The sequence below is a fragment of the Cuculus canorus genome, chromosome 1 (genome assembly GCF_017976375.1).
Source record: "Cuculus canorus isolate bCucCan1 chromosome 1, bCucCan1.pri, whole genome shotgun sequence".
Taxonomy (NCBI): Eukaryota; Metazoa; Chordata; class Aves; order Cuculiformes; family Cuculidae; genus Cuculus; species Cuculus canorus.
Window position 1 is genome coordinate 94,839,428 of NC_071401.1, and position 110,460 is coordinate 94,949,887.

General features: G+C 39.5%; 1 protein-coding gene across 1 annotated transcript; it reads right to left on the bottom strand.

Moving 5' to 3' along the window:
• Nucleotides 1-770: 770 nt before the first annotated feature.
• On the bottom strand, nt 771-96,836 carry DYRK1A (dual specificity tyrosine phosphorylation regulated kinase 1A). Its single transcript, XM_054067992.1, is given in 13 exon segments — nt 771-11,234; nt 12,724-12,848; nt 13,162-13,468; nt 13,766-13,906; nt 14,283-14,429; nt 15,793-16,079; nt 19,422-19,569; nt 20,304-20,480; nt 20,482-20,493; nt 21,365-21,457; nt 30,544-30,749; nt 65,584-65,662; nt 96,604-96,836. Coding segments are annotated over 12 exon segments (2,277 nt in total). The 5' UTR covers nt 65,594-65,662; nt 96,604-96,836; the 3' UTR covers nt 771-10,610.
• Between the last annotated feature and the right edge of the window lie 13,624 nt (nt 96,837-110,460).

The window sequence follows — 110,460 nt, forward strand, 5'->3', positions numbered from 1 at the left end:
AAAAGCAGGGAAAGGAAAGAGCAGGAAGGGGATAAAAGACCTAAGAGCAGGGAATAGCAGTCAAAGCAGTGACTAGCAGGCAAAGTAGTTAAAAGGTCTGAAAGGCAGTGAAAAGCAGTCAAAGCAGTGAAAAATAGTCAGACAACTGAAAAGAAGGAAAGGACAATGAGAGGGGGGTGAGTAGCTGGAGAAGAGGCCAGAAAAGCAGGAAGAATAAGAGGGTTGGGGGGAGTGACAACCTGTAAAGTAGTGGAAACAAGTTGCAGCGGTAACAAGCACTAAAAAGAAGAGAGGAGGAACAGAAGAAAAAGCAAGGAGAGCAGGGAAATGAGCAATAACCACGGAGAAGAAGAGGAAAGACGGGAAAATCAGTGAAAATTAGGTCAAAGCAGTGGCAAGCAGTGAGGAAGGAAGGGAAAATTATGTGAAAAAGGAAAAAGCAAGGAGGACACCTGAAAAGCATGTAAAAGCCTGTAAGTACTGAAAAGCAGGGAGAGGTTAGGAATAAAAGCATGAAAAGGAATGAAAGGATGAGGAGAGAAAAGCAAGGAAAAGACAAGGAAGGAAAAGCAGAGGGAAAAGTCAAGGTAATGAAAAGCCAGGAAAATGAGGGAAAGTATCTGGAAAGCAGGGCAAAGGAGGTCAAAGGGGGGGGGGGGGGGGGGGGCAAAGAAAAAAGTATCAAAACAGTGAAGAGCAATGTAAAGGGGAAGATGAAAATCCCTGAAAATCAGGAAAATGACAAGGAAGGAAAGGCAGCGGAAAGGTAAGAAGAGAGAAGTGGGGAAAAGATGAGAAGAGAGAGGGAAGTAAAAGATAAAGCAGTGCCAAGCAATGATGAGATCTGAAAAGCAAGGAAAAGGTTAGAGAAGACCACAAAAGCAGTGAGGAAAAAAGTCAATAGCAGGAAAAGATGGGAGAGGATGTCAAAGCAGGAATAAATCGTAAAAACAAGAGAAGGTGGGGAAAAAAAGGAGAGACAGGAAAAGCAGTAAAAAGAAGTCAGAGCAGTGAAACGTGATGAAAATAATTGCGGTGGGGGTTCTGTGCAGAAACAGGTACAGAAAAAGAACTCCAAGCACTCAAACGCAAGGAACAGAAGTGGAGGGGAAATGAAACTACCCAAAAAGCATGAAAGAGATGGGAAAAGAGTGAGAAAGGAGTCAAACCAGGGAAATGCAGGGAGGGGGTGGGAAAATAAGCAAGGGAGAAGTGGAGAAGAAACCTGAAAAGCATTAAAACTAGGAAAGGAAGCAAATAAAACAACTGAAAATCACTGGAAAAGAATAGGGGAAAAAAGAAGGAGAAGTCAAAGAAAGCATTGGAAAAGAAGGGAGAAAAGACCTGGAAAGCATTAGAAAGAAAAGTAAAAGACTGAAAGTCTGTGAAAGCAAAGCAAAGCGGGGAAAGAAATGCAAAGCAATGGTGAAAAAACAGGAAAGACAGGCAGGAAAAAAACAAGCAGGAAAGATAGGAAGTGAAAAGAAGTCAACATAGTGAAGAGCAATGAAGAAGAGGGCTGGAGCAAGCAACCTGAAAAACTAGAAAAAAGAATGGAATAGAACATCAAAGCAAAGAGGAAAATTCAAAGCAGGAAAAAGCAGAGAACACAAAGTACCAAAAAGAAGAGACGGGGAGAACCCTAAAAACGTGGAAGTCAAAAGAGCAATCAGCAGAGAGAGAAAGGGAGACACAGGGGAAGGGAGTCAAAGACCTCTTAAGTATTGAGAAGAAGGAGGTGGAGGGATCAAGGCAAATAGGGGAAACATGACAGGAAGACGAGGTAGGAAAATAAATGCAAGGAAGACAAGCATGAGCAAGGCAGCAAAAGCTGTGAAAAGACAGGAAGAGGACAAGTAGGAAAATGAAAGAAATGCAGTGGAAAGAAAAAGCCATAAGACTGGAAAGGCAACAGAGGAAAGCAGGAAAAAGCAGTGGGAAGAACAGGGGAAAGGTGCAGAAAGAGCAGGGAAACAAAAAGCAGGGGAAAAGATAAAAGGCGGAAAGGTGGGAAAAGGACAGAAAAGCAAAAAGTGAGAAGTATAGGAAAGTGGGGAGAAGGGCCCGAGTGGAAAGTAGGGCAGGGAACGGGAGCAAGAAGCAGTGAGAAGGGACAGGAACTTGGATGGGGGAGAAAAGGCCATGCAATATTATTGTTTCTGAAGAGGGGAAAATACAGTTTCCACTGAAAATGAAAGGGGTATTGAAATTATTTTAGACAAAGTTACTATGTTCGACTCTTTGTTCAGACAAAAAGCTCTCACTGTTCCCATGAAAGAGCTCCGAGTATGACACTTCTAATTTTCAAAGCTCTGCCTCCTGAGGATTCTGGATTTGTCTTCTCAGGTCTTCGCGGTTATAGCAGGACACAAACCTTCACATTATCACTGTATCAAAGTGACCTCTATGCCACTGTAATGTTTCTACTGGTAGCATGTTTTGTTTACAGCGCAAATGCCCCTTCACAAACATATAGAACAGTATCAGCTCTGCATACTGAAGTTTGACCAGACTGATGTGAGATAGCGTACACAGAGTACCATAAAGCAGGTTATGCCAGTATTGAATAAACCAGCGTACAATATTTTTCTTGGAAGAAATATTAACTTAGCTGGTGTGGGGAAAAAGTGATAAAAGTTCCTCATACACAAGGCAAACATTTTACACAGACAGATGAGTTCATATGAAAATAAAAACACACGAATGCTCTGGCACGGTACAGCAAAGAGGATGAATCCCACTGGTACTATACTGTGCTAGCCCTCCACTGGGAAAGAAGACAAGTAAGGCTGAAGCTTTGAAACCAAATTCCCTCAGCTTATTCTTGACTCCCAAGTTCTCTGAATGGAGTTTCCTTTGAGTGCAAATATGAAAGGATTTGTCGCACTGAAAATGCAGAATAGCTCTGAACATGTTCCGTTCAGGACTAGCCTTTCTGCCTGCTTTAGGTAAAGATAACTCATCATCATCACCACCATCCTTGCAGTCTCAAAATGATTAACTCCATCTACCAACTGTTGACATTTTAGACTGAGGAGCAGTTGTGAAATCAACCTGGATGAGCTACAAGTTGGAAGGAGAATCTGAAGGAAAAGGCAGGCTCTGGAACACCACAGCAAGTGGTATGTGAGAGCTCTTCCTGAAGAAGACAAATCTGGGTGGAGAGATTTTCTGCTTGACATCTTCAATCAGTTTCTTCAGAACAAATAAGCTTGGCTTTTGATTTTTCATGTATCATTTTCCAATCACTAACCAATTAATTGTCTTTTGACAGTCAACATCTGTCACATTAATCTCCTCTCCTCCCACTTCTCATGGGGAGACCTACAGGAGGTGGATTTGGGTCTTAATTTCTGTTGGCGTATCTATGCTGCTGTTCTTTTTATTACTCAAAACCGTATGGAATACCCCTAAGTTCTGAAGCTTCAAGAAATTCTTAAAATCCATGGGATTCATAAGCTAGTGGTAAGCAGGACTCAGCTCTGATGATCACACAAAACTGAACTTGAGACACAATGTTTTACCCCTTCCTTCATACTCTAGTTATGTTTTAGGGACCAATCTGTGGATTGTCTTGAAAATTAAGACTCAAATTTCTTTATATACACACTGCTGAATGTCAGCAATAGGAAAGCCAGAGTACTTTTCAAAAAAAAAAAAAGGGGGGGGGGGAAGAACAAAAGAAGAAAGCTACCAAGCCAGATCTTCAAAATTATAAGCTACTGCCGTTAACACTGCTTTAAGCAGTGAGAGCTGGCTAACAGGGTAATTAATGGAAAAATGCAACGCAAACATGTTAAGACAACAGTGTCCTATAGTCAAACAGACCAACTTTCAGCACCCTTTAACGAATAAATGCTTTGAATTAAACTGTTGATATTAGTACAAATCATAAACATCAATACATCTATGGTTTTTTAAAAGTTAAGCAATCCTTTTAGACTCAAATTGGTTTTTTCTTAGCAGGAATAAAACTGCTTATCTATTACTCCACTGGTGAAATAGTGTCTTCCCAGAAAGCTTTCATGGTAATACTCTAGCAGGAGGCTGCAACAATGAAGAATCCAAATGGCTAATGCATTCACGAGACCACTGCATATACTATAAAAGCATTCATATTAGAGACCAATATGTTTCTAGGAGACACTCCCCAACACTGCCTTACGGTACACAATTCCATAAGATTTGTCCATAAGCATGCAAAACAACGATGGAAGAAAAATGTCAAAACATTTCTCTACTTTCTTCGTTAATTGCACAGCTTTAAACTAAATCTGACATGTAAGATGTAGTGTTCTGGAAAATATAATGCCCTTATAAAAGAACCCACACGCCAAGACATCATAACCGTATTCCAGGACGCTGGAGTTTGCAGCAGTGGGAAGCAGAAAATCCAGCTGAAGCTGTTCCTATGGAGTACGTGGGGACTAAGAGCTGGATTGCAAAACTTACCAGGGATGAGAAATGCCTCTCACAAAGACATACAGGAAAGAGAAACAGAAGAAAATTCCAGTGTACTACACAATAAGTTTAATTGCATTTGCCTTGTTTACCTAAAGCCACATTACATTCTGTTGTCCAAAAACCATGATCTACATGTGGGTTTCTCAGTACTGACTCTACTGAAATTCAGACTAACTTGCCCCAGCGTAGGATAAATCTGCTCTTAAGGATTATTAGAATTTGGTTTAGAAAGCCAAACGGATGTTCTTTCCTATCAGTAGGAGTATTAGTAGCCTTAATTTTAAAAAAATACCTGATGTTTTTGTCATTTGGACTGAAAATGCTGGGGCTGCTTTCCTTACTTGCTGGGTTTCTGTTTGAGGTTTAGTAGCTTTTCAGTGCAATACTGGTTATCGTTATTTAGCTCAGATGCTTTTCACTGTTGCTGACGGAGAAAAAATTGCTTGTTGTGAAACAGAGGATGTCCTGTGTTACGAAGGAGGACCTAAGGTGGATCCACAATAAAATATCTTTTAGAATATATAGAACCTATGCCTTTTCTACTTCACAGCAACAATTTTGTTAAAGAATGCCTTTGCTTTGCTTAGTCTCACTTCCATTCTCATCCGACTAAACACATGTACAAGTTTTAACAGAGAATCGCTCACCAATGTACACTGCCTAGGCTTAGGTTTGGGGAGCAGGCGTGGGTGTGTATTATTTCTACAGTTTTAGAACTCCATCTATAACATCTACCACCTCCTTCAAGGTCTCACTAGGCTCTGCTTTCAGCCTATTTTGACCTATACATTTCAGCCCTAGTTAGAAAATAAATTAAAATCCACTCAGTTGTCTACATGCTGTCAATCCACTCTAACCATTGCTGCTGCTTCTGCCAGTCTGATCTCACCAGCATGCCATCATTTGGTCTGCTGTGCGAATCCAAATCCTCCTTCTTCAATTTAGCCTTTCTAAATTGCAATAAAACCATCCCAACTTTCACTTCTGCTCTCTTGCAAAACTCCAGATTTGACCCAAGTCTTGCCAAGGGATAAACAGACTGGATTAAAATCTACCTTGAGACAAAACACAGAGCTACATTCTAGACACCTCTCACATTACTGGAATCCAACCTCCTGTGAAAAACATTTTCCACTCAAAGTAGAACTGTTAAGCTTCATTCAACACAGCCATCAAGTTTTCCATTCAGCTTCACTCACATGCTTTCCTAGGTCCAGGAACGCATCAAAAAAAAATTTCCTGTTCTCATTTTCAATTAAGGTCTGCACAATTCCACTCCGCTAAGGGTATCTGTTTCCCTTCCCTATGCTATTATTCACACTGGTTAGACTCCCTCCCACACAGAACACCCTTCCAATTCCCACCCTTATCCTCTTCAGAATCTTCTACTTTCACTTTCTCTCAAGAATCTACGAACACTGCTTGAAGTGAACTTCATTTTCTCTCTCCCATTCAGCAGAGGAGTCTGAAGTTTAAAATTTTAATTACCGTCTTTGTCTGGCTTATGAAATGTATCACATTCTCCTATCAGTCAAGGACAGTCCTCAGACAATCAGACTGTCCTCAAGGACAGTCACAGTGTCCCATTTTGTGACTGAACTCTGTGATACTCTACAACATCCAGCATAAAACATAAACAACAAACTGCAACTCCTCTCAAGTCTAGGCAGATCATATATATTTGACAGGGCTAGTATGAAGAACTGTTGAAATAAAAACAAGGCATCTTAATCAATAAGGAAAAAAATAGCTCAACTATCATCATGAGGTGGAGAAATAAACACCACTTGCAAATTTCTCAATGTGAGCTTGCTTCTGTAGAACCCTAAAATGCCAGGCATTCATAACAGAGAAGTACAGTTTGGCAAGGTGACTTTCTTTGCTTGACAGATGTAAGATACTGTACAATTCTAATATCCATCCTTATAAGTAAAAATACATCACTTGCCAAAGTCATGTTGGATCACATACAAACTATCCTCATGTAACCAACACTCAGCAAGAATTATACTTTTAGTCAGTTACTGGTGTAATTTCGACTAGAAAGATATGTCTATACTATTCAGAAGTTCCATATAATGATCTTATTGAAATATATTTGTCCTATAAATCAACACAATATATTCACCACTGTGTCAGAATGTTAGACTTTTAGATTACTTCCACATTAAAAAAGGATGTTTCTAATGGTTTTCAAGAGGAATTCTCTTCAAAGCTATTTTTCAGTTATCAAGAATAAAATATAAGCACACTGACGTTTTAATGAAAACAGCGATGGTAGAGTGATAAACAATGAAGACAAGTCACATCTGTAGGTGAATCCAATCCTTCTGTAAACCAGTCCCGTTCAGACATCATTATACTTACAGGATGGAAGACTACATCCTGGAAGAGCAGCAGTTCTGAAAAGGACTCAGGAATCATGATGGATCATCAGCTAAATTTACAATCTTTTAATGCAAATAACTGAGACTGAAAGATTTTAAAATGCAATCCTTGGAGGTATAAACAAACAAGCAAAGATATAAACTGAAAGGTTCAAGAATGTACCTGCACATACTACACGCACACAGCAATACTGAAATTACTACCAGATGCTGTATGCAGTTCTTATGTCCACACTTTAGAATGGATTTTAAAACATCTGAAGTTTCAGAAGAGCTGTAAAAGCTTTACAAGCAGAGATTTAAGGAACTCCATCTATATAGATTATTAAAGTTAACATATTTTTATGTGAATAAAGTGAAATAGTTTAAATCTAGAATAGTTATTTGTTATTCTAATAGGCAGCTAGCTATCTGATGGCCAGCAGCTGTAACTAATCGGTCCTAAAACTGGAGGAGGACTAAGAGTATGGAAAATAAACTATCTGCATCACTCAAGAGACACCAAAAAATCCTCACACTTGAAGAATCTATAAGAAAATCAGCTATCTTTTTAAAATGTACGTCCTACTGCACCCAAAAGATATGGACTTCATAATGCAGATATAACTAGATTGAATTCTAGGGATAATGGCATGCCAGTCAGATTATTTCATTACCATGGTCACTTCTGGCCTTAAAATCAGCTAGTCTGCAATAGGTAGAATGCTGCAGTGCATATGAGAACATTCAAACTAACAGATGATAATATGAAGAACTCAAACTACAAGTACAGTCCATCAGAATCAAGCAGAGCTGTGTTCTTACATCAATGATTTGTATACCTTGCTGTTTCAATTAAAAACTCAAAATTATCTGTTATGCCTCCAACTTTTTACTTTCATATTTTTAAGTTTGTTTCAATGTATCTGATATTTACATATTATAGTATAATTATACCTACCATACCATGGCTTGGAGTAGGTTAATTGCATAGGAAGATTTACTATGTTTACATTTTTTCTTAAATTACTCTTTTTTTAAAAAGCACAGTAAAGAGTCTGAGGACAAATTATTCAACTGTTTATCATACATAAGACTGCATGACTATAATACAAAGGGCTTGTCTTTTCATTTAACGTTACAATATACACAGCAAGTCCGGACTAGATCTTACAATCTGAACACAGGTATTTAACCTTTTCCATGCTGTTTATGTTTACAATGCACAGAAGTCCTGTAACCAAACTGTGTAGTAAAGCACACAAAACTGGACTGTAACATAACACAGTATGCAGAAGCACTGGATTTTATGATTTCTTCTTTATGTCGATATTTTAACTGCTTTATTTTTTTGCGCTTGCTAAGGTGTGGCAACCCGCGCACACAAAAATTACCCAGATTTCATATTACCCTTATATTCCTAGACAGCAGTAAGTACTGGATTCCTTTTTATATTGCTAAATTCAGCATTCTGTTTCTAAGGTGACAGCCTTCCAAATCCTGTAAACTTCTCTGAATTACTGAGTTTAAAAAAAAAAAAATAGAAAGAAAAAAAGAAAAAAACCCACTTTCATCCACAGGGTTGACATGTCAAAACAGAAGAAATATGCATCGCTTGATTAAAAAAAAAAATTATGATTTACAAAAAAAATGGTAGTCCCAAGAATTCACTCCCATTTACATGGTAGTCAGCTGCTGCATTGCCACTGTAAGTATAAAAAATTCCACCTTTTAGTCTGAAAAAATGACTTGGCCGCTTGGAATTGACCAGTATGAACTCTGAATTTTCTGCTAAATTACGTTTTAAAAGGGCTTACTGGCAGAGGTAGATCACTGCTTCTGTAATACATAATGGGCAAACAATGTTAATCTGGGATGGGCAATCAATGAATTACCCTTATCCTTTCCAATGTTTTCCATGGAGTTTTCACTTTTCATACAAATAAATCTCTAAATGGGCCCATAAATTTTGCAACTGCCAAGCTGACTGTGTTATATTAAGGCAGCATTACCCAAAAATTAGGCACCTGTTAAATACAGCCTGCTAACCTCAGGTCTCATGTGAGTGTTTTGCTTTACTCAGACTATTATTTTGGACCTGTTCATGCAATCAAGGTCTTGCCTTCAAGTTTACACTTATGTTAATAAGGAATACAAGAGTCAACTGCTGGTTTCATAGCTTCTGGATCTAGTGTCCCTTTTACCTTCAGAAGCCTGAACACATTTATAATGTAACAGATGTTATAGTCTCGAAGTAGATGTCAATCTATTATGTTCAGTACACAGATTGCTGTAAATGTATTGGCTATGAATTCAACAACAGTTCCAGTTTTGTTTAAGCAATAGTACAGCCATAATTTTCAACTGACATTTAAAAATGGTCTAGTTACACCTTGTGTCAAAGTGCAGAACTGCTACATTATTGGTTACAGACATCTATGTGCTATAAAAACAGCTTTGGTACAATAAATTATCAAAAAAGAAAATAAATTTTTGTAAAATTCACAGCATAATTGTGAGGCAAAAAAGCAGTCACATAAAATTCTGCATTTTTAAAAATGTTCAGGATGAACAGAAGACGTCTTTGTGCAGAAGTAATGGTGGAGAAACCACGTGCCGAGAAAAAGCAAAAGAAAAAAGTAAAAAGCAGGAAGGGACACAGTTGTAGCTATTTCCATCAAACGCAAACCACTACTCCTGTGACCTTCAACCAATAAGGAAGTCAACTTTATGACACACGCAAAGTGACCTTGCAATACCTTACAATAAGTGGGTCACAAAAGTCTATTTTAAAAGAAAGGCCTCTTGAATTACCCATTCTCTGTGTTTTCAGCATTAAGGACTGTCTGCAAAAGCATGTCCAAAAGTGATTGCATCTGAAATGGTAGGCTCTTCTAACTTAAGAGTCCAAATCCATAAGGCCAAAGGTTATCCCAAAGACCACCACTTAGACCTCCCCAGGACTGGCCAGGACCGACCCGTTGATTGCTTCTCAGTGCACCTCAGTTATGAAACCAGTCATATTTCAATACTAACTGACTGTGGTCTCCAAAATATGAGACTCACAGAATCCCGTTACAATTGCTGCTTTGATCCTCAGTAGATTCAGAAAAGGAGAGTTCTGATCACCGCCACTTAGCATGCTTAATGTGCCTTACAAACTCCATTACAACCGTCCCTTTTTACAGCTGAAGAATATATTTGTGTAATCTGAAGGTCCCTCTTTCTTACAGTACTGCATTTCTGTGCCCATGTTTGTTTGGGGAACTAAAAAATATATATATATTTTACTCACTCCCCTCCCACCCAAAAACTTCAAAGGGCCTTTTTTATAAATCATGTGCAATGCTTTTAAAAAGAAACTAGATTGCGACTACAACTAACATTTGAACAATAACCCCTGTTGAATGTTTGAAAAAAAAAAAACCCTCCCCAAAAAAACCGAACTACAACTAGGTTGTGGCAAGTTAAAATGGGAGAAGCAAAAGGTGAACACCACTAAGCTATCCGTTAAGGTGGGTCCGAACATGGCTCTTAAAAAACAAAAACAAAAAAAAACAAAAAAAAAACCAACCAAAAAAAAACACCCCAAAAAAACCAACAAAAAAAACTTCATTGTCCCTTTGCAATCTTTTCAAGTTTAAAAAAATAGTCAGCTTTGCCCTCCTGTAGCGGTTCAGTGAGTTTATCTCCTTCTGATTCAAGCAGCTTTGCACTTTGTTTTTGGAAAAACACCACTTCTATAAAAACACACAAGAAACAAACTTAGTTTCAGTTTAGTCACGAGCTAGCCACAGGACTTTGCTGAACACAAACTCCTGTCATGGGAGACTCTTCTCTATCAATTCCTTGCCTCATTGCAAGGTGTCCTTCAGTCATGTAATGAGCAGGACCTGTATTAGCAGAAAACTGGTACGTTGGATGTCCAGCTATGCCAGTTTCTTGGCGCGGATTAGAGTAGACTGTTAAATTCATGTCCATAGCTCCATTTTGTCCAAAGTCCAAGGTATTAGCAGCCACTGGGCGGTTCTGATAGGCCTGATTGCCTTGGTTACCAGTAGAGGAGGAAGATGTAGAGGAAGAAGTAGTTGAGGAAGACAGGGATGTCATGGAGTGGTGACTGTGGCCCACCTCCATAGAATCCTGGGTGGAGGAGCTGTTTGTTGGAGAATTGTAGACTCTTGGCCTGGTCCGGCTACCCAAAGCTTGCTGTCCATGATGGTGGTGGTGGTGGTGATGGTGGTGGTGGTGGTGAGAGCTATTTCCGTGATGATGATGTAATGCATTCTGTTGTTGAGGGGTTACATGGAAGGTGGTTTCCTGAACTGGATGGTTTTCAACAGTGACCTGTGTAGGAGCTTCAGTGGCTGTCCAACCAATAGGAGGAGGAAACTGTTGTCGAACCTATTAATAAGCAAAATAAAAATTAAAATGCTTACTCAAACCTGTCCATTTGCAATATATAAGATAGGTAGTTTTTAATGCTTATGCTAACTTTTAAAGAAGTTGACCAAACCTTGCAGTTGCAAAATTACTCTAGAAAAGTATGCATGTACTAATACATCTTAAGAAAAAGTTCACATTCTGGATGTTTTTTTCAAACATGGTTTAAGTAAGTCCAAGATGTGACCTTACTGTCAGAATTACAGAAGCAGCTTTACAGAACAGTAGTAACAGCACAACATTTGTACAACACCTAGAACAAAAAGGCCGTGATCTCTGACTCAAGCTTCTGGATACAATAAGCATACTAAGCTAAACTCCTACGTTATAGCCCATATCTTGAACAACATCAACAGCATTAGAGTTCTACTCACATCTCTGAAAGAAGACAGTCAATTAAACACCATTAAAACAGAAAGATCTAGCTACACACCAATTTGTTGTATAAGCCACATTTTCTACTTGGGAGAATTTATAACTTATATTTTTATCTGGTTTGTACTAAAATAAAAATATTACTGAGTTATCTGTAGTTAATAAGTGAGCTGTTGCTTCTCCCCAAGAAGCAGCATTGAAAAAACACTAATTCAGCCAGTGATTACGTTGGTGAAGCACGTGCAACACCATAAAATGGAAGTAAGAACTCCAGCGGGAGTCCACTGAAGTACAAGCTAGTTTTTCACTGGGCTGGAAGATGCAACATAGCTCTGTGTACCCTTACGCCCTGTGTAAAGTAAAGCACTGACAACTCCACCTGACTTATTGCTATTGATACTAATGCCACCTCTGCAGAACCTATGGCAGTACTTTTGCCTAAGTGACTGACTTAACATACATAGAATCACAGAATCACTAGGTTGAAAGGGACCCACTGGATCATTGAGTCCAACCATTCCTAACACTCCCTAAACCATGCCCCTCAGTACCTTGTCCACCCATCCCTTAAACATCTCCAGGGACGGTGACTAGACCACCTCCCTGGGCAGCCTATTCCAGTGCCCAATGACCCTTTCCGTGAAAATTTGGCCTTCTTGGCCACCTGGGCACACTGCTGGCTCATGTCCAGTCGGCTGTCAACCAACACCCCCAGGCCCTTCTCCTCTAGGCAGCTTTCTAGCCAGACTTCTCCTAGTCTGTAGCACTGCATAGGGTTGTTATGCCTCAAGTGCAGGACCCGGCATTTGGCCTTGTTAAACCTCACGCCATTGGTCTCAGCCCAGCGGTCCAGCCTGTTCAGATCCCTTTGCAGAGCCTCCCTACCCTCCATCAGATCCACGCTTCCATCCAGCTTAGTTAAGAGCTGGGGGTAAAAAGTAAACTGAATTTGATGGCTAGTTCCTATATTTAAACCATCTCAATCTGGAAATGAAAGTGTAAATTTGTTTTAGAGATATAACATTCTCAGAAAATTGATATAAATCAAACAGACAAAAGCTCTGCTTAAGCATACCTGTGGGCTGTGTGTTTCACAGTCCATAGCTTGAACAGCAGCAGTGAAGTGTCCACCACTATGTCGATGCTGGTGTGTGGGGTCTGACCGTGCCCTTCCACTGTTGCTTGTTCCAGAAGATCCACCTATAAAATCATAACAAGCACAATAACCGAAGAGACATAACATTTAATGCAAGCTGCAAAACAATGACACAATGAAGATATTTAAACTGCTTCAAGGCAAAAAATACAAGACGTAGGATAATCCCTCCTATTTTTGCTTATCTATTTTTTGCTGGAGCAGCTACCTGTTCTAGTTGATTAAAATAATTGCTTTGATGAGCATGACTGACGTATTTGGGTTTGTTTTTTTTTTCAAAAAACACTTATCTGGGTAAGACTCCTTTGATGTGATTAGGAAATACAATTTTGTTACCTGTGAAGGAAAAAAACTTACCTGAGCTTGAAGATGTACTAGAGGTGGTTCCTGAAGACTGAGACTGCTCCATGGCAGGACTCGTTGACACGCTGTTACTTGTGTTTGTACCTTCATCTGCTGTTTTCTTAAAGAAACTATGCTGTAGGGCATAATAAGGTTGAATTCGTGTCTTAGGGTCATAATCAAGCATCCTTAAGATGAGGTCTTTGAACTTCAAGTAGTCAGCTACAGTATGACCCGATTCCCCAGCACGACGTCCACCTGGTCCTCCTGTTTCAACTCCTAGTATATTGTGAAGTTTACGAGTTCCGGGTGGTTTGTATTCCTGTTGGAAAGGTAGAAACTGCTTGAAATTAAGTTATTTATTAAGCCTTGGATATGCATAGTTTAAACATGCCATAAATGGAAGCATGTCAAATAAAAGAAACTATTCAATAATACAGAAGGCATTATTTTATTAACCTGTCTTACAACATGGAACAATAATAAAAAAACATAATGCTACAGTTTCAAGTAAGGCAACATGTAAAACAAAGTAACATCTCACCATTATATATGTACCTATATATGTATGTATTTTTAAAGAGAAAGTCTATATTCTCATCCTAATTATGCAACCTACCCTTTTTCCATCTTTGGTCTTCTTCAAGTTCCAAGCGCCATCTGGCAACTTCTCAAAGAACTTTCTTGCTTTTGGTGCTTGGTCAAGGATGTGGGTAGGTGGAATCCCCAAAACTTCCACTATTTTATTCATTTGATCCACCTGTTCCAAACAAGAAATATTTGTGAACATTGGACAGGGAGTTGAGCAGTGTGACAGAGCAATATTCTATAGTCTCATGGGAAGCAAATATAAACTACCCAGACAAATTTTAAATTAACTGAGTTTAAGAAAAATCCAATATATAAAAAAAACAAATTCATGAATCAAGAGTAAGAGTGGGGACCCAGAAACAGAAAATTAACAGGCAATTTAGAGTTCTGATAGAAGACATTGTTGTCATTAACTTTTATTCATTTTAGAATTACTAAGCTTCCCTAGCTTATGTATTATAATTAAACGGATGGAAGTCATGATAAGAATGAACAAAAAAAAAAAAAAAAAAACAAATTACTTGTACTGTAATACAGCTGCATACCTCATTTGCCCCACTGAAAAGAGGCTCTCCAGTGTGCATCTCAACTAAAATACACCCAAGGGACCACATATCAATTGCAAGATCATAAGGCATTCCCAGTAGCACCTCTGGTGATCGATAAAAACGACTCTGGATATATTGGTATATCTGAAATAAAAATATCTAAAGGTAATACACAGCATCCAGAGAGCACTATCATGATCCCACATTACAAAACAGAATTATGATGAAATACATTTTTGGTGTAGCAAAAGCCAAGGTATCAGTGATACTAAAAAGTACCTATACATTACATTAAAATAATATGTAAATGTTAATCCTTAGGAAAATACTAGCATTTACAGTCACTCACAAAAAAAATAGTGCAGATTCACTCATGGTGACAGTTTTTAAAACTCATTTTACACTTACGGGTTGATGAGTATAATCTCATGTAACTACAAATAATCATACAACAAAATTTTAGTCTGGTATCAACCCAAGAAAAACTATTTCATAAACCACGTCAGAATCGCATAACTCTCCAGACAAAACCAGTAGCAAAATATCAAAAGCCACAATTATGATGTGATGAAATGTGATTAAACCATCAGGTGATTCCAGGAACTCGAAAACACCACACGAGAAAAAGCAACCTCCTTCCACCCTCAACTATCTTACTCATTTCACAAAACAGATAATTCTATCTTGACTATAAACCCAGAGACAGGCTTAATCTTAAGCATATTCAGAAAGAAAGACAGAAAGAAAAAAACTTGAACAAAAAACCACATAAAATTCCAAAAATCCTTAGCAGAAAACAACCAAACAGAATAATATCCAAAATAGAACCATACTTTATATTCTAAGCAACATGCAATTTTATCCAGCACTTTCCACAAAGGCAGTGGTGTTTCTTTGTCATTTTTTAAATTAACTTTAACGAGGAATTATACTGGGGTTTTGTGTTTGTACTTCTTAATATCTCTAAATTATCTTATTGACCTCGTTTCACCTCTTGGTGTTGTCCTTCACACCAGGCTGCGAAGTTTCTAGTCTGTAGAAACTAATATCTTTACTCATCGTAACAACAACACTAAACTCAATTCAGTCTTTCCACAGTTGCTGAAGTGTTTGTAAAATATGTTAGTTATAACCGGTATCTTTAAGAGCCAGGTCCTGCCCTATCTCGACTCAAATACCTTCTTCTCTCCCAGGCAGACTAAATAGAGCACATGCTAAAGTGGAAGCAGCAATACATATGGAATAAGAAAATACAGAAAACGTACATTATCTAATAGCACTGCAGACTTCTACAATCAAGTGCTGATGCATTCTGCATTAACACAGCATAAAAACATAACCAAGGAGAAAAGAAAGATAGGAAATTTATCATTACAGTGAAAGTTAAGTACTAATCACTAAATTCATTCATAAAGTTCAAAGCTATCTAGGTATTATGACTTAAAAAATATTAAGTTTTTTCTAGGCATCCAAGAGTAGTATAATTATAAGTTTTACTAATACTCACCCTCTGTCCAAGTTGACACGAACTGCCAAAGTCAACAATCTTGATAGCACTTCGTTTAGGGTTGCAGAGCAGGATATTCTCAGGTTTTAGGTCACAGTGAATGATACTAAGTTCAGGAGTTGCCAGAAAAAGCAGTGCAGTGCACATTTGCTGTGCAAATTTTCGTGTCAGGTTCAATGAGACACCTCTGAAGTTGGTGTTCCGCAAGAGATCATACAGATTGTAGGACAGCATTTCAAACACTAAGCAGAGATGGTTTCGGAACATGAAGTGGCGCTTCAAATGCACTTTAAAAAGGGGAGAAAAAAATAATTAACGCACATCCTCTGTGATAAGTATTAAATACTAATTACAACATGATGCTTAAATATTTTCATCAATACATAGGAAGCTGACCCGTGAGTAAGAAAACAGTGTTGCACTTTTTTTTTCTTCTAGATCTAGGTCTAGGCCTAGGGTATGAGAAGACACTTTAAACATCTGCAGGCTATCTCAGTAAAGCTCCATTAACCAAAAACAATTTAGAAGACAGAAGAGACATTTTTTCCAAATAAGCTATCACTCCCCTATTAGCAAAGGTAAACACATTCGTGGATAAAGAAAAATGTCAGTTAAAAAAACCCCAAAAGAAGCACAAACTGTGTCTAACACAACCTTTGCCACAACATTTTGATCTTTTGCAGGGGAGAGTTCATTTCTCCACTCTCCTGAACCTAAAACTGTATTCAAATCCAAGCAGATTGGAAAAAACTGTACAATTTTCACCAGTAAAGCAGATACTGCACTTTAGACTGAATTATTTATTAGGAATTTCCCTTACAGAGAAAATATTTGAATGTCAGATTATTTTTAAAATATTAAGACATTACTGCAATTTATAAGCCCTGACTTCAATTGATTACTTCAGTTAATAAAACTGATAATTATCCCAAAATGCGTTATATCAATTTAAACCAGGCCATTATTTCCATTTACGAAAGCAACCAATCCAGACCAAATCCAATTGCTTTGTTTCAGGAAAAAGGTGAAAAACTCATCACATTGTCTGTTTAGAGGCAAGCAGGTTTACCAGTCTGTCAATCATTCAGGCCTGATGTCGCAAGTAAAAGAAAATTGAAATATGAGATATAGTTTAGCCTTCAGATAAAGAGTGACACACTCCCTTTCTTGTCATAATAAAATCTCAAACCAATACTAGCACAGTAAGTATTCAGACTTTCAATTAAGGTCATTACTTTGTGTCCCATGGATTTTTCTTCTCCATTAGCATAAGCCAGTTCTTCATGTGTCTCTTAGAACTTACCTGGAACAATACCATTTGTTCCCACCCTGACACCAGTTCCTGCAATGCATCATTGTCTAAACCTTTCTTATTTTCTCATCTTTGCCATATTTCTGGTATCCTCCCACCATGAACACACCATCAACTTTTCATGTCCGTGTGATCTTCCTAACTTGATCCGAGTTCCTCTCCACACCACCTAGCTTTGCTGGACCTGTCAGCCTGGCAAGGACAATCACTTACTCCAAATGATTTGTAACTACCAGCAAGTTACTGGCCAATCAGTACCGCTTGCAACTGCCACACAGTTCAAGTAGGTTGCATAGAGGCTGAACTCGCCACATCTTTCCTTCAGTGAAGACATGACATTTGAATACTTCTCCTCCACTCTGCCACCCATTTTCACAAAACTTGAAGACTCTAACGCATTCTTACACTTGTGTTACCTCTGAAGGAGACCACTCAGAAGGTTTGAAGGTACCAGAGGAGATCTGACAGAAGCATAAGCAGTTTAGCTTTATGTCCTTAAAAATCAGGCTACGGAGTATTTAACCACGTTCTCCCTGAAGTTTACATTTTGGTATATTGTATATATTGTAATGGTACATTGTATATTGTAATATCTGCAGTGCTTTCAGCCTTATTCAGCTATTCTCAGCATCACACATCTGAAAGCCTATGCAAGGGTGAATTGTCCATATGTCCTACAGACAACTGACTTTTTAAATTAGCATGCCAAAAACTTCAATTAAGTCTTGTTGCAAAAGTATACGTTCATAAGCAACAGATCCTACACTTATATGTAGTTTCCAGTGAAGTGCCTAGAAATCTCAGTTCTCCACAGTCAGATTTTGCATAGTATGCAATACAAGGTATTCATTCAAAACATGATCTCCTTGGGTTTTTTATCTTTACTGATGCTGTCATGCTCAATAAACACTATATTAAATAAAAGGGAAAATGTTGTAATATATCGTAATAGATCTGGAAATCAGCTTGAAACAAGCCTAAAATCACTTGGCTAAGCAAACGCAGTACGTGTTATCTCTCCAGTGTTCCAAATTATCAGAACTTTTTTCTTGCTTTCTTTTCTTGATTATATGATGTTTTGATCCATTTCGCTTTACCCAATGTTACAAACAGATCCTCCAAAACCTGAAAAATCCAAAAGCTTACGTGCTGACACCTATAATGCCTTTATTTGCTGCCTATTAATCTGAAACTGGTCATGTCTTTAAGGCGCCTGAAACATCTTTTTGACATAGCATACCATCAAGTTTAGGTTTTCTTTTATAAAAGCATGTTACTAAACAATAAAACTTCTGTTAAAAATACCTTAAAAATAAAGTGTATTCTAAAGATTAAATTCTATAAAACAAGTTTAAATATAACTGAAAACTCATCAAATAATTTAATACCAATGTATTAATTTCAGAATTTCAAAGGTTTCTTTCTAAAACACAGAAAGAAAAATTAGTAATCCAGCATATACACGCAAATTAGAAAAGCATAGCTGTTAGTATTTCAGCTTCTGTAAGCTGATGCTTGAACTACGCTTCATTTTCGTTAATCACTTTTTCATACTTCTCCATCTCTCTTTACAACATGTTATTGCTTTCCTTAAATCTTTTTTCTTCAACTGTCCACTCCAAAGAACAGATAGGATTTAATAAACTTTTCACATGAGCTGACTTAATTTCATTGTAACTACAAAGTTTAAGAAGCATTACTATTATCAATTAATGGGATAGCATTCCAATCTACAGGAACAGTGAAAATTATAAGCTTTAGAATATTTTCTGAGCTCTAAATGGGCAAGTTTTAACATTTACACAGGCCATCTCAGATTTGTTATACAAAATTCCAAGCTTTTAAAACATACATCATCAAAAAATAAGGATTAAGCTAGCCATAAAACTACTGTATGGTGCTCTTTTACATTAAATATGCACGCTTTTACCGATGAGAGTTCTGAGACAATTTAAGATATATTCAGAGTAAGAGTAGTGAAAGAGACGCAAACTACCACAGATCACAGATGCTGTGGAAAAACTGGTCCATGCCAGCTACTTCAGCTGTCTATATTAGCAATCGGAAAAAGAAAATTCCACAGAAAATATCAACGTTCTAAACGAACAAGTCTGTTATCCCAAATAACTTTATATTATTCTTCTGGATAGGGTGCTGTTGCAAGGCAAACCAGAAAATGTACACTGAACAACATTAAAGTTTGTACTTCAATTTCTTTAGCACCACAAGCACTAGCTGCAGCATCCTACACTACATAGCAAGATCTACAATATTCATAATTTGATTAAACAATAATTTAAAGTAACTATTCAAATACCTATATAGTACTTCATCTCAGTGTCATGTTTGTTCATAAGCTCAAGCAGTCGCACTTCAATCTGTGCTTGGTTTAAGAAAGCCTTCTTGTTTTTTATTATTTTGATAGCCACCCACTCCTGTTCCACTCGATCGTAAGCCTTTACAACCTGGAAGAGAAAAGCCAAATACATCAGTAAAATCTCACACCTCAAATTTTTTCAAATACAGAAAACCTCACTTCCTAAACTTTCTCTACCTGCTGAATTTAGAGGAAATACTTTAAAAACTTTTGTTCTTTCCAGTTAAATTTCTTATATTGTATTTCTTTTTTCACTTGATACTACACACTGATAACGCGACATTTACTGCAATAGGTTGCAAAACAGAACTGAGGCTTCACTGAGCTTCACAAAAGCAAGTAATATATCCAAATGCAATTAGCATGCAATCAAAACCTGTAAAGCACCTGGCAAAATCCTCGAAAAACTACTAAAAAACAACAGAAAAGCTCCAGCCTCCTTCCAGCCGTTTTCTCACTCCCTGGCTACAGTCAAAACAAACGTTGACAGGTAATTATTTGTAATCGGCAATCTCTAGCACTAGACTGTTGTTTTAATTTATGAAAACAAACCAAATAGCTAAAAATACAAACTGATGGCAGAAGGCTGAGGATTTGCTTATTGCAAAATGTTTTACCAGATCTACATACTGATGTATATTCAGATGCCATCCGTAGTAACAAGAAACAGCACAAAATGCAAGTGTCTTGAGCAGGCACTCAGTTCAAGAGAATTAACAAAAAAAAAAGAGTTGAATTTAAAAATTGAACAGGAATACCTCTTAAATGAAATCCATATTACAATTCACATGAATTACATGTTGTTCAGTTAATATACATTACCTGTCCAAAGGATCCTTTGCCTATTAAAGAGTCAATTTCATAGCGATCCATCCACTTCTCCCCATTTTTTACAATATAGTCATAGTTGTCATCATCATAGCCATCATTGTAAACTTTTCGCTCCTTTTTGTGACTGGAATCATCTCCTTGGCCCTGCTGATGCCGCCGTTTTTTTTTTTGCATAGTAAACCTAAATGTGAAAAGTATATTGCTTAAAAGAGCACTTGTTACAACATCAGTCCGATAAAAACTAGAACTGGCTTTTATAATCATTGCACCTAAACCTGTGACTTTAAAATGCAACTTCTGCCCTTGAAAAATCCTCTCATCCTCTCCTATTGAAGAGTCCTCTCCTTATTTAAAGTCATTACACCAAAAACATCTTGATGAATAAAAAATTCAGAAAGCAGATACAAACAAATGCATTAATTACACTGATCCCTGAAGTTCACAGGTGCAAAAAGAAGAGATAAATCACAGTACATTATACACACAGCAGAATTAAAAATGGCTAAGTAGCCTGAAAGGAAGAGTTATCAGCTGCTCTTTTCTGCAAGACTGGAAAACAAAACTTCCAAGGAAGCCAATGATCACTGCAGAAATCCCCTTATATTCCCTACAACTGCCAAGGAGCTAGAAGCTATCTGATGCTTTCCTGTATTACCCACACCATTGTCATATTTTACATTTGCCAATAATAGTTCATTAAATAACTTAGGGAAAACACTGTTTTTTCTTAAAAGCTTAGACACATTCATACAGGTTTTTAGGATGAGCTGAACAAATGTTTGTGCTGCTCGTGTTTCCTTATGTAATAGAAAAGCTTAACATCTGTTTATAAAACAACAGAAAATAAACTTCAGGATAAAACATGTCCTGTGGGCTGGACAGAAAGCAGGACCATCACATCAATGATCTCAAATGAGATGGGAACAACAGATAATAGGCTTGATTTTTCGTATCTCCCCAAATGGTTATTCATAGAAAATATACTTAATGATGTATTGTAAACAAAAAAATTCACATGGATACACAATTACAAAGACAGCCAGAGCCATTACCTCGTTAATATGCTTGTATGTTTTGATCAAATCTACGGAGAGTTTCCTCAAAGGAGCAGTGGCTGGATCACGGAAAGTTTGGGGCATCCGCCTCTGTAATATGACCACATCTTAACTTAGAAAAAAACACCAGGACTAAAGATACAGTTACTAAACCAAATCATGATATTCCTCATAGATATCAGCTATTCCACTGAGTATCTTTTTCTTTAAGTTGACATTAAAAAAAACCAAAAAACAAAAAAAACAAAAAAAAAAAACCCCAAATATAGGAAACAAAGGAATTTAACAGTTCCGTTACTTCTTAATGTATTTAAAGAATAAAATAAATAAATAAATCCCAAGATTCCTACTTCTCATCCCATTCTGCCTAATAGGCTTAATCCTTATAAACAGTTTTTTCCCCAGTTAAAAATACAGCTACTTTGACAACAGAGGCTCTTGCTGACACTACTCCTCAACCTCACAACAGACACATGGAACTGTACCCACGTTTAATGTATAGCTGCATTAAAACCACAAACGAAATTTCGCAGTGGCAATTACTGGAGAACTGTCACAGTTTGCTACATTTAAACTGTATTAAATTCCAAATAATAATAAGAACAACAACCACCAGGTATACCGTGCTTTGCAGTAGCCAGGCTTAAATCTAAATCTAAAACCTAATGAAAATCTAAAGAAAACTAAGACATGCACATGAACACCATACCTACATTCAAGGTTTGAAAACAACATCCCTGAAAAGGCAGTTATGTTCCCCTCATTTGTGTTTCCTAAAACTGAGTACATTTAGAACAAAACCACATTCAACTGCAGGCTGGGTTTTTAATTGATTTCCTGAAGAAACAAGACTCACGTGCAATAACATTATTTGGGTGTCTCTTTTTTTGATTTGCACACATACGCCATGTAAGTTCTGATCTACTGATTCAACTCCTATTTGTCCTTAAGATTTGTTCGAAATCTCAGAAGACAAAGTTCCTGAAACAGTAAAGCTCCAAGAGGCAAGCTGAGGTGAGCTGTATCCCCAGTAAAGAGAAGACAGAACAACTAAGTTGCAAACCATTTCATTTGGCTAAAGCTGACTACCTGCTCAGCAGATACTTACTTAACAGCACAACTGCACCACCAGACAAGCTCTGGCAGCTTCCCTGTCTCACCCGGAGTGTGTCAGATGGGAAGCTAGGACAGAGAGTGATGAGGTTAGTGTGACTGATCCCACAGCCTGCCTCTCTCTAATCTCTCTCTTCCCAATGACAGAAAGCTACAGAGCAAATTAAACCAATTCCACTAGTGAAAAGCATGTTTCATATAAACCTAAGCTTCTACTTCCCTTCCTCATCACTAAGAGGGTTCAGTGACCAAGCGTCACCACACTCAGCCTTACAACTCTCATCTCACATCATCTCATCTCGTGGCACCAAATATGTTCACATTCAGAACTCTCATCACTTCCAAGCGCTTCATCTCATCTGCTGCCTCCTGTTACAGCTAAACTGATATGCAGCCTCCCACAGAGCTGAGGAAAGAGCATAAACTGCCAATAAAAATAATGAAACTGATTTTTGCATCAGTATTACTGAACAAATAAATGAACTGGAGAAGCATAACTGCTCCTCCATCTTTCACACTCTTATTAATACTTATGACAGTGGCTGTGCAAACCAGCTCATCTTTTGCCCAGTGAACAAGTGAAAAAAGTTATGTTGAAGTGACCCAAAAACATTCTCGCAAACAGAAGTGATACGAGAGTATGTGCTTCTGAAACTGGACCTTAACTCAGGTACCCAAGCAACTATACTAGGAAAGCTCATGCTGTCTCTGGTGGATGTGCAGACTGCACAGGGTGGGGAAAGACACTGTGAGTAAGGGTGAGAGAGCAAGAAAGAGTGTGAACAAGCAAGCATTAAAGAGAGGGGGGAAAGTAACAAACTGCCAGTAAGCTTACTGCATATGCATGAGGCTGGGACTCACAACAGGCAGCAAACCCATGGGAGCTCAAGGCTCCCGAGAAATAGCAATTCAAGGCTCTGATGCACACCACTCCAAACATACTCACATAACGTTTTTTCATCCCTACAAGACTGCTGAGTTGTCATCTTTTTTTATTAGGGAATGTTTCTTAGAGATGATGTGCTACAGTTAAACTGCCATTGGGAAATTTTAACCCACTCATGCCCTAGGTTTCTGTTCCAGTCAATTCACTTTCAGATATGCTCACTATCATCAATTTCCCTTATGCAGCTTTACCAAATTAGTTCTTTATTCTTTTTTATTACAAGCATGACTATTTTGTAAACATCAGGAAATTCTGTTTTAAAGTTTCCTAAACAACTATCTCACGTTTGCAAAATATTTTTGTTTGTTCCTTTAATCTGTCAAACAAATGTGAACAATTAAACAAATCACACCTAAACATGATCTCTTCTGGTTCTCTCCCACTGTTAAACAACTAAATAGCATCAAGTCCTAACCTCAGCTGTTGCTGCTACAAGGCTTTTAAAAGTGAGTATTTCCTTTACATTTCCCGATCTGACTTAAAGAGATTTTTGGAACACAGGAACACTGGTAGATTCTGCTGACAGAAGAATCTCTGCAGCAGTGCACTAATACTGTCAGGGACCAGCCTCCGCCCTAGGTTGACGTGACCACATGGGCTCTTCACTACTGCAGGTCACAAGTTTCACAGAAAGACCCTAAGTATGGAAAAACTCCTTAGTTCAGATCAATTATTCAGACATAAGGTTGTTCTAATTTGGAAAGGGAATTTGTAGGACAAGCTTTTATGTTTATTTTCTAATTTACTTACTTTAAAAAAAAATTTCTAATTTCAATTCTGAAATAAGTAGCCAGGTCAAAAAAAATCCTAATTTGTTTTTGTTCCCCAACAATAAATAATTAAAATTCTGCAGACTACCTCTATGTTGCTTGCAGACAGTACCTTGGTTTAAAACTGCGCTTTTAATTGTGCATTTAGACAGTCACACACTCCCGAGGACACACTTTAACCTGTGTGAACTTTTTAATGGGTGCTATTTTGCTATCCTGGGTTCATAAAGTGTTGGGTGGTAGAGGAGAAATAATTGACCTTTTATTCCTCCCTTTGATATATTGCAAAATTTGTACCATTCTCTTCTTTTTCCACAATCCTTTTGGAGACTCTTGTTCCCTTCTTTCTGATGATGGAAGACTATGGAACAAAGTGGTCATTATTGATTTTATACAACAGCACTCTGAAATTCTTTATCATTGGGGTAATACTGATTTTCCTTCTTGGCCTCAAAGAATGATGAAACACAAAAAAAAAAAAAAAAAAAAAAAGAAAAAGAAAAAGAAAGAAAAATGCTATTGCATAAGCTTCAGTCTCTATCTGGTGGCCAGACAGCAACACTGCAACCTCAGATCTTCCCAAAGACAGAACACACACCAGAAGATATGCTTGTATTTCAAGACTGAGACAAGAAACTAGTTCTGTTACAGTTACATATGTCAGTAAATACTCATCACATTCTGACCAGTCCATACTTATGTTTCAGTGGAAACAGTACTGCTAAAAGGATGAAAATTACTTTGCAAATAAGGAACTGGAATTTCATTTTCTTACCTATTAACCAAATACACATGACACAGTGCTGAGAAGCAACCAGCAACCACTCTAAACAAGAAGAATCAAACAAACACCAAAAAGGCAACCAAGAGCCCACTTATGTGTAGTCAACACATTTGAGACAAACCACATTTTAAGAAAACTCTGACTTTTAAATCAGGTATGTTATTTTAATTCACATAGGCTTCAAGGTTTAATGAATGAAGGAACAGATAACAAAACATATGTCCAAGAGAGAAATTCAATATCTAAAAAACAGATGGCACTGTTGCTTACTAAATGCGTTTTATTTTGATTATGGGAAATTCTGAGCAGATATATTTATGTTCTATTAACGGAATGCTTTATTTCAGATTTCTTTTTTTAAAAATAAAGATCCACCACCATCTGCATTTATTAAAAAAAAGAGACATTCTGCTTGTCTATAGTACATGTTCCTTTTTAAAAACAGAGCAAATAATGTTTTTTATATTATAAGGCCTACTTTTAGCAAGAATTTCTGTTTTAATGACCTATTTAATAGACTCCCATATTAAAGAATCAAATGGTCCAGTCTCACCTCCTAAGCCTCTTGCTACTCAAACCCCTTCTTACATCTGAGTAACACAGGATACGAAGTCAATGCTCATCCTATATTGTGGTGGATGGCCAAATAATAGATGGTATCTCCAGATGGTCAGTAAAACAAATGTTTAATTGCCACAACTATGAGCCACAGTAACGCTTCGCCATAACATACAACAAACTTCAGTTTTTAGAAAAATGACCAAAGAGAAAGAAGTATATGTGCCAGAGAACAATATAAGAGAAATCGGGACTCTTCTTCAAACTAACTGTACTCAAGAGACAGAACTACATGCAGGTAGGGCCAGAACTTCAGTCTAATTACTCACTGACTTGTGCTCTGTGACTACTTCCCCCTTTTCTGCCTTCCTTCCCTTAATCCAATTAGGTTGCTCAATAAAAGTAATAGTAAGAAACAGATAAGTTTAAAGTTAAATAAATAAACAAATAGAACCAGCAAGGAAACAAAGGTCATCTGCCAAGATTTTTATCTTTCCTAATTCAGCTCAACCATTTTTAAAAAACACAGGGTGGAGAAGGAAGAGTAAGAGAATGCAAAATCCTACTCTGAAATTCTTGTTGCCAGAGCATAAGCATTTTTCCTAAAAAATATCTGAGGCAGATGGAAAGTAAGAGAAATGCTTTTACTGACATGAATTGCATGCTCACATTCATGACAGAGCTTGGTGAAGTCTGACCATCACCAACAATAATGCTGCTGATTAGGCAGATGAAAGTAACTGAAGTAAGGATTTGCTACTGCCTGCTAGAACACATTAACTTTGCAATGACGTAGGTGCAATCAATAAAATTGCTGCCAACATCTGGTCAGGAAAACCTAGAATTCTGCAGGTTATAAGTGATCTTATAACAGGAGAAAGGAGAAAGATGTTTAGCAGTCAGCCTAACTTTTGAATTCCAGGTGCTTTGTGAAAGCTAAACTGTTGGAATTTGTTACCAAATCTACTCAGGAATCTCATTTCAACTTCCTTATCAAGTAAAACAATTTTCTACACTTTTGTATTTAGCTGAAAAAAGTTTCAGGCAATCTGAGTATCCAGGATGAAGATAAATATTAGCACAGCACAAAAGAAATGCTTGTTTGAAGTTGTGAAAACTTTCAAGCTCTTATCTTATATTCACATCAAGCTATGTTGAACTCTCAAGATGCAACCAACTGAAACAGGACAAAGAAATATTAATGTTTGTTACTGCTAAAGGACAAAGGTCCCAAGGATCTCATCTTTTCAATTCACTCCAGGCCACATGTTCTTACTGCTTTCCTGAAACTGACTCTGGCATTCGTCAGAGGTAAGACCACACAACCAAGAGCAGGATCCCATCCCACCAGCAGGTCCAGCACTTGGTGATTCAGATTTAAAGTAAACCCTAATAATCCAGCAGTTTCTGGGAAACAGAAGGCTTAAGTCTAACTATTGAAGACAACAAAGAAATAAAAAGGGACAGAACTGGAAGTTTCTAGCTGTAATTTTAAACCTCATAAATAAGTGAAAAACAAAGCAATCTTGCTGGCTTTGAAGTATCTTCCTGTTATTCGTTTCTTGCCAATGATGAGATGAGTAAGTTTTGGTAACCATGGCCATAGAGCAATAGGTGAAATAATATTTTAAGGGTAACATATGATACAAATACACATAATTTATATAACTTTAATATAAATTGTCATTACTGTTGCCTAACCTTTAATTTGCAGCTGCAAATGATTCACACAACATCAGAATATGGTCTGCAAGCCATTACAAATCAAAACCCAAGAAGCACAGACTGGGAATAAAAACAATAAATTAACATTCAAGGCCTAGCCTCACCATTATTTGGTTATGAATGAAAATCATTACGGGAACTTGAACAAGACAATACTCCTCCAAAAAAGGAGTCAGTCCTCAGTAAAAAGGCAGATATAAAAATAACCTGAAAAAAACATAATGAGGCAAATCATCTCTGCTATTTATCAAAGTGACACTGTTTACAGAAAATGTTGCTGTTGTACACCCTAAAACTTCATGGCTACTCTCAGCAACTGACAAGCAGTATTCTTAGGTATCTTGCTGCGACCTGAAGAAATTTACTTTCAGAAAGGAACTACTTGATATCTGTTATTTCAATAAAAATTCAGCATGCCAAAAGCTGATACTTCACCCCGGGTTTTATTTGCAAGTAAGTCAATTCTGTTTGATGCGGACAAAATACTATTTACCAAGTTCAACAAAAGTATCAATAAAGAAAGTAAACCTTGTATTCTCGATCCCCTCAACGAAAGATTCACTCAAAGATATGCTACGCCCCTCAGCAAGTTATTTCACAGATGCTGAGTTGGTAAGAAGCGAGTTTATCCAAAGGAGCTACTGTCGTGCCGCCTCCTGGCAGCGCAGCAGGCAGTGCAGTGCGGCTCTGTGACCAGTAGATGGGGGCTGGAGCGCGGAAAAGGATTTTGCCTGGCGGTCTCGGCACAGCCACCCCCGAGCCTGGGAGATTCCGGCTTCACTAACACGGCTGGCTACTGAATCAACATGGAAATGGAGCCCTCTCGGAAGCAAAGGGGCTGGTGACTCGCTATTGATCAGCTGTTGGACGCTCGCACCCAAACTGGCTACTATTCAGCTGTTGAAAATGGTAGCACCAAACCTGACCCAATCGAGGGATTTGAGGAGGTGTGTAGATGTGGTGCTTAGGGACATGGTTCAACAGTGGAGTTGGCAGTGCTGGGTTTGCAGTTGGACTCTATGACCTTAAAGATCTTTTTCCAAACTAAACGATTCTGTGATTCTATCTGGGCTGCTGATGACCACTGTTGCACTAGGAAATTCTGGGAAACTGAAGCTCAAGAGATCTAACTTCTTGTCTCTTTAGTGGATACAAGATGTTGCATTAGAAGGATCCATCCCTTAAGAATAACGCTTATTGTATCTGCCAAAAGTCATCTTTTTCTTCTTCCTATTTCTAATGGATCAATCTATCAAGCTTTCTACAACAACAGATATTCAGCCTATTCCTTTTGCCGCCCAGGTTAAAAACATCATCTTCTTAATCATGTGTATTTGAAAACACAGAACTACGTCACTTTATACTACTGAGGAGTGTTTGTCATTACTAGAAGGTCGGTCTGGTGTTACAAGATTTAACAATACACAGGCAACACAACAACAGGAAGAACTAGTGGCGAGATTCCAACAGAGAAATTAAACAACTACACCTGGAAGGCCCAGAAAACGATCTCTGCAAGAATTTTTCAGAACTGACATATAGAGGACAGAATTACTTTTATCAATGACAGAGGGAAACAAGTTGCAGCATATTCAAGGCAATACCTTGAATTAGAAGGATTCCTGTAGAAGTGTCATCGAGAAAGAATCTGTAAGACGTACGTATGATTTGGACATGAAAATGTAGAAGGCATGCAGATGACTGGAGCAGAAGGCAAGATGTTAGTCCACAGCAACGGAGTAACATAAGATGGCACAAAAAGGCTTTAACATAGAGGGTCATGGCTTTTATAAGAAAAGAAGAGTAAGAGTTAAGTCTTAATTAAGACGAACTAGAGTTGTCAGAAGGCCTATTCAAAGAGAAAGAACATTTTTTTGCACAGAGACATGGTCTAGAGCAGATGATCTGATTCACTAGCATAAAGATGTTAGCTGGATTTGGTTTTGCAGAAAAGATTAATCAGAAGTACAGTGCAAAAGCAAGAAACCGCTGAGGGTTCCCAGTGAAGGCTCACAGAAAATCTGCACACCAACCCGGGATCTGGAAAGAACTCTTTATGGGACTTGTTAACAGAAATACAAGAACGAGGAGGAAAGCGTCACAAAAGACAAGTAGTCATAAGACTTCAAAAAGTTGCTCACCAAAGTCAAGGGTGCTGAAAGCAGCTCACAAAGGATAAAGGAGTAATAGTTCTGAGCTAAAAAAAGTCACATAAAATACCTTTGTAGATTTCTCAAGCTAAGTACTATTATATATGAGCAGATTTACTCTTTCTGCTGAGTGGCTCTCATGAAAGTAAAAACATCCTTTAACAGCTCCATTCACTACTCCTTACAGACCTCCAAATCCTAGTATCAAATATCCTGACACTTAGTTTGACCACTCTGATCCCCTCTAATCTTTCCCTCTTTCTGCCTAAATGCCTTCCTATAGAACAAGATCAACAGAGCACCGCTTGATGGTATTTTTTTTGCCAAAGCCATCTTGAACCCAAGAAGAGACCCGAGTGGAACATGTTTCATCGGCCTACACTAAATTCTGAAGCTCTGACTTACAAACTTCTGCTTTTTAACCTCTGAAACCTATCTGCATTCATGTCTCCAAAACTGGGCTGTGCCATTTTTAAGAAAGCAGCAGAATTCTCTCTTACACAGAGCAGTACTGGCTCTTCCGGCTAGCAACTTAGCACTATTAGTCAGGAAGCTACTTCAGCAGGTCTAGCAACTCAAAAGCAGTAAGGAAGAAACACTGATCTTGACAGCTTAAAAGCGTCCATAATCATCATAATCCCTGCACTCATTTTACCTCCTTGCAATAGTAAGAAGTAAATTATTAGTAGTAAAACCCCAATGGCAGCATAGCTTAAGATTTTGCCTTTTTTTTTTAAAAGAAAAAAAACATATCTTCCTTAATAAAACGTGTATTTTGTGCAAACCTCTCTAATCCAAATACACTAACCAGTGACTCTGGATTAGAACACTGTCCATTAGATCAAATAATAAAGCAATCGCATTCTAACATCAAACAGCCCTAATAAAAGAAAAACAAAAAGCCATTACTAAACTGTCTTTCCAACTCTCCACTTGAACAATATTTGTCCCCTTTCATCTCAAAAATGTTAGAAATCGAATAATCACAATAAATATGTGCCAGATGTTTAAAAAAAACTTCCAAAACACAAGAACATATGCCCTGAATCCTGTTATTTATGAGTGTATAGCATATTTAGTGAAAGAATTATTAGAATTAGATCTAAAATTACTTTTTTGTTATCACTTACCTGGTTTGTCAACGTTAGAGGTTGCTGAATCTGGTCAGCATATGATAAGGCAGAAACCTGTTGGTCGTTTATGTTCTGCTGCCGACGATCACTGTACTGCTGATGCGAATGGGACATCTGTCCAGCCATCTGAAGGCCAGCAGCATGGAATGAAAACGATGGTGCAAGTCGAACAGATGAAGGTTTGCATGCTGAAGTCTCTCCTCCTGCAAAGACAATGTGAGTTTTTAATGTAGTTAATGAATTGAAAACATTTACCTCAGTTAGCCTCTGTCTCCCAGCTTACAGTGCTTGTGAACACTAACAGTTTCACTGTTTTAACATACACAGGTTTTCAATGAGCCCAGAAATCACCCTCACATAAAGATCACCTAGCTGAAATGCTTCTTCCCATTTCATTGCAACAAATTATTCATTGTTTATTCCTATTTATCCTTAACATCCCTCCTCTAACGCCTTTAACTGTGTCATAACTCAGCCAGAATTTGACGGGTTATTTTCAAATATATGAATTTTGAATATGGATTCCATGAAAGCCAGAAAAAACACGCAAGTACCACCTTCCCAGGTTGTTTACAGCAACTTCCTGGACTAACCACATCAAATTCAGCAGCTCATCTTCCCTGGCGTCAATGGTTACGCCTTCCTACAAACTGCTTAGACTGCTACCCTACATATGTAACTTCTGCCCTTCTTCCAACACACACTGTACTTCAATTCAGCTTCCTGACTCCTGCTGCTGAGTCGCATTACACTATAGGTAGCAAGCACTGTAACCTAAATTAATTCCTTTTTGGGAGGGTGAAATCAGACTGCAAGAAGCAAGAGCAAAGCAACTGCAATACAACAGATCATAAAACACTTGGTGCTAAGTTGCAGGAGAATGGGCAAACTGTATTGCCGAAGTTCTAGACTCTGTAAAATCCTGAAAAATGCCACATTCCACAGGCACAGAATCTGCCTTTAACCAGGACAGAATCTGCCTTTAACCTGTCAAGTCTAGTTTCAGGCATCCATCAGATGGCATTTAATTGGTTCATAGTCTTCTTTTATCTTCAGTGTGTTCCACCAGTGGTGGACTAATGGAAGTACAATTTGGTTTTCTTTGTTTGTTAATGAGAGTTTAGCATGTTCCACATTTAACATCCATCCTTTTGCTTTTTGCTGACTATGCCAAAGAAGGGAAATTCTCTAAATGGATGGCACATTGGCACAACATAAGAGATGTGGGTAGGATGGGACAAGCAGCCAGGCACAATGAAGCCAACACAGCCACTGAAGGAATACGCATAGAATCAGAAGTTGAAATCTGGAAGCACAATTATTGGTAAAGGTTAAATTTAGAAGCTAGATGTAAAGTAATCAAGCACCTTAACCAGCAAGGGAAATTCTTGTTTCCTTTATAATCAAAACCTTGTAAGAAAATACAATCAGTAGAAAACAACTCCAGTCAATTTCACTCTCTTAACCATAACAATTCACCACCTGCTCTAAGTTAAGGAAAAATAAAACATTGAAAATAATAATACATCATTGACTCAGCACCTAGCAGGGCAGTGGAAGAACAGCATGGACCAAAATAAAACACCATTTTATATTAAAATAATTTTAGAAAAAAACCCATTCAATTAAAAAAGTAAAAATAACATTCAAACAGCTACAAATAGTACTTAAAAGGGGGGGAGGTAAAATTGTACAGTGAAATACCCACTGACAGACCACTGATATTTTTCTCCAGTGTTACAATTCAGTACAACTAGAAGACTAACAGAACAAATTGTTCCAGATAAACTGGTGGCCCACAAACACAGATGTATTTCCACAATGTTTCATTAAATCTACAAACATTTTATTTACAAAACAACCTCAAAACAAACAAAAATATTTCACAAAATAACTCTGACATATGAAGACTCCTTTTTTTGTGTGCATTATGGTGCCTCTGTTAACACAATAAAGTTATCAAGATGACCTTACAAATGGAAATAAAATAAAGAAATTCCTGGCCTAAAACTATTATAAGCTAACTCAACTTAACTTTGCACAGAAAATTACTCTAACTGTTCCATAAGCGGTTCACTAAAAAGTACTTTGTGATTTTTAATACAAATACAGATCCTAGTAAGCTCTGAAAGTGAAACTATCCTCCAACATTTAAAAGTACAGACAAATGATTAGTTCAGTTTCCAAGTGAAAACTTTTCAAAATACAGGTGTATTTTTCTGTTTTCATTAAAAGTAACATCTTATGTTCACCTATGAACTTGGGAAGAGATTGTTGCCTTCTTTTTCAAATCTAAAACTATGTATTATGAACTTCACAAGTTCACATTTAAATACAGAGGGAAAATACGACCAAAGATTCTAATGCATCAGCTGGTCTCTCTCAAAGATACCATTGTTCCTTTGTATGTTAACACATCTGTCACACATGTAAAAACTGTATAGAAATATTTTTACCCTCACTACTTTATTTTCTTAATATCTAAACTACATTTTTACTAGAGAATCAGAGTTAATCTTCCATCTGTACAACCTGGTAAATTTAGCGTACCTTTACTTTTCAAGATATAATGAGCAGTCCAGTAAGACTAGGTCAACACATGTAAAAAATATTACTTCGTATCTCTGCTTTTCTGCTCTTTTAATTTCTGATGATTTTTTGCTTAACTTGAGTAAAAAATAATCTCACTTAGCAATGTTGTGGTGACTGAATTAGAAGTCAAAAAAATATTTAAATCAGACAGTCAAGAAACACTATAAATTCTAAACTGTAGAGCATATTACTTTAGTAGTTTTATTTCTTGTATTTTCTTATTCCAGGACAGTTTCCCAACAGCATGCTAGATATCTAGCAAATTAGATAGAAGTAAAACTTGGGGTTATTATGTTAAAAAATATGAATTTGCAGGTGTCCCTAAAAAAAGCAGAAAGCTCACACATTTACACACAAAAACCCCAGCAGCATGGAGTTCTCATTTACAACTTGACTTTATAGTATCTTCTGACACTCAATCAAAATATTGTAGTAAATCTGAGGATAAATTAGATAATGCACTACACGCACTTTAAAGAAGAATAAAAAGTAGAGAAAGATTAGAAGCATAATTATCCCCCAAAAGAACAGCTGTAATACTGATGTTTCACTTCAGCTTTAAACTTTTCATGCTTGTGCACCCTTTCTCCCCTGAGTCCACTAGCAGGACAATGGGGCTGTAGCTTTCCTGGTCTTCCAGAATGACAACAGTCAGTTGGACCAAGTCAGTTAATTCCACAGTAATGACCCAGAAAAGCGAGCTTCAGAATTTATTGCTAAGTGACTGGGCTGCAGAATCACCAAGCTAGTTTCTTCAAGAACCACAGTTTGACAAGGAATTTATTTTGATTCATTCAAAAATTTTTTTGAAGATCCAGTATTTGTGATTAAGAAGCATTTACCCATTTGCATCCAGGTAAGTCATACACAACCCATGACTATCAACATATATGAATAAAAATATAAAAACTGTATGCAACAAGAAACTTTTTATAAATCATTGTTCTTTGGGAGAAATATAAACTGATTTCACAAACCAGCACTAATTCTCAGAAAAAGTGACGCTACTAAACACGAGCGCTTGACTAGAGTCTTATGACCTGAAGTCTCTTACAAACGGATGGAAATTGGCATGCCCGTACAACGTGTTCTGATACCCAACAGAAAGGCAGCGTAGTCTCTGTGGAGATGGTGCTATCAACCCTTAACCATGTCAGCAATAAGCAAGGACTACCTGGGTAAAAAGCGTTAAGAACTGTAACTACAGGCTCTAAAAGATCAGAAGCCACAAAATTTTAATCTTTGTGACTTCTTATTGTTACGTAAATGGAGACACACAAATTCAAAGACTTCCTTTGCTGAAAGCAATCTTGGCTATCAACAAAAACAAGCAATGTTCAGGATATAGTCCCTGATGTCCTGGCCACATTACAGACTTTGTTTCTTACCTGCAATCCTATCCCAGGACAACTAATCCAAGGAAAACACTCATAACTTACTACTATGAACAGAGAAACAGACACGTTAGGAAGAAATGAGGGGAGAAAGAAGAATTGGCTAGAACTGCGGTTCTGACCTCCTTTAGTTTTAGGCTTGAGCTGTCACAAAGCTATAGAAATGGGAACATTTGTGTACATCCATTAACTGAGGTTCACAAAACCCCTGTTGGCTGAAGTTCATCTGGAGAGCTCCAGGCATGCCAAAAAAGTAAGTGATCTACTGACCACCACAGCACTACTAAAATCCACAGGAGCTCACTACCGTGCCATATCTATAACTTCTAACAGGACAGAAATATCCAAGGAACACGGTCTGTCAATCATCGACCTTCTTTTCCAACCACTCTAAACTCAAATTATTATATGTTGTGGAGCACACTGCAAAGGAAACAAAGTAACAGAAAACTGAAAGTATGCCAAGATCTCCATGCATGAAGGACATTAAGGGAAGAGATTACAGCTTGGGAGTGGGTAGAATTATCTTGGGAATGGGCCTTACCTAATGTGTTAGTTCAGGGGACGGCATAAAAATATATAGGTTTATGTATATTTACAGTTTAAGTCTTTACCATTTACAACCAATATTTATTTGCCTGTGAGGAGATTAAATCAGAACTTGCCATAAAGAAGGTCTAGCTATTGAAGGCATCCCTTATTTCAGTCTTGAAAGTGTTTCTCCTTTTCTCCTACAGTCATGAATGTAACAGCTCTTTCGAAGAGAAGCTGTTCAGAATACATTCTATACACCATAATATCAGATCACTGTTCAGAAAAAAACCTGTGTCTTGTGGTCATATAAATTTGGTATTTAAGAATAGGAAAATTTCAACGAAGTTTTCCCTACAGCTAGGCCACTGTGAAGTCTATTCTTTGGACAAGACTGATCAACTACCTAATAACACTGAAAGGCACACTACAGCCTTTCCCACAGTCACTGACTGAGCACTGTCGAGAAGCTGTGGATAAGACGTTCTGGGCGATACTTCAAAGCCAACTGGGCATAGTCCCAGGCAGCCACAGGTGGTTGGACCAGGTAACCTCCAGAGGCCCTTCCAGCCTCAGTGGTTCTGCGACTCTGTGCCACAAATGTCAGCACAAAGTAAGTGACAGGATTTCTATCTTTGAATCAGGGAACTGATAGATCAGATGCTCTGTCATGCGGGACCACACCTGAAAATCCCCATAGCAATGAAAAAGTTTCTCTGCATTTCTGTCACCCAGTTCATTAAATCTACGCTCTGCTTCTCAAGGTAGGTATGTGACTCTCTTTGTCCCTCTGTCACAGTTCTACTGAAGTACTCTATTTAGGTATACTTATATTGAGGGATTAAAAAAGGAGAAGAACTCAGACATTAAAGTTATTAGAACATTAAAAGAAGTGACATTTCCTTAATATTTCTTCATACCTACTTACCTCATACTTAAAAATTAAACCCAAAAAAGGACCATTGTGATGCTTCTGACACCACGTCTTACACAAGCTTGCCCTCAAGACTGACAAAAGGACCCTCCAGTGCAGCAGCTGATCTTGATTTCATGACAATCAAGAGATAGAATTCTCTACTTGATAACATAACTTTTGCAACAGCCCTAAAAATACTTCACTGTCTATTGACTGTTGTGCAAGATGGAGCTGGTAAAAGCAGTGAAAGTCACACAAATATTCTGTCCTTTTAAAAGTTCAGATGTAGTCATTCTCCATATTTCCAAACTTACTACTAACCTGCTACCTAAGTAACTGATTTCCCTTAAAACTGTAACAACTTCATAGCCTGTACCCAAGTCCTCTCCATCTGGCTTCCAGGCAGCGATCACTACTTCTGCAGAACGCTTTGTCTGCTTCCTAATAATGTCACTGTCCCCATGATCCCATCTCTTTGTTCAGCTCAGCTCAAAGAAGAGAAAGAATTTCTTATTGGATCCATAAATTAAGACCAGTAAAATATGGCACTGTAGCATTTAACTGGCTGAAATAATGCAGAACTAAATTGGAATCAGTGGCAATACTCCTTGGGGTTTTATCCTGGACTGTGGGGTCATCTCATTTTGATGTAGGAAACTTTCTCCTCTGCATAACTCATCTTTCCTTCTCTTCGTATCGCTAGCACTTTTCTTCCTTTCTTCAACATTTTCCCTATAAGCATCACTGCTCTGACCCTAAATATTTTGAGCTTCCTTTCACCTCCTCTCCCTCCTGCCTCATCCTCCCTTTCCCTATTCTCTCTCTACTATCTACTGTTTGGATCATTCAGCAATACGCAGAGGTATTCCATCTCAGTCATATCTTCCCGGCTGAATGAGAACCTGCCAGAAAATACAACCAGAGAATAAAAGTGTGAACCCTATCACTCACCACAAAGGGTACTATCATTTCCACACTCGAGAGTTCATGAGCTTGTGGGCCTACACCACAGACCAAGCAAGGTCGTTCACAGTACTGCATGCAACTGGTTCAGACTTAATATCTTATTTCTAATCCTTGCTATGCTACCACAAATGATGGCATCTACCTTCTTGTTATTTTTTTTCCTGTATTTAAATGACTGAATGTGAAAACAGCCAAATGTTGCCTCAAAGAAAATCCTGTAATTGTTGAGGAACTATACAGTTCTCTTCCTTCACATAATATGCACCTTTTGCTGTGAAGTTAATCATTTTGCAGAGTTCCCATCAACCTTGTTTTTCAAGATCCATACTTGGAAGAGTTCTCAGTATCAATGAGCATTATGATACCTCAGCTATTACATCGAGTGTACCTCTAAGAAGCAAGTCTGGAGAAGTAAGAAGACTGATCTCTGCACTGCTTTAATACTCAACCACTTCTGCACTGTATTAGCACATGCTAAAACAGTAAGCAATTAGCAAAAGAGACAAACATTTGTGTCTAGAGAATTTTATTCAAATAAACCCACATTTAAGACAAGTCAGACCTACTCAAGCTCTGCCTAAGCATAATAAACATCAAGCATTTGGGATTTTAGAGTTTAGAACAATCATCTTTTAACCAATAAGCAAATGCCAACTTGAACTCTAAGTGAACTACAGCTCTACTGAAACACTGCTTTGCCTATTGTCCTAATGCACTGCATTTAAAATGACTGCATGAGAACGTGAAGGTACATGGACCTCACTCAGCTTACTTCGGAATGAGGAAAGCTGTGAAAGAACCCAGGGAACAAAGGGAAATTACCTGTAGCAGCTATTTTAGAACAAACAGCTCCATTCTAAATAACTCACACTAGTTCCTCCTCTGGAGGAACTATATTATTATGGAGGAATTATATTATTAAGAATGGCTACTTCAGAAGCTATTCTACAATAACTATTCAATCAACTTCCCTGTACAGAAATGCCAAACACTATTTTCACTCTAAGCAAATTAAGCCCTAAAGTTATAAACAACCATCCTCTCAAGTTCTGTTCACTAGGCCAATACACCCAGCCCACAGAACCCTCCTCCTTGTGCTCACTCTTAATGGACAGAGCTGCAGAGAAGACCAAGTGCTTAGGAGGCAACGTAGGACTACTTCTGGGTGATCTTCCCCAACAGTTTGCACCTTTGACACGACTTGTCTGGTGATACAGCAGAGGCAGAGCCAGAAACATGGAGAAAACACAGGCCAATACTAGGTTTCATTAACATTTCTGACAGTGTCATGCCTGTTCTTGGATAACATATTCCTTGGATGAGCTGCAGCAGGAGGTGGCCTTTGGACAGGACTTGCGTGCACATGCTTTATTGCTCTTGTGCAGGAAAGCCTGTATTCAGCAGAGACCAGTTCCCTCTACTGTAGAAGTACAGTGGCTAAGACCTGTGACAGGGACAGATTGTGGTATGTATCTCTCCCTAGTCACTTCAAAAATCTGGTACCAGAAAGACCAAACACCATTGCTCACTATAATCCTCCCACAACAAGAGGAGGAAATTTCTAAAACTCATGAGCAACTTACGATATAATCCACCAGCAACACTACATAAATCTGTTTCCTTAACATATAAATGCCACGTTGACTATACTCTGGAAAATCTTAGAACTATGACAAATTTGTGGAAGTGAAACCATTTTTTTTATAAATGAAGACTAAGATTGCCAAAACTCTCAGTTAAAACCTACAGGAAACACAAGTACACTAACTTTCAAAGTCAAAACCTCCACAAGAACTCTTTTTTCCCATTTTTGTTCCCAAGAAGCAGGCTGCCTAAGACCACACCTTAAAAGAAAAAAAATCTACACCCCCACAAGTAAACAGTAAGGACTGAACCTATGTACAGGTCCTCACACAGATCAGAAGCATCTACCTAGGTATACACTGGACTGAAAAAACACTAAAATTGATGAGTAACTGTGCACTGAAGTTAGGAAACACCAGAATACTTTCACAGTTTTAATTCAGTGCCTCTATGTAAATAAGTTATGATACTGTTTAGTTACATGAATACTCTATTTTAAGGCAGAGAATGGAAGTAGCACACATTCAATAGGTTGCCATACAATACATCTTTTTATTTTCATTGTATTTGACATAATATCCCTTGATACTCCTCAGGACTGTGCTTTAAATAAAATTATTACTGTCTGCATACATATACAGCAGTCATTGTTTTTGTATCCACGTAATTCACAAATAACAATTTCCTCTTATGAGACTGGATTTTATCCTGTTCTGCAGAAAACCAGAGAGATGCAGGTTAAACACCAAAGGGTTCCACGATTTTGGATTTCTAATTTTGTACACACGGAATCTGAAAGACTTTACAAAGACAAGGAACACATACCAGTAGGTAACTCTGCTTTACAGAGGTCCACAGAGGAGCAGCTTTACAGGTTATGTTTCAAGAATTCAGGAAAAGTAAACCAAATGAGAGAGGCCTGAAATGGGCATTCATTTCTGCTTGCAAACAAAACCAAACAAGGAAGAGTACTTGATTCATGTTGGACTACAGTTCTTTCAAGCAACAGGGCACTAACATAGGAAATACTCGTGTCTCAAATCAAAGATCCATTCACATCAGTGTCTGGTCTCTGAAACTGGGCAACACCAGTCATCTCGGAAGAGAACACGGCAAGCATACAGCAGTAGCTGCTTAGGATATTCATCTAGTGTCCAGTCCAAGAACTGCACGAAGTAGAATCTTTGTGATTTATCGTGTGATGCACATATACACACACACATATACACATAGATATCATGCATCCTTTTCTTCCACGGACCTTCTGAACCACTTTTCGCATTTCAGCTTTTAGCATCCAGAAGACCCATGGCAAAAGGCTCCATGGCTTGTTCAAAGGTGGCGTGAGGCATGACCGCCCTGCCTTCGTTGTGAACTCTCAGTTTTCATCTGATGGCCTCTGCTATACAGTAAGAAAAATTAAGGCTGCCCTCCTTCAAAGAGGCAATGATACTGACATGAAGAAATGAATGAGGGGCTTCACATCAGCAACTCTGTTTATTCAACTGTTGGGTGATCGGTTTACCTTTTTTTTAAGTTCCCTTTAACACACTGCCTTCATGTGATCCCCCAACAGAGGATATTCTAGTATTTAGAGAAAAAATATTCTCAGCTAACGTGTTTATACATATAACGTATTTATCTGCTAATGTATTTATTATTGAAGGTTTTACCTTCTTCTAATAAACATTTAATATTCTTCAAAAGTTTTCCTATCACACTGCTGCTCTGTCCAACTCCTCATCATAAACCTGTTGCTTGAGAAACACTGTTCAAATTCAAGTACTTAGGTTCATGATTCAGCCCAAGATGGTATTTATATTATGCCAAATGAGTAAGTGAAACTTAATAGCTGAGCAATCAATACTTATTTGTGGAATATTTAATAAATCATATTTAAAGAAGAGGACTGACATTTGCTTTAAAACTGAAGAAAAAAAAATGTTAAAATGTTCAGAATAACACACTGGTTTTCCAGAGCAAAACAATGCTGGTGAAAATGTGCCAAGGCCAGGGTTCTCATACTTCTTTTCTCTCTCCCCCCCTACAGATTTATTTTATGATTTTAGGCAATTATTCTAAGGTCGTGTGGTTTTTAAGTTATTCTAATTTAATGAAAAGCCCACCACTTAAATAGGGGGACTATAAAGACAGGGGAAAATGGAGATCAATGTTTTTTATGATCACAGTGAAAGTTCACAACAGCTCTTAAAATAGAAATGGATACAAAAGTGTGAGTACTATTCCACACAGAAGTTTAAGAACAACTACTTAATTCCATCTATGTAACTATATTTAACCTAAGTAAAAGGCCCACAACTGTCCTTCAGTTCCCAGTACAACTTCTGAAAAACACAAATAGAAAACACTTTATACAGAAAGTCCTGTCAAATTTAGGTTTTTGAAAAAGTGTAAAGGAGAAAAATATAAGTCATGGCAATCTCATAATACAGACACCAGAAATTTAGTGACATGAACTTTAAATTCACATGTTTTTATGCAAGTCATTCCATTAAACATGCTATAAAGGAATCTCTAGGCTCACATTTTAGAAGGCTTCAAGCCAACTCCACTTCAAGTACACGCAAGACATATTTTATTTTCATTTTTAGCTTCCAAAATGTACTAGAAATCACCAAGTTTCCCTATTAAAAGGAAACATTTGCTTTGTTCAAGAGCAATTAGATTTGCCTCTGCTGTCAGTTTTCTGAAGGGTTTACAAAACAGTAGAAAAGTTAAAATTCCAAAGTAAAAATCAGATTTAATCACAGTCTGCTTTTTTTAAGCTTTGGTGTTCACAATGAGCGCAACTTGTAAATGGCTGCAGACTATCAGTCATCTGAACTAATGCACTACAATGGTTAGTTTGAAAAACCAAAACTTGTTTAGTCCTAAGTATAAGCATTAAATTATGAGAATGTTGTCTGTTCTCTTGGCATTAAAGTACCAATTAATTCAAATCTGCTAAAACTTAAAAAAAACTTTGTGCACATTTTTTTTTTTTAAATTCTCACAAAAAAATAGTTGTCAAATGAAACCACTTTTACCAAAATTCCAAGTCCAACTGAATTCAAAAGGATTCCAAATCTGCTGACACCAGGGTTATACTTGGTCAATTATATGCCAGTGAAAGTGATTTCCCCCATTGCTACTAAATGCTAGGTGGTATCAAACCTCAGGCATACACTGATATGTATGCTAAGGGGAAGGGCGAGGAAAAAAAAAGAACGAACACTGAACCTATGCAGCTAGATTTACTCAGTTAAATAATTCATTATCCTTACAGTCAGTTTTACTGAGTGGGACAGCAAGAATGTGAGCAGATACACAAAGAAAGACTGCTAAGGAAGACAGAAGGAGCAACTGGGGAAGAGGACTGAAGAAGGTAAACTAATCCACAATTGAACAGGAGAAAAAGCAGGCTTGCAAAGGAACAAAAAAGAAACAGGCAGATTTAAGCAACAAAAATATTTTAAGATCAGATTTCTCAGTATTCTTAGGCAGGAATTATTTAGGGCAGAAAAAAATCCAGGCTCAACTGTTACAGCTGAGGTGGAGTTTGGGTTTTGGTGTAGTGTGGTGTTAGGGTTTTTTTTGAGGAGATGGAGACGTGAATACACCATTTTTAATAAGCAAGTGTCTGTTGTAGAAATAGATTTTTCTATATTCGCACCAGCTACTGATACTTACCACAAACAGATAGGTTACTGCATTTTAGGAAGTCCTGATATTAAATCTGACTTTATGAACGTTCCCTAGCCATGATGCCTCCCGCATAAATCTGGCGGCTTCAATACAAGGCACCTTAATTTTTAAAAAACAGAGGAGATAAATTAAGCGGAGAAAGGGCGAGGACGGTCCCCTTCCATCTACGCAGCGCTCTTTCCCGGTTCCAAGCTACTGCAGGACGACGCTCTTTAATTAACCCCACTTTAACACACACACACAGAGCCCGGGCGGGCGAGGCTGCCGGTCCCCGCTCCGCCCCACCGCAGCTCATTAAGCGCTCATTTCTCAGCGCGGCTCCCCGGCAGCCGGCGCGGACCCCAGCAACAGCGCGGCATTAGCATAGCCTACCACGGCGCCCCCGCCGCGCCATTGGGCGAGAGCGCCGGCCGCGCGGCCAATCCGCGCGCGGTATGCAAATCGCCGCCCGCTGTTGCCAGGGCAGAGCCGCTGCCTATTGTCCAATCGGAAGACACGAGCTATAAACAAGAAATGCGATCGAGCTTTGTCACGTTTTCGAGTCGCTGTTAACGCTTTCAAGTTTAAAGCGAAATGCGCTCCGTCCGCCGGGCCGGGGCAGGCAGGGCGAGGCCGCCGCCAGAGGCGCGGGCTCCCCGGACCCGCAGCGGCCCCGCGCCGGGACGTCCCGAGAACGCGGCCTGGCCGGCCCACGGGAGGGCAAAATAGCCCGAGCAGCTCCTATTCAAACGCTCCCTGGCCCGAGAGCTCTCTGCTGACATTCTTCAGAAGGTTTTACGCAGCAGCGAAGAGCAGGAAAGCTCCCTTTCGCTGGCTTAGTCAGATCACCTTATAAAACGCTGTGGGCTGCTGTGCTGCATCAGGGAGTGTGTGCTGCTCCTAACGCAGTACCCCCTCCTTCACAGGGACTGAACTGCTGTTCGGTTGCGTTTAAGGAAGAGGAGAAACACTCAAGAAGGAAACTCCTTCATGATTTACCCCACTGACAGATTTATTTACCCCACCGACAGATTTTAAGTAAATCCGTTCCAGTTCATCTGACCAAACTGCACCACCAATAAAAGCTGAACTAAACAAACTGATATATCCTACAAGAAATAAGCCATTTGGGTTTTTTTCCCCAGCGGTTTAAAAAATGAAGCTTATCAGAAAGACTATTTGCCTCTGAGTGTCTCTGCATATGCCAGTGTGAATACATGGGGGAGTACAGCAGCCACTGACCACCACCACCTCCAACTCTCCTCAGGAGGTCCCCTGCCCACACACACAGATGCGAATTTTGAAAACCAGCATCGCTCATCCCTCTTCAAACAAAGTCTCTAAATGCAAAGCCCGACAGACTTACTCTGGAAGCAACTGCCTCTCTCTTCAAAAGCAGAACGCAGCTGCGCAGCTTCCCTCTACACTGTGGCGGATGCAAGTGATCCTGTGCATGTTTTACTTCACTTTCCACAGCCCGATGGGGATGTGAAAACGCTACTGCAGTTCACTCACCTGGGAGACTGGTGCTTGTGCGTTTCTCGCTCTCGAGTGCTTGTGGAAGGCGCTCGACACTGGCAACCGACATCTCCTGCCCAGGTACACACCAGGTACAGGATACAAAGCAACGGCGGCAGCAGCAGCCTCTGTCTCAAACCCTCAAAGGATCGTGACACTGTTCTGCCCACTGATCGGCTAAAGGAGGGCTATGACTTTCTGTCAGGCACTAACCTGGGTCGCTGCTACAGAAGAGAGAGGTTCTGTATTTATTCATCTCTGGCACTCAGAAACTTTTCTGATCTGAATTACAGAATATGCTTTTTAAGTGCAGTGAAATGTCAGTTCCACAGCCTGATGCTAACAGAAACCAAAGTTTTACTGGGTCACTTACTTAGACAACAACTTCATTTTGTATATTTTATCAATAGTAAAACCAGTAAAATATTTCCTTATGTCCTAAAATACATACAATTATCTTAGCGTGTGCACCAACTCCTCTGACACATATAGAAATCAATTCTATCTATTCTTTATCTCACATTAGCTTTTTAAACTAAATTACTGCTTTTGGATTTACACTCATCTAGCAAACGCTGTAACAGCACAGCAGCGAGCAGCAGCAGCAGAGCGTTATCTGACCATAGGCTTACAAGATTTTCCAAGCAATCCAGCCTGGGTGGGTACTTTGCAGCACTAATCCTTCTCCTAGTCTGCTCAACTGTCCTCTCAAAGTAATACTTTTATCAGCAGTTAAGTAAGAGTTTACCATATTGGAGCCGTGCCTTCTCTTTTCCCCACCTCTGAAGAGAATATAAATAATATTACTTAGAATTTTCAACTGACAGTGCAAAACTAATTGAAGGCTGTATAGAAATTACCTGCTACACAGCAACACAGCAAACCATATGATCCATACAAGCAGTGAAAAACACGAAACATCTTTTACCTAATCAATAACTGTGGCTAACAGCTAGCCTAACATCTAAAACTTCACTCTTCAGGTTCCACAGGCTTTCCCAGCTGAACATAGTATAAGTTTAGCATAAATATCTGAATCATTTTTAAAGGTCTCCTTTAATCTATTGTACAAATACATATATATTAAAAAAAGGAATCTTTTCCTCTGCGTAAAAACCATCAAGGGAAATAGAATAATTCAAGTCATTTCCCATTTGCAGTTACTGAGGCACAAGATATATTTAAACAGTTGGTACAGAAAAAATTGAAAGCATCTACCATATCAATGTACAGCTAGCATGCCAAACCATTAATGTAAGAGCTAAACAAGGGATGAATACATCATGTGCAATAGTCTCACATGATATAAATTATTCAACACCTGACCAAAGAAAACAGCTTTCAGGAGAGAGGGGGAGGATCTCAAAGTACTTTTGTAGTTTGAATAAATATAGGGTTATGAACTGATGCAAAAATCTTTCTCTACACCACAGTTAAATAATCGCATGTATTTTCAAACTATTTCACCACCGTTAGTCAATCCAAATTGTATTCTGGTGTTGACCATAAAGGTAGATTTCATCTGATACTGTGCTGAAAATTTTAAAATAAAACCAAACGCAAAAATGAAATCACTTGGTACATAGGCAAGCATGTATTTTCAGAATTATGCCATGTCCCCTCCTTCCACTTGCACTATCCACTTTGGATAACACACAGCCCTACCGATACTGCAAGTCTGTTTTCATTACTCAAACTGGCTATACAAGACTTTTACTTGGGATTACTACAGTAGTAAAAAATTCTTAATTAATGTCAAACAGAAGTCTTTTCTAGACTTGGATACACAGACAGAAGGGGTTTTTAGTGACAAACTGAAAAAAAAAAAATCGCAATTATAAATTACACCTAAATGATGGAGAATCTGCTGGTATAATGATTCCAGGGAATGCCTTCAGTCGCTTATTTCATTTATGACCTTAAAAGAGTTAATTTTTCTCCAACAGAAGTTTATCACATGTACTCAGTTTTGGCAACTAACAGAGCAGTTATGTTGCATCTGGAGACAGAACGCTGTTTTAGAAACAGGTATTCCGATATGGTTTTTAAAAAACAGAATACTTGTAAACTCTTAGGCATACTGTCTATATTAATCCATACTATGGTTCATAAAAATAGTAACATTCAAAAAGGTTTTTTCCTAACTCCAAAGCAGACAAGAAGCATCAAAACTATTTTCTTCTATAAAATATTCACAAGCTGTAAATTGTAACTAAATCATTTTTCTCCTATGTTCTTAACAATGTGATAACTGATATTCTGACACCAGCATTTTACAACAGCCGTCTCAAGTCAGTCCTTACTTCTTGACAAACTGTGTTCAGATGATTTCCTCAGTAAAATATTGTAACATTTACATATCCAGCTACTGCAACCACACAGAACTCCCAACTACAATGAGAAATGAAACCAACCTTTTACTAGTACAGTGAAACTTCACAATTCCAAAGCACTGATTTGAAAGACCAGTTTCCTGCCTTGGTAATAATCTCTGTATTTAGTATATGCACTTTTAAGTTTAAATAATTCTTTTGCTTTGTCTCATTTTGAAGTACTAGCTTTCAATGAGAAAAAACCTTAAGTATGATTGAATGCGTACTTGCAACTAGCAACCACTGAAAGACAGTGATGCCAAGTTTCATTAATCCAAACAACAATACAACCCCAAAGTGGGGCTCAGTGTAAATTGCTTTCATTTCTCTTAAGTACCATAAATTTAGAAACAGAACAATTAAAAACAGAACAAAACCATAACAACAATAAAACCCACCCACAAAACAAAAAAACCCGTATCACTATTTCTTCAGGGTAATAAGAAAATTATTTTTGAAGTGTAATTCAAAGGCTTTACCATTTCCAGTACAAATTTAAGCAGTATGTATTAAAAAAATTATAGCTAACTATTAAATTTGGGGGGCTCCACACCAATTATGATGAGAGAAACATCACTCAAGTAGCAGAGTTGTGAAATTTAAAATCTTTAGATTTTGTCATCTTCAGCTACACACATCCATAAATCTTATTTCCAGGTTGAAAAAAAAATCTGTAAGCAGAGACTGGAGTTCACGTTTGCCATGACTGGGCTCCTCCCAGTCCCTCCCAAAGGTGCCACCTCTCTCCTCTAGAGACATTATGGAAAATGTATAAACCAAAGATAATGTGTTCCAACTGCCATGCTTAAACTGTAACATTTAAGTCTCTCTTTCCATCAGTCTCTGGTTTTACATGCCACTTCTCAGAACAAGCTACTGAGAGCTGCCAGTCACATGCATCTTCAGCATCCCTATGGGGAGTAAGGCAGAGATAACAAGGTACAGTCTCACCACCAGAAAAGACAGGTTACTTCAAAAGGGGCGTAGAAACGGGGTTGGGAAGAATTTCCAGAATGCCCTGAAACACAGATCAACTACACCAAGTAAAATCTGACAAGACAGTTAAATACAGTTTGGGGTTTAGTTTGGGTTTTCTTTCCTCCACAGAGGTTCCAGAAGGAGAAGAACATTTCACCTGAAGAAGGAGACTTGAATGTTTTTGAGTAAAGGGGATCATGTAAAAATATTAATGGGATCCAAACACTACGAAGACAAGCACTTCAAGGTTCAGCTAACAACAGTATTCTGTGAGAAGATCCTCACAAGTTTAGTTCATAGCATAAATGCTAACGAAGTTCTAACTCTTGTGGGCTTTTAATTCTTAGGGAATTTCAAACATAACTGTGTCAGTGGTCTGGTCAGAATATAATTCCAGTTCATAAGCCCAAAATGAACATTCACAGACACCAGGCCTGACTCTGCTGTAATGCAGAAGAGCCACTATCTCCTAACATGTCACGTTACCAAGGGTCTAGGCACTACAAGTCAAGGAAAGTGAAACAATTAACACATGATCACTTTATCTTAAAAGGTCAGGTACCAACGCATTTCAAAGTTTCAGAACTATGGTGAATTTTAAAAGTGTGTTCTCAGTGAAGTAAGAGGATGAAACATAATTCTGCCTGATTTGTAAACAACAAAAATTCTCATTACTTAAATTCTCATTTAAAGAAAAAATATGTAAATACAGAACCACAGAATGGTCAGGGTTGGAAGGGAGCTCTGAAAACCACCTAGTCCTATCTCCCTGCTAAAGCAGGCTCACCTAGTGCAGGCTGCACAGGAACGTGTCCAGGTGGGGTTTGAATACCTCCAGAGAAGGAGACTCCACAACCCTCCTGGGCACCCTCACAATAAAGATTTTCCTCATGTTCAGGTGGAACTTCTTGTTCCAGTTTGTGCCCACTGTGCTTGTCCTGTCACTGAGCACAACTGAGAAGACTCTGCTCCCATCCTCTCAATACCAGCCCCTTAGATATTTATAAGCATTGATAATGTCCCCTCTCAGACTTCTCCAGATTAAAGAGACCAAGCTCACTAAGCCTCTCCTCATAAGAGATGGACCAGTCCCCTGATCATCCTTGTGGCCCTCTGCTAGACTCTCTCCCAAAGCTGCTTGTCCCAGGGCACAATACTCCAGACGAGCCTCACTAGGGCAGAGTAGAAGAGAGGGTAACCTCCCTCGACATGCTTGATTCACTCTTCTTGATGCACCCAGGATATCACAGTCCACCTTGGCCACAGAGCATGAAAATTTCTAATCCAAACATTATTGTAATAAGGATTTTCTATTACTACAGTGATGAATTTGCGGGAGGGAAACATAAAACCAGTATAGTATCTGTCCCCTATAAGATGTTTGTAAAAGAAAATGAGAGCTGGGTAACTTAGTATCCTCATCCAGCAGATTGCCACAGAACACGACTTTTTACCAAGTGCATCTAAAAGTTTAAAATCCTTACCAGAAAAAAGAGCAATACTGTTTATCATACTCCAAAGCCACTGCAAAAAAACAGAGTTCGTTCAGAATGAGCAGAAAAACTCCAGACCACCTGCTACTGCTTTGTAGCATCAGTCCTTATGCCAAGCAGTGGCAACACATGAAGCTGCTACTTGCCAAAGCATCTGGGCTGAAAGCAATACGGTGTTGTTTGCTGCCATTGCTGTACAAGACAGCAAAAAAACTGATTCAAAATGTCAATCTGAGAGGGGCTCTTCAAGACTTCTACAGCAGTTTGCAGAAATACTACGATTCTTAGCAACTTCAGAGAGCCCCATCACGTACAAACAGAAAGGGCCAGAGAGGACTTCACTCTTTTTCTCTTCCTCTGCTCCACAAAAGGGTAGGGGGAGACTTCCTAACATCTCTAGAAACAAAAGGCAGTGGACAGAGATGGAAAAATTGCCTTTGACATTATCTGGAAGAAGGAAGCATGGTACGCTCTTGAGTGCACCATGGTATTGGCCACATATAGCCAATAAACCAACGCTTCAAAGCATAAGCAACAATTAAACTTTATGTTGCAAAATGGCAATCATATGGAAAGGCAGAGCTACCTAAGGACTCAAGTCAGAGATAACCCACTTTGTGTGCTGGTAATTATTTCTTTGTGGGTTCCACAACTGCAGAGAAGACTGAGAATAACCTAATCTGACCTGTCCTCCTATATCCATGTTCCAAGGCATGCTTATCAAGGGATTTCTGAAATGCTCACAGTATCAACTAGAGAAAGCAAGCCAAACCAAACCCATCTTTTTTGGGCATGAGAAACAAGTCTGTAGTAGCAATGAGGTCTCCAATGAGCTCCACTTCAACCGTCAGATTTTCAAGGGAAATGAAGTCTTCGGTAGTGAACCAGTAAGCACATTCACATTTCGTCCTAGCACTGTGTTTTCTAAAGACACAGAAACTCTCACAAAGTTGGCCTAGAGTTTAACAGCAAAGACTCTGGTTTTGCTCACATATGCTCTCTTTCTTGCAACTTTTCTAAATGGTCTGTCTCTACCGTACTCATGGGTATGGCATGACAGTGAACAACTCCTGAATTCTCAGCAGGCCTGAAAAACGTGGGAGATGCCTCACAGGAGAAAAGGAGATTAGTCCTCTGACCATAAAGCAAATCGAGGTCTGCACCCAGGCAAACTGCAGACTAAGGATCCGGAGCCAACCACCCCTTCTCAGAAGGCACGGGATTCAAGACATTTGTCTGTCTCCTTGATCATCCAGATGAAAAAAGTTACCTCAATAATCTTGAAATTTGCTGGTGCTCCTGTTTTACCCAGGGTTTAAAAGCTCCAATAAACAGAAGACTGAGCAAGATTGTTCTCATCATCCAAAGGGAAGCAGCGTAGCTTTCTGTCATGGGGAGAACCCTTCTACACAAGAATGTGACCCAACAGGTTCCTACAGCCTTGTTTGGTCTATGCTGAAGCATTTTTCTTCATGTTTTCTCTTCAAAATTTCCAAAATCCTATTTGAAGAGAGAGTAGCGAAGAACTCTGCCATGGGAAGCTACAATTCTTTTATTTACAGAAATGCAGGATCAAAAAAATTTCAGTATAGAATCATAGAATGGTTGGGTTGGAAGGGACCCTAAAGATCATCTAGCTCCAATCCTCCCTCCATGGGCAGGGACACCTCCCAATAGATCAGGCTGCCCAAGGCCCCATCCAACCTGGCCTTGAACACCTCCAGGGAGGGGGCAGCCACGAGTTCTCTGGGCAACCTGTGCCAGTGCCTCATCACTCTCATCATGAGGAAATTCTTCCTAATGTCTAAATCTTCCCGCCTCCAATTCAAAGCCATTCCCCCTTGTCCTATCACTACACAGTGGCATAGTGATGACAAATTAAAAAAACACTCAACTATCTAACCTTGACATGCTAAAGAAATAACAAAGGGAGTGATTATGGCTAGTCTATGTACATGGCTATGTGCCATGTAAGAATATAAACTTTGAATGAATATATAGGAGAACAACAACAACAAAACACAATACAAAACACCCTAAACCCTCTAAACCCCCAGGCTATCAGCAAAAACAAAAATCATAGACCAAATAAAGTCCCCTGAATGAAAAGAAATAGTTACACTGACTTTTTGCTCTGCACTTTTATCTCTCACTGGACATTCTACTGCCTTTCTTTATCAAGGATAATACAGCTATCATATTTTATAAAGAAACCATAAAACAAGTATCTGCATATGGAACAGTATTTTGAAGTTCTCAACACTGACCAAAATTCCAGCTGAGATAATGCAAAGCTGGTTATCACAGACACATAGCTGTGCAAACAAAGCTTTTCAAAAGCTCTTAAATAAGAATACAAATTTATTCATGTATGTCCAAATCTGTTTCTATTTCCATTTAGTGGAAATGAACATTCTGCCAAGAGTTAATCTATTTACTACTACCAAATATTTTTAAAAGCTATCTATGTATATGATCTATACAGTTTGGAGAGCTATTCTAAAAACGACACTAAATTCCAAAATGAAGGAAAGACAGACGCCTTCCCACCCCCTCTCATTTTATATGTTAGCTTGAGTTTCCCCAGCAAAATTCAGCTAGTTCTTGACAGCTCTGATAAAAGAAGCTAATATTTCCTAATGGTGCTGCTTCGTATACCATTTTGCTCTGCTCTGTTCTAACAAATGAGAAAAAGCTTTATGAGAAACACTGAAAGATTTTCCATCCTTTTTCAGTTTACATATGTCCAAAATGGTGGATATCCGAGTTCAGCTCATCCATTGGGAATAATTCAGCCAAACTATCTTCTCCATATACATCAGCAAAAGGGGCAATTTACGTGGAAGAAACACAGGCATGCGTGTGCATGCCTACTACTTTTTTCCTGAATTCTGAAGGAATGATCAGTCTCGAGTAAGGCTCAGAATCAAGGAATGTAACCTGAATAAAGATCAACAGTTAGTGTTTTCATGGATACAACTCCTTTCTGTAATCAAGTAGATTAGATACAGTCATTCAGTCCACTCAGATGAGGAACCAGACAGACAAGATTTAATTATTGAAGGCCAAAACCATGTTAGGCATAGAGTCATACTCAGAAGTTAACAAACTTGTCCTTTCCCCTGTGACTCTACTGAGGACCCCAGTGAGAATGAGCTGGATTAAAAAGAATCATAGAATCACAGAATCACTAGGTTGGAAGGGACCCACTGGGTCATTGAGTCCAATCATTCCTAACACTCCCTAAACCATGCCCCTCAGTACCTCGTCCACCCATCCCTCACACACCTCCAGGGACGGTGACTAGACCACCTCCCTGGGCAGCCTATTCCAGTGCCCAATGACTCTTTCTGTTAAAAACTTTTTCCTGATGTCAAGCCTAAACCTCCCCTGGTGGAGCTTGAGGCCATTCCCCCTTGTCCTGTCCCCTGACGCTTGGGAGAAAAGGCCAGCTCCCTCCTCTCCACAACCTCCTTTCAGGTACTTGTAGAGAGCAATAAGGTCTCCCCCTCAGCCTCCTCTTCTCCAGGCTAAACAACCCCAGCTCTCTCAGCCACTCCTCACAAGACTTGTTCTCCAGCCCCCTCACCAGCTTTGTTGCTCTTCTCTGGACATGCTCCAGAGCCTCAACATCCTTCTTGTGGTGAGGGGCCCAGAACCGAACACAATACACAAGGTACGGCCAGTGCCGAGTACAGAGGGAGAATAACCTCCCTGGACTTACTGGTCACGCCATTTCTGATACAAGCCAAGATGCCATTGGCCTTCTTGGCCAGCTGGGCACACTGCTGGCTCATGTCCAGTCGGCTGTCAACCAACACCCCCAGGTCCTTCTCCTCTAGGCAGCTTTCTAGCCAGACTTCTCCTAGTCTGTAGCACTGCGTAGGGTTGTTATGCCCCAAGTGCAGGACCCAGCATTTGGCCTTGTTAAACCTCATGCCATTGGTCTCAGCCCAGCAGTCCAGCCTGTTCAAATCCCTTTGCAGAGCCTCCCTACCCTCCATCAGATCCACGCTTCTGCCCATCTTAGTGTCATCCGCAAACTTGCTGAGGGTGCACTCAATGCCTTCATCCAGGTCATTAATAAACACACTGAACAGGGCTGGACCCAGTACCGAGCCCTGGGGAACCCCATCTGTAACTGGCCTCCAGCTGGAGTTAACTCCATTTACCACCACTCTCTGGGCCCGGACATCCAACCAGTTTTCAACCCAGGAGAGTGTGCACCTGTCCAGGCCAGAGGCTGACAGTTTCTGAAGCAGGATGCTGTGAGAAACTTTGTCAAAGGCTTTACTAAAGTCCAAGACGACTACATCCACAGCCTTTCCCTTATCCAGCAGGCAAGTCACTTTGTCATAGACGGCAATTAGGTTAGTTTGGCAAGACCTGCCTTTCTTGAACCCATGCTGACTGGGCCTGATCGCCCGGTTCTCTTGCATGTGCTTTATGATAGCACTCAAGATCACCTGTTCCATGACTTTCCCTGGCACTGAGGTCAGACTGACAGGCCTGTAGTTTCCTGGGTTCTCCCTCCGACCCTTCTTGAAGATGGGTATTGAGGGAGCTGGCGGACGTGCTTGCCAAACCCCTTTCCATCATTTTCCAGCACTCCTGGATGACTGGGGAACTTCAGCCAGCCTCCAGTCCAGTGGAACTTCCCCAGTCAGCCATGACCACTGGAAGATGATGGAAAGGGGTTTGGAAAGGACATCTGCCAGCTCCTTTAATACTCTTGGGTGGATCCCATCCAGCCCCGTAGACTTGTGGGTGTTTAGCTGGGCAAGCAAGTCTCTAACCGCCTCCTTTTGGATCACCGGAGCCACATTCTGTTCCTCTAACTCCTGGGTTTGTACACATGGGGAACAAATTCTCTTGCTATTAAAGACTGAGGCAAAGAAGGCATTAAGTACCTCAGCCTTGTCTTCATCCCTTGTCACTGTTGTTCCTTCTGCATCCAATAGGGACTGAATATTCTCCCTAGTCCTCCTTTTCTTGTTAATGTATTTGTAGAAAGATTTTTTTATTATCTTTCATAGACTTAGCCAGTTTGAGTTCTAGTTATGCCTTAGCCCTCCTGATTTTTTCCCTGCACGATCTCACTTCCTCCCTGTAGTCTACCCAAGATGCCTGTCCCTTCTTCCAAAGGGGGATGCCTGACTCTTCAAAAAACGAGCACATTGGTGCTTCTCCACGAAGCATCTTACACAGATGCTTTTAAGAACTTTCTAAGGCATTTCTTATTTTCAAAAACTGATCAGCTCCTGCAGTTAGTTCCTTTATTTGAATAAGGGAAGACAGAAAGAAAAGATGAACCTCTGTCAGAGGTCCCATTAATCCAAAACGTGCAATATCTGTCTAATTACCTGGTCTTCGATAAAATTCAGCTGATTCATTAGATAACAGTGAAGCTTATCTTGAAAGGACACCAAATCACTTTAAGTAGCCTGCTACATGGACTTGCTCATAAGACACCAATTCACTTTTCTCTAAATTGATCAAAAGGCTTAGATAAGAGGGAGATTAACCATCTTCCTAATGGTTTACTGCAGCTTCTTGGAAAGAAGAAGCTACTGCTAATCTGTTATTGAGGATAACGTGGCTTTTTGGTGGCAAAAAGATACTGCTAATAAACTCAGATCTTTGGGAAAAAGTGTGATATGAAGTGGAATAATAAAATATTGTATTAAGTACCGAGAAAGTGTATTTGTGTAAAGGTGACAATTCCATTCTCTTGTCTACCAACCCTCTCCCTCCCTTCCTCAAAAAAATGGTGAAGCAGATTTTTCATTCATATTATACAGGCTACAGATCGCGGAGTTACAGGACACAAATTATTCCTGAGCTGCCTTAATATAGAGTGTTTACATGCAGCTGAGTTGAATACCTGTAGCCAGAGTAAAAGACTTCAAGTAAAACGACGTCACTACAAAACTGGCAGTGTTTTTAACCCAAATCATTGCTGTAGACGAAGTTAGCTCCCAAATTCTATTTAAGGAAACTGCCTTCTATTGAAAAAGTGGAGTATTCAGCTAGCTACGTTTTGGTGGCACTTTTTCTGAACAGAGCGTGTCAGAATTTTTGCATTTGGATGGCAGCCTATAGAGCCTGGATTTCTCCCAAGAAAAAAAAAAAGAAGTTTCACTTCTTGTCTTCCCCTGGAGCTCCACATGCCTCCAGACATGGAAGAAAACACCAAACTAACAATAACCACAACTACTTTTTGCCTTTCTCAAGATTCAAACAGTTGCTGCCTGGGGCCTTTTGCTATCAGTATCTTTGTAGGAATACAAAGCTGAATAGCATTCTAAACTGAAGTTGCAGAATCCTCACTTGAAAATTGACCAATGGATTTGGGTGTGAAACAGCCCTTTTCCAAGGAAAATCTCTTCTTCAGAAGAGAAATCAAGAGACCCCTGAAGTCCATGAACAGCCTAAGCCAGAGGACAAGAACAACGTTACAGGTACAGATACAGTTTGTCAGAAGATGGAAGATAAAGAAAACTTTTGAAGAAATCCTACAGGATCCAACACAAAATACTTTCAAGCTTTGTAAGCGAGAGTGAAGCAAAGGCATATTCCTGCAGCTCCAGGTCAGGAAAGAAAAGACATATATTTTTATATATATATATTTTTATGTATTTATGTATTATGTATACATTATGAAAAGTAAAAAAACCCAGCATTTTCTTTGTTTTGACAAGAAAAAAAGCAATCTTCTTCCAAGACACCAGTAAGTCTAAAGGAAAAAGGACTCTACCAGTCCTTCTTTGAGGACTGGTAGACAACAGCAGACTTAATAGTTCAGTAAACATGGAACTAGCAGCTGTGTATATCTTTACTAACAGTTTCATCTGGGCTGAGGAAGGTTCCTAAACACAGAACTATGATCCAGCTTGTTTGTAAAATGTTGGAGCATTCACAGCATCCATTCCAACTAGCACTCTTCCCCAGTAACTCCTGGGAATGTGTGGCAGTCAGCATGTTCCAGGAATCCTTCCCAATAGGCAGCTTTCAGGCAGCCACCCAGTTTTACAGGCTAGGACAGTTAACTAGCACAGATGTGTGCTGTTCCATGTGATTAGCTTCAGTGGCTGCGAACACTCAATTTACTAACAGAGATGTGGGTGTTTTAGTCTGTGAAATTTTATTCTTAAATCTCTTCTGCTCTTGCGGCTCTCTTTTAGCATACTCTACAAATAGTGTCTTCTGCCTGTCTTCCAAATAGTGAAAGAGGCACATCAGAAAAGGTTCAATTGTGAATGCTTTTATTTTTTGTAAGATACTAAGGTGCAAAGAAAGAGGAAGGAAGACGTATCGAAAGCTATCATATAAAAACTGCATTGCTTGCTTTAAGATTCTGGCCTAGTCAATCTGTTTCTTTGCAAGGGGCTTGGTTTAAAAGAAGCTAGTGCTCTAATCAGAGAATAGGAACAATTAGTTTATATTGGTAATCATTAAGTACAAAACATATACATGCAAAGATCTTCACAAACTAGTCTAAATTGAAGCACACAGGTCTACCTTATATTTTTTTCAGTTATTTATTTATCAGAATCATCTTAATGTTAGAATCAAAGTTTTCAACATCTCCACAGGCCAATTTTGGAAATCAGAATTTTGAAGAAAACTTCACAGATCTGACCATACAGCTTAAAAGAAACACTAGCTTTTGTACATCATCTTCTGAGACTAAGCACCAGAAATATACCTAACCTATATGCTACGGATACATCATTTTACTTGGGTAAATTAATTACTCAGCACTGTAAAACAATTACTTAATTTTACAGCAGAAAGTTTTAGAAATGTAAACTTAACATTAACAAAAGAGTGAATCAATTAATCATAGAATGGATTGGAGTGGAAGGGACCTTAAAGATCATCCAGTTCCCACTCTTCTGCCATGGGCAGGGTCACCTCCCAATAGATGAAGCTGCTCAAAGCCCCATCCAATAATAGCCATAGATTACTGCTTTTTTCAGCCTTCAAGGAGTTAACACTTAAAGCATCACCTTAACATAAAAATACAGAATGCCACCTAAAACAAAGTTTGTAAATGAATGTATAGCACAACCATTTCTTTTAACAGATAATTTGATGAACTTTAATAAGTGAAATATGTCAAAGAACAAACTCACCCTTTTATTCCAAGCTAGCACAAAGCCTCCATATTAGTGGAAGGTACAAAACTCAGTAAATGTATTTATTTATTTCTTTTTTTAAAAAAAAGAATTTTTAAATAAGCTTATCTAATACATATAAGACAATGCTCCATATCTACATGAAGATAGCACTTACCAATTTTATATTCAACCTGACTCACAGAGAAGGCCGTAATCAACTACTTCCAAGAGAAGTTAGTCAGAATTCATTAATACAACAGGTGAAATTATATATATATATTACTAATATTTTAAAAGTTTGCAGTCTCAGTTCAAGCCACTGAGACATATCCAGTGGCCCTGAAGGACCATCAAGATGGATCAAAATCCTACTACATATAAGCTAGCCTTTAAAAAAGAATCCATCAAAATATGGTTGCATTCATCCTACTTCTTTGGCTTTGACTACTGCTGCTGCCTGTACAGGGATCTTCATGTATTTTTGCCAGAAACGGTTATTTATTCCTGTGGAACAGTGAGAAAACCCTGAGGAACTGTGGATTATAATCACTGTATCACAAACGCTTCTTCTCTACTCAAATTTCTTACTGCCTACATAACCAGGTAAAACATCACTTGTGTCCACAAACTAGGCAAGAATGACATTAACTTCACCCTCCTTTGCAAACACAACCCTTCTACTACATTTCCTGGCAGTGCCTATCTATCTATCTATCTATCTATCTATCTATCTATCTATCTATCTATCTATCTATCCTTCTACATTACATTTCAGAGGTAGTGTAAACAAGTGGCAAGTGCACTCCAAGGTACTGACCCCTAAAACGCAAGATGCACAAATACGAAAATTCTCTGTGATGTTAGTGAAGACACTGTGAGACAAAGTAAGCGTTGGGTGGCATACCAAAGTTTAGATTGGATTTTCTGTCCATACATAAAGTGGATTCAATAAGATAATGAAATAGAATTCAGGAATACACAGAAAAAGGAACCTGTTAGAACAACTAGAATTAACTAGTACAGGCAGAACTTAACGAATCGCTTTGTTAGGAAAACACAGGCACCAACAGATTTTTATGGGGGAGGACTAAATGAAGAACAAACCTCTCTTCTATCTCTGCAATAAAACACCTGCCACCTGTTTCACCTTTATAGGAAATATATTCAACAGCTGTCTCTATCTGCAATGTACGAAAATCTAGATCTTCAAAAGATATTTAGGTATTTAACCTAGCAGAATGTCAACAGGAGTTAGATCCAAATATCAATGAAGTGCTGGGTCTCAGAAATAAACCTTCAGAATATCACTTTGGTTGGTCAATACATGTTGTGCTGTGTATTACCCATTATTGCCAGGATAACTGAAAGGTCAAAACTGCAAATTTGGTGTCTCACCACTGCTCAGGAAAACAAGTTGTTTCTTTCTCTCTAATCTAATCATTGTTCATAACAACTTATCAACAGAAACTTATTTTTGAGAACAGCATCAAGATGAAAATCTGAAAACTGAAACATTCTCAGTTCTACGATATTGTCCAAGTTTAATTACGTTCCTACTACAGAAGGTTTAACTAGATCCACTTAGACCATGCCTGAATTGCATCTAGCAACATAAAATGGCTGACAAGTATGTCTTTAAGTTATCTTATGGACATATCCAAGCTAAAAAGCATGGACAGTTGACTGCATACTAAGACACGGAAACTATTGTAAAATGCAATCAGAGGAACACTTACTCCCCTACATATAACCAGGCAAAAAACTCCATCATCAAGTCTTAGTGTATTTTATGTTGCTTTGACAAGCTGGTAATATACGGGCTTGTCATACTAGTCAGGCATCAAGCTAGGAGAACGCTTGGCCACCACTGTCTGAAATAGCTTTTAATATAAACATATTAAAAACCATATATCAAGGGATGCATTGAACTGAATAGGAAACAGTAGTCTGACCAGAAACAGAGAAATAACAGTTTTTAAGAAGTCAGAATGTCCAATTTCAGCAAGATTTATGAACATTTGCATAGTTCTTGCATCCTACCTGCCTGATGAAGTAGTATCAACAGAATTCCTACCAAGATCTATGAAGTACTCCGGACTGGCTGTTGAGCCACCCATCCTATGGTCTCATTCTCCATATCTAAAAACCTAATCCCAAAAGTATATAACTGGTTAGGGATGGAGGGGATTTACATCTAACTGCATGATTTATAAGATAGGATGCCTCCTACCAACATTTACTCCTCTGCTTATTCTACATAGGATATGCTAAGGAACTGAAGTGGTGCATATGTTTAAGTTAAGCCAATATTAAGCTTGTTTAGTGCTAGGGCTGGTCAAAACTAATGAATTAAGTTATTCTGTCTCCACAGATAGCAAATGCAAATAAAGCTGTTGCTGTGTGCAATGAACGATTTTCACCCTAGACTGTACTTTGGGAATGCAAGACTTCAGATGTGATTCTTAGAAAGCTGTGAGGAGCAAGCTTCAAACTAGCATTGGTCATTGCTGAGTTCAAGGGAAGAAGCTTCCTTCAGACATAAAGAATGGCCTCTCCGAAGAAGGACAGGGCCAAGACTCCCTTCAAAGCCCACCCCCAACTCCTAACTTCACTCAAAATATCTCCCAATCCAGGCAAACAGTATCATCACTCTGTGAACACAGTTTGCTACTAAAAGCAGACAAAATAGGACAAAAAGAAAAAAACTGTCTGCTACACAATGATGCATAAGACAGAACACGAATGCCAGCAAACACCTGGGCTAGCAAGTTAACATGATATAGCACAACGCCAAGACTATATAAGCAGCTCTAAACGCAGTCTAGCCATCCTATTACTGCATTACCCAAGAGAACCTTTACTTTTCATTCACAGACTGCAAACACTGACACCACAGGGGCTTTTTATTACAGCTGCTCATTTGATGACTTTAAGGGCTATAAGACTCTATCTTTGTAGTGTTATGTTCATTGTAGACCTCGGCCATTCTCAGTGGACTGACCAATAATTCTAGAGATGTATAATATTTTTCATAATAGTTAAGATTATAAGTCTTGATCTGAATTTGATTTTTTTGTTCAAAATGAAATTTTTCTCAAGCCTAAGTGAGTCTTTGCTTAGAAACAGGTAATAGAAATAAATTTCAGCCTCACAGCAGAAATGCTGTTCATTAAAAAGAAGGTCTACTGTTCATTAAAAAGAAATGTCCTTGTCACTTAATACTTTGTTGAAAGTTAACTCAAAGTTTTTAGGAGAACCACACAAATCAGGACACAAAACAGAAATTACTTTTCTGAAATATTAAAACCATAGACATATATCCTTAAGATACTTTTATTTAAGGATTAGGCATCAATGTAATGGCTTTGAAACTGTAAATCTCCTGTGACTCTTCCATCTCCTGATGGTCCCCTGAGCTGACATCGCAACTCCATCAACACAGAAATAGGAGATCTGGCTACAGTAGCTGGAACCCTGTGTTTCCTCCTCCGCACTCTGGAAGGAACAAACTGCTGTTGATTACTGCCACCCAATACCTACCTAAGCTCCATAGAACACTCTTATGAACAGCCTAAGAAAGAGTATTTCCATTACTTTTGCTGCAAAACATGAATGAAACTTGACAGTCAGACAACTACTAACAGGGCTTTCTACAGGAATTTATACCTCTCTCTCTTAAGAGGAAGCTAATTAAATAAAAACACAGGCCACTCAAGATTTTCTGGTGCAGATGCTTCACTTTATTCCTGAATAAATAAGTTCTATACTTCCATGCCAAACAAAACCCTGGAACAGGGTTTTTTGTCATTTGTGTCATCTTAGATAAGGACTGAGGCTGAAAACTTAAACCTCCAATATCACAGGTACCAAGAATTTTTGGAGGAGGGGAAAAAAAATCCCTTTTCTTTTAAATAGGCAACTTCTTTTTAAATATGGATGCACGAATCTAACTTTAGCTGTCCAGGTTTTCATATTTTTGATCTCAAATACAGAAAGTAGAGCATTAATCTAGTCTCTTGACTTCAAGGTTATCATTCATTGAGGTCAATGACTCCATCTCTGAAAAGCAGAACTTCCACTTTCAATATGATAACTGTTGCCCTTCAGTAAGCAATTGTGTTCAATTTGTTCCTGACTGCTTTCTCACAACTGGTGACAAAAAACTAGCAGGCAGGAAGACTTCACAAACAATTCCTGCAAAGAGAGTTATCTATGAAAAATAGTGGTTAACCCTAAAAGCATTCTTATTCATGCGAAGTGCCCAATAGCTATCTAGGTTTTAAACTTCGACTACTAATGAGCAATCCTGTTTCTTACGTTATTTTCTTGGTATCTTCTGTTTATGTTAAACTTCTGTTTATCTGCTCAGCCAAGACCTGAATATCCAACAAAAACTGCCTGTAATGATACAGTCAAACACATGAACAAGTTACTGATGGACAGAATCGGACTAACTGGAATCAAAGTCGCCAACCAGAAACAAAACTGGAACCAGCTGATACCATTTGGTATACCATTGGTTTTATGCCAACAACATGTATCTCACAAAAGACACTCAATATATGCAATGACTTAAGTGGAACCATAGACAGTATAGTCATTATTTCCACAATATACAGGTAAGTGATAAAAAGGTGATGCCTCAATACATTTCTAGAAGTAAAGTAGTTCTCAACAAACTAGTTTGAAGGCATATCAGCAGATGTGATATAATGTAATACTGAAGAACTTCAAAATACAGAGCAGCAATACTGGACACAGTTTCTTCTGACTACAGAGTAGCAGTGGTGGGTTTTTTGCTTTGCTTTTAGGTTGGTTTTGTTTTGTTTTTATTGCTTACACATATAAAACACAGGGTCAACAAAATCAGTTGCTAAAATGTAAGGAATATGAGACATGAGAGACGTGGCCCAATTCTAAATTTTCATTCTACTCTTACGTAAAATTAACACCTGAACACTTGCAAGACTATAAACTCAACCTAATCCAAGAAATTCCCAGAAGTCTCCACTCCACATTTGTTATATTTTAATAAGCAATACAGCTGGGGGTAAGGGGGGAAGCCCACTACCTATGCAAGCATTTACTACTTCATTGTTCTTGCACTATACTTATTGTGTAGCACTGGAATGGGTTTTTTTGCTTTTCCAAACACTAACAATATTTCTTGAAGTTAAGAGCAATATGATGACTTCCAATGTTTCATCAAACTTGAATTTACCATCTTCACATTTTATATCACTTGCTTAGTTCTCAAAATCTCTGGTGCAGTTAATGTATTTTCATGATGAAGAAAATAATTTGATATATTATTTTGATTTGTTTTCTACATTCTAATCTACCCATGAAAATGTGCATGTGTTAATAAATTCTACCACACAATTAACGATAAAATAACAACACTGCACTTCATTTTAATGATTGTACATGATCAAACCTCTGGATCAGTCTACATAGGCATCAGAACCAGACAAAGATACTACAGTATTTGTATACTACATATGTCTATTTAAGGTGTAACTGATAATAGTTACTCTGTTTCCATGCTGCCCTTAGTATGCAGCCATGTCCCACACAATGTTGTTCAATGGTCTAGTGGGAGATCTAAATCAGGAAGAAGTATCTGTTGTGTTTTAATATAAAGTGCATCATCATCATCAAAAAGCAGTTCAGGACATACAACCTCTTTTTCCCTCCCTTCTGCTTCCAAGAACAATACTTCAGCAGTATTTGCTACCAGTTAATCTCCTCTGAGAAGATCAGCATATGGTGTTAAGAAATGTATCCTTCAAGAACTTGGGATCTTTCTGGAACTTGTACTTTTGGTTGAGTAGATCTATACTGGTCTCTTATGCTCTCAACTGAGATAAGAGTCCTTTCCTTACAAAGGTTATAAGGAAAGGCAAGAAGCCTTAAGCGCTTCAAAAGCTTCAAGATCAGACAACCAATTACTTGTACTTATATATTCCTAGGCTGCAACTAACTTAAAAAAATCTAAGCCCAAACCAGAAAGTTCTTTGTTATAAAACCAATCTGTTTTTTATAAGGTAAGAGGAGGAAAAAAATAACAACCAACTACACAGTCATACCCTGCTGAGCAGGTGCAGGACATGATGTAGCAATCACTTTGGAAACACGAACTTTGAAGCACAAGACAAATCCTTGCTCATAAGTACATAGTGCAATCCCAAATTTGATACTACTACAACATAAGAAGTAAACACTTGCTGACATGATTATCAGCATAATAATTACAGCCATAATAGTAGTAACAGCATTGGCATTTATGATTCCTTTCTTTCATAAAATGTCCTGGAGAGACTGACTTTTCAAAAAATTAAAAAAGAAAAATTCACATTCTGATCTTTTTTTTTTTTTAAATCACAAACCACACTCTAAGGCATTAACTAGTTGAAAAAGCTTTGCTTTTTGCAATGTTTCACAGAAAAGCATTATAGATCCTACGAAATCTACAAGTTAACAAGATAGACAAAAAGCAATTATTGAAAACCTTTCAGTCCTAAACAGTATCCCAAAGAGCCCTTCTCTGTATGTGTCCTACACATCATAGGTGCTAATAATAGGGCAAAAAGAGAATTCAGACATGCTGCAAATTTTTTTTCCTGGGCAGTCAAGTGGGAAAATGAGATTACATATCACCATTTCCTCATATTTTCACTTTAAGCAGCGGACTTCAATACATTTCCATGTTTTCAGCTTAAGCACTGATCTAAAATTCAAGTAGTCCAAGGTAGAAAAAGTGAAAGCATTCTCTTCCTCAAGAGGATGGCTTCCCTCAGTTATGCTGTGGTTAATTTTAGGGTTTTAGAGAAGGACAGTTTCCAGTGAAATGAAGTGATCCCCATTATAACAAAGAATTTATTTACCCCATGGAAGCTTTCACCCAAAGGTAGCTTAGACATTACCAGGCATCTCTGATCAGTCAGCCACACCAGTTACCCTCAGAAGCCAAGCCTTGTCGAAAATGCAGAAGCACCATCCTCAATAACCACAAAACCTTTCCATTTCTGGCCTGAGTTCTCACCAGCTACTTTCAACTTGCGAAAGATAGCAGCAGAGTCATCACACAAGTCTTGCTGTTACTCCACTAGAAAATAACGACAGTACTTTTTTTTTTTTCATTTTAAGGTATGCAAATCATGCTTATTTTCAGAAGCTCGGCATACTAATATTGGCTCTCCTAATAGCCAATAATAGAAAGCTGCAAATAAACCTTATTTGTCCAACTTCCCAACTTATATGATACGTGAAAAGCCTGCAAGTTTTTTTCAAGATACCACTGTTTTTCACTTTGTATTTATCATGGGACTTCTAAATAAAGAATTTGGGCTTTAGAAGACAGAACTACTACTTAAAATTCAAAACACTGTATATGTTTCTATTCTTTAACCTCCTAATTCTACAGTGTCCCTTCCTAAGAAATCCTGACCAAAACTGAAAGTGCTTAAATTTTACATCCGATTAATATGAAACTTGATTCTCCCAAACAGTATCTTTCCTTTCAGTTGTGGGATGAATACTTTTAATGCTTTCAAACCACCTTCTCAACATTTAAGTTAAGCTATATTTTAACCTATACCACAACACATAAATGACCTACAGTGCAATCAACTGCAGTGACTGCTTATTAGACAGAGCTTCACAAATTTGTCAGGACATCGAAAGATGTAATTTTAAGACTTTGCATTTTGAGAGAGATAGAGACACTATTTCTCTCTATATATATATTTAAAACAAACTAAACATCCCTTTGGAAGATTTTATTTTTCTCCCCTTCTTTGCTCCACCTGATTTTGGAATTCTTTAGACTCAGTTGTACTTGAACTATGAACACACAACTTACAAATGTTCAAATTAAATGAACGAATGCTTAGTTTTCACAGAACGAAATATCCACTTACAGCATCTTGGCCTTAATCCAACATACTCCATGTAAATATACCCTGTAAAGCTGTTTATGCATGAACAGCTGATGCAACTGAAAACTGTCCATCAGGAGATGATCTGCACGCATACATAAATCGATCTAGCTTTTTTCCCAGCACCAAGGATTCATGGCGTTTAGAGCTGAACAAGCAAATGAAAGATCTGTTTCACACGTACTTCACTATTACAGGCCTCAAAATGTGAGACACAGAACTGTTCATTGCTTAAATAAGGGCATGTGGGTACAAGAAACTACACCAATCCTCCTGTACAACCTAGATTTTATTCTACTGCTAATAATATTAAACGTATTTCCAGCAAAACAGTATCACTAAAGATAAGCCATTTAATCTGCAAACATACTTGGCATTTAGAGTATTTTGATTAGCAAAAAATCGAAGAATTTCCTAATGATCAATTTTAAGAATGGCTAGTGACTTAAAAGATGTTCAAAGATCCTGCCCTCAGTTCTTGAGAAATCTTACAGTAATTTGACATAAGCATGTGACAAGGCATAATGAACTCTTAGCTATTAACAGGCTACGCTGTCTTTCAGATGGATTCATAACATTTCTTTAACAGAAAGTTAATGAATTATTGAAGTACTGTGTCACTAAGCAGGTGACATACATCCACCTGCAACTGGGGTGCATTAAAGAGGGGCTATAACAAACAAAATGACTAAAAGCGGTACACTTCATTAACATCTTTAGAAGCAAACCCTTTTTTTGCATAAAACTTTGGAAACAATATTTGCATTCAATTAAACTATTTTCTTCCTGTAGAAGCTTCAAAGGGCAAAGGAAGATTTCCAAATTCTTAAATATCCTGTTAAGGCTGGAATGAAATAATTTGTGGGGTACAGACAATGCAATAGAAACAAAAAGTAGATCAAGAACAAAGATTATCCCTTTTAACAGCCCTTGAAAATAAGATCACCTGTATGCATCGTCTTCTTTCAAGTCTCATATCATCCTGCGGGGGTGTGGGGGCAGGGGGAGTCCAGCAGCAAACAACACTGCAAAATGAAGAAAAAAAGAAATGTAAATATACACTAATAATATACCTGAAAGAAAACATTAAACCTCCATTTGAAGTTGAGAGGGCTTCTAGGCTTAGATCTTTGTAGGTGGGGATACAAGGGAAAAGCAATGATGCGACTAAAATATGAAATTTGTCTGCGGAAGGGATACAAATGAAGAGAATTTCGCCATGGCAGAGCAAGAGTAACACCAAATGAAAATATGCTCAGGAAAATAAAATCATAACTTGATCTCATAACTTGAGATACAGTGACATGAATTTCTAGGAAGAGGTCTCTAACAAAAGTTAAAAAAGAAAACAACAGTGCAATAATGAGAAAAAAACCAAAACCCAGCCTAAACCAAACAAAAAATCTCACCCAACCCAAAACATAACACCGAACAACTATCCAATCCCCAGTCAAAATATTTTTCAATCACTGGTTTTCACATGTTTTTCAATGAAATATCATTGGTACACTACAATCTATGAATTATATCAAAACCATTTACAAATTACTGAGAATTTTAGAGAACCTCTGCAAATTACCCAACAGCTCAAATTGTTGAGTCCAGATTATTACTAAACATCTCCTGATATATAGAAATCAAAAAAAAAAGTGTCTAGCCTAAAAAGGACTTAGATACTGCAATCTGAGCAGAAACATTGCAGTTCACTCTATTCCTTCATCAACAACGGCTGCTTAAGCACTGCACAGATCCTAAGCCCGGACAGCTCTTCTGCCACCATGCTGGCTTCTTCCTTCTGACAGCAGTGAGACACATACACAGACATACACATAAAAGGAGTGGTAGGAAGAGAAAGAATTACTTATGGGATACATGTAGGTGTATATGTTGCAGTGGTTCCACTGTTATTTTATCAGCAGATGACTTCTTGTTGTCATGCCATCAAAAGAGGGAAGCAGCCAACAAAACTGGTCATGCAATATCACGAGTGAACAGCCTTAGTTTTTCACTACTGAAGTTCCACGAAGACCTAGGATGTCACTGCCACATCCACGGTAGCCATGAACTTGGCAAGGCTCATGATTACTGCCTAAGGCTACACAAAATCCTACAAACTAGGCACTCGCATGCCTATATCACTTCGATATGGATAAAAGATTCAGTCTGATATGTATTCTAAGTGTATACATCAAATAGACAGGCACAGTGTCTTGCACTAAGCTGTCCCCTTAAACTCAGCAGAGGCAGTCACTTGTATTCAAGAACAAGAAGAAAGGAAGGAAGAACGAACTCTTCCCTCTTCACACTAAATAGTCTCTGGATTTAAACAAACAGTAGAAGTCCTGGAGCACCAGATATGTCCAGTCTACATAAGTAACTTAAAAAGCTACAGAGCTATAGTCCTGTTTTCTGAAAGCTCTCTCTGGCCAAGACACTTTTTAAAATTGCTTTATCTATGGAGTCTAAGATTATAAAAAGCCTTTTCCAGTGCTGGCTGCAAGGACTGAAGTGCTTAGGACTGAAGTGCTTAGGGACATGGTTTAGGGAGTGTTAGGAATGGTTGGACTCGATGATCCAATGGGTCCTTTCCAACCTTGTGATTCTGTGATTCTGTGACTGAAGGCATCACTTTTTTGTATTTACCACTTTGCAGGCATCACCTCTCATTTACACCAGTACAAGGCCAGTTTCAATACCGAGCTAGCTTAGTTCAAACTATCAACAAACATCATTTGAGCAAAGCTAGCTGATTTTCAGCCAAAATGGATTGTAGAGTGTTCATACACTGTCTTCTGACATTTATACAATGGGCATGGGAAGCTCCAAAAGCATCACATTAGCACATCTCTGGCGTTTTACAACATCCTCTTGTTGTATCAAACTGACCACAATGCTAGCAACAGACAGCATGTCGTGGGCAACCACAATCAATTCTATTCCAAACCATAAGAGGAAGAAATCAGTTGATAAAAAACAACTACCCAATACACACAGAGACTACAAAATTATAGCTACAGAACTTGAAATCGCACAATTCATTTTGTAAAAGCAGCAAAGCAATTTCAAACATATGTGTGCAGCTATGCTTTCACTGATTGGAAATTAATCTAGAGTACTTTAAGATCACTTACAATACTAACTCTGAAAAAGTATTTATCTTGCACAGAATTCACAAAGGTCTAAGAAAGGAGAAACCAAACTGTGAAAGGTATCACACACAAACCTGAATTATTTTATAATTTAGAAGACAACACAAGAGCTACCAGCAATAAGAAAGAGTTGCTGATATAAAGTCATTAACATTTTATCAACAGGGAATCAATACATCCATCTCCTTCATAGCTAAACAGCAAAACACATCCATCACAAACGAATGTGTTTCTTCAGTCTCCTTACAACTCTCCAACAATTATCACTTCCGTGGAATTAAGATCTGGATTAGAAATGCAGGTGTCTATTGCAGCACTGTATTCGAAGAGGGGCACCACAACATAAAAATTAATTTCTAAAAAGTGGAGAAGAAAGACAATGAGTTCCTGTGCTGGCAACAGCACCACAGGCACACAACGTAAACCTGTAACATTTTATTTTTTTTTTTCTAATAGATACAGCCAAATTGCATACAATAGCTGCAGGGGAAACACATTAAACTCAATAACTGACTGTCTTCTGTTGTGCCTCTGCATTGCCAAGTTCTTAAAACCAAAAGGGCCTTTTACACAGCCTGTACAAGGGCTTCCTGGTTTAGATAATAAATTGACGATAAGAGGAGGCAAGAACAAATCCCACTCATTGCACAGTCTGCAAGATCATTATTAGAAGAATCCCCATAGTAATAACATTTACTGGGCTTCAAGAACCCAGTTTGATCTACTTACTGGTATAGAACAGAAATGAATTGAAATAAAGGAGTTGGGGAAGGAAGAGACAACAAGAAAGGTGCTGAAAAGCAAATAATTAGAAGTGGTATAGCAAACAAAAGAATAAAAGCTGAAGTCTTTCATTTAAACAAAGAATGCAGCTCTTAGAAATCAACTGTGTAGGGAGCTACAAGGCTAAAACTTTACTTCATGCTTTTATTTCCTATTTTAATTACTGTTGCTCTTCATCCTTCCTACCCACACAATGCTCCTCTGATCTCCTCAAAATACCAATAATGGGATTACCCTTCCAAAGCCACTCCACATTCATGAATAATTTCAAGTGTAGAGTTCAGCTTTACTACAAAATGTTTGGTTAAATAAGCACATTTTAACCCAGGTTTAACTCCACCACATTATAAAGATGGCGACTGTGAAAAACAAAGCTTTCACATTTCTGACTTCTCCTTCTACCATAAACCTAATTTGCGTGCTAGCCTCTTTAAGAACTAGTGTTTTATTCCACTGGATTCTTTAAAGAGCATCCACTCATTCCTTCAAAACTCAATAGATTCACTGTGAATCCAAGTTGGTTTCCCAGCAATCATATATATAAAACCCTAAAAGCTAAAGTGCAAAACCCATTACTAACATCTTTCTGAAGAAGCTTCATCGTGCTCCCCCATTTCTGGAGTATGATGGATATTAATATGACCGAGTTTTTGCAAACAGGGACAATTTTAGTATATATTAGCACAATAGGAAGCCAATTCAGCTGAACTGAGAAGCAGCAGAGCAGAAACACTATTTTTTAAAAACTGTTAAAATTTCATACGCTTTTGAATGTACATAAGTCATGCTGCATATCTATAATTTACTTCATATAACAGGTTTTTATTACAGAATCTTTCATAGTCTATGCAATTCTATCCAATGCAAGTTTGAAAAGTGTTGAAGGCAACTACCATAAACACCTTTAAAGAAAGGCCACGTTTTCACTACAATTTTGCTTTAATTTTAAGCACATATGAAAAATTCTTTCCATGATGTATTTAAATAAGAGTTTTCAGAATATCAACACTAGCACACCCAAGAGTTTGAATTGGAAGACAAGTCTGCTAGGGAAGGTTTTACTTTTCACATTTTACTAATTAAAACATATAGCACACATTTATTTTCCTTATTCAGTATCAGTACATTATGAGATTCAATATGGCACCTTTTGTAAAAAAATGAAATATTCTGCTAACTAATCACAACAAAGTTCTGAAAAGTTTTTCCTCTATGATAAAGTTATTTTCTAATTTCTAAAGTCACACTCATGAAGTACCAGAGAAATCTCTGCATATCTCATGACTACACACATCGCTTTCAGAGACGAACATAATTTAGGTCACTGACCTTCAGCAAATGCAAGCAGGCCTGTTGCTAGCAACATAAAATATAAATACTTGCTTGGAAGTAACAATATTTATTTGTGGACTAGGAAAATTATCCTGAGCAATACACCATTACACTGAGATTCTAAACATACTAGAATATAATGGATCTAGACATACATAAATCTATACAATAGTAATTTCTTAAGCTGTTGTTATTCTGCATCTCAACAGACTACTCCTGGAACTGTGCACAGACAACCAATGACATTACTTGACATAAGACACACAGGGCAAAAGACTCACCATGTACTCTAGATTTTGTGTATTAATTAAAATACTACATAATAAAATGTGAAGTACAACCAATGTGCTGGAATTTAAAATCAATCTCACAGGGTGCTAGCAATTGTCCACTTCCAGGACTAGCTTCCAGAGAGATACAACTAAGAAATTTTAAAAAAATCAGTTTTTTCCTAGTGTCTGGTAAAAATCAAAAGTGTTTAGATTAAACACACATATAAATTAACATACACCTGAAAACAAAACATATGTGCATATTAGGACAACAGATGCTATGCTATGCTACGCTATGCTAATAATTCAGGAGAATTAAACAGAAAAAAAAAGAAAAATCAGACTACTTCATACAGCCAACATACAAAACAGAATTCAGCACAACATCTTAGGTCCACCCACAAAATCATATGCATAAAATTGAAAGTAGATATGGTGTTAGCATGAAAATCCAATATATCCCTCCACTTTTTTGGTCACCTGCATGTTTCTGTATCCAATAGCCAATATACTGAGCACAGCAGACATGAATACACGTAATTCATTCTCAGCATCACATTTAGCACGTTCCCAAAGAAGCCATAGATCCCCGTCTCCAGGCTTTACTTCTTAGGTACAATGGAAAAACTATTAGCTGACTTTTCACTGAAACAGACAGCAACTACATCAAGACTATCTTTACTTTTTAAAAGTCAGAATTCAATAATACCAATAATCAGTTTAGTTTGCATATTTCACAGAACTAGGAGCACAGTCAACTTCACATCTCAGTTCACCCCATGCTTAAGAAAGGGAATTTTAAAATTTTGGGAAATGGGCATTTTTGTACATGACTGGTTGCCATGTCAGGGTGAAAAGGCAATAATCAGAACTGTGTTTATACTTCAATTCACCCTGAGAGTCTGTAATACACTTTGTACTCCCAATGAGTTTTAAAAGCACACTGTTGAACTAGAAGACTATGCTAGTTTCTACATCAACATTTGCACAATGCTTATCAAATAACTGCATCTAAAATAAAACACTCTACCATCATTTTTCTTGTATACTGTAAAATTATTTTCAGTGTTCCACTTCCTCTAGGAAGAATACACTGTGAATGACTAGTTTCACTCTTCTAAATTTACAACGTGTGAGGCAAGAACCCATCCTTTAAGTGTGAAAGCATGTAAAAGCAGCTTTACTGACATCATTGAAGTTTCTCACCCAAATTCAAATCTTGCAAAGGCAGAACTCCAGCTGCAGTGGAGCAAGAATTTCTTTTCAGCATCAGCACTGCTTAAGCAGCCTGTATCCTTTCCACCACTACCTGCCTGGCTGAGACAATGCTACTATTACAGGGTCACTCAAACTGCACTGAGGAAGCGAACCAGGTGGAAAAATGGGGAGCAGGAACACTGTTTTTTTTTATCATGTATCAGTCCTCTAATCTAGTCCACTACAGATGCAGAGCAGCCTGGCAGCAGGAACAAACAGCTGGGACAAAAAGGGTCTTCTTAGGCCAGTATTAGCATCAAAATACTAAACACTGAAATGCACCTAATTTTATCACAGGAAGACCTACAATGCTGTCACACCAACATTAATTCAGTAAGACTTCAGAGTGCAATCTGGATCTCTGAAATACCTCATTTATAACACACAGGTTTTTTAAAACTATCCTTTTTATGAGAAAAAATGCAAAACTTCTAAAAAATTCACTGCTTTCCTTGTACGTGAAGGAACAGTGAAAAACTTACACTTGACCCATACAGCCAGACAACTTGGGATTTGTTTTCTAAATATTTATTTGTTCACATGAATAAAGCTTATGGTTTTATGAAGAACTGAACGGATACAATTTGGGGGGGGTCAGGGGAAATAGAGAGGAAAACAACCCATGCTTACGCTAATAGAAAAAAGTTCAAATGTTTCAGATTTTTTAGATAATTTCTGTATGCTTCTTTTCCTATTAATTGACTAAAAATATTAATTTTAGAAGCACAAAATTAAAATATTTTTTCAGCATACTGACCATATAAAGAATCACAAATTAGAGGGAGTAGTGGGTGTCTTGTCCCCCACACACTTAATAGTGTCAAACAAAACAGATGTGGTTACATTTTAACTGGTTTGGAACAGCGAAGTCAGGCCACTGTTATTTACATTCCTCCCAATCCCCATCCAAAAGAAGCAAAGAGATGCTACAGCAAGAGTTGCCCATCACCTGGAATATCAGCTAAAACATCTACAACTGTTGGATGGCACTGAACTCTTACAGCCACGCAGTTCCTTCTGTACTTTTAAAGGCCTCACTGAGCATAAATGCAATTACTAAGGAGTCCTTTTTAGATAACCCTTGAAAATAATTCCACCTCAAATTCACATAAACATGAAGACAACAGAATTCCAGGAAACGTCACGAAATCCAGATATTTTTCAATTATTTCTACATCATCTCACAAACACAGATGTACGTAACGATCTGATTCTTTTTCATGTTAACACATGCAACCTCTCTGTGACTTCCTTAAAAGGTGACACCTGATAAGCAACTATATTTTTAAGAAATAGAGCCATTTTAGTCACATTAAACATTAATTACAGGATGCAAATAAAGCCGTATTTCAAACAGACTAGTAAACTAGTTTATCCAGAGTAATTTGCTCTCACATTTATGAAATGCTTTTCAGAGCTGAGATTTTTATACAGATGTCCTCAAAAAGATTGATCATTTCATTTACAAAACCTGTTTCTGTTCCTTGTGGTTGGAGAAAGAACTTTAAAAATGCAAAGCAAAACATGCTACGATATATTTGAATTCATCAGTTTAGAACCTTAGATCTAAAAAGTCTCAAGAGAGTATAACCTTCCTACTTCTCTCTCATTTTTTTTTTCAGCCATAAAGCAAGCAAGCAAACAGAGAACTAAAGGATGCCTAGAATTTGCACAGAAAGTGGCCAAACACCACTCAATTTACAGGTTTTCACTACAATCTTGGTATTACTACAGCTTACTGTTCTTTCAACTTAGTGGTCACTAACCACTACTCCCATTCTTTGTTGTGCCCTTTTATTTGAAAAAAACACTCTCCACTTCTAAGAGACCTGGCAAGAGAGGGCACTCAGATGCAGCTACTTCAACTTCTTATATTTATAATGGACTAGTTCGGACAACACTTTTAGTGCTCTTCAGACAAGCAATGCCTACTGAAATGCTTTTACCTCTTAGAAATGGCAAGAGCTCAGACACACATTACACACTCGTATAAACACACACAAACTACATGTACATATGGGAGGTTGCTCTTCCTTGAAAGTACAGATTATTTTAATTGCTATGCCTTTATACTGATTAAAACATAAAATCTTATTTTTCAGCAGGCAAAGATAACAGTTTCTATCCAAAGGTTTGCTAAAACAGTCATTAAAAAGGGGAAAAAGGAAAAGAATTCCAAGAAATTGAAGAAAATAAAACGAGCATCTCAATGGTACAGTATTTTCACAGCTACCAGGATTTTAAACAAAACGTTATGACACATGCAAAAGACTTCAACTTTCTAAGTGACCTACCTTTTTTAAATTCAGGTGTTACAAGGTTACTGTTTCCTCCTTTTAAATGTCTGCTTTTTCTTTTCCCCTTTCAATTCTGCCCTGAAGCATGATAAATGCCATATCACACTGCAATATTCATGTAACTGGAACCAGAAATTAATAAACTCATAGGTTATTACTTTTCAGTATACGTGACTGTAACACAATTGATCAAAACCAAAAATCTCACTCAGACCACAAAAAGCACTGTTACAAAACCACTTCATATACTTATACAGGTTCCCGGGAAATGTTTCGTAAAACTGCTACCATGATGCCTAAATGAGACTACTCCATTTCAACTTTGGCACTACATAGTTCCAACATTGCTTTCCAAGACAATCTGAAGTTACATATTTCAAGCAAATTTGTAACAATCTAGAGGCTTGTTGTCCTGATACAGTAGTACCTTTAATCTTGAATGCTTCCAAGCATGCATAACTGTGAGTTACTGGCTGGCTCTGTAAATAGATGGTGCTTATTTATGGCTTTGGGCAAGTGGCTCATTCCCACCATACACTGGTTTGTGTGCCTTTTTAAATACTTCACCTTTTCGAACACAACATAGACTAACTGCTGTTTAATTGATTCCCATATGACAGCTCTCCCTGATAATTGCAATGCCACAACCTACATTTATCTTTCATTCTTCAGAAGATTGAGACTGGATAGGCATACACACAACAAGGTAGTCTCTGATCTTATGTTAACCATGTGCCTACTCTTAAACTAGACTTCATGAGCCAGCAGTGTGCCCAGGTGGCCAAGAAGGCCAATGGCATCTTGGCTTGTATCAGAAACGGCATGACCAGTAAGTCCAGGGAGGTTATTCTCCCTCTGTACTCGGCACTGGTGAGACCACACCTTGAATACTGTGTTCAGTTCTGGACCCCTCACCACAAGAAGGATGTTGAGGCTCTGGAGCGTGTCCAGAGAAGAGCAACGAAGCTGGTGAAGGGGCTGGAGAACAAGTCTTACGAGGAGCGGCTGAGAGAGCTGGGGTTGTTTAGCCTGGAGAAGAGGAGGCTGAGGGGAGACCTTATTACTCTCTACAACTACCTAAAAGGAGGTTGTGGAGAGGAGGGAGCTGGCCTCTTCTCCCAAGTGACAGGGGACAGGACAAGAGGGAATGGCCTGAAGCTCCGCCAGGGGAGGTTCAGGTTGGATATCAGAAAAAAATTCTTCACAGAAAGAGTCATTGGGCACTGGAACAGGCTGCCCAGGGAGGTGGTCGAGTCGCCTTCCCTGGAGGTGTTTAAAGAACGGGTGGATGAAGTGCTGAGGGACATGGTTTAGGGAGCGTTAGGAATGGTTGGACTCGATGATCCAGTGGGTCCTTTCCAACCTGGTGATTCTGTGATTCACTCCAACAATCCCCATATATCTTCTGCCAAAACAGGTATATTTCTGACACAAAATGCAATAACGGAGAATTACTGCTGATACCGCTTCCACTTTAACATGGTAAGCCAGATTTAACTGCCTGAGCTTCTGGTTAGGCTGAAAACGTGAAGCCTACCTACCTCCACCTTGTATCCAAAGAAACTAAATGAAACTATTTTCGTTTTCAAACATCAGAATTCTCCTTAATGCATCAATCAGAATCACCTACTTCGATAGGTTTTTCTGGGGACACTTATTCAGAGATGCTTCTGAGCTGCTGCACCTAAAGGAACAGGAAAATGAAGTCACTTCTTCAGTTACAAATAAATACTGCTATCCTCATAGAAACCCTGCAGAACTGTAAACCTCCTTAAGACTTCTCTAAAAAAAAAAAAAATTCTCTAGCCCTCCTAAATCAATCAACGAGTTAGCCAAATAATAAATCTTTCCAACAAGACTCCAGCCACAACATCATTCTGATGCTAAATGCATCAGTCACTAGGAAAAAAATATTAAAATGACTGTATCTAGAGCACAGTCATTTTAAAAACCTGCCACAGAGGATGGCCTCAGCTCTAAGCTTTCTCCTTTTTTTTTAAATTTCTCTCAGGGAAACAGACAAAACACCTGTCTTATCATTAGGTGATTATTTTTATGCACAAGTTCACACGCTACACATTTATATGAAAATAGTCAAGCTCAGTACTTCAGAAATAGGGTACACGCTGCCTCTCCAGAAAGGCAACGGAAAGAGACTGATTTAGCACGTTGACAGCAGCAACCAAAGCAGTTTTGGCTCACAAATGGCTACTCCTAAAAGTTAACTCCAAACACACTCTTCAAAGTGGAAGGATATCCTTTTTCTCTATTTGCACAACTCAAAGTACATTATTCTTCTTTTTCTACATATCCCGAGCATAATACTAAAATGGAATATGGAATAGCCATGCAAGTATACTAAATGGGGACATAACCACAACTTAAGTTGACTTACAGAACTCAGATTTGCCTTTTAATCAGATCTATCAATGTTAAAAGGTGCTTGAAGGGAATTATAGGATTACTTGTAGGGTTTTAGGATACTGACAAAGTAATTGGGACCGTAAGTTCACAGCTGGGAAAAAGAAGTTAAAAGCTGCATAAAGGAAAAGAGGAGGAACCCCATATTTCCAAAACTACATATGCCACAATTGCTCTTCCAGCTCTTTTTAACTTGGAAACAAAAAAAAAAAAAAAAAAAAAAAACAAAAAAACACAACAATCTGCAGCTTTTGCCAGACATGTCAGTACAGAAACACCATGTTTAAAAATCTTGTTCAACGTGCTTTCAAACATCAGTTCATATGAAGTACAGTAGCTTTGAAAATTGACAGTGGTGCAGTTCAGGCTTCATGCTAACCAGATGCGTTCAAAATTGATGGTGAATTAAAGTAGGACTCCTTGGGCTCCAGTTCCCCAAAAGCCTAAGCTGACTTCAATTTGCCTGCTGTGTTCCCACCCACGCTCCTCCTTGCCCTTAAACACTCAGTGCAGGCCCATTCGCTTGCACCACGTCTGGCACCTGCCTCAGTCTCGCTGAGTCAGTTCTGCAATTTAGCATGATGTAAAATATTCACCTTTTTTGATCAGTTTTCTGCTGACATTGCACAGCTCCAGAGCCCCAGTCTGACTTTCAGCTTAAAAATCTACACAGTAAATAAGAACCTAATTGTTCTTTTCAGTGCATGCATACAGCTAATGCATTTATATTCTGCATAATACTACTTGATCACAGAGAACTTTATTTGCATTTTTGTGCAGTCTTTGATGTTCTGGACCTTTGAAACTGACAGTTCCTACATCAGGGCCAAGAGTCCAAATACTGATACTGCAAGGGAGGAAGCCACACTCTAGGACTGTGTTGGGGTAATAAACAGGGAATTCGTCTCATTGTGTCAGCCATTGTGTGACACAAATGGTAATCCTGGCCAAAGAAGCTCACTGTCTAAACAGACCAGTTTGCCCACAGAATGACAAAAGCAGAGGGCTCACAAACTTTAACTATCCGTCATATGGATTGCTGTACAGGCTAACAATAAAATACAACAGAAGTGAAGAGCAACCTAGCTACAGTATTTCCAATGGTTTTTGCTAAACTGCCACAGAGCACCTTGCAGGCCACAGCCAACATGTGGGTTGATATTGATAGTAATAGACCCCACCTCTACTTCAAGAATACAAGTGAAATGTTTACAGACTTTTCTATATATAGTTTGTGTCTGTCATAATAGTCTACATAAATAAATTTGAAGTAATAAATTTAATCAAGCACGCCAACTACAAACTTCTCTGATGTTGGAGAGCAAAATGAACAAAAAAGACTTTTCACCACAGTAAAACCCAGCATCCTTATCATTCATCTGCTCTCAATGTGCCAGCCTAAGTATATATAGAGATTTTCACAATATGCTTTACATCCTAATTCAGGCTCAGGTTGACCAACGTAACAGTAGAAGAGAAATCCTGAATCCTAAAGCAAAAATAATTCTTTTCTGGATTACTGCAGCAATCACACATGGGACGTTTTTATTTTACGAGATCCCAATTTAGAGAATCTAAGGAAATACACAGTTTTCAAAATTCAAGACACCTCTAGCACAAGCACAAAAGTACCTATTTCTTAGGAAATGCACTTCACTACACACAATCAAAAAGATTTCAAAAAAATACCATGAAGTATTTGTATTTCAACATAAAAGACACACAATTTATCATATTACATCCTTCAGAAATTTAACTTAATTTCACTATAAAAAGTTCACCAGTTAATGTTAAAAGTCCCTTAACAAAAGAGTGACTAGAATATAACAGCACTGATAAAAAGTATTCTATGTTCCATCTAAACTCTTCTATGCTCTCTCCACTTTATTTGCATATCATTCCTAATGTGGTGATTATGCTACATTTCCATAATTCACATAATATCCTTACACTAAGAAAATAAAATGTTATCCAGGAGCCATTTCCTGTAAAATGCATAAACACTGATTAAATCCCAGAAAGTTTCTTTTTCATATTACCTTAAGGTAAGAACCCTAATCACTTGATTGGAGAGTCATCTTTCCTTTTCCCTCCGTCCCATAATTCCTTAGTTCTTTTTTGAAAAACAGTACAGATTACATAGGACTCAAGGATAGTGGACACGAATATCTGAAAAGCCAGGTGATCTAAGTATTGTCACTGTAATCGAACAATGTGAGTTTGGATTCTCTCCATCTAAGGAGACTAACAGACTAAACTACCAGGAAGGGCAGCAACCCTTCTCCATCTTTCCCAACTCTAAGGTACAGAGTTGTGCCCCCTGTCTTGGAAAGCTTCAGCACTCACACTAATTATATGGTAAAACAAATCAACTCAGCAATCCAATGAAGAACTGTTCAGGTCTCTGTGTCACGTTTATTTCCTGAAAGGTTAGTAAACTGAACTGTCTCAGCAAATAGTAAGAAAAACCTAAAGATAGAACAAAAAGGCTAACACAGGCTTTTTTGTGCCAGAAAAATGTTGCTAGTTCAGTTTATGCCACACAACTTCCTACCAAGCATATGCCTTCACAAGCTGACCAAACTCAGGGCTACTACTTATAAGAAAAGAGCAAGTCACAGAGATGACGCTCACCTTCCTGGCACTCCTCCACCTCAAGATGAAATAGTTTAGGTAGCTAAATTGGCAATAAAGGCTCTACCTTTACTTACATCATGAAGGGTTTGTGCTTAGCTTCTTCAGCTGGCCCAACGTGCAAAGACAAAGCAAAATTGCCAATGAAGAGAACTTGCAACTAGGCTTAACCAAGTGAGAAAGTGGACACAGACAGTGTCTCATGATCCAATTTAGACTGCAGTCAAACAGCCATGTCATATTCCCCTCCAGCATCCAGGCACCAATGAGGTATGGGTTACAATAATGAGTCCATTTGCGGCCCTAGCTTAAATCCTCTGTCTTGTAAACCATCTTTGAAGGAGGAAACTAATGTAACTCTCATATCATACTCATGAGGTTATCTTCAATGCATATAACATCACAAGGCACTCGAACCTATGGGAAGGTCTCCAAAGCAGATGAACCAAAAAAACGTACAAATGTTTTTTCCCCTTCTTTGTTCCTTCAACGTAGTAGATTAATACATGGATAAATAAAGATGCCATATTTTCCACACATCATTCACTCCAGAACTACAATCTTAACATTTCTCAGAACACAGATCACTGTCAGCTCCAAAAAAATTTTAACAAAATATGAATCATTCTAATATATTATTTTTTAACTTAATATAATTCAGCATGGTTTTACGTTCCATCTGTAGTCGATTTACCATGGCCTTACTCCCTGGTTAAGGAACCACTGACCTAGAAAACTCTCACTGAAGGAGATAAATTAAAAAACTTCAGTAAATTCTCACATAATCTAGATATGACGTCCAAATACCTATGTCTTCAGATTTACAACTCCGAGTCCTTCTTTTATTATCTTGTTACCCCTCACCCCTACTGTTCAGAATAATGTTGAAGCAAATCTTGGTATACCACAAGATACTACCAAGAGAGGTGGCAAGCAGCAAAATTTTCCTGAGTTTTAAGTGGTATCATAATCTGTTAAGAAGAATCCAAACACCCCATTCAAGTCACATACCCATGTGGATGCATGCACAAACGCTGGGAGAAGAGCCAGTACAGACAGTGGGTACACATCAACTAACAAATGCTTTACTGGGGTACATTTATGATCATACTGAATACAGATTTTATCAAACATTCATGCCAGCTCTATACTTCTAGAAAATATGGTTACAGGTAGCTCACTGGAGACTCCAGAACACTTGTTCTGCCGACAAAATGATTGCCTTTTCTGCTATAAATTTAAAAAGAAAAACAAACAAACAAACAAAAACCACAAAACGCAACAACAAAACCAAGAACTGGACCAAAAACGTCACACCATTAAGCCCAGAACATACTCGTCATAATCTAACATGATCTTCTACACAACTTTGAGAATTTCATACAGTAATTCCTCATCAAATCTTCATCAATGTAGGAAATACTCAACAAAAAGATCTAATCATTTAAAGCCTTCAAAGACCCCAAAACCATGATACTCTTTCATCAAGTGAAATGGACTGCAAATCACTATTAAAACTCTTATTATTTCCTGCTTATCAATATGGAAGACAAGGACTTTCTGGTGTGGAAAAGGTTTGAAGAATCTTACAAGATGCTGCTGATTACCTGCTGGTAAGATATCTCAATCTGAATTTGATGACTAAGAGTTCAAATTCACAATCATGTTTACAAGTTACCTTTTGTCAGCTTATCCTCAGTAACTGACCACATACCCACCTACAAACACACACACACCTTTAGCCCACAACAAACATGAGAGACTTTATTTTCACTCAGACAACAGAAAAAGGTTAAGGCTAAGAATGAAGTATTACATGATTGCTAAGTCAATCTAATCATATGATGCTGAAAAAAAATTGGGGGAAGAGGAGGGCTGCTCTTCCCACATTCCTCACTGTTCAAGCACAAATATACCCAAAAGAAAATCACCTTTTTACAGGTTTGCTTACTGGCTTTCTCACATACACAGATGATGCCAAATTATTTGAATAAATATGTTATTTTTTTGATGTACTATAGGTTTTAAAGAACTTGGGGAAATTTTTTTTAAGTAACTATGTTTTGATATGGTCCTCGATGTGTAGTCCAAGCTTTGTCTGTCAACATGGGATAGTGTTGTCTTGAATCCCTTTTTGAGTATAGTCACTATGGAGATGTATGGAATTCATTTTTCAATATTCTCTGATATCAGCCATAAGACAAAAGTCAAAAAGACATCACTCATCAAGCTAAAAACCCAGGAAAATTCTCTGTAATAGAGACCTTTTGAATTAATTTAGTCTAACTAGACTTTTATGAGGCCAAACAGAAAAAGTAGAACCTTTCAGAGAGTTAACATGACTTTCATCAAGCCCAGCATCCCAATACAGAGTATAAACTGATCAATCATGCTCTCCAAGTTATCTGTCATTTGTTCAAGAAGCAGACATTGCACTAAAATTCTTGACAAAATTATCCATTTAAGTAATTCTAGGACATGCTCAGCTCATACAACTTTCTGATTATTTATCAGTATATCCGCCAGCGTAAGAACTCGCCAAGATTCTGACCAGGAGTCTGGTTTCCTGTAGCACTTTTTTTTTTCCTGATAAAAATTCCTGAAGTGATTTTAATAAGGCAAGTTACAGGAAGGAAATGAGGACAAATTAGTAAGGCTTTCAAACACTGACCTTACAGACCTCCAAACAGTCCTCAAAATCTTCCTATGTCTGAGGTATCCCGAAAATAAAAAGGCAAGAAAATCTTTAGTGTCCCACCGACGTCCTTGCAGACTACAAAGAATAGCTCGCTAGATAGAAAGACTCCAAAACAAAGCCACTTTTCCAGTAGATTTTCTTCAATTTTTCTACTAATGTTCCTGAAGTGGCGTATCTCATGTTACGACGCGCTGCGCTTTTTAAGACAGATTGCTGCAGAAAGATACCTTTGATATAGACCTGCTCTTTTTCCTGTTTTGTGAAAGAGCTCAACAAGAAGGTCATGAGCATGATCTGACACACTCCATGGATGATGCCACAGCAGAGGTACCCTAAGGTAGCCTTAAGAAGAATACAACTTTTCTAGACATCTGAAATAGCAGAGCAACAGACGAAACTGCTGGGGCATAGCAAAAGGGGTAAGAAAAGAAAGATTCAGAGCTCATACCAGGTGCATCAAGTGGATACACTGCAGTCTAACAGACTCATCTCTACAGCACTTCAACCAACCACCTTCCAGTGCAAGGCAAAAAGGTAACGCTGACCATGACACTGTACCAATCAAGGTGGTCAGAGCAGAGAACTGTCCCAATTCATAACACCATATACTACACTGACCTCTTCCTTTCCAATTGAGAAGCAGCAAAGCCACATTTAAAGGCTTCAAAATTGGAACTTCTCTCTTTCCAACACTTCTTTTTTCTTTAAATAATTTCTTTGGAAATAAGCCTGTATTCCACACTGCTAATTTAAGACGATACGTGAACTGAACATAAAGGAGATGTAATAGCTTCAGAGCTTAAGAGAAAGATATCTCTATGGAGTTCAGTGCTGCTACAGTGAATTTATCTGAGGGAAGATGGATCCCCACATGGATCTAGCAACCAAGGCCTACTCTCTTTTTCGCTCAGAGAGATTTTTATTCAAAACATTTTAGGTTAGCTTCACACTGGATTTACAGGAATTACTAGAAAGCATGGAGGTGCTATTCATGGTACCTCCGTGTTTAGGAAGGAGCAAGAGACGTGCTAATCTGTACAGACTGTATCTGCCACGGGCACCACTAGAAAACACTGAGCAGTTATCCTCCTTCTTCCAAAGGGGTCAAGGAGCTGATGACATCCTAAGGGGCAACAAAAGTAGGAATTTCTGAAATGAAAAATAGTCAGACTCAAAGCAAGTCAGGGAAAAAGAGGAAAGTACTTTATGAAAAGTACAACAGATAGCTAAAGAAGGGGATGGGATGGGATGGGATGGGATGGGATGGGATGGGATGGGATGGGATGGGATGGGATGGGATGAAGACAGGCGCTAAACATCAAAGTAGCTAAACCATTATTTGACTAAGGAACTTAAACTAGATCTAGAAACTGAGCAATGCTATATTGTTTATGAAAAGCTAGAAGCCTTTAGCCATCAAAAAAATAATAATTAAAAAAAAAGGCATAAAATGAGCATGATGAACAAAATTTACAGAAGACCAGACTAGAAAAAGACCCAAAGCAGAAAGGAAGATGAATGGGATTTGGAAAAAAAAAATTCTCACTGAAAGACACACAGCATTTTTAGGTAATGCTTTTATTTACTAACCAAGAAGGAACCAAATAAACATTTCCAAAGATGACTACTGTAATTCATAATAGTGCTTGCCCTGATTAGCATGTGCATCCTGATAGGAGGCTGCTTAATAACTTGACCTAGAACAGGTGACCTAACGAAACAAAAATCTGCAAGCTCAGAGTGATGTGTTTAACTACACCCTCATATAAGAAAGCAAAAGTAAGATGCTGTCCCTCTCGTTTTGTGTGAAGGAAGCGTATTTTGCAAGGTACTTAAGGTGCTCCTGCTCTCAGTCCACCACTTAGAGAAGCAAAGGAGACAGGCACAAAAATTATTTCACTTTTTTTCCTGCTATGAAGTGTATTGTCCAGTCTTTCATATTTTTATTTGAGGTCCCTCTGGATTATTGAAATAACAGGTGGATATTCACATATGGGTGGATTCGGCCATTAAGGAATCAGCACTTTGTGTACTTTCCCAACTAACAGGAAAATAGTTATAAAAAGAATTAAGTAACTTTAACAGAAATATTAGGTATCTTAATACATGGAAGTGAAACACCCGCATAATCCAAACAGCTCTGGTTACTTAAGAAGACAAGCAAGCATGGAACTTCCAAAAGAGTTGTTTATTTGTTTGTTTTTTAACATAACTGGTCTGGCTGGTGGTTACATTAAACCCAGAGAAACATTTTTTTCATGTCTCCTTTCTGTAACAGACACAAGAAAACTAAGTATCTTTACTCTGCAATTTAGTTTCTGGCACCAATAAGCTAGCTATGCTCACATCTTATAAAGACAGCTGAAAAATACCTTTATTAGAATATTAACTTTTGAAAGAGGAATTGAAGCTTCTGTTTGTCCAAACAGGAACAACGCATATTTTGTGTGCACACACCTACAGTAAGGCAATACAAAATTCAAGTAAAAATTTCAGAAGTGTGTGAGATTGATATCGTGTTGCTTTCTGGTAATGTTTGGGGGTAAAGAGAACAGAAAATTAAAAAACTTTGGGTTTCTTACAGGGTTTTAGTCTTTAAAACATGGATTTCCCTCCCCCTCAATAGCACTGTTCTTACAGGGAGGGAAGAGAAAGCAAAGAGCAGCGAGAAAGAACAAACAGGAGAGAATACTGAGCAAGTAAGAGACTGAGCAAGTGACAAAAAAAAGAGGTGCTTGGAAGACCAAGCACTACAAAGGACAAGAGAGAAAAAGGGCACGAGCAGAAGTTAGAAAATTGTAAAAAAGAGTGAGTGAGGAAGAACTAGGAGAGCACAAGTAAGCAGTGACGCATCAGGAGTAAGCAGGAGAGTCAGAAAGCAAGCAGGAGAGTTGGAAAGAGAACTTCTTACCAAGTAAGACTTTGGGAGAATGTGCTAAGATTGCACACAAGCAGGACAGCATCAGAGTGCGAACATTAGAGAGGGAACAAGCACAGAAGTTTGAGATGGCAAGCAAAAGCCTGTGGGGGGAGGGAAACAGAGTGAGAGAAACTGACGGGAGTGATTTACTACTGGAGGGGTGGCAAAAATTCCTCAGAATGTTGTTCTCCATTAAGTAATAGTGCTATCAGAGCCAGTTAACCAATACCTGCCTCTTCTAGGCACCCTGTTCCTGTCCACCCACACAATCCATTCCATTATCTTGTCAAACGTCTGAGCGGTAGCACGGTGTACTGGGTCTGGGAACCGATCTGACTGAAAAGTAACCTGATTCTCTGCCCCCACAGACACCCAAGTGTTATATATATAAAATTATATATTTCAGCCAACTCTGGTTTTAAGTCTGATTCACTGGTTGGTCTTACAAACAGCTGTGCCAACACAAATCAGGCGGGAACAAGCAGCCAGAATCCAGAGAGGAGGGGAGCTACTTGAGTTGCAACTGCCTTCAAAGAACTCCTTGCTGCACATTTTGCCTTAGAATGGCTCTTTCAACAATTTTCCTTCAAAGTGCTTTAGGGGCTCTACATCTTGTACTAAACTGGTGTGAAGTTCATGCTAATACTTACACTGTAAAATAAACACATGTAATGTCATCAGATTAAACACTGCACATATCCCACTTCTCTCACAAATGAGATATGGTAACACAGAGTTGTTGCTTTTCATCTTTTTTGCTTCTTTTTTATCAATTATTTCAAGTTTGGCATAGGTACAGATTTGGGGAGAGTAAGGTTATTTTCACTAACCCCAGGAAAACACACAGATTTGAGTGGGTGGAAGGAGAAAACAGTTTAGGGTAGAAGGAAAGGGGGGAGAAAATCAATGTTGCTAGTGTTTTTCCCTGAATACACTCCCTTTGCAGTGCTGTCCTTCAGCATTCTCTCAGCACTGAAATTATGTACCAACCTACAGTCTCATGCTGGAAGATGGAACTGATCTGGATGAAAAAAAGATAATGAGGTCTTCTCAAATTTCACCCAAATTTAAGAAGCTGTAGTAGCAGAAGACCAATAGTTTCAATCTTTACTCATCAGCTTCTGTCAGTTTGCTTCCCTTTACTACCACTGCTATGAACCAATGGCTCAAGACCCCATGACAAGACTGATCAGCTGAAACTGGAACACTGAATATCATTGTCGAAGAGTCATATTTTTAGACATTTAGCCATTTTTCCCTCAGGAAAGTCAACCAAACCCATATAAAAGTGTGGTTTACACAACCAGTACATGCTTCTACAGGTAACCCAGTGTTCCCCAAACCGCTCACTCTCAAGTGGCTGACTCACTGGATTGAGAACTCAGCCCTGACAGATCAGGTAGGAGAGGTAAGGGGTTCTGTACCAATAAGATGGAGATGTTTCAATCATACAAACTAGACACATACCATATATAACCCTTTCTCCTTCCACGTAAAAAAATTCTTATACATGTCATAAAATCAGAGATTACGTTATGAACTCTTTAAGGCAATCTGTCTCTTCTACATATTTTGCAACGCAATCTTTATTTACCTGCATGGTCAAATGCTATTTTAGTCATTAAACAGATGCTTACCGTATTCATGAGCAGAACTGCACACAGAAAACAAAGGTATACAATGAATGCCAGCTATACCATAAGTATATTTACTGAAACACTCTATTTTTTTCCCAAATTGAGGTATGTGTATCAAATGGGAAAGAGACTGCAAGTAAAAAAAAATCTCTTTTTTTTTTTTGGACAAGCAAACTCCCTTTGGGAAAACTGAGTTCGAACTCTAATTCACCCATATTTCCAGGCAAATTCTAAATTCCTTGAGCAGACCTCTATCTGGATATGCTGAGTCACTTTCCAACCTTAAGAGCCTGCTTCTCAGAGTTACAAAGCACTCAGAATATAAACTCAAGTCAAACGCAATTGCAAATTCAGGGCATCCTGCTTTTAAGACAGGAGGCACCCAAATCCTTAACCTCGGCTCCACTCATTGTGTCACTATGTAACTTTGGGCAGGTCACCTTTTTCAGCTTTCATTCCCCTTGCTAAAAAACAGCTTAGTAACATATTTATCTCCTGTTAGCAAAGCAAAATCTGCTATGTGGTTGGAAAGCAACACCAAGTTAATTGCTATCCAAAATGCCCAAAATCTCTGAAACTCCTCTCCCTACTCCCAAAACCAGGAACTTGGCGCCTTATGTTAGGCTGCCAATAAGCAAAATACGTTCACGTTTCCAGGTCTGGTGAAGGGTTTTTTCTGTACATTAGGTCCTTATTACTGAAAAACATTCCTCTTCAACAAGATACTGAAAGTATCTAATAGTACCTGAATATAGCATATGCTAAAATATTACATCCACACAAGCCTAGGAGAAAGTCACAGACCTGAGACTAAGTGTAAGGTCTGGACAGTGCAATTATTAACCACCAGCAGCCTAAAAAAATATATACATTTACTGTATGATGAAAATAGTTCAGATCACCAAAAGCAGGAGATAATTTTCCCATTTTTGTCAGTGAGTACTTGACTTAATTATTTCCATAAAAATGTCCTAACTAAGTCAAACGCAACTCTACAGAGGTACACAAGATTAAAACATAAGGAGAAAGACTGTGCCTACAACATACGGAATATAATGCCTGCCTGTTTCCTCAAATACATAAATTACCAACATCAAGTTGTGAGTGAATAGATTTCAGAATATACATAAAGACTAATGTAGAAACTGTATTCTGGGACCACCGCCTTCTTGCTAAAAATGTATCTGGAGCTTCCACCTCAACTCAAACCACAGATCTCAGATTATTTTGTTTTATGCCAAAAAACAAAAAACAAACAAAAAAACCCCTTTGCTTTCACATAGAAAGATAAGAACTACTGAAAATATTTTTCTTCTAAGTAGCAGTAGTCCAGAGAATGAACACAAAGTATATCATAGAATCATGGGATGGGTTGGGTTGGACGGTCATCTTTAAACTTTTAAACATCATCTAGTCCAACACCCCTACAATATGCAGGGACATCTTCAACTGATCAGGTTGCTGAGAGCCCCATCCAACCTCACCTTGAATATTTCCAAGAATGGGGCACCTACCACCTCTCTGGGTAATCTGTTCCAGTGTTTCACCACTCTCATTGTGAAAAATGCTTCCTTATATCTAGCCTAAAGAATATATAAAGAATCCTACACCAGGAAATACCAAGGGAAAATATTTAAAATACGGAAGCCCAAAAATTAAATTCTTCATCCCATATTCATTCCTTATTCTCACATTTCCATAAAATTAGGTAAAAACTACAAGACTCAAAATCTTAACAAAAAAAAAAGACTGAGGTCAATCATAAGACAAAATATTGTTTAAGGTAGGTAGGCCTACAACGATACTTGGTAACAAAAAAAAAAAAGTGATAAAAACATACAAAGCTATGAATGACATAGGGAAGATTAATTAAGGTCCCTCCTCATAACAATGCTTTGGAAATAAACACTGAAGGGCAACAAATATAAACTAAGGCCAAAGAAGTCTTTTTTACAAAGAAAAAAATATTTACTGATCTCAATCAGAACATGCCTCTGATGGAAAAAAAACAAAAACTATAAATTATTACATTGGACAGAAAAGGTAAAAGAAAAAGACCATCAAAACCTCCTACGCAGAACCCAAGTCTAACATGAACTTCTCAATAGTACGAAAATATTTAATGACATGAACTACTCCAATCTGGTGTTTTCTTTATCCTGAGGTGCTTTTAAATAAGCATCTAGAAAGCTTATTGAGATTACTTTTTTCTGCTGTTAAATAAAAACCCTATACCCTACAAGTACTGTTAGTCCATATGCACACAAAACATGGATACAGACTGATTATATGTGACTGATCATCTCCAGTATTTCCAAATGCAAAGCACCACAGCATACACTGGCAGAGCTTCAGGAGACCTCTTAAAAATGTTAATTTGTCACATACGCAAATCCCTTTCCTCCACATAGCGGAACGTCCCTGTGTATCTCTACACAGAATTTACTTTTATATTTCACTTCCATCAGAACAGCAGGCTAAACTAAAACATTTTAAAATATCTCTGCTCAATTACAGAAGTATCATTTTCATAAACTGTGCAGAAGAGATCATTACTTCAAAACATGATACCTGAACCCTGTGAACTTAAGGCAGAACTTGCTTTCTTATTTCTTGAAATGACTGGATGCTGGTTGAGAACATCTAGTAGAAAATTAGAATGATAGACCTACTTTATGCAGACATACAATTATTTCCCTGCATTACAAGGAGGGGAACAAAAATGAACTTTTTTAAACTATACTTTTAAACAGAGAACTTGAGACAACATACATAACTCGGCCAATGTCATGCTTTATTAACTTCTTTATTCCTTGCTTTATTAACTTCTGTAAGAAGTTAAATGGAAATATTTTAGCAAAAACTTGTATTTTGGTTTACTGCAATTATCTGGCAGTACGCAAACTAATAAAGGGGCACTAGTTATCACCCTCAAAACCTTAAAATTTAGAAATTGTCCCAAATTTTAATAGTTCCTCACACGAGAAAAGCATTACAGAAGTTTGCAGCCCCCATCACATGAAGCAAAACCAACCTTGACTTAAGAATGACCAAAAAATTTGTGTTAGCACCAACCACGAAGGTAAGGCAGTCAAGAATCTGTTTCCACACGCGCAACTGGATTTCTCAAGGTTTCAAAACTAAACTCGTAAAGTTTTAAAGTGTCCATGCTGTGAACATGACTCGGATTAATTTAACTCCATACAGATAAGTAAATGAATGTTTTGATGGGTAAAAAGACTTAAAGTAGACTCATATGGATGCTGTGAACTGCAAAGCATGACTGCACACTCTTAGAATACACAGACGAAAATATCCCCAAACAATCCTACAAAGACAAAAGATAAGCCCTCCTGTAAGGACCGTATCAGATATCATTAATGTCTCCAGACTATTAGTTTTTAGACTTCATATCATTAATATTTTGTACAACAGACTATCAAATTACAACAACTCACAACCCTTTTTTACCAGAACAAAAAAATAAACAATCACATATGCATTTACACAATGCCCTAACAAAAACACCACACAGGAGAACATTAGGAATGAGTGGGTATGCATCTCAACGTCATGAAATACTGATTAAATGGGGAAAGAAATATTTACTTCATGTTGTACAGTACAAAACAAAACGGAAATCAGATCCTACCTAAGGTCTCCAAGTATTACAACAATGCAAAACCAAACAATTTTTAACTATGCCCCAAGAATATAACCTTCAACCATAGTTTATAACACAGTATCATATATACTCTCTCCACTCAGCCTTCAACATAAATGAATCATTTATGATGCTGTCTCTAGTAGACATAGTTCACAGAAGACATTAATTCACTTAGATTCTAAGCTTGTAAAGCGCAGTGTGCATTAAGAATAATAAACCACCAGGAAAAGTTGGAACGACACATGTATCTCCTCAAAATGAAGCTTCAGTAACTGCATAGTTAACTGACCTCTCCCCAGAACTGCACCTACTAGTGTTTCCGATTTTGGGGTGAAGTGTAATGTCAGTTTGTAGCCTTAGCATAGACAGAGACCTGATGACCTCTGATCTCAGTGGGAAAGCATTGATGGATATGTGCAATCACGTACATGCTCAGCATTTGCAGTAATGTCCATTTTCCTGCATAGGCCCAGCCATAAATATCTCAGGTTCTGAAGGCACACTATGACATTGACAGGAATGTCACCCCAAATAGTAGAACATAGAATTCTTATGAACATCTGATCGTGGTGAAAAAAGTACATTCAGCTGTGTTATTCCACAACTATGACCCAGTATTTGTAGTATTTATGAGTAACTCTACAGAAAGGGAAACTACCAACATCTTCATGCAACTATCAGTTCTTGTAACCTTAACAAACACTAACTTTCAATTTTTGGCACACCATTTAATTAATACCTAGCTAACTATAAGTTAAAAAGAATAACAACAAAGAAGCTAGAATCAGACATGATTCAGGACAATTACTGAGCTTCCAACAGCAATCAGAATTTGCAAGACTGTATTAGAAATTTATCTGTAATCAAATACATACTCTATATGTATTTCATGTATAAAACCTCTTAAAACTGTATTAAAAAAAAAAAAAAAAAGAATATGTATGGTTATATAAGTAGGAAAAAAAGCTGTAGTTACAAGTGGAAAGACCAGAGATCAGTGTAAGGAAATTCACAGTGCTCAGGAGAATACAGAACTAAGTACTTAGTACACATTAACTTCCCTACCTGACAATAATTTCTGTCTTTTTTACCCCTTTGTTCATTTTAAACAGTTAACTGATAGCATGGACACAAAATTATCTCCTCTACAAAGGAAGTGGATGTGCCATGCTCCAACTGGCTCCTCAACTGCAGGCCCACTGGCAAAATAAATGAGAAGTTATTACAATTTATATAGTTCACACAAATGCAAAATAGGATTTGAGCATGTATATTTTGAATTTGTTTGATGCCAGAAAGCCAAAAAGACAATGAGCAACAGGTTTTCTGGAGACTAGAGTTCAGAAGTTTCACTGGCAAGTCTGATCTAATCACTAAAACATATAACTATGATTGTGCCAACTAGTCATTCTACTAGTTTGATTTTTTTTTAGTAATTCATTAAAATTCACTCTATTTTTTCAATTGTATTTTGAAAGAATAACTCTGCCATCAGAAATCAATTTGTACATTTCCATTCCTCTCTTACTTCACCATCCAAACAGTTATTAAAAAGAAAGAAGAAACTTTTCAACACATAGATATATTAAATATATTAACTTCTCCTTTAAGTGACTCAAAACAGTCAATTTTTATTTGCTTCTGGGGGAAAAGAAAAAGGGAGGGGAGAGAAAAATAGATGGTTTTGGAACTTTATGCAACAAATTGAAAGCTTGGTTTTTCTCAAGAGGAACAAAACTGACACTTAATGGAATTAATTTCACTTTCATTTACTCAGTTTCACTTTCGGGTATTTAGTGCTACTAGGATCCTGGAAACTTTTCAAGAAACATGTTTACAAATAAGTGCTAGATTATGTTATTTTAATTACAAAAAATGTTTTCACTGCTTTTATATTGAGAGCTGAAATTAAAATGGCCAACAAGACCAAGTGCAAGGTCCTACATCCGGGATGGGGCAACCTCTGGTATCCATACAGGCTGGAGGATGAAGGGATTGGGAGGAGCCCTGTGGAGACGTACTTGGGGGTAATCGTGGATGAGAAGCTGGACGTGAGCTGGAAATGCATGCTCATAGCCCAGGCGGCCAATCGTATTCTGAGCTGCATCAAAAGAAGCACGGCCAGCAGGGCGAGGGAGGTGATTCTGCTCCCCCTACTCTGCTCTGGTGAGATCCCACCTGGAGTATTGTATTCAGTTCTGGAGCCCTCAGCACAGAAAGGACATGGATCTGTTATAGCAAGTCCAGAGAAGGCCACAAAGATGATCAGAGGGCTGGAGCACCTCTACTATGAGGATAGTTGGAGGCATGACAGGAGAATATAAGGAGAGTTGGAGTTTTTCAGCCTGGAGAAGGCTCCTGGGAGACCTTATAGCAGCCTTAAAGGGGGCCAAGAGGAAAGCTGGGGAGGAATTTTTTTACAAGGTCTGTAGTGACAGGACAAGGGATAACAGCTTTAAACCAAAAGAGAGTAGATTTAGATTAGACACAAGGAAAATATTCTTGAACTATGAGGGTGGTGAGGCACTGGAACCAGTTGCCAAGAGAAGCTGTGAATACTCCATCCCTGGTAGATTGGGCTTTAGGCACGCTGGACTACTGGAACTGGATGAGCTTTACAGTCCCTTCCAACCCAAAGCATTCCATGGTTCTGTGGCATTAGCAGAGCTCACTGGGAACTATCTTCCACATTCCCTTAGCCCTTCAGTAGGTATTCTCCCTGTAAACCGTACAGACGGGATATTTGAGAATGAAACAGGATATGATAACATCAGGACTTTTAGTATTGAGCCACCTCATCTCCAACCTTTTCAACTGTGGAAAAACTCACCTATCATTTAGAGACTGGGGAGGAGAAGGGAGAAAAGAAGCGGTAGAAGAGACGGGAAAAAAAACCTTATGAAGACAATGGGACTTAGCCTCTCATCACTATGTGCTTTCTAGTCAAAGAGGAGATCCTTTTTTGATCTGTGCTCTCAGACAAGCAAGACCCACAGATACTGGGCAAGACTCACTTGTGTATTACAGAAAATGGAGCTAAACTCCAAATACAGCTGGGGTAAGTATAAACTAGAGACCTATTCTAAAGTAATGAGATACAATGGTACTAGCAAAAGCAGTTGAGTTATTTTTTCAGTCATGCTTGGATAAAACACAATCAAACACAGAACTTTACCTTGCTTCCCCAAAAGGGAAAAAGACAACCAATGGATATCAGTAACAAACCGTTACAGTAATCGTTACACACAACTAATGATTAGGTCACTGTAATTCTATTGGTATGTAGTGTCACCTTGAAGGCAGAGTACTAGATAACTGTACATATAAAACATGTCTTTCTTGAAGTAAGAATTGTTCCAAATTATCAGGTTTCTCCAGCACTTTTAAACCACCAATAGACTAGAGTTCCCATAACCCTCCCCTCGAGGGACCCATGGAGGTGATGAAAGAAAAGGAGAGTATTTCCCTTCTTGGAAGGTCATCTTTACTTTTTTCCCCACTTGTAAGCTTACAAGAAAGGCATGTTTGCTCACAGAGGTGTTTTTTTTAATTATTTCAAACAGTCATAGAGCAAAAAAGAAGTCTCATTGCATAAACATATCAAGTCTTTTAGACTTCTTGAAGTCTGATGAGCAAAAACAGTTAATAAATATTCTTAAAAAAATGTTTCTTACCAAACTCTTAGTAAAAAATACAATATGAAACTGTAAACCTAACAAATAATCTTTTCAGCTCAGTTATAAAGACAAAAGCAGCAGTTCTCTGTAAACAATCCTATTCTACAACAACGGATCCATTTACAAAAGGATTTCAGAAGTTATAAAAGTCTCCCATGCTCCCATAAAATAAGAGATATTAGAAAGTTTTTTACTTCACTTTGGAGAATTGTTCTCCAAATGCCATTACCACAGAAAGACTAAACGTACACTGGTCTTCAATTCTTTCTCAAAAACATAAGCTGTAGCAACAACTTTCAACCTAGAGTCCCATAGCCAGGCTGAAACACACCTGAAATAAAGAGGTTTTAAGAGCAATGCTGAAAAGAGAATCTAGTTATAGCAACAAAATTGCTTCTTTGGTTAAGAGCAGGTTTTGGTCTTAAATCACCTATTTCAGTTCAAATGAAACTGTAAAACTGCATCATCACAAATAAAGGCACAGGTTTTTAGGCATTTTATTAACTAGTCCTTTTGCACATTATCTTATGACCAGGTAGTACAGCTTTAAAAGTGTTAGTATAACCTAAAAGGGACTTTTTCACTTCACGTTGAAGTGTTAATGAACTTTTTTGAACTAAAATGACAAAAATCTCACAATAAGTCCATTAAGGCAAAGCCTAACAATACAGTTAACATAGGCACAGGTTTCTTTGCCAGGACCTATCAGAATTAAGATTTTAAGATGTAGCATACATGCTAGTGTGTATATCCTAATTAAACGTAACTTTTAAAGCTTAGAAAAGGCACACAGTTTCTACTAGATACCAGTCATTTTTTCCTACTTTGTGTAAACTATCAACCAGCTTGTTGGAAGTCACTTATGGTCATCACACATTAATTCCCAGTCTATGCAAAACCCACATACTTTAAAAACTGATAAATTTCTGATGACTACCTCATTATTTTACAACAAGTAAGAGAATACTACCCATAAATTGACACTGAAATAGAGAACTCTTGGCTGCTATGAGGTAAAATTATCCTTGTTGTGGCTTCTCCATCACTGTCCAATGGGGGAGGGGATTCCAATGACAAGTTCTAAATCCACCCCCAAGTATTGATTCAGGAACTGTAACATTGCCGCTCATGTAACAAACTGTCGTTCTTACCTATTTGCTTGGAAACAACACGTATGTAAATGCATACACAAACATTTAACAGGACTAATTGCCCTCTTTCGTTGATTTAAGAAGACTGTGCTCTTCATTCAACTTTGAACAAGATACTCTTGCTTTGCTCAAGGAATATTCTAAACCCACAAATTAAACTCGATAAGCTTCATAAATTTTGACAGAATTTTTAATTCACAGCAGAAAATGTAAATTTAACACATCACACACATATTCTACTTCAGAGTGCAAATAAAAACATCGTAGTCTAAATAATTCATATCAGCCAAAAACATGAAGCATAGCCTACAAAAGGCAGTCTATATATATACACACACCAAGTACACCTAAAATATAGAGGTAATAGTTACCGAATACTAGCTCATACTCAAGAGTTATTTCCAGTGTTATTATTCTAATTCTATAGAGTATAATTAATTTTCCAAAAATATCCAACCTACAGAGGTTGAGGGGTGCAGGATGTGGAAAAGAAGAAACAAGTTTACCAAAACTTTCTAGGACTACAGACTATTCCAATGGGGCAAGTTAAATTCTGCTTGGTTACAAGGCAGATAATTAAATACCACTGCAAAAAAAGTTTGCTTATTTATCACCAGATATCATCAACACACCTTTTCACAAGGAAAGGAGAATCAAACACCAACATGATAATAAAACAAGTTTGTTAACTTCTACTTATCTATACCCTCCCATAACATAACAGCCATGGAAGCGTGACTATATACCCCTACTGCAAAAAAGCTAACAGCATACTCTCCTTTGGATTAAAACAGTAGGTTGTCAAAAGCAGGCTCATAGATTTATTTTTGTAGCCAGATATTCCGTCTTTGTTAATTTTGAAGAACAAGGAATGGTTATTTCCTCCGATGACTGTGGGGTAATAGGAGAACTAAGTAGCAGCAGCAATCTAGACACATGATCAAAGAACCCCTACATAGTCTTTGGACAGACTAAACTGAAAACTTCAAAGCTGACTGAGATTCAAAAAATGCACCGATTTCGAAATTTCAAATTACAGTACTTTTAATTGCGTTTTCTGATTTTGTGGTGACGGGAGGGAATGCCACTACAGAGAAGGAGCACCCTACGTATCAGATGAGATCTCCAATTTCTTCGGCAACACAGAACTAAAATCCCTAAAAGACCACAGCCAGCTAAAACACAGAACAATAAAACACTAAAATACAGAAGTGCCCGTGCGTCCCCTGTGCCCATTCCCAGCTGCTTCTCCCTCCCCTTACCCGGCCCCCACCCCGACGCCGGTCACCTCGCACAGGTATCCCTGCTACATCGGCCTTCAACTTCCCACCTCCCCGCGGCAGCAGCCCCTCTCACAGGGGTGCAGGCAGGGCCACCTAAATCCTCCATCCCCCACAACAGGTGCCTTCTCAGCTGACGGCTCGGATCTCTCCTCGCTCCCCTCTCTCAGCCCGGGGCGAGGACCTCGCACCCGCCCACCGCAGGGCGTTGCGCATAAGACCCAGAGGATCGAGTCGAGCTCCCTTCCTTCACCGCCGGCTCCGCGGGCCTTTCCCGCTTCCCAATCCAGCAGCCGCGGCCTCCCCCGGACGCCGGGAGTAGAGCGGGGGGGGGAAGGGGCCGCAAAGGCCGCTGCCCCCCGGCCATGCCCGCCCTGCCCCAGAAGGGGGCGGCGGGAGAGAAGGAGGGATGGCGGGCGGAGAAGAACCACCGAGCGGTTTGGGTCGGAATTAAGATGATGTTTAAGGTCCCTTCCACCCCCTGCCGCGGGCAGGGACGCCTCCCACCAGCCCAGGCTGCTCCAGGCCCATCCACCCTGGCCTCCAATCCCTCCAGCCAAGGGGCATCCACAACTTCCCTGGGCAACCAGTGCCAGCGCCTCGCCGCCCTCCTCGGCAGCGATTCCCCCCTCCGGTGTCCGATCCACCCCTTCCCCGTCCCCCCCGAGCCGCTCCCCGGGCGCGGGGCTCCCTGCCCTTGTCCCTCCCCGCGCTCTTCTCTCCTCGCTCTAAGATGGCAGCGGCGCTGCCCCCCGCGCTGCGCCCCCCTCGGCCGCGCTCTCCGCACTCACCCCGCGCTCCGGCCCGGCTCCTCCTGCCCGAGGCCTCCTCTCTCTCTCTCGTCTCTCTGTGTCGCAGAGCCGAACGCAGCGATCGCCGCTCCGAGGCCGCTCGGGGGGTCCCGGCCTCCCGCTCTCCTTCAGAGGAGGAGAAGGAGGAGGAGTGGGCCCGGCCCGGCCCGGCGGGCGGATCCGCGCGTCGTTTCCCGGCCGGGCTGAGGGGTTGGTTGGTTGGTTTTTTTTTTCTCCCTTCTTTTTTTTTTTTTTTTTTTTTTTATTTTTTCCTCTCTCTCTCTCTCTCCCCTTCCCTCTCGCTCACAAAATGGCGCGCGTTCCAAACCTGCGCAGCGCCCGGCGGCCTCCCCTCGGCGGCCCCGAGCCCGGCCCGGCAGCGCGGGGACAGCGGCGGCGGGAGGAGGAGGAGAAGAAGGAGGAGGAGGAGGAGGAGGAGGGGGGTGTGTGTGTGGAAGCGGGAGGGGGGGGGTAGCGCAGCGCCGTACCGAGCCCCCGGGAACTCCTCGCTCCCTCCTTTCCTCCCTCCCCCGCCTGCTCAGCCTCTCCCTCCCTCCTCCCTTCCCCGCCCGCCCCTCCCTCCCTCGATCCCTCCGCGCGCCCCCGATCCCTCCGCGCGCGCCCTGGCTGCCTCCGCACCCCTCGCTGCGCGCGCGGGACCAAGTTCCTCGCGTGTCCCAACCCGGGGAACCTTATTGAGGGGGGAAGGGGAAATGGAGGGAAACACTGAACGGCTTGTGTTATTTTAAGGGTGTTCTTCCGTGTTTTTCCTTTCCTCGTGGGATGGAAGAGGGAAATAGAAAGGGAAAAAAAAAAATAAAACCAACTCTCTTCCCGCCCGAATCGGGGGGGGGGGGGGGGGGTGTCATTTATTTATTTATTTATTCATTTAAAGGCGGACAAAATGGCGGCCGGGTGAGCCCGTTTCCACGGCAACTGTCAATCACGCCCCCCCTCCCCCGCCCGGGAGGGAGACGGCGCTGACGTGGGGAGGGCGGGGAGCGGGGGGGGAGAGGGCGGGCCCTAGTTGCCTAGGCAACCGCTGTTGGCTCTTCCTCCCGCCCCCCCCTCCGGCGTGTGGCGGTGCGCGCGCGCTGCGGGCCGGGATGGCCCCGCCGCGGGGGGAGAAGGAGGGAGGACGCTGGGGCGTGGCGCGCGGCCGGTAACAGCGCGGAGGGAGGGGAGGGGGGTGGAGGAGAAGAGCGGCGGCGCTGCCCCCCCCCCCGCCCCATCTCGCACCGCGGGGCTGCGTCAGCGCCTCCCCCAGCCCGCAGGGGGCGCCAGGGCAGCGTCCTGCTCGTGTCCGTTCCCACCCTCACCCGCCCCTGGTAAACCAAGGGCTGGGGCGGGATTGATGGGAGTCCGGCGGCAGTAGAGCGTGTGGCGGGGTGTAGCGTAGCCAGCAGCGACAGGGATGGGGTTGTACCCCTCTGCTCTCCTGAGACACCGTCTGGAGTCCCCAACATAAGAAGGATATGGAGCTGTTGGGACGGGTCCAGAGGAGGGCTACAAAGACGATCCGAGGGCTAGAGCACCTTCCGTACGAGGACAGGCTGAGAGAGTTGTTGGGCTTGTTCAGCCTGGAGAAGAGAAGGCTCAGAGGAGATCTTATAGTGACCTTGCAGTACCTGAAGGGGCTGCGGGAAAGCTGGAGAGGGACTGTTTATAAAGGCATAGAGTGATAGGGTAACAGGGAATGGCTTTAACTTGGAAGGGGGAAGATTTAGATCAGGCATTAGAAAGAAATTCTTCACAGCGAGGTTCAGCAAGGCGAAGTGCAAGGTCCTACACCTGAGTTGGGGCAATCCCCTATTTCCATACAGGCTGGGGGATGATGTGATTGAGAGCAGCCCTGCAGAGAAGGACTTAGGGGTGCTGGTTGATGAGAAGCTCGACATGAGCTGGCGATGTGCACTCAGCCCGAAGGCCAACTGTATCCTGGGCTGCAACAAAAGAAGCATGGCCAGCAGTATGAGCGAAGTGATTCTGCCCCTCTGTTCCTCTCTTGTGAGACTTCACGTGGAGTATTGTGTCCAGTTCTGGAATTGCCAACATAAGGATATGGAGCTGTTGGAAGGGATCCAGAGAAGGGCAACAAAGATGATCAGAGGGCTGGAGGACCTTCCATACAAGCACAGGCCTTGTTCAGCCTGGAGAAGAGATGGCTCCAGGGAGACTTTACAGCAGTCTTCCAGTACCTGAAGGGGCTACAAGAAAGCTGGAGAGGGACTTTTTACAAGGGCATGGAGTGATAGGATGAGGGGGAACAGCTCTAAATTGGAAGGGGGAAGATTTAGACGGAGAAATAATTCTTCATGAGGGTGGTGAGGCACTGGCACAGGTTGCCAAGGGAAGCTGTGGCTGCCCCATCCCTGGAGGTGTTCAAGGCCAGGTTGGATGGGGCCTTGGGCAGCCTGGTCTGGTGGGACGTGTCCGTGCCCATTGCAGGGAGGTGGATGAGCTTTAAAGTCCCTTCCAACCCAAACTATTCTATGATTCTATGAAACAATAAATATATTCCCCCCTCAAAAAAAGGGGAAAAAAGAACCCCATGGAGAAGCTGCCTTTGTGCTGTGCAGAGAGAGCCTCAGGCTGCTGTGGTCTCAGCCCATAACTGAGCATCTCCACAGCTCAGCCTGAGTGGGGCTGCGGTGCCGGTGCAGCCAGCCTGGATCTGTGACAGGGAGGGTTTAATTTTATTCTGGAATGCCCACAAAGATAAAAAAAGTAGAGTGTAGCCTTTATCTAATACTTTAATTCTAACATGTGATACTTTAATCTAGTCATTTCAGTTCCCAGCCAGCCTCCTTGAAGAAATTAGGGCATATTACCAACACTTGTTCCATTTGCTTTTCTTTCTCTTTTAATATGTTTTTATCTCAGCTCAAAAGGTGGAAATAAGCAGTCAAGGAGAGGGAGGCAGGTGCAGCAACAGCCAGAGCCATACATCCCCCAAATAACCAAAGCCTTGCTTTACAAATGCAGTATCAAGCACAGTTCAACCAAGCTAAAATTGTGTTTCAGCTGAAAGCAGCCACACAGAGTCTTTCCACCTTCATCCACACAGTCCCTCCGCCTCTTTTTTTGTACATCGGCAGGAATGCCAGCATGATCAAACTAACTGAAACACCTGTCCAAACCAAAAAGTTCTCTGTATGGCTAGGGGAAATACTGATGCACAGGAGACAGCAGGAAAATGTGGCAGGGGAACTGTGGGACCACCCCATTGAGTAACAGCATGGTGTTAGATTAGAATAAATCATCCATGACATTGCACCTTAAAGCTGTAGTAGGTGTCTGGGGGCGCCACGATTTAAGCAGTCATTTCTCATTCCCCTCAGCCCCAGAAGGACTGAGGGGTCACTTTGGGCCACTTTAGACACCCCTCTCTCTGCTTTCGAGTATGACCAGAATGCAGCTCTTACCTCCGGGTGAGGAAAGCCAACACGCATACTCTGCAGCTTAACAAAGCCCCACAGGATTGCCTGCTTCTAGCCAAGGACTCCCAAGTTAGTATTGTCACATTTTGGCCTAGGGTACCTGCATGCGCAATGTGGGTGACAGGGAATCCAGAACATACAGGAAAGCACTGACTGTCTTGCATGTGTGCTGCCCAATTCATTGGTAAGGGAGGACTCTTCTCTTGGGAATGGTGAAATCTGTCCCCAAGATGAGCTTGTAAACCTTGCTAAAATGCCTTTGTCATTCCCTGTGAATGGTGATATGCAGAGGCAGAATAATTTCTCTGTTGCTCAACGTAGGTAACCACAAAGCTCACAGAAAGTTGTCACACCATTTACAGTATTAGAGTATGTCACAGTATGTATTAGAATGTGTTGGGGTTTTTTTGAGGGATTGGGGTTTTTTTTTTGCTCACACTTAAAAATATTACAGAGTTTTCATGAGTTTGTGCACTTGCTCAGTAGTCTCCTACTTTTATGTTGTTGCCTGTACCCAAGCTTAGGGTATGTGGCAGCTTGGGCTGAGATAAAATGTCCTTTAAAAGGTGATGGCCTTTTTTAAAATTTTATTTTCCAGTGCAAACAACAAAATGTTTTTGTCTTGTTAATATCTTAATAATGAACAACCTGCATAGTTCTTCTCTTGTACAACAGCAATCTTTTATATGTCCATTTCATTAAAAGCATGTATACGCAGAACAGATGGACTGCAACATTTTCTGTTTAGGTCCTCAACAGCTAAAGCGTTAAAACTGATAATCATTAAAATTAAGGAACGAGGCCATCACAAACTGCAGTTCTACAAGAATCCTGCTCCAGTCACAGAATCTGAGATTACAGCTAGTGTCAGGATGGACTTGCTTGCCTGTCTGCCTTAGGAAAAGGACTTGTGTGCTCTCCTGCCAGTAGGTTTAGGGCTAGGATTAGGGTTCTCAGCATCTTCCAGGCTGAGACCCTACCAGAATCCTGCTTCACCTGGAAATATAGCACACAGGCTGGGAGCAGGAGTCACCTTTAACTTAGCACTGGAAGCCAGAGCCCTCTTCTGTGCTGTAGATACAGGTAGAGTAAAGGTTGGGTCTCATGTCTGGGAAGTAAGGGTCTTCCAAGCTGGCACTCAGCCAGAATCTCACTCCCCCCAGAGAAGTTTTGGTTTGATTTTAATACCAGGTCACCTTCCTGATCCATTGTGTAAAGCATCCCATAAATGGTTGTACTGGAGTAACCAAGAGGTCAGTATTGCATAGATGTGGAGTGGAAATAAGGGGTAGAAGATGAAGGTACACTTTCACTGGTTTTGCTAGTGAACTCAATAAAACAGTATAAAAATAAATATGTCAGTAAGAGATTGCCTTCTAAGAGATCAGCTTTGGAGTGATGTAGCTGAGATAATAGAGACAGAAGATGAAGTAAGGAGAAATAGTTTGTGATCTGGAAGAAGGGGATCCATATACTTGCTAATTTCTTCTACTTTGCTCAAAATAATAATGAGTTATCGTATCTTACTTTTTTTCTTTCTTCAGGAAGGAAGGGACCGTCAAGATAGGAAAGACTGAGTCCTAGAGGAGATTGACAGTACTACAGTATTACACTTGAAAATAGGAATTTACATACATTCTTCATGAATCAGTAGACAGGTTCCTAAGAAACACTTAGTTTTCTCTTCCTAAGAGACTAACTCCTCAGAAAACTGAATATTTGGGACAAAAAAAAGAACAACAATAAGCAGAAAACTTGAGAAAAAGACAAGGGGAAAAATACATTAAAAATTAGGAGGAAAGAATACAGTACAGAGATACAAGATCTAAGAGAGAAAACAATGGACAACGGTCTAGAGTGGATGTAAAAGAAGCAATAAAACAACACAAACATTTTCTTAGTTCACTAGATACAAGATGATGTGATACACAACGTTCAAAACACACAGGACAGAAATTTACATTGCAGCCAACCTTGGTTGACACTTTTGCCTCTCCTGTCAATCCAGTATGATTATGTTGAGAAATATAATCCTTCCTGGTTTCCTCTCTCTTTTGATATGCATTTATATGAAGAAAGTAGACTTAGGGACCAGTGCAGAAATAATTGTAATTGGAACCTAAAGAATATAAGAGTACCCAAAGGTGTAGGGCTGCTCCAGAAAGAGTGCTACAGAAACAAAGCATTTCCCAGATGACATCATCATCATCATTATTAGTATTATCGGTATTGGTATTTTGGGAAAAAGCCACAGACTTTGTCATTTAAGTGAAGAACAATAGGATATGACATGATAGATAAATATAAAGTAATAAATAAATATTTGTACATTCCTTTTTACTTTCCATTTTACCAAAGAAACAGATGGGAAAAGAGATCAATAAATCAGAGGGAAAAGCTGAAAATTATATTACATTATGTTCACACCTTGAGTATTCTACCTAGTAAGTATTAAAAAGGAATTATTCAGAGAATCATGGAATCACAGAATGCGTTGGAAAAGACTTCCAGGATCATTGAGTCCAACCATCCCTATCAACCACTAAACCATGCCCCTGAGCATCTCATCCCCCCCGTCTTTTAAATACCTCCAGGGATGATGACACAACCACCTCCATGGACAGCCTGTTCCAGTGCCCAATGACCCTTTCTGTGAAATTTTTTTTCCGATGTCCATCCTGAACCTCCCCTGCTGCAGCTTGAGGCCATTCCCCCTTGTCCTGTCCCCTGTCACTTGGGAAAAGAGGCCAGCTCCCTCCTCCCTACAACCTCCTTTCAGGTACTTGTAGAGAGCAATAATGTCTCCTCTCAGCCTCCTCAAGGCTAAACAACCCCAGTTCCCTCAGCCACTCCTCGTAAGACTTGTTCTCCAGCCCCTTCACCACCTTCTTTGCTCTTCTCTGGACACACTCCAGAGCCTCAACATCCTTCTTGGAGCGAGGGGCCCAGAACTGAACACAGGATTTGAGGTGCGGTCTCACCAGTGCCGAGTACAGGGGCAGAATAACCTCCCTGGACCTGCTGGTCACACCGTTTCTGATACAAGCCAAGATGCCATTGGCCTTCTTGGTCACCTGGGTCACTGCTGGCTTATGTTCAGTCAGCTGTCAATCAACACCTCCAGGTCCTTCTCCTCCAAGCAGCTTTCTAGCCACTCTTCCCCCAGTCTGAAGCACTGCATAGGGTTGTTGTGCCCCAAGTGCAGGACCCAGCATTTGGCCTTGTTAAACCTCATGCCATTGGTCTCAGCCCAGTGGTCCAGCCTGTTCGGATCCCTTTGAAAAGCCTCCCTACCCTCCAGCAGATTGACACTTCCACCCAGCTTAGTGTCGTCTGCAAACTTACTTAGGCTTCATTCGATCTCCTCATCCAGGTCACTGATAAAAGACATTGAACAGGGCTGGACCCAGCACTGAGCCCTGGGGGACACCACTTGTGACCAGCCTCCAGCTGGAGTTAACTCCATTTACCACTGCTCTTTGGGCCCAGCCATCCAACGAGTTTTTCATCCAGGAGAGTGTGCACCTGTCCAGGCCAGAGGCTGACAGTTTCTGAAGCAGGATGCTGTAAGAAACTTTGTCAAAGGCTTTACTGAAGTCCAAGATGACTACATCCACAGCCTTTCCCTTATCCAGCAGGCAAGTCACTTTGTCATAGACGGCAACTAGGTTAGTTTGGCAAGACCTGCCTTTCGTGAACCCATGCTGACTGGGCCTGATCGCCCGGTTCTCTTGCATGTGCTTTATGATAGCACTCAAGATCACCTGTTCCATGACTTTCCCTGGCACTGAGGTCAGACTGACAGGCCTGTAGTTTCCTGGGTCCTCCCTCTGACCCTTCTTGAAGATGGGTATTGAGGGAGCTGGCGGACGTGCTTGCCAAACCTCTTTCCATCATCTTCCAGCACTCCTGGATGACTGGGGAACTTCAGCCAGCCTCCAGTCCAGTGGAACTTCCCCACTCAGCCACGACCGCTGGAAGATGATGGAAAGGGGTTTGGCAGGCACATCCACCAGCTCCCTCAATACTCTTGGATGGATCCCATCCAGCCCCATAGACTTGTGAGTGTCTAATTGGGCAAGTAAGTCTCTAACCACCCCCTCTTTGATCATGGGAGCTTTGTTCTTCTCCTCTAACTGCTGGGTATGTACACACAGGGAACAACTTTTCTTACTACTAAAGACTGAGGCAAAGAAGGCATTAAGTACCTCAGCCTTGTCCTCATCCTTTGTCACAGTTGTTCCCTTTGCATCCAATAAGGACTGAATATTCTCCCTGGTCCTCCTTTTATTGTTAATGTATTTATAAAAAGATTTTTTGTTATCTTTCACCAACTTGGCCAATCTGAGCTCTAGTTGGGCTTTAGCCCTCCTGATTTTTTCCTCTGCACAATCTCACTTTCTCCCTGTAGTCTACCCAAGATGGCTAGCCCTTCTTCCAAAGTCCATAGACATTCCTCTTCTTTTTGACGTCCACCCATATCTCCCTGCTCAACCAAGCTGTTTCTTTTCCCTGCCAGCTCATTTTCCGGCACATGGGGACAGCTCACTCCTGAGCTGCTAGGATTTCCTTCTTGAAGAGTGCCCAGCCCTCTTGGGGTCCCTTGCACTTAAGGACTTTATCAACCAGCCTTCTGAACAGTCCAAAGTCTGCCCTCTGGAAGTTCAGTGTGGCCGTTCTGCTACCCCCCTCCTCACCTCACCTAGAACTGAGAATTCTATCATCTCATGATCACTTTGCCCCAGGCGTCCTCCAACCATCACATCTCTTAGACTGCTTTCTCTCTGCTGTATTGTACTTCCAGCAGACATCCAGAAGATTGAAGTCTCCCACAAGGACACAAGCTAACGAACTTGAGACTTCCCCCGGTCGTTTATAGAAGAGCTCATCAGCTGCTTCTTCTTGGCTGAGTGGTCTATAACAGACTCCCATCACAATATCTGCCTTCTTGTGGGCTCCTCTGATTCTTACCCACAGACACTCAATCCTGTCATCACCATAATCAAGCTCGAGGGTATCGAAGCACTCTCTAACACAGAGGGCTACCCCACCATCTCTCCTACCTTTCCTGTCCTGCCTAGAGAGTTTATATCCCACCCTAGCAGCACTCCAATTATATGAGTTGTCCCATGATGGCAACTATGTCGTAGTCTCCTTGCCCTACAATAGCTTCCAGTTCCTCCTGTTTATTGCCCATACTGAGTGCATTGGTGTAAATGCACATCAGCTGGGCTGATAATCCCTCTGCTCTCATAAAGGGAATAGCGTTCATTCAGTTAGGTCTGTGTGTTTTATAATTGTTTTCTTTAAAATTTCTCTCAGTGAAAGCTACTATGCAAAAGACAGTACAGCACTGAAGCTGTGGGGCTACTGGAGTGCTAATTGTGGCACTTTTTACACCCACAGCGGCCAGTTCTACCCATTTATTTGTTGGTTCTTTTGTTTGCCTCTGCTTATGGGCACAGTTTACAAGTCGGCATATGATGCCAGATTTACTTACCTGGATTCCCAGATGTCAGAAGCAATAGGTCATTTCAGAACCTTCCTCAGTCCTGTCACAGACTGCCAGAACTTCTTAACTCTTGCGTTAGGAATGTCTACTCACAAAACTTTTCAAATAGCTTTTTAATTATTCAACCCAGCGTTCTGCCAGTCATAGACTTGAGGTGTGCCAATAGTCATGTTTGTGGCCTTCTCAGCATACAATATATCAGTAACACTGTGTCTATGATTTTGGGGTTGAAGACGTTTTCCTGATTTAAGGGACCTAGTACTTCCCCTGTTTATGGAAGCTGTTCAGTATCTTACCAGCTTAGTTCCATATCCTCCTGCTTCAAACTACATATACTCTTTTTGTTGTTTCAGCCACACCATTGTCTGATTGCTATAAGCATGACCATGGGTGATATGTCATAGTTTTTCCCTTTTCAGCCTTGAGTCTCACATTGAGTAAAGGGATCCGTACATTCTGGAAGTGTTCATTCTGTGATCCAAATGTTAAAAAGCCCTTGCAGCCTAGCAGTTTTTCCTTTGGGGTGTGTATATCTTTGTCTGAACTCCATACTTCTTTCACACCAGTCATGGGCACCCCTTTCCAGGGCTTTCGAGGTTTGTCTTTTGAACAGAAGTTTCAATCTAGAAGATTTGTTAAGCTAGTAGCAATTCAAATAATCCTTGGTATCCTGCACATCCTCTGCAAGTGTGGCCATTTAGAGCCAGCAGACCTAGCTTGGAGGGTCTTCAGAAAGGATTTCATAATACAGAAAAAAGATCATGATGCCAACTGTTCTGTTAACTTGTGTTTCTCAGGCAAAGTCACCATACAGCTCAGTCCCTTTGTTGCTAGGCCATGATCTGAAGTTAAGTCCCAAAAGAAGTTCTGCTCTCTGGGTTACATCACTAACACTTCAGAGAATGCCATGGCAGCTCTCAGACAGACTTAATTCTAAATCAAACTATCATCTGGAGTGAGCAGCTTGTGTTTCACCTGCCAAAAGGTGCTGCTAAGAAACTAATGTGGTCCATCTCTTTTTAGGCCAGAGAGGTTGCCATGGTAACCTATTCAAATGTAGATAGATATGCTTTTGAGTCATCATCAGAGCCCAGCTTTGATAGTACAGGGTTTGGATTGACAGCCAGAACTGCATATTGTGTAGGCTGGCACGCCTCTGGACCAGAAGGTCCTGGAATTGCTGCTGTTGCTGCCGGATGAGGCTTGCTACAGAAAAAATTTTGCAGCTCCCTGAGTTTTCTGTGATATTCTCTTGAATGGCAGACATGTATTCCTTGGTGTTCTCGCCCTATAAAGAGGCAGGTTGAAGATCACCACTCCTAAGTATGACAAGTTCCTCATTCCAGTTTAGAAGCCCTTCCCCAAAACAGTGCAGGGTTCTTTTATTTTGGAAGAAGCCTCTGGGAAAGAGGCTGTGTTGCTTATTTTAGGGGAAATGTATGCTTTAAAGTTGTATCACAGAAGTTCCTCTGAAATCACTTTCCATGATAAATACATTTGCAGGAGTGCAGAACAGTTTTCTGCTAAAATCAGGCATCCTGAAGAATTGTGATTCTTTAAAAAAGTGCCACAATGTCAAGTGTTTCCCCTCTGGGAACTCCTCTACATCCTCACTTTCCAACTTCTAGAGCAATTGATTTTCCCCATGTTTGGAAAGATTTAAAAGACATTATGTTAATTTAACCATAGTTTCACTAACATCCAAAAAGTCTAGTACCACGCAACTCGTGTCTCTAAAAATTTGTGTTAGTTTCTGATGATCGTAACATAGCTAAGTTGCATATACCTACACCTGTTCAGTACAAAGCTTTTGCTTCTCTGTAGGAATTCCTGGAAGAGCCAAAAACTGTCCTCAATCCTGTGAAAATTAGGTCCTTCATTGGCAGCTTCTTTGGAATCTTCTCCAGCGATACAAAATACAATTTCTTTACTCTGTAGTTGTGCAGCAGAACGTACGTCTTTGCTGGCTAAGAAGAAAACTTTGTTCTTGATGTCAGGAGAAAGCTTCTTGTCCTCCCTCTGGAGGGATATTGTCTATGAAGTTCCAAGACACGATATTTGCAGAATCCAAACTTAACAAATCTGTTTAAGAAAGTTCTTAGAAGTATATTTTGCTAGGTGCCTATATGACCATAACAACTTCTGCTAGCTAAGAAAAATAAAAATTGACAAGTTTTAAATTACATTTCTCTAAACGTGCTATTTACAGCAGTTCATCATACTAAGAAATTTTTCTTTGAGCAGTAGAAGCAAAAATGCTTGATTGATTGTCCCTTTTTCCTCCCAGATTCTCTGTCCCCTTCCAGTCCAATATTTTATTTCAAGTTTTCAGATTTCCTTTTTACCTCAGAGACTGAACTACCCCAAAGCTCCAGCACATGACCCTACAATATCTGTTGAGCAAAGGGGACTGTAAGCTGTGACTTATTTGGGGCTACACATGTGCAGCTTGCCCAGTTAGCAGACCAAACAAAAGCATTAACAGCTCAGATTGCAGTTCAGCTTTTGCCAAAGTGAGAAATGGTTAACTAATTAACCAGGATTAATCCTCAACCCAGCCACCAATTTTCACAGAACTTCTTTGAACCACTTTTATTTGAGATCTCTGCCCAAAACGGGTCTGTCAAATTATGAGGTGGCCAATCATTAGCAGGAGTTAAAAAAACTATTTGGAGAGATGGACTGAGGATCTAATCAAGAGGCAGTCCACTCAGCCTCATGAAACCACAGTAAAAAGAGTTTGTTTCTTTCCCATATGCACGTGAAACAAACCAGCTGTGTGTGCATTAGCTTCTTATAACGCATATTTCATCCTCAGTGCCTTGGCTATCCAGTGTTGTGGCCCTTGAGCGTATTCTGTGGCATCACTAATGTAGGCTAATTGCTCTGTGGGCCAGCACTCCTTTTTTGTAGGGCACGCTTTTTAGGGGCCTGCAGTTTCACCTCCACAAGCCATTCCAGGGAACTGGCAAGGCAGGCAAGGTTGGTGCTGACCTTATGCTAAGAATGCCCCTGCCCACCTCATCACAATCACTACTGCATGCCAGTGGTGCAGCCAACCGGGCCTGTGGTGTCAAGTCCCACAGGGGTAGTCCTGCCAGAACAAAGCTACTAAAATAGCACATTGGCTGCCGTGCAGGGTTTTTCTGCTAATGCGAGGATATCCCTTAAGTATTCCCACTGCGAGTTCCCCAGGCTATAACAGCTTGGGGAGGGCAGAGTGTCACAAGCACCTGTAGGGGAAGCACATGTGTGGACACAAATCTGAAACCAGCATGGGAAGAATAATGTCATACAAACAATTTCATGTGGGCGCGTCAGCCAGCCCCGCTCTTCCTGCAGTTAAGTCAGGTTCCAGTCCCAGAGGTACAACATTGGGGATGAATCTAGAAGGTCACCAGATGGTTCGCAATGAGTTAGGCTGACTTGACTCTGTTGGACCTTACAGTTCTTCACTCTCATTCATTTAAAAGAGGGTAGAGGGCTCTCTATCTCCTAGTGTCGGTGTGTTAGTGACTTCCACCCCAAATCCTCTTGTGCTGAGACTGATATTAAACTAACTGCCAGCTGAACTGCCAGGATGAGGAGAAAAATAAGGTTAGCGAAATGATGGCTTTCAGGTCTCAGATTGCAAGGGTTCCAGAGTCCCAAATGGAATCTGGAGTAATGCATACTTTTTATTCCTCAGCTGTAGTCAGGTTCATTTATTCAGCACAGATATTCAGGAAATCCTGAGCCAGGCCAGATGTTTGCATTTTGGCAACTTGCCGGGCGAACTGGCTTATAAACATTACAGAATAGGTAGCTGGACTGTTCCTGGTTTTCCCTCTGCAGGAGTGTGTATTGTCACATGCTGTTTTACTAAGATCAGTTCCAGGCTTTGTACATTGAGTAAATCTATGGCTATACAAGACGCGCAGCTGGTACACTGGTGTGCTACAGCTCTCTGAAGCCCCTGCATTCCCACTGATTTGTTTAGGATATGTTTATGCACTGGCAGAGTCAAAATTACACATTGCCTAAACTTGTGGCCAATTGTTGCCATTGTCAGTGTGTTTTGGAGCATTTCTGAATGAAGTCTTAGATCTAGTTTAAATGTAAATGTCTAAAACTGCATTTTGACTCTTAAATGGTGGTGGTTTGGCTTTCAAGAAGCCAAGCTTTTTGGACTACTTTGGACTTTATACACTATCTCTGGCAATCACATTAGTCTGTTGTGTGTATGTATACAGTACAGACCTTCTTCAGGTCACCTTTATCTACACCAAGACTAATTGTGGAAGGTGGATACACTTATGAGATGTATGCAAAAAAACCTGTTTTATATTGGTGACAATGGAATACTGGCAAGTATTTGTAGCAAAATTGGAGATGAGATGTCTTGTTTGCCAAAGTACTGTGAAACCTGATTGCGAGTGGAGGAGAAAAAGGACTTCCGCTGTTTCATTTGTTGCTGGGCTTTGTGCATTTGGACTGCTGGTATTTCATAAATAGTAATTCAAACTGTTTCACAAGAAATCTGTCATTCACAAGAAAACTCTCATCTTTTTTCAGTTGTAGAAAGGACTGGGTAAAAGTGGCAAGTCTGCAAGAGATGTGAAAGATTTCATTCAGCAGCAGCTGCGCATGAAACTTGCTATGCCAGTGGTTGCACAAAACCACTTCTCTGTTCTCTGTTAAGTGCATGCCCGTAAATCCTTTCCCTTCTGGGGACTAAAATTAACATAACTCCAGATAGCTAATATTTTTATGTGTAGGGCCCATCAAGTTTATGAATGCACAGACTATCACGCTTATGAGTGCACGCATCATCGAGTTTATAAGCAGAGCACATAACAGTTATGTTGACAGCACATAAAGTTTATCTCTTGGTATATAAAACTCAGTTATGATAAACAAAAGCTG